The sequence below is a fragment of the Panthera onca genome, chromosome B3 (assembly GCF_046562875.1).
Source record: "Panthera onca isolate mPanOnc1 chromosome B3, mPanOnc1 haplotype 2, whole genome shotgun sequence".
Taxonomy (NCBI): Eukaryota; Metazoa; Chordata; class Mammalia; order Carnivora; family Felidae; genus Panthera; species Panthera onca.
Window position 1 is genome coordinate 23,660,555 of NC_138344.1, and position 144,179 is coordinate 23,804,733.

The 144,179-nt window shown below is 39.6% G+C and overlaps 2 protein-coding genes, 2 long non-coding RNA genes and 12 other non-coding genes across 22 annotated transcripts; all 16 read left to right on the forward strand.

The window, feature by feature from the left end:
* The first annotated feature begins 13,120 nt into the window (after nucleotides 1–13,120).
* SNURF (SNRPN upstream open reading frame) lies at nucleotides 13,121–29,727 on the forward strand. 3 transcript variants are annotated; one of them, XR_009605801.2, is made up of 5 exons: nucleotides 13,121–13,254; nucleotides 20,013–20,108; nucleotides 25,548–25,700; nucleotides 26,883–26,919; nucleotides 29,570–29,727. XR_009605801.2 is itself a non-coding variant. In XM_060617895.2 (3 exons), exons 1-3 carry the CDS (start codon nucleotides 13,241–13,243, stop codon nucleotides 25,651–25,653), a joined length of 216 nt encoding a protein of 71 aa, XP_060473878.1. In that variant the 5' UTR covers nucleotides 13,121–13,240; the 3' UTR covers nucleotides 25,654–26,451. The 3 variants fall into 3 exon arrangements, 1 of the variants encoding a protein (XP_060473878.1); XR_009605802.2 differs by having other exon boundaries at nucleotides 25,548–25,673; XM_060617895.2 differs by lacking the exons at nucleotides 26,883–26,919; nucleotides 29,570–29,727 and having other exon boundaries at nucleotides 25,548–26,451.
* SNRPN (small nuclear ribonucleoprotein polypeptide N) lies at nucleotides 26,877–38,588 on the forward strand. 2 transcript variants are annotated; one of them, XM_060617893.2, is made up of 8 exons: nucleotides 26,877–26,919; nucleotides 32,037–32,183; nucleotides 34,377–34,528; nucleotides 36,544–36,655; nucleotides 37,081–37,233; nucleotides 37,678–37,816; nucleotides 38,185–38,310; nucleotides 38,413–38,588. In XM_060617893.2, exons 2-8 carry the CDS (start codon nucleotides 32,181–32,183, stop codon nucleotides 38,448–38,450), a joined length of 723 nt encoding a protein of 240 aa, XP_060473876.1. In that variant the 5' UTR covers nucleotides 26,877–26,919; nucleotides 32,037–32,180; the 3' UTR covers nucleotides 38,451–38,588. The 2 variants fall into 2 exon arrangements, with proteins under 2 accessions (XP_060473876.1, XP_060473877.1); XM_060617894.2 differs by lacking the exon at nucleotides 26,877–26,919 and adding an exon at nucleotides 30,363–30,387.
* A 3,804-nt stretch (nucleotides 38,589–42,392) lies between these two features.
* On the forward strand, nucleotides 42,393–42,465 carry LOC132670659 (small nucleolar RNA SNORD107). The gene has a single exon (XR_009606877.1). It is a non-coding gene; the product is annotated as a small nucleolar RNA SNORD107 (small nucleolar RNA).
* A 952-nt stretch (nucleotides 42,466–43,417) lies between these two features.
* On the forward strand, nucleotides 43,418–83,535 carry LOC132668823 (uncharacterized). The gene is made up of 9 exons (XR_013556393.2): nucleotides 43,418–50,569; nucleotides 50,887–59,048; nucleotides 59,473–59,569; nucleotides 60,703–60,849; nucleotides 62,840–63,028; nucleotides 64,294–64,456; nucleotides 81,771–81,899; nucleotides 82,564–82,603; nucleotides 83,349–83,535. It is a non-coding gene; the product is annotated as an uncharacterized LOC132668823 (long non-coding RNA).
* LOC132670651 (small nucleolar RNA SNORD64) lies at nucleotides 44,987–45,053 on the forward strand. The gene has a single exon (XR_009606871.1). It is a non-coding gene; the product is annotated as a small nucleolar RNA SNORD64 (small nucleolar RNA).
* On the forward strand, nucleotides 47,624–47,694 carry LOC132670657 (small nucleolar RNA SNORD108). The gene has a single exon (XR_009606876.2). It is a non-coding gene; the product is annotated as a small nucleolar RNA SNORD108 (small nucleolar RNA).
* Nucleotides 83,536–108,294: 24,759 nt separating the features above from the next.
* On the forward strand, nucleotides 108,295–130,349 carry LOC144616724 (uncharacterized). Of its 4 annotated transcripts, XR_013556391.1 has the most exons (6): nucleotides 108,295–108,625; nucleotides 111,875–112,012; nucleotides 113,060–113,097; nucleotides 124,935–125,069; nucleotides 127,577–127,708; nucleotides 130,216–130,349. It is a non-coding gene; the product is annotated as an uncharacterized LOC144616724 (long non-coding RNA). The 4 variants fall into 4 exon arrangements; XR_013556392.1 differs by lacking the exons at nucleotides 108,295–108,625; nucleotides 111,875–112,012 and adding an exon at nucleotides 112,024–112,678; XR_013556390.2 differs by lacking the exons at nucleotides 108,295–108,625; nucleotides 111,875–112,012 and having other exon boundaries at nucleotides 112,025–113,097.
* On the forward strand, nucleotides 112,528–112,594 carry LOC132670665 (small nucleolar RNA SNORD109A). Its single transcript, XR_009606882.1, has one exon. It is a non-coding gene; the product is annotated as a small nucleolar RNA SNORD109A (small nucleolar RNA).
* LOC132675317 (small nucleolar RNA SNORD116) lies at nucleotides 122,682–122,774 on the forward strand. The gene has a single exon (XR_009608744.1). It is a non-coding gene; the product is annotated as a small nucleolar RNA SNORD116 (small nucleolar RNA).
* On the forward strand, nucleotides 125,319–125,411 carry LOC132675312 (small nucleolar RNA SNORD116). Its single transcript, XR_009608740.1, has one exon. It is a non-coding gene; the product is annotated as a small nucleolar RNA SNORD116 (small nucleolar RNA).
* On the forward strand, nucleotides 127,934–128,026 carry LOC132675315 (small nucleolar RNA SNORD116). Its single transcript, XR_009608742.1, has one exon. It is a non-coding gene; the product is annotated as a small nucleolar RNA SNORD116 (small nucleolar RNA).
* A 233-nt stretch (nucleotides 130,350–130,582) lies between the features above and the next one.
* LOC132675313 (small nucleolar RNA SNORD116) lies at nucleotides 130,583–130,675 on the forward strand. The gene has a single exon (XR_009608741.1). It is a non-coding gene; the product is annotated as a small nucleolar RNA SNORD116 (small nucleolar RNA).
* A 2,550-nt stretch (nucleotides 130,676–133,225) lies between these two features.
* LOC132675316 (small nucleolar RNA SNORD116) lies at nucleotides 133,226–133,319 on the forward strand. Its single transcript, XR_009608743.2, has one exon. It is a non-coding gene; the product is annotated as a small nucleolar RNA SNORD116 (small nucleolar RNA).
* A 2,740-nt stretch (nucleotides 133,320–136,059) lies between these two features.
* Nucleotides 136,060–136,153, forward strand: LOC144616784 (small nucleolar RNA SNORD116). The gene has a single exon (XR_013556534.1). It is a non-coding gene; the product is annotated as a small nucleolar RNA SNORD116 (small nucleolar RNA).
* A 2,740-nt stretch (nucleotides 136,154–138,893) lies between these two features.
* LOC144616783 (small nucleolar RNA SNORD116) lies at nucleotides 138,894–138,987 on the forward strand. The gene has a single exon (XR_013556533.1). It is a non-coding gene; the product is annotated as a small nucleolar RNA SNORD116 (small nucleolar RNA).
* A 2,741-nt stretch (nucleotides 138,988–141,728) lies between these two features.
* LOC144616782 (small nucleolar RNA SNORD116) lies at nucleotides 141,729–141,822 on the forward strand. The gene has a single exon (XR_013556532.1). It is a non-coding gene; the product is annotated as a small nucleolar RNA SNORD116 (small nucleolar RNA).
* Nucleotides 141,823–144,179: the final 2,357 nt, after the last annotated feature.

Genomic DNA, 144,179 nt, shown 5'->3' on the forward strand with positions numbered 1-144,179 from the left:
GATATTGTTGCATTTCATTGCATCACTTAGTTCTCTAATTCTCCCCTCATACTCCTGGATTTTTCTCTTTCTCTCAGCTTCCTCTTTTTCCATGATTTTATCTTCTAATTCATCTATTCTCTCCTCTGCCTCTTCATTCCGAGCTGTGGCCACCTCCATTTTATTTTGTACTTCATTTATAGCATTTTTTTAGCTCCTCATGACTGTTTTTTAGTCCCTTGATCTCTGTTGCAATAGATTCTATGCTGTCCTCTATACTTTTTTCAAGCCCAGTGATTAATTTTACGACTATTATTCTAAATTCGTGTTCCGTTATATTGCTTAAGTCGTTTTTGATCAATTCGTTAGCTGTCGCTACTTCCTGGAGTTTCTTTTAAGGAGATTTCTTCTGTTTTGTCATTTAGTGTAGTCCCTGGGGTGGCTCCCAACTGCAGGGCACTTCCCTTGTGCTGTCTGGAGTAACTTGTGTTGGTGGGCAGGGCTGTAGTCAGACCCAATGTCTGCTCCCAGCCCACTGCTGGGGCCACAGTCAGACAGGTGTGTACCTTATCTTCCCCTCTCCCAGGGGCAGGACTCACTGTGGAGTGGTGTGGCCCCTGTCTGGGCTACTTGCATACTGCCAGGCTTGTGGTGCTGCTTTGATGGGACCTGGCGTATTAACCGGGGTGGATCAGCAAGGTGCACAGGGGCAGGAGGTGAAGGCTTAGCTCCCTTTGCCATCTGGGTCCCCAGATGGCACCAGGAGGGAGGCAGGCAGACCCGTAAGAGGGATGGATCCACAGAAGCACAGAGTTAGGTGTTTGTGTGGTGCAAGCAAGTTTGGTGAACTGGTTCCCTTTGGGGTTTTGGCTGGGAGATGGGAGAGGGAGATGGCGCTGGCAATCACCTTTGATCTTCTCTGAGCTGAGCTCTGTCTTCCAGGGCTTAACACCTCTCTCTCCTGGTGTCTTCTTGCCCTCCTGCTCTCCAAGCAGAGCTGTTGACTCATAACATTCCAGATGTTAAGTCCTGCTGGCTGTCAGAACTCACTCCGTCCGGCCCCTCCGGTTTTGCAAGCCAGACTCGGGGGATCCACCTTGCCAGGCAGGCTGCCCCTCCACTGCCCCGGCTCCCTCCCACCAGTCCATGTAGCACGCACCGCCTCTCTGCCCTTCCTACCCCTCTTCCGTGGGCCTTTTGTCTACACTTGGCTCTGGAGAGTCCATTCTGCCAGTCCTCTAGCCTTTTTCTGTGTTATTTAGGCAGGTGTGGGTGGAAACTAAGTGATCAGCAGGATGCTATGAGCCCAGTGTCCTCCTACCCCACCATCTTCTCTCCCACACTCGAAAAACCCATTTTACATTTCTAACAGCAAAGCACAAGAGTTCTAATTTCTCTGTATCCTTACCAATACTTATCATTCTGTTTCTGTTGTTGCTGTTGAATATCATAGCCGTTTTAATGGGTGTAAAGTGGTATCTCATTGTATACTGGTTTTTACTGATTGGTATATCTTCTTTGAAGATATGTCTATTCCAGTCCTTTACCCATGTCTCAATCAGGTTATTTTTGTTGTTGTTGGGTTGTAGGAATTCTTATATATTATGCAAATTAACCCCATATCAGTGTATAATTTGCAAATGTTTTATCCCATTCTGGATTTTTTTCACACTGTTGATACACAAAAGTTTTTAATTTTGGTGTATTCCCATTTAATCCAGTTTTCTGTTGATTTCTGTGCCCCTGGTGTCCTATCAAAGGAATCATTGCCAAAGCTAATGTCATGAAGCATTTACCCATGAGATTTATAATGTTAGCTTGTGGATATTCAATTTTCCCAGCACTGTGTATTGAACAGAATGTCCTCTCTCCCATTGAATGATTTTTGCACTCTTGTTAAAATCATTTGACCTACATGCAAAGGTTTATTTCTAGATTTGCTATTCAATTAATCTATGGGTTTTTCATTTTCTAAAAAAATATATTTTTTAGGGTTTACATTTCAAAATTAGCATTCCTAATAAAACTTATAAGAATAAATACAGTGAGGAAGATTTTAAATCACACTATTCTGACCAGGAATCCCTGACAACTTTTGTGATATAGGCCAAGTGACTAGGATACAGATCTGTAAACCTTTTCTCTAAAGGGCCAGTTTATTAAGGACAGAGATTTATTTTAAGAAACTGACTTGTGATTATGGGGGCTGGCAAGTCCAAAGTCTACAGGTTAGGCTGGTAGACTGGAGATACAAAAGAGTTAAGTACTTTAGTTCAAAACCAGGCTGATGACAGAATTCTCTATTCCTTAGGAGACGTGAGTCTGTTCTCTATCAAGACCCTCAACTGATTAGATGAGACCCACCCACATTAAGGAGGTTAATCCACTTTACCAAAGGTCTATTTAGATGTTGATCTCCTCTAAAAAACACCTTCATGGTTGCATCCAGGCTGGTGTTTTACCAAATGTATGAGCACTGTGGCCCATACAAGTTAACACATAAAATTACCATCATAAGTCCACCCCTTGTCAATTTGGCACTCATAGGTTTCCTTAAACCACACTTAATTTCCTTAAACCACACTTAATCTCCAAATAAAGATATTAACAATGTCCTACTTGTGTGTAACATGATGTAGCTATTTTGGGTAAAAGTAAAATCTCATCAGGGCACCTGGGTGGCTCAGTGGTTAAGCTTCTGACTTAGGCTCAGGTCATGATCTCACAGTTTGAGTTCGAGCCCCCACGCCTTCAGGCTCTGCTGACAGCTCAGAGCCTGGAGCCTGCTTCAAATTCTGTGTCTGTCTCTCACTGTTCCTCCCCCACTCATGCTATCTCTCTCTCTCTCTCTCTCTCTCTCTCTCTCTCTCTCTCTCTCAAAAATGAATAAACATTAAAGAAAAATACAAAAAACAAAACAAAACAACTCCTTAAGCCTTCCCCCAGGAAAGGATACAAAGTCTTTGGGCAATGTTCACTTTTTCCTTGATCTCATGCAACTGAAGTACTATGATGAAAAGTTAATGATACCTAAATAAAACAAATACCCATACACCCACAGAAACCTATCACAAAGAGAAAATACTTATCACTATTACAGTCCTCCTAACTATCACATGGTGACTATCATGTGGTTATAGCTGGTATTTATAACTACCTTCTTCCACTACACATTCTATATCCCCTTTGCCTTCAGCAAGCACTTCTGGTTCTTTAACTTGTGGGGTGGCCAAACCTTCATTACTAATTGTCCAGACTCTTTAGAAATCTTTACTGGTTGTAGTTTTTTATTGGCTTTCATTATAGGGTATAGTAATACTAAGAGATGTCCTAAGGGATATCCTATAGTCCAGAGTGTTCTTCCTTACCTCTCTTGTGGTTAGTAGTCCAATTGCCCATTGGTAATTAGGGTCAGTTACCCACAGTTGCTTCCATATTTGTTTTGGAGACATGAGAAGCCCAGACTGGCTGGGTGCCAGTCTTCCAGTTCAGTAGAATCACTCTTGTGTCTTCCTTTTAAGTATCCTTCCCTTTGGAACTAAAATCTTCAGGCCAACAAATCATAGGTCATAAGACAGGAAGTAAAACTTTGCTAGTAAGTCACTGAGATTAATAATGAATGGTGCCACTCCCATTTCTACCCTTTAATTCCTGGGCCCATGAATTATGACTATCAGAGAAACTGTACCATATATTGAATGCTGATTCAGAGCATATACATCCTCCTGGAAAACCTAGCCCCATTCCTCTAAGATATTGCCACTACTTGGCACTGTACCTGAGTCTTTCAGTCTTAGCCTATTTTTACCATTCTATCAAGCCAGCAGCTTTAGGATGGTGGGATGCATGGTAAAATGGGTGGATTCCATGGGAATGGCTCCATTTTTGTACTTCATTTTCTGTTGTTGGGAAGGAAAAAGTTTTCCTTGACCCCCTAGAGTCTCTGTCTGGATCTGAAAATTAAAATTATTTTTTTTATTATTTTATTTTATTTTCAAATGTTTTATTTATTTTTAAGAGAGAGAGAGAGTGAGAGTGGGGGAAGTGTGAGAGGGAGACAGAGGATCAGAAGCTGGCTCTGGACTGACAATAGCGACCCATTGTGGGGTTCAAACTCAGAAACCATGAGATCATGACCTGGGCAGAAGGTGGATGCTTAAATGACTGAGCCTCCCAGGCACCCCCGAAAATTAAAATTCTAAAGGCAGATGAACGAGAGAAAATCATATAAAGTTATTTAATATAAATTTTGTGCAACATGGGAGCCTTAATAAAGAAATGAAGACCTAAAGAACAAAACAAAGATGATTATTTTTTGCCAGATTTGATGAATGATGGGCAGTTGTGGAAGAATATGATAGGTCAGAGAGTATGTGGTTAGTATAGTAAACCGGGAGAAATTTAGCAAGGTCTGTTTGTTCAGATTCTTGGCATCCATTTGTCTTGGAAAATAAGGATGCACCTTCCCTCCAGGTATAAGGAGGGTACTTCTCCCATGAGAATTTTACGTCCTATTTCAGAAGAGGGGTGGGGAGAGAGCAAAGTAATTTTTTTTCTTCTGCTATTTTCTCAAACTCCATCAGTTTAAATATTCAATATGCCAACATGACATATTTTGAAGTATTGTGGCCTGAATCCCATCAATTTTAACTATATCAAATGTGAAGTTGTAGCCAAAGGTAAATATATAAACAAATGAGCATGGCTGTTGTGATATGATAGAAAAAATATATATAAATATAAATATAAATATAAATATAAATATAAATATAAATATATATACACACACTTCAGTGAAGGAATACATATACTCCTAGTTCCTGGCACAGAGTTCCCTTGTTATTTTTTAATAAGAATACTAGGAACAAGTCTTGTTTTAATAGTTGGTCTTTGATCCCATCCCTGACCCAGGGCTCTTAAAACCCTTGTAAATTCCTAAGCGATAAGAACCTTAGGAGCATCTTTTGTTCTAATGAGGCAACTCTGAGTGGGTTCCTAGATGTCTCCTGAATGAGAGCTGACCACCAGAAAGATGAAGCCATGATTATAATTTCAGATTTTTTCACTTCTCTAAAGAGGTGGAATTAACTATGGAATTAATAATTGCTTATGCCTCCCTAACGACGTTTCCATAAAAATCCCCAAAGTATGGTACTCACAGAGCTTCCACATTGGTGAACACATCCATGTACTTAGAGAATAATACATCCAAACTCCATGGGGCAAATGCTCTTGCTCTTAGGACCCTCTCAGACTTTGGCCTATATATATCCTCATCTGGTGTTCATCTGTATCCTTTTATCATATCCTTTAATAAACTGTAAGTGTAAGTACAGTTGATCCTGAACAATATGGGGATTAGGGGTACCGACTCCTGCACAGTTGAAAATCTATGTATAACATTTTTTAATGTTCATTTATTTTTGAGAGAGAGGAGAGAGAGAAAGCTGGGGAGGGGCAGAAAGAGGGGAACAGAGGATCTGAAGCAGGCTCTGCACTGACAGCAGAGAGACCAGTGAGGGGCTTGAACCCATGAGCTGTGAGATCATGACCTGAGCAGAAGTTGGATGCGCAACCAACTAAGCCACCTAGGTTCCCCTATGTATAACTTTTAATTCTCCCCAAACTTAACTAATAGCCTACTGTTGACCAGAAGCCTTACAGATAAAAATAGTTGATTCACACCTATTTTGTATGTTACATGTATTATATACTATATTCTTATATTAACACTTAGTTTTTACTCAATTTTTTGAGTATTTCTAATCTACATGGCTCACCTTAAAGTTTTTTCGAATTGTCACAAATCTCCAAAATTTTTTCCAATATATTTATTTAAAAAAATCCACATATAAGCGGACCGATACAGTTCAAATTTGTGTTGTTCAAGGGTCAACTGTAAACATTTCCCTGAGTTCTACTCTAGCACATTAATTAAACCAAAAGGCACAGAAGATCACAGGAACTTTTTGATTTGTAGCCATACCAAACAGAAGTTGTGGGTAACCTGTGGCCCTGTTCCTTGCAATTGGTATCTGAAGTGGGTGACAGCAGTCTTCTGGGACTGAGCCCTTAACTATAGGATATGACACTACCTCCAGGTAGGATAGTATCAGAATTGAGTTAATTATGTAACATCCAGCTGGTGTCATGGAGAATTACTTGGTGTGGAGAAAACACCCCACAAATTTGGTTATAGAAATATCAGAAGTAAAGTGTTCTGTGTGAACATAGTGGTAGTGTGAGAGTAAAGGAGAAACACATAGGAGTGGAAAACTGGATTTTTTTCCCATTCAGGAAGAAAAGACTGGGTCTTTCTATTCAGTTATGTTCTAATTATACTTTATTTATATACTTTATTTATGAAACTTGAACTTTATATAATTTTCACGTGTCACAAAATTGCCTTTCTGATTCCCTCTCAACCATGTAAAAAAATGTACAGGCAGTAGGTGAGATTTGGTGTAGTTTGCTGACCATCTAGGGTGTTCTTGCCCAAAGCCTGGATACAGTGAGAATGTGTGCAAAAGCTGTGGTTGGAAGAATGTCTTTTTTGTTACTTGTGACCTGTTTGAGTATTTTCAGAGAGTTAGGCACTTCCTTCCCCTGCTCAGCCTCTTCTAAAGCTGATCTTGGGATTTTACAAGAATCCTGTTCCCCAGATTGGGGGAGGGAGCCTACAGCAAAAATATCTCCTGGTCAGTTTTCCTGTGAATAGATTGTACCTGTAGTGAAAGGCTGCCACCCAGCGCCTTGAGCAATGAGCCTATAGGGGCTGTCTTAGGTTTTTGTTCAGCAAGTATGTGTTCTGTTTCGTTTTTTCACCCAGCTTTCTGCTCAGGCTTTAAGTTTGCATGTATAGATTTATAAAAACTTTTAAGAGCAGAGGCACGGTGACCAGAATGCTGGGCTTGAATCTGGGTTCAAACACTTGTGAACTGTGTGTGACTTTGGGTGTGGTTCTAGACCTCTCGGGGCCTCAGTTTCCTAAAATGTAAGAGGGATGGAAATAGGAAACAACTCATATGGTTGTTATTTGGGTTAATGATAAAGTACCTGGAAAATTACCTGATACATAGGAAGCAGAATGTGTGTTTATTAAATTAATTAATTAATTAATAAAAAATAGCTGCTCACATAGAATGCAGACTTCAAACCATGTAGTCTTCATAGTTCTATTGTCTTGAATTTCTGCTTCTGAATTTTAAATTTTATCATAAAAAGGACTTTAGTCTCTCTGCAATATCATTTCAAATATTGTCCACGTTCCACAAATGTCTAAGGTATTAAATCATTTTACCTCTATCTCAAATTGTTTACATCTTTTTTTTAATGTTTATTTTTGAGAGAGACAGAGAGAGAGTGTGAGTGGGGGAGGGGCAGAGAGAAAGGGAGACAGAATCTGAAACCAGCTCCAGACTTGGAGCTCCTAGCTGTCAGCAGAGAGCCCCATTCAGGGCTTAAACTCAATAACTGTGAGATTGTGACCTGAGTGGAAGTCAGATGCTTAATAGACTGAGCCACCCAGATACCCCTAATTGTTTACATCTTATTTTATATGTTTCCTTTGTATTTGTTTTAGTTCTGATGCTTTGGGATAAAAAATTCACTAACGTTTTAGTGGGTATGACTTTTAATACTAGCAAAAATGCTTTTTATTTAAGTCAAATGTCATATTTTAAAGACTTCTTCCACAAAAGTCCTCCTGAAGGCACAAAAGATAGACTGGGGATTGTCGAGTGGTCACACAAACGGAACTTCACAGTATCTTGTTTTATATTTAAAAACTGGCCTGATTTTATATCTTGTTCTGTACTATATTTGTATTATATTTGTTTTATTTTAAAGTTGTTTTGTTTTGTTTTGTTTTTTTACCCCCTACAAGGGACTTTTATCCAAGTAGCAGCACATCTTATTTTGAAGCCTTGGTAGGATTTTTATAGTTTCCTCAAATTCAGGAAATGCAAAACAATTTATGTTAGTCAAAACAATCACAATCTACCATTCACTTTTCTATAATTTTGCAACATAACAAACTCAAAATAGAAATCTGCTTTCAAAACAAACTTAAAACAATTTTTTTAATTTATTTTTTTATTTTTTTTAAGTAATCTCTACACCCAGTGTGGGGCTCAAACCCACAACCCTGAGGTCAAGAGTTGCGTGCTTTGCTAACTGAGCCAGCCAGGTGCCCCCAAAACAAATGTTTTTCTCTGTTCCTCCTTGTCCTCAGACTTTTCCTCTAAGATTGAGTTATTAAGAAAACATCAAGTCTGTATATTTGAAGTTATCAGTGTTTATTTGGATTATTTAAAAAAGCAAAAAATTCAGAATAATGCTGTTGGGATTTGTGTAGATGTTGCCCAAGCATCTTATTATCCAAGGATAAGAATGTGTGGGTATAAATTATCAAGACCTCATGGTTAGCATCTAACCATTTTCTTTTCACTGGCTGACTGTTGATCTCTTCCAGTATTTACTTAATTGCCCCCATTCTTATGGTGGGTTTGGGTTTTGTAGTGGCTGTGATGTGGGTTCCACTGCTAGGGAGGAAGCCTGGTGTTCTTTGTCCTGCCAGAGGAATAGTGGTGGGAGTCTGTGTGCTGTGTAGGTTTGAGTGTGACAAAAGCAGAAGGTGGGAGGACCACCTAGGTGGAGAGATCTTCAGCAGGTGCAGAGTAGAGAGATCACAAAGAGCAAGTACTTCATAATGATCAAAGACTCTTGCACTTTTTTCTTAGAAATCAATAAGGAAAAGAGAATTTCAGTGAGTTCTTGATATAGCGGGTATATATTTGGTGTATATTGCAAATGTCTTCTCCTTTCTTTTTTAACATTATTATATTCTTTTGACAGACAAGTGTCCTTGAACAACGTTGTCTGTATCATTTGATTGTCTTTTATTTGGTACAGTTTACAAATTCAAATGAAAGACAATTAAAAAAATAGAATTGTAGAGATTCTTTAGTGGTATGTCTCCTTTTTACCCTTGCCCACCAACCTTCTCCTTTGAAGGTGACCATGTTAGGACCTTTTTGCATATAATTTTCTGATCAAATTTTTTCTCTTAATTTTTTTTTTTATTTCAGAACAGCTTTATATTTACATAATTATTTCAAAGATAGTCCAGAGAATTATTCTACATCTCACATATATATTCCTCTATTGTCAAAATCTTGCATTAGTATGGTTCATTTGTTATAATTAATGAACCAATATCAAAGTCCAGACTTTATTCATATGTCCTCAGTTTCTACATAATGTCTTTTTTCTGTTCCCATATCTCATCCAGGACAACATATTACATTTAGTACTCCTGTCTCAAGGCTCTTCTTGGTGTGGCAAGACTCAGAAAGCTTCTCAGACTTTCTTTGTTTTTGATGTCCTTGACAGTTTTCAGATTACTAGTCAGGTATTTTATAAAATTTCCCTTAATTGGAATTTCAAAAAAATATATAATGCCCACACCATTATAACCACCTTTCTTAAATCACACAAGTCAGTGATTTTTAGATATTCACAATGCTTTACAACCATCCCTACTATTTAATTCCAGAACATTTCATCATCCTATAATGAAACCCAATAACCATTAGCAGTCATTCCCTATTCATCCTTCCCCCCCATTCTCTGACAATCACTGCTCAGGTTTCTGTCTCTATGGATTTGGGTATTTTGTACATTTCATATAAATGGACTCATATAAAATGTGGCCTTTTATGTTTGGATTTTTTTTTCCATATAGCATAACATTTTTCAGAGTTCATCTATTTTACAGCATGAATCAACCCTTCATTCCTTTTTATACTAAATGACATTGTAGTATAGATATGCCATACCATATAATGTTTTGTTTATCCATTTATCAGTTGATAAAGAGTTATTTCCTCTCTCCAACTATTATATAATAAGGCTGCTATGAAAATTCATGTACAAATTTTTGCATAGATGTGCGTTTTCATTTATTTTGGGTTATGCACTTAAAAGTAGAATTGTGGATCATAGGATAGCTTTATGGTTAAATTCTTAGGTACTCCTGACCTTTCTTCTAAAGTGGCTGCACTAATTTACATTTCTATCAGCAAAGTATGAAGGTTCCAATTTGTCCACATCCTCCTTAACACTTGTTATTGTCTTTTTGATTATAGCCCTCCTAGTGAGTGTGAAAAGGCACCTCATTGAGCTATTCTTTTGCATTTCCCTATTGACTAAGAATTTTGAATATCTTTTCATGTGTTGATTGGCCATTTGTTTATCATTTTTTGGTGAATTATTTATTCAAATTTTCCCATTAATTTTTTTTATCCTTTTATTGTTGAGTTTTAAGACTTCCTTTATATGATATTTGCAAATATTTTCTACCATTCTGCTGGTTGTCTTTTTACTTCCTTTATAGTGTCCTTTGAAGCAAAAACTTTTATGTAATTGTGATGAAGTCCACTTTATTATTATTATATTATTATTATTATTATTAGGTTGCTTGTACAGTAGGTACATCATATCTAAGTAAACATGATTTACTTAAGGTCACACAGATTTACACCTATGTTTTCATCTAAAAGTTTTATATTTTAAATGCTTACATTTATGTCTTTAATCCCTTTTGATTTAATTTTTATATATGATACAGGAGTTATGATCAGTTTTGCAAATTCTTCAGCTTTCGTTTTATATAGAATAGTTGTTTTGTTAGTTTTATTCCAGATTTGATGTACCTTAAGCTCATACCTTGGGTTTATGACTTGGAGATAGGTCTAGACTTTGGAAAAGATAGAATTGTTGAAAGACATATGTGGGTCTAGCAACATAGTCCTTATAGCAAAGCTTATTGGTAAAGTCTTCTTTTCTGTATATTCACTTCCCAATTGCAGGGTATGCTTAGTCAGGGTTGTAAACTGATATAAATTATACTCTATAAGTATATGAGTGATCAAATATGGAAGTTTGGATTGTGTGTAAGGCTCAGGGAGTTCATCATACCATTTCTGGTATCTAAAGCCAGCTTCTTAACGCAGTATAGAAACCAGAAAATTATGAGGAGAATAGTTAGAGTTGTCAAAAAGAGTAGGCTGGAAAGGGTTTGGAAGGGGGGGTTAATAAACTAGATAATCAAGTACATTAGAGTTGAGAATTAAGTATAATTTTATTTTATCTTAATATTTAGTTTTTAATTCTAAAAGTAATTAATGATCACTATAAAAAGTATAAGCATGGTAAAAACAAAAAAAATTGTCATGGCCAAGAGAAGCCTAAGGGGACATGACTACTGAACATATATGTGGTATCTTACAACAAGAAAATGACATTGGGAAAAATCTGAGGAAATATGAATAAGGTATGGATTTTAATTAACAACAATCACATATATACCCAATTCTCATTCCCCAGTGGAAGTTACTTTGTAATATTTGGGGCAATTCTAAGAGCTAACACTTCTATAGAGTTTTTGGTCTGAATCAAACCCTGTTCTAAAGATGTATATTAACTCACTTAGCTGTCAAATCATTGTATAAGTACAATTCCTCCATATTTTACAGACTAAAGAAACAAGGCACAGGAAGTTAGATAAATTGCCTAAAGTAACATTGCTATCAAGCATCAAAACTAGAATTTGAATCCAATGAGTCTGAGTCCAAGGCATGGTTTCCATTACTAACTATAGTGGTATGTGTGTTATTTCATATATTTTTTCAGTGTGCATGTAAACATATATTTACATAAAATATCCACCTAGCATTAATTTTACATAATATTTTGCTATTTGCTCCCATGATCAGAGTTGACTTTCTATGTGTAGGGGGGTAACTAAAAATAGTCAATATGCCAGATGCCATATTTTTGGGGTAGTATGTTATGAACTCCTTCATATGTTACTTCACTTGAATGTGTAAAAATGAACCATTAGTGCAATTTTGTAGATCAAAAACCTACAAACCTATATTGATAATTTCACATGATGCAGCACAAAACTTCATTCTTTCTATCAGCCAGATTATATTTATATATAATATCAGTCTATTCTTTATATAAATAGATAACAATTTACTAAGTCTGTCTTTCATGAGGCAGATTACATAGTTTCCAAGATTTTATTATGATAGATGTCTCCACTGAGATGTCTCTTCACACTTGTTTGTATAGTGTATGTATATGATTGGGAACAGAGCACTAGCTTAGGAGAATGGGGAGGGGATTTTAGCCATTTAGACGCCATTAGCCCACCTTCAGCCTCAGTTTTTTTGATGTGGAGAATTGAGAAAATGGAAAAGCTATGTAAAATACTATGCAAATACAGCTTCAGGATTCTTTCCTTAGCTTTCTCATCTTAGCATTGTCTTTTCCATGTTATACATACGTAGCAATTTTGGAGTTACCAATGAGTGCCTTAAATCTGTAGACAGAGTGTTACTAGGAAAAAAGAAAATCATTGTATGTACTTGTTCATTAGTGTTGTATGAGAGTGATATTTTCCCCACTCCAGTTATCACTGATTATTGGTAAAAATCTCAATGTATCCAAGTAAAGGCTTTGTTTTATTCAGGGATCCAAGCTCATTTTTTGTTTTATGAGAAATGAGTAGCCAACTTTATCAATTTAATTACCTATCCATTCTGTATTAGAGAGTTTACTTACATTATGATTGTTTTGGCATAATTTTCATAATTTGAAAAAATGTAGAAAGCAGAAAAAGGGGGGGGGGACCCCACCAAATTTGAATAATGAATGTAATATCTTTTTCTTTTCTTTTAGACAGATTGAATTATCTAGCGTATTTGCATTGACTGTGGTTTTGCATTGATTTAACTTTTTCAAATTAGCATTTCTGACCTGTCCTATTGGAAGACTTGAAGGTGATTGTAAATCAGGATTGTTTGGCCCATGGTGCCTACAAAGATTTGTTGGGGAACCGAGAATTATTTCCTCAACATTTTACATGTTTTAAAAAAGAGAGACCTTGCCATTAAACTCAGAGTGGTGGTGGTGTTCTCAAAAGGCGCTAGCGCCTTGGCTATTTGAAGTGCAGTAGAAATCAGGCCCCGACGATTCCGCTTGGCGGGGGGCGCTGGCACCCCTGCACTGCGGCAGGACCTCAGCACTGCGGCAAACAGTTGCGGTTGCGCAGCCAAAGTTGGAGGGGTGGTTAGCTGCGCATGCGCAGGTGGAACTGGTGTGATTAGCCCTGCCGCAGTGACTGGAACACAGAGTGGAGTGGTCGCCGGAGATGCCTGAAGGTCTGTTCTGAGGAGCGGCTAGCAGCGCGATGGAGCGGGCCAGGTCAGCTGTGTGGATGTCTTCCCTTAGAGACAGCCTGGGAAATACTCATTTTGGTTTGTTCAATGTTCCAAGTTTGCCGAACTTGGGAGTATTGTTGTATATACTCGGAATCCGGGCCCTAAGGTTCTTTGTTCTGGGGAACTGAATGAGGGTTTGAGGCTTGGTTGTACCTCCTCGGAAAGTGTTCTGTCCATGTCGTGTTGTGTCTTGGCTGGTATATATCACTCTAGTGTGTCCCATCAGATCCTTTCTAGAGTGGCCTTTTGTCCTTGAGATCTGAGGCCATGACTGTGGTTTGGGAGGATACATTGTGATGGCCGTGGTGTGAAAGGCAGGGGAAGATATGATGGGATAGGATCAGTGGGGAGTCCACAGTACCAAGGAGGGGACGATAAGGTAGGACATACGGTAAAAGTGACAGTGGTATGGGGGGGGCGGGGTACCAGGGTAGCTACAATGGCGGTGGTAAGGAGGGGTATTTGGGGTGAGGTGTCCACAGTGGTGGTTTTAGTAATGGTGGCCGCCATGGTGGTAGTGGGAGGGAGCTTAAGGTGGGCTGTTCATGGTGTCAGTGGTAGCGAAGGGGTCGCCATGGTGGCCATGCTGTTGGTTTGGGGGTGAGCGAGGTGGCCACTGTTTTAGTGATAATGGAGGGGATGGCAGGGTGACGAGCAAGGTGATTTTGGTGGCCATGGTGGGCGGGGGCAGCAAGTGACCGTCATGGTGGTGGTAGGGAGGGACTGTGGTGGGAAGGGACGGCAGGGGTGGCTGCCATGAGGGTGATACAAAAAGGGTGGCACATTGAAAAGGGTGACCCACCTGGGTATATTATATGTGGGGGCGGCGGAGCAGCCATGCTATTGCTGATGGGAGGGGGGCGATTGGATGGTAGTGGGGGTGGTGATGGTGGTGTATGGGAGCTTTGGCCGAGTGGCCGCCGCGGTTGTGGGAGCTTTGGCCGAGTGGCCGCCGCGGTTGTGGTAGAGTGAGCGTGGTAAGAGGGGGCATTGGGGTGGAGGCAGCGGACAGGGAATTTGGTGAAGGCCTAATGCAGCCGTGAGTGGTCCACAGCCCTCAGTTTGAGGAAAAGGGAGAACATTCAGTTTTCTCTGACCTGAGGCAGTCTTAAGTGTTTGCTGCTGCCCACCGCTCACCTGAAGGGATGGCTGAAGAAATGTTTGTTATAGACCCTCGTTTTTGTGGTTTTGGTGTAAGATTACGGATATGGTGTGCAGAGCTTGCTTTATGAATTTTGTGAGAGTCATGCAGGTTCTGGGCTGTAATACTGCAGAGGTGTCTCCTGTTTGCATTGATTTTCTGCATTCGGAGTAAGGTTTTCGAAAGTCGCTTGGGGGCTCTTAGGGGTCCAGTGCCGCGTCACAAGCATTGTGCGACTCGCCAAAGATGGCTGCCGCTGCAGATGTGCAAATCTGCGCAGGCGCGACAGGGTAGGGGGCAGCTACCCCCTCCCCAGTGCCGCAGTGGGGGGGAGGGGTAGTTTATGTAGCCTCTGCCGCGCGGCAATTTCAGCGGCATCCTCAAAGCGTGGTGCTAAGGGGAGGAGGCGGGCAAGAGTAGATAGCCACCCCCTCCGAAGTGCTGCAGTAGGGAAGGGTGCAGGATTTGGGATGCGCAGGCGCAACAGAAAACAGCGTCTCTGCCCTGCAGTGGGGCGGGCACCAGAGGAGGGGGTTTGCGCAGCCTCCGCCTGGTGGGGATGGCTGCCACCTCCCTTCACCTGTCCGCTGTAATGGCTGCTCCTTCCCTGTTGTGCTGCAGTGGGTTGAGGGAAGGACACAGAATTGTTGAGCCTGTACCTTGAGCCCCCCCCCCCCCCCCTTTCCCCATAAGGTCACTTCCAACAGGAGAGGACAATGAGGCAAAGGATTTGTATATTCTATGCCTGCGTGGACTGGCAGCCAAGCTGTGCCCCTGCCTTTCTATGGTGCTGTAGAAAGGAGAGATGGGGGCCTGGAGGGCAAGAAAGGCAAAGCCATCCTATGATCCACAGTGCTACTGGTGCAGGAGATTTTAAATCTGTTTTCTGACTTTTTAGAAAGGCCCAGCTTTTCATTTTCATAGATTCCCTAGGTTGTATTGTGAACAATCTAATTGTTGTTAATATTCAGAGGGGATTCAGTAACCCCTTAAACAACTCTCCTTCCTATAACATTTGATTTCCATTTTCCAGATTTGATCACTCTAAACCTGCATCACCTTTAAGAGTGTGTTTTATTTCTTAATCTTTGGATATTCCTTTCGTGATGTTGCTTGAATGGACAATTTCCTTAAACCGGGCATCAGGGCTTCTCCAGGGTTCTTAGGAGCTAAGAATTGTAAATTTCGTGTGCTCAAGAACAGAGGAGAGCATCAGAAGAGTAGAATGCTACGGGGGTATGAGTATTGAATTAGGGAATTGTTGCCCCCGTTTTATTTTTAAAGTGATACTTTTGATCGATCAGTTTTGAAGTTGGAGCTACTATGAAAACTTGGTGAGAAAGTACAATTAACAAAGTAACTATTCTAGTATTCTGTATTCCACCTTTTGTGGGAGGCATTTTCAAAGATATTGTTTTTCTTCGCAGGATTTTGATGGGCTTTCTTCTCTTTTCTTTTCTTTCGTTTTTTTCCCCTCATCTATCGCAAACAATATGTCTGGTTGTGCTGAGTTGGAATGTAATTAAGGAAAACGTAAATCCAGAAGCCTTGGAGAGCTTGTTGTGGAATCTTTTTGAGTAGTTTTAAAAATAGCAGAAGTCTGGAATTTTGTTGCTCATTTTTCCTACTTGTATATACATACAGCATCAAATAACTATATTTTGATTTAACTTCTGATCATTTTGGCTATTTGCAAAATGAGTGTGTATTACACCGGTCAGCCATTTTGTAGTTTTTCACTCAGGCTTAGGATCTCAATATGGCGGATCCCTTTGGAAAGACCTCTGAGGTTTCAAGGTCTCTGCTGAGCCTATTGAATATTTGGCTAAGTATGTGGGCTTTTTGAAAATCATTTTGAAAATGATCAGGCAGTGTGAACCCTTTCTGTGGTTTAAAGTGAGGAAACAGTCCAGGGATTGTTGTATTGCTATCTAGGGCAAAGTACTGTCTGGTTTGGGTTTATTTCGAGATTATTTTGTATTAACTTGGTTTGCCTAGTGCATCTGTACAGTGCTTCTTTGCTGAAATACTTTCTGTGTATGTGGTGATGCTACATCTTAATTTCTCCCCTTTACTCTAAATGTGCTCAGATTTGTTTTTGAAAAATTCCACATATAAGATGTCAAGGCCTCAAAATTAATCTCTTAATTTTTTTAATTGGAGTTTAGTTGACACAGAATGCTCTATTAGTTCCAGATGTACAACATAGTGATTCAACAACTCTATATGTTGTGCTGTGTTCACAAATGTAGTTATCATCTTTCACCATATAGTGCTGTTAATAATATGGTATTTGACTTCCTCTGACTTGTTTCACTTATCATTAACACCCTCTAGTTCCATTCATCTTGTCAAAAATGGAAAATTTTTACTTTTTATGGCTGAGTAATATTGTATGTGAATATATATGTTGCATCTTCTTTATGCATTCGTCTATGGGCAGATACTTATATGGTTGCTTTCATATCTTGGCTATTAAAAATAGTGCTGCAGTCAACGCAGGCGTACCTGTGTCTGTGTCTTTTTGAATTAGTGCTTTTGTTTTCTTTGGGTAAATACTCAGAAGTGGAACTACTGAATCATAAGCTATTTCTATTTTTATTTTATGATGAACTTATATACTGTTTCCCACCGTGATTGCACCAGTTTACATTCTCCCCAAGAATGCAATCAGTAGATTGTCTGTTTGTTTTGTTGATGTTGTCCTTTGCTGTGAAAAATCTGTTTATTTGGGTGCAAGCCCTATAGTTTAATCTTGGTTTTGTTTCCCTTGCCAGAGGAGACCCATGTAGAAAAATGTTGCTGAAGCCAGTGTCCAAGAAATTACTGCTTATGTTTTCTCTAAGGAATTTTATGGTTTCAGGTCTGACATTTAGATCTTCAATCTGTTTTGAGTTTCTTTTTGACACTGCACTCTTGTGCTCAGATATATTTAGGAAGAATCCTTGAAGTAATCAGGGCATGAGTATTGTCTCAACCTGACAGGGACAATGAAGTTTTTGATCTTCAGTTTCCATTTGGATTTTATTGCGGGTCCCCTTTATCCCTGCCTCTTTTGTGGCCCAGAGCCAGGAAGCTTGAGTAAGAGTTGTTGATGGTTAAGGTTGTCTCCTTCACTAACAAATGTTGGGTAAGGAAGTGATTTCTTTTGCCTCCTAGTTCCTGAATGCTGATGGCTTAGAATTTACTTTTTAATGATACCATGGGTTTTGTTTGAGAGGAACTGACTTTCTTTATGAGATCTGTAGACTGAGATGACCTCACATTTTCTTTTATTTTTCATTCTTGAGATCTTAGTAGTTGAATTTCTATTAAGTTTTTTTTCTTTTTTTTGGTAGGATTTAAGGCATATTAAATATTTGACAGTGTTTAGGCTACTGGGAAAAACATTGTGTGATCTGATCACTTGTAAGTAAGTTGTATGCCTAACGTGGGACTTGAACTCACAACCCCAAAATCAAGAGTCCCATACCTGCATGCTCAACCAACTGAGCCAACTAAGCACCCCATCTTTTTTCCTTTAAATGCTTATTTTCTGAAAGCTGGTTTCTATGTTGGAAATGGAGTAGGAAGATTATAAATGCAAACACATGTATGCATATTTAGAACAAACTTCTAATGTTATCAAAACACATCTGCTTATAGATGATTTTACATGTATCTTTACAAATGGGTTCAAAAAATTGAATAATTCGTATGCTGTTTCTTAAATGAACTCAGATCCTTTCATGCTGAGCAACTGGTATGAATGGGTAAAGGAGCTGAACATTTTCATTTTAAAAATTTTTTGGTAATGATGTATTCTTAATTATACTATTAGGTTAATCATAATTGTCCATGAACATAGACCTTTTTATTATATAATTTTAATATAATATTGTATTAAGTATATTTGTGAAGCCATGTTTCATCAGTAAATACTTAATTCCTTTTTGGGACTGAATGACATTCCATTGTATTGAATATACCATACCACACCATATTTTGTTTATCCATTTTTTGGTGGTTGTGCTTTGGGTTGTTTCCACTTTTTGGCTCTTATGATTAATGCTGCTAAGAACAATCACACTCAAGTTAATGTTTTCTTATTTCATTCCCTCTAGGAGTGGAGTTACTGTGTCAAATGTTAACTATATTGTTCACAATTTTAGGAAGTGCCAGAGGCTGCACAATTTCATGGTCTGACTAGCAATTTCTCCACCTCCTCCTTCACTCCTGAGGTGTGAAGTGCTGTGTTTATAGTTTGATTTGCATTTCCCTAATGACTATAGTGATACTAAGTATATTTTCTCATGCTAATGTAAATTTGTATGTCTTTGGAAAGCCGTCTGTTCTAATCTTTCACCCATTTTGAAGTGGAGTTTTGTTATTATCAAATTATATACTCTTATCATTTAAAAATCTGATGTACAGATGTGATGTTTAAATGATTTCTCTTGCTTGGTTAGAACATTAAAGTTTTTGAAGCAATAAAACACCTTGGGCTTACTAGAAAGCTATTTGATTGTATTACTTTGGTTCTAACATGAATTTTAAAATAGCAAGAGTACAGAGAATTAGCTTTGGGGCTATTTCCTTTGAATTCTGGCTTTCAAATAATTATGTTGCGTAACTTTTATAAAATGTTTTTCCTTCTATCATTTCTGATTTAACATTTTTAAATTGCAATTTTAGGAGTGGTTCCTGTAGTTTCTAACATGGAATACCAAGTGCAAGATTTCATGCTTAGATCCATTGAGCAGCCATTTTGTGAGCTGTTCTGCAAATCATAAGATGGTGGTAGCTCTACTGGTTTTACGTATTTTTTGCTTAAGCATCCCTTTTATCTCTTATTGTGCAAATCCTAGGAAAACAGCATTTGCATAGGAAGTTGCTTAAGTAGAAATTCTATATTTTCAGCTTTATGCTTTATTCTATTCTACAGGATCTATCCTAAAAAGATATTTTCAGACTAGTTTTGAAATCAACATTGCTGTTTTCTCAGGGTTATGCAGGTATGGGTAGTGAGTAGGTCAGTGTATATAAATGTATTTCAGTGAATGTAAAGTTTTAATCTGTACATGTAAAAATAAGTGGAAATACTTTATTTTTGCTTAACTGATATCATCTTCACCCCACCACACCGTGCTGTTTTCTGACATTAAAGGGCTTCTAAAGGGGAAAGTGGCTTTAGGATAGATCCTGACTGTTGGAAGGTATTCTAATATTTAAATTTTGTCTTGTTTATTTTCCCCCATTTTTATTGAGACACAATTGATGTATGTTACTACTGTACTTTTTTTTTTTTTTTTTGAGAGAGAGAATGGCGGAAGGGCTGGCAGAAAGAGGGGCAGATGTGATCCCAAGTGCTTGGGACTCTACTCTGACAGCAGAGAGCTTGATGTAGGACTCAAACTCGGGAACCATGAGATCATGACATGGGAGGAAGTCAGATGGTTAACCAACTGAGACACCCAAGCACACCACTACTGTACCTTGTTTTAATTAGATTATAAGCACTTTAAAATCGCCATCATATTAAATACAGCTCTAAATAAGCCTTTAAGTGGTTATTTTAAAGTTATTGAAGTCTATCAAATAAATTCCGCTTTCTGTTTCAGGGACCGCTTACACCTGAGACGGACCACGGAGCAGCACGTACCAGAGGTGGAAGTACAAGTCAAACGTAGAAGGACAGCCTCACTGAGCAACCAAGAGTGAGTACATTCTGGGTTGAGAACCAGTTTAGGTCATAATTATTTTTCAAATTGGAACAAAGTATAATGCAATGAGGGTGTATTGAAATGAATTTATTAATGAAAGAACCATAGGACTGTAATATAGAAAATATAGCAAAATGGTTAAATTATTCTTAAAACATGTGGTACTAATTTCTGTTCAAAAATTTAGTAAAGTGCATTTTTTATCCCATATGTGTATGTGGATTATATCTTCATTAAGTTCTACATCTTTCAACTTTGATATTTAAATCATGCCTGTTTTATTTATGTTGTTACTAAACTACTTTTTCTATGTTTGCAAAATGTTCTATGCATTTGATGGAATGCTAATTTATATTTATACTTGGCAATATTCAGATTTTTATTTTTGCTTAGTGCATTTATCCAATTAAAATTTTGAAATGCATGGGGCACCTGGGTGGCTGAGTTGGTTAAGTGTCTGACTTCCATGGTTTGTGAGTTTGAGCCTCACATCGGGCTCTGCGCTGACAGTTCAGAGCCTGGAATCTGCTCCAGATTGTCTCCCTCTCTTTCTGCCTTTTCACCATTCACACTCTGTCTCTCTCTCAAAAGTAAATAAACAATTAAAAAAAATTAAAATTTTTTGAAATGTACACATTTTTTCCTTCTCCTTAGTTAGGATATCTACATGTAGATACACTTTTAAATTTAGATTTCCAGAAGGGGGATTTTAATATAAGATATATCAACATTTTTAATGACCTGATACATACTGAGTATTTATTGGAACTTGTATTTTGTTTCTAATCTTGACAGTATCAGTGGGTGGCATTTTTGGCCCTTTCCCAAAGTTGTTTAATTTCGTTATTTTCCACAATTACAAGTAATAAAAATACATGAGTATAGTCTCTTTAAAACACATAACATTCAGGTAAAAAGTATTCACTTCAACTTACCATCGGTTGTTTCCCATTCCCTCCCTGGAGATAACCCACAGGTATGTAGATGTCTATACTTTCAGATCTTTTTCTGTTTGTTCATGTGTATGCACACATGGTAGGGAGAGGAGGAAGGCATACTTGTGATTTGTTTGCCTACATATGTAAGATTTATTGTTCTGCAATCATATATCTGGGGGGGGGGGGTCTTTGTATGTCACTGCATATAAATCAACCTTATTGTACAAATTTTAGAGGAGGGGTGGTATGATAACATAATTACATTCATAATTAGCTTACTGATATTTAGGCTGTTTGCATTTCTTTTAAAAAAATTTTAATGTTTGTATATTTTTGAGAGAGAGAGAGAGAGAGACATAGCACATGTGGGGGAGGGGCAGAGAGAGAGGGAGACAGAATCCAAAGCAGGCTACAGGCTCTGAGCTGTCAACACAGAGCTTGAAGTGGGGCTCGAACCCATGGACTTTGAGATCATGACCTGGGCACTCAAGGACTGAACCACCCAGGTGCCCCTAGGCTGTTTTGCATTTCTTAGCTATTATAAACAAAGATAAGGACAGTCAATTTGAAAGTTAATATTCATTATTATTTACATTTATTTCTCCCTCAAATGTAAGGCTTTTTTTTTTTTAAAAGCTGTTATAAAATGGCAGTAGCATTTTGTCTCCTATTTTTGTTATTTGCACATTTTACTTGTAGGAATATTGCAATATATTTTCACTTGTACATTTTAAATTATTGGTGAGGCTAATGATTTCCTCATTTTCCCTATTTTATTTATTCTACCTGACCTCATTCTTTTATTACATTTTTATTTGGGGAGTTACTTTGAAAAGAAGTATTTTATGAATGAATATTTTATATAACTTTTCCTTTATAATAGACTTTTTGCCATGTTAATTTTCTCTTATAAAGTAATGTGTTTTGTAATTGCAAAACTCTTAAAAGTGACATTTTCTTTTTTTTAACTTTTAAAAGTTTATTTGAGAGAGATTGAGATAGTGCAAGTGGGGGAGGGGCAGAGAGAAAGAGAATCCCAAGCAGGTTCCATGCTGCCTGTTCAGAGCCCGTTGAGGGGCTCAAACTCCCGAAACCATGACATCATGACCTGAGCTGAAACCAAAAGTTGGACGCTTAACCAATTTAGCCACCCAGACACCCCAAAAAGTGACATTTTCCCCAGAGTCTCTAGAAGTATTTGAGGTTGTTTAGAGATTGTGGTGGAGGTATTGGGGGGGTTTATTGAGGGAGATCTTTTGTTAGTGGTTAATGGTTCTATCATATTTGTTATATTTTGTTAGAGCCCTTATCTTATACAGGATCAGTGTGCACCAGCATAACAGGTAATCTCTTCCTCATCTTCTGTAAGCATTCCTTAGGTGTCATTTTCTTGTCTGCATCTTTGGAAACATGTTACTTTCAAAGAAGAAGTAACTTCATTTCCTGACTTCTTCTGTATATATTATATGTAAATACTAGAGAGTGCTAAAATGAAGGAGCGGAATTTTGAGTTAGGGAAAATAGTGTAATTTCCCCAGTAACCTCTCTCTGTTTTGAGAGTGTGTGATTATGGGGATGGGTAAGCAGTATGGATATTCTTTAAGCCCTGGTACATATGCTCAGGATTCTCTCAGGATTGGGATATTTGATAGTTATAGTCTGTTTATTTTAATCATAATCCATAAATATCCCACCTTTTGCCAAACTAAAAGACAGTATTCCTGAGAAATTGTGTGTACACCAGTTCTAATGGCTAATGAAGGATTGCTATTCATGTTGCATCCAAGATACAAAATGAAATTGAATAAAAACTAAAACTTTGCAGACAGAACATCCCACAGACCAACCATAACTATTAATAGAAGCTAAGTGATTTGTACTCCTGAAATTGATGGTTAGTCTTTCTTCTAATAGATCTATCAAGTAATCAGTTTTGGATTTGGGGGCTGGTGAATGTCTTTCCTGTTTATTGATGTACTGTAAATTTGAGAGAATTTGGAGATTGGGGCCGGAGAGTCTTCTGGAGAGACCATTTTCTGTACCCTTTCAGATGTTTTTCTAATTTTTTTAAATGTTTTATTTATTCTTGAGAGAAAGACAGAGCATGAATGAGGGAGGGGCACAGCGAGAGAAGGAGACACAGAATCCGAAGCAGACTCCAGGCTCTGAGCTGTCAGCACAGAGCCTGACATGGGGCTTGAACTCATGAACCATGAGATCATGACCTGAGCCGAAGTTGGACGCTCAACTGACTGAGCCACCCAGGCGCCCTTCAGATGTTTTTCTAAATTTACATTCTGCATTTCACAAAGTAAATGTTATGTGTACTGCATCTTATTTTCTCAGTTTTACCTTAATCTTCAGTTGGGTTTCAGGTTAAACCCAAAAGAGACACTCCAATAGGAGTTTAAAGAATCAAAAAAAATTTTTTTTGGTTGAAACATGTTTTAAAACCTTATTAGGTCAGGGGCTTAGTTGCCATTTGGTAATGAAAGGATTGGAAATGAGAACACCCAAATAAAGATTTAATTATTCATTGATTAGAATGGGACAGTTTAAAAGCATGGGCAATGTAATTCAGATTCTCTGGAGTTAATGTAGACTTGACACATTAAGGGTACAGTTCTCCATAAGATGACCCTCAATTGAGATACCAGCTGCAAGTCCCAAAGTTTCTAGGCCACCTGAACTTTTCAACAGCTAGATATAATTCAAGGTTTCCATTATTTTCTCAGGTTCTGTAATTTGTTAGAATGATTCACAGAACTCAAGAAAGCACTATACTTACTATTAAGTTTACAATATGGGATACAAATCAGGATAAGCCAACTGAAGAGACTTCTAGGGCAAGATCTGTAATGTCCATGTCCTTAGGATGTAATAGACTCTCAGCACATCAGTGTATAGGTCACCAACCAGGAAGCTCACCAGAACTTTGTGTGCCTTCTATAGTTTTTATTAGAGTTCTAGTATTTGAAATGATTGAATAATTGGCCATTATGATTGAAGTCCATCTCACTCTATGCCATCCCTTCCCAGGAGATCAAGCTCAAAGGCCCCACACTCTAATCACATGGTTGGTCTTTGTGCCTTGGCCAGCCCTTATCCTGAATCATCTTGTTAACATTAATTCAGGTGTGATCCAAGGGGCCCACCACGAATAATGAAGGCACACTCCTATCACTTGGTAAACTCAAGAATTTAGAGGTTACTTCTCAGAAACCATGGACAAAGGTTAACACAATTCTTTATTATACAACAGAATGTTTAAACTGTTATTTAAAAACTGGGGCACCTGGGTGGTCCAGTCAGTTGAAGCGTCCGACGTTGGCTTAGGTCATGATCTTGTGGTTCAGGAGTTCCAGCACTGCATCAGGCTCTCTGCTGACAGCTCAGAGCCTGGAGCCTGCTTCAGATTCTGTGTCTCCCTCTGTCTCTGCCCCTTTCCCACACACTCTCTATCTCAAAAATAGAAAACATTAAATTTTTTTTAAATGTTATTTAAAAACTATGGAAAATAGTGAAATACCTTTTGTGAAACCCGTTTCCAAATCTAACTGCTATGGAATAGTTATATATATACATACGTACATATACACACACATATATATATATACATACACACACATCACACACACATACTTAACAAGGGAAGACTTGCTGGTGATTACTTTTTATGCTTGTTTTGTTAGCCAGTAACACTTTGTACATTTCTTCATCATTCTTAGAATCAGATTCACAGCCTGATTACTGATCCATAGGGATAAGTTAAGGGCTTTTCTGTGGAATTCCCTTCTGACTAATAGGTAGTCAGTTTACAGTTTGAGACTCTAAAAAGCCTGGGCCCTGGTAGTTCCTTGTTTCAGGTGGTTACTCAGGAGTAAGAGAATGGATGACAGTCTTAACATCTCCTGAAAATGGCTTAGCAAATGCCTCACTCCTCTTACTGGGGGTTAAAGGATTGTTTCCAGATAGGATTGGGAAGTGAGTAATGGATATGGTACTGATGGTGTCTCCACCTTTTTAAAAAAATGTTTGTTTATTTAATTTTGAGAGACAGAGTGAGTGGGGAAGGAGCAGAGAGAAAGGGAGACAAAGAATCCCAAGTAGGTTCTATGCTGTCAGCACAGAGCCTGATGCAAGGCTCAAACTCCTGAAAAAGGCGATCATTCATTACCTGAGCCAAGGGTATACCGGTCAACTGACTAAGCTACTCAGGCACTCAAATACAGGGCTTTTAAAACCAAAAGAACTTTTTTTTTAAAATTCCTTCAATAGTATCCTACTTATCCAAAGTGGTAAGTATCCTGTTCCTTGCACATTCCTGTGTACACAGAGACTCCTGTTTCTTCTTAATAGTCTCTTCATAAGGTAATGCAATGCTCTGACCCTAATTGAGGATCTTTTTAAATGTAAGGGTCTCCACATTTTCTTTGGTATTATCCATATAAGGCAAATCTCTTTTATATTTATGTGTATTGTGCTCTTGTCATAGGTGTCAGCTCTACCCAAGGCGATCTCAGCAGCAGCAAGTACCTGTGTTGGATTTCCAGGCGGAATTGAGACAGGCATTCTTAGCAGAGACACCAAGAGGTGGTTAAAGCAGTATTGGAACATCCAGGTTAGCTGATTTCAAGTGAAAAACCAGGTTAGAGCTGATACAGTCATGGTCACTAATAAATAATGTGCTTCTAGGTCACTTTAGTTATTTGGGATATATTAAAATTTTTTCCTTAAAAATTTCATATTACAAGCAGAAAGTTAAAAAATGTAAAAGCAATAGGATCTTGACATTCTTACCTTGATATTTTACTTTCCCAGTTATATATGCTTGTTAAGTAGTTTTACTCATATCTAAATTCTATTGATTTTTCAAATTAATCTTATATGAACATACTTCATTATAAATGGCTGCTAAATATCTTGTGAATCAATGTTTTGTAATTACCTTTTGTGAGAAACTTCATCTTTTTTCCTGGTAGTTTCAATAAAGCTTCAGTGGACTGCTGAGCATAACCTATCAGATGGAATTATTTCCTCAGATATGCAGATGTGAAAATAAATTGAATCAGGACTATAACCTTAGGGTACATTTTTCTAAACTGTATTACAAAGTATTAGTCTCTTTTGCCCTGAAAATAATAGAGTGCCTGATGACGCTACACTTTTACCTGCATTGGTTGTTTTAACTACATATCATTTGTGCCTACTGAATTATAAATATACATCACATTCTTAAATAAGCTAAATAATTTCCCATGCATATTTGCTAACTATTCCTTTTTTTGTTTTCTCTTTTTTCATTTTTGTTTTCAACAGTGTAGTTGAATCAGCTGATAATGTATCAGTGTATTTGATTCAACTGACAATGTAATAAAATATTATCCATGATTTTTTCACTGTGATGTAGATTTATTTACAGTCTGTCTTTCTATGTTTTATGTGACCTTAAAATTTTAAGATTTGAATGACCCCAAGGGTTTAATACACTTTTTAGAAACTAGGAGAGAAAGGGAACTTTTGGATGAATTTTCTAGATTTTCTTTATTTCTATTTTTATGTATTACCCCACAACTCAAATTAATTAGACTTGTTTATAGCTATTATTTTGACTTTTAAAGCAAAAGAGAAAAAATGTAAATTTTCTGAGAAAAATTCTCCCCTGCTGAATCCTTTACTCAGCATTCTCCAGTAATAATAACCTGGAATTGATTGTAAGGCAGTGGAATTGATTCACGCAATAGAATCTGATCATTGTCCCCAGCTGTTCTCAGAGTAGGGCCATCTTTAAATGACTCTGAACAATTGATTTTTTTTTTTTTTTAACCAGGAATGTTTTGGCTTCTCAGTGCATTTCATATACTCTTGTAAGTTCCTAACTATAATTTTATTTATTTATTTATTTATTTATTTATTTATTTACTTACTTACTTACTTACTTACTTATTTACTTACTTGCTTGCTTACTTACTTACTTACTTACCTTACTTACATGAGGCTTGAACTTACCTCAAGATCAAGAGTCACATGCTCTATTGATTGAGCCAGCCAGGTACCCCTATTATTTAAATCCTACATTATAATCTATCTGCAAGTACAATTTTCTGATGTTATGTTTTATTCTAGTCCCAAGTGCTAGTTAAACAGCACTCATTTACTAGGATTATTCTACAGCAGGGATTGTTAAAGTATCTGACCCACTCACTGTCTGTTTTTATAAAAAAAAAAAAAATATTGGCACACAACCAAGTAATCGTATTTATGTATGGTCGGTGGCTGTATTTGGAATTACAGCAACAGACTAGAATAGTTGTAACAGATTAAATGGTAGGCAACGCCTAAAATTAATCCTCTTCCTTAAAGTTGACTGGCATCTTAGAGAACCACATTCAAAGATGAAAATACCAGGTTGGGACAATGGATGAGTGGTGATACTATAGAATGTTGTAAAGAAAAAGGGGTTATAGGAAAGAGTGTATATAAATGAAGTAAACATTACAAGGTAGAGAATCAGATGAATTTCTGGGCTGAAGGTCAAATCTAACAATTAGTCTAAGAATAATTGTAGATGGGTAGGTTTTTAAAGATATTTTAACAATTGATATGCTTCATTTTTTCCTATAAAAATCTAAAGCATCCAAGTGATAGCCAAGAAAAATGTGAAAGTAAACCAAAGATTTTTAAACCTACCATAAGGTTGAATTTTCTTTAATTTTTCCCGTTTTCTTTTTTTAGTTGGAATCATGCTTTTAACAAACTTATTTTGTATTTATTCCACTTAAATGTATATCATTAATGTTTTCTCATTTTATTAGTGCTCATAATTATCATTTGTTATGAATAAATGACAGTTCATTCATTATTTACTTTTCCCTTGTACTTGTTTTTTTTTCCTAGTTTTACTATGCTGTTATAAACATTAGTTCTATATTTTAAAGATATATTTGGTATGTTAAATTTATTAGCATAAGAGTCTAGGGTAAGGACTGCAGGGTATAAATATTAGTATGACTCTTAAATGTTTTGTTCCATTGCTGACAGCATCATAAGCATTGTTGATTGCCATTTAGAACAATTACTACTAGTGCTAGTTTCTCAGTACCATCTGTGGTGCCTTTTTTTTCTTTGATAAATAGTTCCAAAAAAGGAAAATTGTGTGTGCGCGTGCGTGTGTGTTGTGTGTGTGGGGTTTAAACTGGCATTGCTTTCTGGATGAATATTGTCCATTTGTTTGTGTTACCTCCTTTTACTTGTTAAGCTTTTTTGTACGTTTTTCTGTGAAGGGTGTGCTATTTTACCAGATTTGAATGAGCACTAATGCATTACCATCATTATATGATTTCTGATTTGCTTTATGTGACTTGGCTAGGTTTGACCATCCTTCTTTTTTAATGTTTATTTATTTTTGAGAGACCGTGCACAGGTGGGGGAGGAACAGAGAGAGAGGGAGACACAGAATCCAAAGCAGGCTCCATGCTCTGAGCTGTCAGCACAGAACCCGATGTGGGGCTCAAACCCACGAACTGTGAGATCATGACCTGAGCTGAAGTCTGACACTTAGCAGACTGAGCCACCCAGGTGCCCCAACCATCTTATCTTTTCACTTTTTTTTTTTTTTTTAAGTTTTGTCATTAGAAAAGTTCCCAAAAGTTTAAGAACTTCTGTGGAAAATCTTACAATGTTTGAGTCAGGGACTTGGGCCATTTATTTGCTTATGTGCCTTTTGATGTAAGGAGATTTATCATAACTGCCAATTCATCAGTGCATTATGATTTTGCTACTCTTTTCCTTTTCATGAGGCATTTTGCTGTCATTTGTTGTGAAGATATATTTGATCAATCTCCAAAGTAATATATCATTTTCCTGTTACAAGGGTTCATGATTATAGTGTACTAAATTTAGGGATAAGAGATAACTGTTTCTAATTTCAGGTCCTATTCATTAGGGGAAGTCTGTCTTAACCACTCTAGTCAACCCCTTTTCTGAGTTGTGAGTAATATGTATGTATATCCCTTATTTTATACAAAATATTTTGTATCATATTACATGTCTCATATCCCCAGTTCTCTAGGTCTCCAGTTCTTTTTTTTTTTTTTTTAAGAATTTTTTGAGAAATCAGTATTTATTTTTTGTTTTAGTGTTTATTTTTGAGAGTGAGCACGTACAGATGAGCTGGGGAGGGGCAGAGAGAGGAGGAGACAGAGGATCTAAAGCAGGCTCTGTGCTGACAGCAGAGAACCCGATTCAGGGCTCAAACTCACAAACTGTAAGACGTGACCTGAGCCAAAGTAAGATGCCTGACCGAGTGGACCACCCATGTACCCCTCCAATTCCTTAGTCTGTAACTCATATGTCGAGGTGAATTTTTATACTTGATAACTGGTTAACAACATTTAGTAGTTGTGGAAGGGATTTAGAAACTCAGACAGGGTAGATGAAGGACAGAAGCAGGACTGACTGGCTTTCCCTTTTTATTCTTCTGCTATACAATTGTTTAAATTTATTGGTTTCTTACAGCTAAACTGTGAATTAGGTCTGATAGTTGTGTGTTCACTGAAATGTCAGGTGGGACAGAACATTTCAAACTGAGGCTGATGAGAAAATCCGTATTTTCAAATCTTTTTGGCATCTGAAGGTAAAAAGTTTTGTTTTGAATTTTAAATTTTTGCTGGAGAGGTGTCACCTTAAATGCACACTTGATGCTGGTTTCCATTGCATTAATCCTTGTAAGATACCTTTCTGTGATTACATTTTTTTCCCTTAAATGAAATCTTGAAATCTAGCCCTACCATCTTTTAATTTTCTAATAATCACTGTCTTGTGGCTAAGTATTTGGTAGCATATCTCCATTGTTGATGGTAAAAAGGGTATGCTCCAGTAATAGTGTCTTATTGAGTGGTTAGCTTTTTTTTTTGTTTTGTTTTGTTTTGTTTTTTTGCAGTAACGGTGATATAAAAAGCAGTGTTACAAACTTTCCACGTTATTGAAAGATCCTGACATTTTGCATTTTAACCAGCTTTACTAATGTATAATGTATATACCATAAAAAATCACCGAAATTTTTGTAAATTTACTGACTTCAGCCATTGCCAGGAACTCTGAGAACTTTCCATTTTCAAAGTAAGGTCCCTTATGCTCATTTACATACATTCCCTGTTTCTACCCCCAACTTCAGGTTACCACTTATTTATTTTCTGTTGCTGTGAATTTTTTTGTTTCTATTTTTTTTCTGTTTTTGTAGATGATTTACTTTCTGTTACTATGGATTGCTGAAGATTTTAAATCTTAGTAGATATAAAAAATGAAAATAGCTAATGACTAGAGGTAAAAAATATGTAAGTATTCTTGAATTTAGACTCTGATTTATAGATAATCCTGTCAGAATTCAGAACATCTATATTATAGACCTTAAACTACTCCTGTGAGTTTGGGTTACAAACTACATTGATTTGGGGAGAGGAGGGCATGCCAGTCTGCTGATTTGAACAGATCTTTTGAGATCATTACATGTCAGTTTTATGCAAAACATTAAGTCATATACAATGTTGGATGCTGTAAAAGGGGGTATCCTTGATGTCATTGTATCTTTGAAGACCTACACTGGGTAGATGGGGAAAAGAGACAAGTTTATAGATATTATAGTCACTTATGGTAAATGTTGGAGAAGTATGGACAGTGTTAAGGACAGTATAGGCAGAAAGTCTTTAAGAAAAAAAATGCACAAAAAGCGCATGATAGTTTGCATTTGGAGAACAAAGGTTAGGAGATATTCTAATACTAGGAATTTATTTTTTTAGAAAATCTGATACTCCAAAATTCTCATAATGTACTTAACTGCCATCAAATTTTTGTAAATATAGGGAAACCTCTTTTCTACATCTTACCTATTCTTACTGAACTCTTTCTTTCATACCATTCTGTTCTCTTTTGATCGAGTGTCATATAGTTCCACATGGAAAACTGTCCTCAAAACATTTCTTTTACCTTATTGTTTTGATGTTATGGTTCATAGCCACTATTTTGATGATTTTATTTTCACATCCTAAAATACAGGATTCATAATTTACTGAATCAGTATACTTAGCTGTTTGCAAAATGTCTCCATGGAAGACAGAGGACAAGTTTACTGAAAATGTTTGTATTATTAAAAATAAAATTACATCAGATTTTGTTTATGATACTAGGCTACTTTTTTGCATAAAACCAAATTCCCATTCAAGAGTAATGTAATTTGTGTGTTTGCTTTCTAAATAAGTATAATTAGTAGTTTGAGATTTTTTTTTCTAGTTTTGATTTGTTTGCCATACTCAGAGGAATTTCCTTAGTATGTTGGGAAAAATGATAACACTGTTATAATCATGTTCTTTTGATTGCTAAGAAAATTACCTATATATCCGTATAAGCAAGTAATCAGTTGTTTTATGCTCCATTTTAACATAGGACGTCATAAGCAGGTACATGATAATGCAGTTGGTTCTTGGTAAAAAAATTATTTAGAATTACTTTGAAGAGGTTTTGGCAGGGTCAAGGAGGGAGATTTTGAGGTTGAAAACCTTTTGGTGGCTTCGCTAAGAACAAAATTTTAACTAATTCAGGAGAATAATTCAGATGGCTATGAAGCTTAGGGATATATCAAAATGTTGAAGTTGAGATGATGGGTTAACTTAGGACCAGAGAATGAAGCACCACCTAAAGTAAGGATGAAAAAAAAACACTACATTTTTGGAATGGAAAATTAAAGTGATTTTTGAGACATTTAAAAATGTCTGCATAATATAAAAATTTAATAAACACTGTCAATTTTAAGTGTGTAAAATGTGGAAGTTAAGGTGAAGGAATAGTGAAATTTGGTGTTCATGTGGTGGGTATGGAACATGGGAGGTGTTTTTAAATATGTCTGTTATGGTGATTTTCATGCAAAATTGTCTGCCTGTTTTTAAACATGGTAGATTGCAGTGCAGCTAGATCATGCTTTCCTCTGCAGGCTCCGTCTACTGTTTGAAGCTTCTGCCCCAAGCTTGCATTGTTTGTAGGAGAACCTGCGTCATACCTTTATCTGTAGCCTTCCCTTAGGTATTAAGAATCCTGAAACCTTTCTTCGGACATTGGATTTGGTGGAACAGCAACCATGGTAAGATGTATATTAAGGCAGAAGGGTGAAAAGCTACTGGAAGGGCCTAACATAATAGTTTACCAGAGTGTGGGGTGTCTTTGTGTTCTTGATGTTAGAAACAAGAAATCAGTCTTTAGAGATGGCATCTCATTGTGTGGAATATCAACTGAAGAAGAGCTATGTCCCTTTTCCTATTTTAGTGATAAAATGATTTGGAAAACATCTTTTTTTTTTTTTTTAGTTTATATATTTGTTTTGAGAGAGAGAGAGAGAGAGAGCAAGCAAGCGAGAGGGCCAGGCAGAGAGGGAGAGAGCATCCCAAACAGGCTCTGTACCGTCAGTGCAGAGCCCTACACAGGACTTGAACCCACAGACTGAGATCATCACCTGAGCTGAAGTTGTCCCTAAGCCACCCAGGCACCCTGGTTTGGAAAACATCTTAAGAGGGATCTTATATGTGAGAAAATACAGAAGAGAGTTTTGGTCATGATTTACATGATTTACAATAATAATGGACCATCCTGAAGATGGAGGACCCTTACTTAGGTTATAGTAGACATAAAATGGAGGGGGGGCACCTGGGTAGCTCAGTTGATAAAGCGACTGCCTGCGGCTCAGTTCATGATCTCGCAGTTTGTGAGTTCGAGCCCCGTGTCGGGCTTTGTTCTGACAGCTCAGAACCTGGAGCCTGCTTCGGATTCTGTGTCTCCCCTCTCTGTACCCTTCCCCTGCTCATGCTCTGTGTCTCTCCATCTCTCAATAATAAATAAACATTATTTTTTTTTAAATAAAGAAAAGAAAATGGAGGGATTTAGGACATTAGGCTTAGGTAAATACACACACACAATTAGTCTGTCAAGAGATACAGCATCCTAATCAGGTTTGTGGTTCTATTAAAGTTTAGATAATTGAGAGCATGTATTCTGTTAAAGTTTAGATAGTTGAGAACATGTATTCTCAACAGGAAGGACATTCCAAGGCAGCAAGAGTTGATTTTGAGAAGTGGAAAGAATATTTGATTTTACAATGGCTTGTGGTGTTCCAAAGGACCACAGGATATAAATAGAGATACAATATTATCAACATTTTAAAATTTCAGTGGAGTGGGTGATTTAGGATAAAATTTGTAAAATTTTAGGGAGAGAAAGAGCACATGTGTGCCCACAAGTGAGGGAGAGGCAGAGAGAATCTTTTTTTTTTTTTAAGGTGTAAGAATTAGTGGCCTATTTTTTATTTATTGTTTATTTATTGAGAGAAGAGGGGGAGGGACAGAGCGAGAGAGAGAATCCCAAGCAAGCTCTGCTTAATCAGTGCAGAGCCCAGTGTGGGTCTCGGTGTCAAACTCACATACCGTGAGATCATAATCTGAGCAGAAATCTGGAGTCGGACACTTAACCAACTGAGCCACCCAGGTGCTCAGAGAGAGAGAGAGAGAATCTTTTTTTTTTTAAGTTTTTATTTATTTTGAGAGAGAGAGTGCGAGCAAGTGGGGGACGGGAAGAGAGAGGGAGAGGGCGAGAATGCCAAGCAGGCTTCTCACTGACAATGCTAGGCTTGAACTCCCAAACCATGAGATCATGACATGAACTGAAGTCAGATACTTAACTGACTGAGTCACCCAGCTGCCCCATGATAAAAATATTTTTAAAAAGTGCCTTAGTAGGGTAAATGAAACCAAAACAAGTTTGAGAAACATTGATCCAAGTTCTGAGTAGGAGGAGATACAGGGTTTGATATAACTAGGACAGAGGCCTTTGGGGAACTAAATAGTGGTTTCTATTTGCATTGGGTTGATGGGAGTTGGAAAGTTTTTTTGATGGAGGTAGCAATTCCCCACTGTTTGGATAGATATCTAGGGGAAAAGAAATAGTCCACAGGGTCAAGTGTTCTGAAGGAGGGTGGAATTTGGGATTAGAATTGGGAAAGGAGAGGAATCAGAATACTAAAAGGAAACTAGATTTGTGAATCTGATGAGGAAGAAATAGGATGATGGGAAACTGCATAGTCATTCTGAGAAGTAGAGGATTCCACAGAGTAGAGTTGACCTGGGTCTAAATTTGGTCCAGTATCTTGACTGTGAAGGTATTTTTGGAGAAAACATGGGAGGGAAAAGGTGTTAAGGAAACAAAGTTTGGATTGATATAGGAGTGGGGAAGAAATGGTGGGGAGGGTTATAAAGTAATTGCAGACAGCTTTTCTTACTCATTTCAGACTGTGGGAAAGAGCAGCAAGATGCTGCAACACATTGACTATAGAATGCGATGTATCCTGCAAGATGGCCGAATCTTCATTGGCACCTTTAAGGCTTTTGACAAGCATATGAACTTGATCCTCTGTGATTGTGATGAATTCAGAAAGATCAAGTAAGACCACTTTGGGTTTGGATAATGGGATATTGAGGGAGAGGATAATCGGAGTAAGGGATTATAGAGGGTAACTGAAGGAGGTAGGGTTAGTCTGTTGTCTAACCTCTTGGCCTAGAAGATCAGTCTCCCAGTCTTTTTTTTTTTAATGTTTATTTTTGAGAGAGAAAGACAGAGGATGAGCAGGGAAGGGGCAGAGAGAGAGACACAAAATCTGACGCAGGGTCTAGGCTCTGAACTGTCAACACAGAGCCCGATGCAGGGCTTGAACGCATGAACCACGAAATCACGATGTGAGCCAAAGTTGGATGCATAACTGAGTGAGCACCCAGGTGCCCCTACAGTCTCCCAGTCTTGAAGTCATTGTATTTACACTACTGTTTTAAGTTTGCAAACACAGTTATGAACTGAACTTAGAATAGAAGCGTACTGTATGAGCAGAGTATCAAGTTATATTTATTTAAAAAGTTAATAAATCTTATTAAGTTCTGTAGCATTCCTTTGGACTGAAGGGATCTTATGAATAACAATTTACTCTTCATGGTTGAGGAGTTATGATATGATTAGAATACTCTAGGCCAGATTTAACATTTGTTCAGCCAGCCTCTTTGCATGCACCTTGTTTTGTCAAAATCGTTATGTTCAGTGTTGACGTGGTGTCAATTCTTAACTCTCTTTACTTCTATTATATTTTTGATTTGCCCATTTAATTTCTTCAGGAATATCCTGTGTGCTTGTACCTTACCACATTAGGCTTTCCTCTTTGTACCTGTGACTAGGGAGCTTCCTTTCATAGAGCACTGTTGACCCTCTGCAATAAGATCACAAGAATTTGTGGATCTTAGTGGCATCCTATTTCCATTCAGTTGACTTTTCATTCAGAGTATTTGAGTTGGTATTTGTAATATCTCTGGACACTCAAGATGGCTTTGTTTTTTATCATGGGGCAGAACTTACAAGGTATCACTCTTGACTCTTGGCTTGATTTAATTTATTGCCACAGTCTATGATATACTATTCAGAATTTTAATTTGCCCACTTCACTTAGGTTTTATTAAAAATGAAGAAAAAGGTAGGTGATGCACACCTTCACCTGCCTGCTGTAGTCTGTTCCTGTCAGGCAAATTTGAATAGAATTCATAACATATGCTTTATCTTTCCCTTTTCATGTATTCTCAGTCTCCTTCCTGTGCAACAAGTAGGGTTATATCAGAAATTCTAAGATGGTGAATGTTTCAGTGTTATTTTTTTGTTTGTTTAAATAATCTAAAATAAACCCTTATGACATTGATAAATACTGAAGGCATTTGATGAGAACTTTAGCCATATTAATTTCTCTGTTTAACATCTTTCACTAAGTTATGGGGATAATTTCACATGGATAATGCTTTAAATTGTGCATTTTTCTCTGTGATAGTACTCACAATTTTTGAATGATATTGTGTCAGTAGCTTTTAAGTATGTAGATTTTTGCTTCTGACCGTTGTGACTTTGTACAGAGTTTTGTTTTTTTTTTAATTTTTAAGATTTCCCATGGTTATATAAGTGATATAAAGGCCAGGAATACAACAGTGTCTCTAATTCAAAGCCTGTTTTTTCTTTATCATTTGGTATAACCTCATTGTTCGTGTTCCCATTTTAGTTGTCTGTCACCCAGATTTACTTAGTTGAAAATGATTTAAAAAACATACTTCCCATCTTAACATGAAAACACATTTTTGAAAGTTTTAGCCATATCATTTTCATCTGAGTTTCATGAAGAAGAAATTAGTTTTGCTGTAGTATAACATTGAGGGAACATTCTGTAAATTTTTAATAGGAAAAGGGCTTTAACATTTACCCTTATGTCAGTGAGTCTAGTGTTTTGTTTTTGCCTTTGTTTTGTCATAACTTAGTAATAGCATGAATATATTGCCATCAATTATTGTCATGTGTATGTGTTATTAAGGTGAAATGTAAATATTTTAGTGAGTGATCCCTAACTTACCTTACTAAAATTTGTTTCTGCTCTATAGGCCAAAGAATGCGAAGCAGCCAGAACGTGAAGAAAAGCGGGTTTTGGGTCTGGTGTTACTACGTGGGGAGAACTTGGTCTCCATGACAGTGGAAGGACCACCCCCAAAAGATGTAAGGAGTACATAGGGCAGGACAGAACATTAGTGTGGAAGGACATTACATTATTTGAGATGATGTTAAATCAAGGTACAACGAGGCACAATAAATAGTATACACTTGTTAAATAAAATGTGCCTAGCACTTAATGTCAGTTCTTACTTGTCTATATTTCGAGATTAAGGACTTTCTAAAGAGTTATTCTGTGGGTTGGGTACTACCTAGATAAGGTTAGAAGTGTCTTATTTGTATTCACAGTTTGACAGATGTACATTTAATCTGCTGAATGCCTCCATGGTACACTTGTCTATTGCTGTGAATATAGAACTAATATAAGCTGGGTGGTAGGAAAAATGGTGGAAAGCAGTGATCTTTTAGGAATAAGATTATTGATAACTTTGGTAAATCATTTGATTTCAAACTAATTTTTCTTGTTTCAGACTGGCATTGCTCGGGTACCTCTTGCTGGAGCTGCAGGGGGTCCTGGGGTTGGCAGGGCAGCTGGCAGAGGAGTGCCAGCTGGTGTTCCAATTCCCCAGGCTCCTGCTGGATTAGCAGGCCCTGTCCGAGGGGTTGGGGGGCCATCCCAACAGGTGAGGAACTAGGAGGTTTTATATTATTGAGAGAAAGTGCCCAGAGGCAGAGTAGATTTAAAAGCCTGAGTGCACATCTTATGCTATGTAAGCAGCATATGCTATAGAGAGTGATGAAAGACAAATATACATTAGGAGGGGAAAAGATTAAAGAAAGCCACCTTGATAAGAGTTACTTACCAGTATTGGTAAGTAAAGAGAAATATGGCTGGGTAAACCAGAGTTGAGAAAATGTAAGAGGACTTAGTAGATTAAAATAGGGCATGTTGGGTTTAAAGGAGGATGTGTTAGTGCCAAGATTTTTTTAATGAAAATAATGGAAGAAGTAAAAAAAACCCAACTATTATTTCATATTTAATAAGCTGTGGTATTCACCATTTATTTTGTATGTGAATAATGAGAGGATGCGCCTTACCTTTACTATATCTGACCATGCCTCCTCAGGTAATGACTCCACAGGGAAGAGGCACTGTAGCAGCAGCTGCAGTTGCTGCTACTGCCAGCATTGCTGGAGCCCCAACTCAGTACCCACCAGGACGGGGGACCCCACCCACTCCTGTGGGCCGAGCAACACCACCTCCAGGTAAGGAATCCTAAGGAAGTAAGAGAATTTGGTTCTCAGATATATATAGGTGTTTTGTGAAAACATTGTATCATCTTGAGGAAGTGATAACTAAAAATACCATAAGAAGATACTGAACAAAGAACCAGCCCTTTAAGTACCTCACTAGTTGCTTGGAGTATATTTCCTACTTTTAAACAATACTTTTTAATGAAAAGCTGTGGACTCTTGTGTTGAGGATGGCTTATGTGGTAATGGTCCAGGAGAAATTCTTCAACTCTCTGCTTAATATTTAGGCCCATTTCTTTAAATACTATTTTGTGTTTTATTCTGTGTTATTTGCTGAGTTCATTTATGAGGCCTTTATTTCTGCCATTTTTCTTTTCTAGGCATTATGGCTCCTCCACCTGGTATGAGACCACCCATGGGCCCACCAATTGGGCTTCCCCCTGCTCGAGGGACGCCAATAGGCATGCCCCCTCCAGGAATGAGACCCCCACCACCAGGAATTAGAGGTGAGTGGTTATACTTCTGCACAGTGGTGCCAGCCGGGCCCTTGAATATTTATATGATGTTTTTCTAATGGTCCCATGGAACTTTGCTTTTTTTTTTTCCAGGTCCACCTCCCCCCGGAATGCGTCCACCAAGACCCTAGGATACTATTGATCCTTCTTAAGTCACTTTTTTCCCTGCAATGTCTCTTGTGAAACTGTGTAGAGTGTTTGTGAGCTTTTGTTCCCTCTTTGCTGCATTAATATTAGCTAATAAAATGCACAGAGCAATTAAACTGCAAGGTACTGCTGTATGTTGTACATTTTTTTTTGCCTGTTGACTTTGTTGAGGTCAGAATGAAGACTGGGATTTTTCTGGTCTTAAAATTATTATGGATGAGGTGAATTCTGTTAAGCAATGCATTTAAATAATTTTCTCTTTAATTCTTAAGATAAAATGGTTGTGATACCTGATTAAGCTTCCCAGATTTCACTTTGTGCATTGACTGATACCTGTCAGTAACCTTGACACAAGAAAACTCTTGACCGGGGTTTAAGTGACTGGGCTAAGACTTACACATGGCCTCCTCCACTTTAATGTGCCATACATACCTGAAGGGAAGAAGGGATGGAATTAAAGGCCTTGTAAGGCCACCTATGGAAGGAAACTGTGGTACTAAATCAGACTTTGTTCATTAAATCAAAGGATTTGGATTGGAGATACTACTTTTCTTGGAAGTTTACCTCAGTTGATCAGCTTTTGTAGTGTTTTTGTGCTTTGCGTGATCAGAGTAGGTGATGTGATTCTGGAATAATCATCACAACTTACCAGTAAGTATTTACTTACACATTGTTAAAACTAGAGGAGATTTCATATTTGAGATAGGTTGTTACTTAAAATAAAGGCGACTTTATACCCTAAAATGTCATTGACACTATTGAGCACAAATTATATCCAACTGTATCACTTAGTGATATACTGTTAAGTGTTTAAAAGAGTGGACAGTCTCTTCCAGTTAGATAATTAAGGGATGCTCACATATGTAGGTAAAGATTGAGTTGGTTATGCAACAGTGAAGTCACTTTTAAAAGGAAGAGGAAGGAGGTTTTTAGGTTTTACTGCTAACTTTTCAACTAGGTAATGAATCAGTCCTTATTGATTGTAGGAGTTAGCTTATAAAATACTAGTTAAATATTGATATTAACTCCTTAATAACTTAAGACTGGTAGATTGGGGGTGCCTGGGTGGCTCAGTCAGTTAAGCGTTTGACTTCGGCTTAGGTCATGATCTCACGGTTCTTGAGTTCAAGCCCCACATCGGGCTCTGTGCTGACAGCTCAGAGCCTGGAGCCTGCTTCAAATTCTGTGTTTCCCTCTCTCTCTGGCCCTTCCCCTCTTGAGCTCTGTCTCTCTGTCTCTCTGTCTCTCAAAAATAAATAAACATTAAAAAAATTAAAAAAAAATACTGGTAGATTGGTTGTGCCTTCTCATTTGATTTTACCAACAGAGGTTGTATGCATGTCACCATTTCCATCTTTGATTTTTTTAAATTTTTTTAAAGATTTTATTTTTATGTATGTCTGTGCCCAATATGGGGCTCCAAATCATGACCCTGAGATCAAGAGCAGTCCTATCTATGCTTTACCTAGTAAGCCAGCCAGGTGCCCCCCTGTTTCCATCTTTTAAATCATGGCCTTTAAACCAGTAGCCTCCCAAGGAAAAGGGACCCTCAAAATTACTGCAGTTAATGTCATCAAATTTATATTGTCTCTCCCAGGGTAGTGTTTAGTATTAATGGACACTATCAGGTAGGGAACATAAAGTAGCCAGGTCTTACTTGGTTTAGGAGATGTACAATACAGATGTGATACTTAAGAGATTGTGAATGTTACAAAGAAACATCTTGGTTACAGAACCCCAGGCAAAGTACTTTATCTGGGTCTCTGGAGGCAAGCCATTCTGTTAAGATAAAATTTATTGTGATATAGTTGATAGGTAACTTTTGTTCTAAGAGTTTTGTGGGTGGTATGCAAAGAGCTTTGTTTTCTTTGCACTTGACTCTGGACCAAATTTTGAATAATTTGTGGTACTTTCTCTGTTTTGGAGGAAAACTTTGCTATTTGGGTAGATCTGCTGACATGGATGGCTCTTAGATTTTGACATGAGTGATTGTGCACCATATACAAAGAAAACCTGTTCTCTAATATCTCCTTAAGTAATGATGATGGCGTCTTTTGCAAGTTAGAGGTGAGTGAAAAGAACTCTAGATTCTGCAAGATGTTTTCTTCTAATGGATATTTTGATTTGGTTATAATCTACTCTGCCTAGAACTTCTTGAATTATTTGATAACCTTGATCGTGGAACATAAATTGAAAAAATACTTAGCATAGATATATAATTGCATGTTAAGTGTAAAATATGGATCTTTTGCTATGGATTGCTAGATCTAAGCTTCTACCAAGAGTTCCAATGGAACACATAATACCATAAAAGTTTTCAAACTTCCATGGCAGTAAATACTTGACCCTTAGGATTTTTCGATTGTGCTTTCAAATTAATTGTATGTTATATCTAAAACACAATTGGGCAGTGACTTCTTGATTTCCTGGTCACATTTATTAACAGTAACTTCATAAATATGTATGCATTGCATATCAATATAAGTTTTCATTGTGGTTTAAATTACAGTTTCAAATAGAGTTCTGGGATTTAATAGTTCTGCTTTCTTAAATCTTTGTTTTTAAGTTATTTGTAGTATTCTGTGTTTATGCTATGATAGGTAAACTGGACTTAGTATAACTGTATAAAAAGTAATGTTGCTTCCTCCTTCCTTTGTAAACTCATTGCTCTTTAATCATGTCAAATTTTAGAAGTTCTGTACATTTTTGTCAGCTTCATTAATATATAATTGATCAAGAATATCGTGTAATTTTAAGATATACTACATGATGGTTTGCTGTACGTTTACGTTGTGAAAAGATTACTACAATAAGATAAGTTATACATCCATCACTTTATATAGCTACCATTTCTTTTTTGTGTTTGTGTGGTGAGATCATTTAAGATCTACTCTTGGAAAATTTCAAATATTATAATACTTTGTTAACAATGGTCCCCATGTTGTACATTAGATCCCTAGAATTTACCCATCTTATAATTAAAAGTCTATACCTTTGGGGCGCCTGGGTGGCTCAGTCGGTTAAGTGTCCGACTTCGGCTCAGGTCATGATCTCATGTTCCATGAGTTCGAGCCCCGCGTCGGGCTCTGTGCTGACCGCTCAGAGCCTGGAGCCTGTTTCAGATTCTGTATCTCCCTCTCTCTCTGACCCTGCCCCGTTCATGCTCTGTCTCTCTCTGTCTCAAAAATAAATAAACGTTAAAAATAAATAAATAAATAAAAGTCTATACCTTTGATCAATATCTTCCCATTCTTTATACCCATAGGCCCCTGGCAACCACCATTATATTCTGTTTCTAAGAGTTTAACTTTCTCAGGTTTCACATATAGATGATATCAGAAGTCTTGTAATTTTTGTAAACCTGTTTTATTTTTTGTAGGTCTTAACTTATAGTAGAATAATATAAGTAATTTATGGAATTATGTGATAATAGTAATGCTTGCGTAGAATTTTCATAATCTGATTTTAAAGATTAGGAAAAACACTGTTGTTCTTTTTGCAAATAAAACTTAATGATTTTATCTATTAGATCATATAAAGTTTTAAAATACATGTTACCCAGTTGATAACACATTGCCAGATTGTTACTTCTCTTTGCATTTCAGTCCCATTGGGACTGGCTATTCATTTAATAAATCTCAATATTTGAATTATATTAAATAAGTAAAGCAAGTCATGTTATCATGGGTTTTTGTATTGCAGTTTTTTCAGTCTTATGAAGTGCCCTTTTGTCCACATAGTTGATGACTCTGAAAGGAGGAGAGAATTTAACCACTCAATTTTCTGACATGTCACTGTGGATCCTACCCAGTAGTTTCTCAAGGATGCTTAAAACCGTATTAGCTGCATTTAGGACAAACGTAAACCACTACAGGTAAACTAATCTTTTAAAGAAAAGTAATAGTGCATTACAGAGGCCTTGGCTAGGTTCATGATGACACAGGACCTTGTCTGAACATAATGATTTTAAAATTTGAGCTTAAATGACACTCTGAAATCTAGTCAATGTGCCTCAGTAGACTTTACAGAGAACATTATTTTCAATAGAAAATTTTGGCTTACTGTGCAAACTTTGAATACTTAGAAATGGCAGGTGTAGCAGTATACTTTGCCAGTTCCTTAGACATCCTTTTTTTAAAATGTTTATACATATTCTGAGCTCATTATTTTTTCCCTTTTTTTAAAACATATATGCTGTTGAAAGCAAAAAAGGAAGCTCATCCTTAGATCCCAGAAGGTACATGCATATGCTGAGTGGAAGCAAGGACATGTAAAGGGAGACTACTACTTCTTGGATCACACAATGGATGACAGAGATGTTTAAGTGATGATGTCCAGGAAAATGGGGAACTAATATTTATGGAAAATATATTATGAAATACAGTGAGTACGGTAAGTGTCTTCAAATGGACACCATTGGTGTTTGAGGACAATTTTTTAGTTTTTCTTTAGTTGTCTGCAATGATCAATGGGTATAGAGCCTATCACACAGTAGATGTTTAAGAAATGTCAGAATTACTATTTTTTTTTAATTTTAGGGTGCAAGTTTTTAGATTCATTATAGTTCCTTCCATATAGTGTAATGTCTGTGATTATAATCTACGCCTATCTAATATGTATCTCCATAGCTTACCAGTGAAGTAGTTAGTTTTTCCTAAATAGGAGCCAGTCAAAACTATTTGCTGTGTCTTGGGTCTTGTTTTAGTGAAGCTAGGTACCTTGTCATAAAGTTTACCTTTCAGTCATTTTTGGTTAAAAAAAAAAAAGGAAATTAAAAAAAATTCTGTTTGATTTTACAGGGATAAGAAGATCTCTTTCTTAGTGAGATGATGAAGGGCCAATAAGAGAAATATTTGAAATCCATTTCCAAGGATATGTTTGTTCTATATGTGAATGTTGATTTACAGCTTCAGGTGTTAATGCAGCAAGTCCATCTCTGCCAAATGTGAGTAGGCTGTACAGGCTGTATAGGACAGCTACAGTATACTTCATTCAACTTCTCAAATGATAGATGAAGAGACCTCAAGGGACTTTTTCCTTATACTAAAAGGCATGTGGCATTTTGGCCCTGGTATCCTCTGGTGACAGGAATGTAGACTGAAAGAAACAGTTCCACTAGTTTGTTCTGCATTCCGTTTCACCTCAGTTTGTCTCTGGAATCCATGTTGCTAACATCATGTATTTGTTGTTGTTTATAATTGTCAAGTTAGCTAACATACAGTGTATACAGTATAGTCTTGGCTTCAGGAGTAGATTCTTGTGATTCATCACTTACATACAACACCCAGTGCTCATTCTAACAAGTGCCCTCCTCAGTGCCCATTACCCATTTTCCCCAGCTTCCCAAGCCCCCATCCTCATCAACCCTCAGTTTGTCCTCTGTGTTTAAGAGTCTCTTATGATTTGCTTTTTGCCTATAATTAGGAAGCTCTAATGTGGAATAGAAATGGTTAGTAGAAGACTTGACTGGGTTAATTTTCTTTGGTGAGCAAGATTAATCTTAAAAAGTAGATGAGGCAGCCAAGACTCAAGAAAAAGCCTCTTAGATCAACCAGATGTTTGACTTTGAATTATTTTTGGTAGATTTACATCTGGTGACGATAATACAATGAGCTAGAGGGATTAGATATCTGTACATCTGAATTCATTGGGCTATCTGTTCCCATGTTACATAAAATTTATTTGTACTGCTATTTACAGAATTTTTCCCCCTTTTTAAATTTTTATTTTAATTCCAGTTAGTTAACATATAGGATAATATTAGATTCTGGTATACAATGTTGTGATACAGCATTTCCATACATCACTAAGGGCTCACAAATGCAGTCCTGAATTCTCCTCAGCTGTTTAACCTATACTCCCACCCGCCTCCCCTGTGCTGTGATAGCAGAAATAAAGTTAAAAAGTACAGTTCTTGATATTAGTAATTTTATTGTCTATTAGGAAACCTATATCAGGAAAAGCAGTGTCTGCTCTATTCTTTCCATGATATAATTTTGATTATATTACCATACCAATTTGGTTTGTTGTATCCAAGATCTTAGAGCTCCTTCAGAATCATCAGTGCCGTGTAGACTTTTTACTGGAGTTTGTGTTTCATCAGTTTGATCTGTCTTAATTTTATTTGACCATTTACATTGATTCTCACTTGACTCGAATATTTTGAGTTAATATTTTGAGACCCAATGTGGTCTAGGTCCTTAAAATATTTGAATATTTCAGTTTTCAGTTTGGATGATATGCTTGTAGAAGTGGATCATAAGCTATTTAGTTCTAAGACAGCAAAGATCTTGATATAATTCTGGCACATTCTTGGAGTTTTATTGTCTTTAATTTTTCCCCATATTTTCACCTTAATTCTGTGTCAGTTGAATTATATTGCTATTATTTAACTTACATTGTTACATAAAGTTGATCATCATTCTCCTAAGCTAAAAGATATTGCATTATTAGAGATGTACTGTCTGAAGGTATTAATCCTTTTACAGAGTTGTAGTAGTTGTTGGGAAAGACCTTGACTGGATTTATGATGAGTTATGTTTACTGAGTATGATGAAGTGAAACTCAGTGTGAGTACTCTGAAGTCCAGCCTAAGTGTCAACCCATATACTTAGGACATAAATATTCTGAAAATAAGTTCTTGCACTGTAAATTTTGCAAGATATTTTGAGCAATATTGTGCATATTAGGGAGAATGGAACTGTAGGTTTTTCCAGTGAACTAAAGAGAGGTGGATTCTAAATTCCACTACTGCAGTTTCCTTTTGTAGAGTTATCTTCTGTGTTTGTAGCATTTGTATATCTCACCTTTGTCTTTTTCATTATGAGTTTCAAGTGATGAATTTAAGAGTAAAAACTTGGTAGCTACTATGCTTTTTTCTTTATATTACATACTACTATAATCATTTAGTTCCAGCCTCATACCTGTTTCCTGAGAGCATGTCCCTAAGCTATGAGGCAGCTCCAAGTACAACATGAATAAGAAATTGCTAGTTTGTTGTTGAGATACTGATTTGGTCTAAAATAAGACTTGTGTTTTCAGCAGAATGCTAAAGATACATTGAGATGAATTACTTTATTTTTGTGTGTGTGCACACTTTATTTTCTTAATTTATTTTTTAATTTACATCCAAGTTAGCATATAGTGCAACAGTGATTTCAAGAGTAGATTACTTAATGCCCCTTACCCATTTAACCCATCCCTCCTCTCAGAATCCCTCCAGCAACCCTCTGTTTGTTCTTTAAGAGTCTCTTATGTTTTGTCCTCTTCCCTGTATTTATATAATTTCTGATTCCCTTCCCATCTGTTTTGTATCTTAAATTCATCATATGAGTGAAGTCATGTGACATTTGTCTTTCTCTGACTAATTTCCCTTAGCGTGATACCCTCTAGTTCCATCCACATAGTTGCAAATGGCAAGATTTCATTCTTTTTGATAGCTGAGTAATACTCCATTGTGTGTATATGTGTGTGTACACACACACACACACACACACACCTTTATCCATTCATCTGTTGATGGACATTTGGGCTCTTTCCATACTTGGCTGTTGTTAGTAGCACTGCTATAAACATTGGGGTGTATGTGACCCTTCGAAACAGCACATCTGTATCCCTTGGATAAACATCTATAGTGCATTTGCTGGGTTGTAGGGTAGTTATGTTTTTAATTTTTTGAGGCACCTTCATACTGTTTTCCAGAGTGGCTGCACCAATTTGCATTCCCACCAACAGTGCAAAAGAGATCCTCCTTTTCCCCATCCTCACCAACATCTGTTGTTGCCTGAGCTGTTGAAGTTAGCTATTTTGACAGGTGTAAGGTGGTATCTCATTGTGGTTTTGATTTGTATTTCCCTGATGATGAGTGATGTGGAGCATTTTTTCATGTGTCGGTTGGCCATCTGGATGTTTTCTTTGGAGAAGTGTCTATTCATGTCTTTTGCCCATTTCTTCACTGGATTATTTGTTTTTTGGGTGTTGAGTTTCATAAGTTCTTTATAGATTTTGGATACTAACCCTCTATCTAATATGTCATTTGCAAATGTCTTCTCCTATTCCATCGGTTGCTTTCAGTTTTGCTAATTGTTTCCAGATGGATTACTTTAGTTGTCTTAATAAATTAATGACCTTTCTGTATCTTGGCAAGACATAGATGGGGATTTAGAAGTTTTGACTCTTTGTGATTTAAGGGGATGAAATTGACATTTTGCAGTTGTTGATACTGAGCCCTAGAGATGATATGCTAATAAGTACCATGCATTTTTTTTACCTGAATTTTTGAATCAGGTCTTTAGTCTTACATTTTTCTTTAATATTTATCTTTACTTGTATAAGTAATGGACTTTTTGTTACCGTGATTGTTATTGTGATTGGTATTCTATGATTAGGTCCTTGTGATTTGCTGATAGTAGTAAGGGAGTTGAGTAGTAATTAAACAGGTAATTTAGGAAAAACCTTTATAAAGATGTGCCATTGATAGTTGACTATATCAAGATATTATCCTTAGTCACTTAATTTGTTAAGGGGTGTGTGTGTGTGTGTGTGTGTGTGTGTGTGTGTGTGTATGTGCGTGTGTGTGTGTGTGTGGTCTGTGTATAGATAATGTGGGTGTTGATACTGTGAGAAGTGATAGTTTATAGTGAAAAGCTGTTGGGGTTCAGAAAAATTACAATTTTTTTAAGAAGAATGGTGAACAAGTCTTTTCTAAGGTCTTTCCTAAGGTCTTTCCTTTATCAAGTCCCTGTTTCCCTGCCATAAATTTTAGTATGTTTATAAACCTCATACTTTTTTGACTTAATGTTCCTGATCCTGTCCAGTAGGGATATGCTGGATGGATTGAGAGAAATAAGTTACCCTTTCTAGTAACTGAATTTGATTAAAAGCATACATTTGAATGAGGAAGGAAGGGAATACTCATTGGAGTCTGTTGAGGAGTAGTGTTGACTAAGGGTCATTTGATTTTGGATGTTTGGTACAACCTATGGTAGTCAGTTATTACTGGGAGAAAGCAAGCAGTGCTAGTTGCTGGCTCAGCCCTTTCCAAATAGCCCCATTCTCGTGGTGCTGTTTCTTTATAGGTGATTGAAAGAAAATCCCCTATAATAGGAATCCCTAGAAGATGATCAGGATTTATTTTTGTTTTGGAGGGGGTAAGTTGGCTTTATGGTCAGACTCCTTGTTTCTTGAATCTGATGATAGTGTTCATTCCTACAAAGGGATTCTGAGGTGAAGTCTAGCTGATTTATGTATGGTTGGAACACTTTGGTGAGAGTAATAGAAGGAATGAATTAGCAATAGATGGTGAGAGCATTGGTGGAAGAAAGGAAGATAAGAAGGAAAAATACATGGTTTCAGTGATTGTAACATGTCCTTAGTGTTGTATAAGTGTGAAGGATACCTGTAAATTGAAAACAGTGTTTGGATTCTTTCAGTTGCTGGCAAGAGGAAAGCTGCCCTCCTTGAATATTGGACCAGTGGGGGTTGGTTAGGAATCAGAATTACTAACATTTACCTGCTACTTTGTCATTAACAGCAGTGTATGGGTTTCAGCCAGCTTTGCCATGTTAGATTCTCTGTGTCTTTTCTTGAGATGAATAGGCAGTATTGTGTCTTATGTTGAAATTACTGTGATTAGCAAGATGTGCTGATCAAATATGTTCATTATGCAGTTATTGGAATAGGTAGAGTTGTATATTTCTAGACGGTCTAGATTAAATCAGACTTTCTCCAACTTCAGTACACATGAGAATCACCTGGAGGGCCTGTACAGTTTGTGTAAGAGTTTCTGGTTCAGCAGTAGGTCAAGGTCTGAGAAGTTGACATATGCTGATAAGAAACAACTGAGTTTTATTCAGACAACAAATTGGCAGTATACATTTAAATTATGTACTTAATTTGAGGAAGTAAATTTCTTTTTGATAATGAATCAAGTACAAAAATATTCACCAAGTTCACATTGGATAAAAATGACCAATAAACAAAAATTTACAGAGAGCCATTAATGTTTAAAAAAACATTTTAGAAGTAGATGTGATCTCTGAATAGTGTGTTGATTTTCTGGACCTCATAACTTCTGCCTAATACTTTTACTTTTGTGGGAAGATTTATCTGGTTTATGTTCTGTTGGTCACAGAACTGCATAACTTGAATTATTTGCATTATAGGCTTATGTTTGTGTTTGTGTGTTTAGACTTTATTTTTAAGTAATCTCTACACAGCAAAGAACTCAACCTTACAACCCTGCAATCAAGAGTTGTACACTCTACCAACTGAGCCAGCTAGGTGCCCTAGTTTGGTTTTATTTTAAGCATCCACTTCTGTATCATTTTAAGTAGGCCAGAAACTGCCACTACCCGTGAACTTCTGGGTGTTGAGTTTGGGGTTGAGTCTGTTTTCTGGGGAAATTTCAGTATAATATATTTTATTATAGCTTATCTGTGAATACTTTGGCAGCTGTATTTGGTTATTGATATCTGCTTTTTATAATGGTGCTTATTTATGGGAATAGTGTTAATAACGGACTGTCTGTGTTTACTTATAAACATCGAAAAGTAGCCAGGGATTTATCCAAGCTTGAAAATGCTGAAGAATATAGTTATAGGTCAAATCAGAGTCATTCCCCCATGATATAGCAAATAAAGAACTGAGAATTGGAACGAGGCGACTTTTTTTCCTGTGGCTTGGAGTGAAGAAGAAATTACATGAGATATTTTAAAATTGTGACATGATTTCTGAAAATTAGTTAATGCAGTGAAATTGGTTTTCTTATTTTTGAATAAGAATATTTGGGGAATTTTTCTTAATTACATCTTGTATAAGGTATAACCTTCTCTAGTGAGATTGTCTGGACAATGGTTTTGTATTTGAAATAGATGGAGTGTTTTTTTCAACTGAGTGAATGATGGCCCTTTGTGATGGCAAAGTAATAGAAATATTTCATCCCTCAAAGATTGCTGAAGTCACAGTGAAGAAACAATGCATAAAAACCCCGGTTTAACTAATAATATTTTTCTTTGTCTAAGATTATAGCATGATTCATAAACATGGTTATAAGAAGGCATAGTAGACTTAATTTTCTCATATTCTTCCCTTATAGGGAGAGCAAAGCATATTAATGCTTCGCTAGAAAGTCTTGGTGTCCTTACTGTTGTATCTCCCAAGACCTGGCATAATAATTGGCATCTGGTAGAAGTTTGGATAGTTAGTAATTTTTGTTATATTGGTATATTGTTATCATAGTTATGTGTTGAATTAATGCATAAATGAACAAAAGACACAAGAAATTTTCCTTTTATGTATAGGCAAAGTGTGGCTTCAGTTTAAAGCTCAAATTTCTCATGTTTTATAATGGTTTGAGTCACAAAACACTGGCATTTTTTGTACTACTTTGCTGAGGGTACACAATTATTTATTTTTTTTATTAAATTTTTTTTAATGTTTATTTTTGAGAGAGACAGAGACAGAACGTGAGTGGGTTAGGGGCAGAGAGAGAGGGAGACACAGAATCTGAAGCAGGCTCCAGGCTCTGAGCTGTCAGCACAGAGCCCGACGGGGGACTCGAACTCATGAGCTGCGAGATCATGACCTGAGCCAAAGTCGGGCACTCAACCGACTGAGCCACCCAGGTGCCCCCACAAAATTATCTTAAACTCAACTTGATTACTCTGTTAATTAGAGAGTGCCAAATTTTTTGGGGGGGCGTGGAGGAAAGAGAAAATGTATTCCTTAAGGTTATCTACTTTTTTATTGGGTACTTAACACCTGTTTCAGTATAGCACACAGGAGAATAAATCTTCTATGTTTAAATTTTTCAAAAAGGACATTTTCAGTTGAACTTACATTTGTGCAAATTTCTTAGAAATCAAGAGAACATTGTTGAGGAGTATATGACCGTTTACTTGTCAGTATGTAACAGTACTTGGCCAGATAAAAATGTGAAAATGTATCATTATTTTGGTTGGCAAAATTTATTGGCTCTTTATTCTCTTGGTTTTAGTAATGTACACAAACATCTCCTACAACCCTGTAAAAGAAAAGACTTGGAACAATTGTATTCAAAATGACAAAACATGTACAGATAATTCAAAGAAGAAAATACTGGCAAGTAAGCATGTGAAATGTCTCCGAATCATTCATAAACACCCTTTAAAAATCTTATGATCATTTGAATCAATTTTACATAGATGTAAAAAGGTGATGCCAACTAGGTGAGAAAGTGGGTGTCATTCGTGGACATAAATGGAACCCAAGAAACATGGACAAGGATTTCATTCAGAAACTTAGAAAATTTATTGGACAATAGACAACTGTTCAAGCTCCATTAGATAGCGGTTCTGAAGCTACCTTTCTAGATGACTTTTGTTGTTGTAATTGTCGTATTTTAACTGTATTAAAGCTTCTAACTGATCCCCTTACTTCTAGCTTCAGATTCTCTGTTTCATCTGTCTGCCAGAGCAGTATTTGGGAAAGATATGACAAACCAAGTCACATTTCTTCAAAAATCTGCATTTGGCATGTTTTTAAGAGTATTAGAGATAAGCAATAATCAGAGAAGAGGACAAAGATTATATAAACTGATAATAGAGGATCTTTTGCCACTGTCAAAACTGGAAATTTGCCACTTTAAGTCACTGAACATTTGGATTCCTAAATTTTGTGCCCTAAGACTCCCCTGATATGAATCTTATGAAATTTGTGCAGCAATAAACAATGTGATTATAATCCAAGATGATTTAGGATACTGTGCAAACGTTTTTGCCACTGACGTGAACAGGAGAGTATATCCTGAGAGCCTCTGCATTGATCAGACTGTAGTTTTCAAATTTTTCTGGAGTATCCTGAGCAATTATACTTATGGACTGCTATGAAGCCTAAACATCATGCTGATTCAAGGGGTCTTTGACCAGGACCTTCCTGTAGAGACACTCCCTAGATCTTGTACTGTATATTTGTTTCATGGTCCAACATGATTAGCACAGCATCTCTAATTCCAAATTACTCCCCAGAATGCAAATGTATGAAGTTATCTATTGAATTGAAAATAGTTTCAAGTGAATGGAACTTGTAGTGTTGGTTTGGAATGGACAATCTCAAGTAAATATAAGACAGCATTCTAGGAATATATGGAACGAAAGGGAAGGACAACACATCCCAACTTGAGCTAGAAGCTTCACCAACTACAAAATCACAGAGAAAATAGAGATATATACTGTCCTGAAATTCATCTTGCTTTTCAGATATTTATATTTCATTGGCAATCTTTGGATTTGGTAAAAATCTAAGTATTTTTTTTTTGGTGTGGATTACCAATTTACCATAAAAATATTTACTAGTAAGAGCCTTGTATACGTGACTTTAATACATACATGATAAACACAAATATTTTCTTTTTTTTCTTCACCTCACACACCATTTTAGGAATGTAAACTTATTGACTAATTATTGGACATATATAGCTTAAAAATAAATGCTTAAGAAAATTGTGATTGGGTAATGGTATTGAAATCAATATAAAATACTCAGTGAAGGATGAATATATATGAACTGTTCTTTGGATGTTAGTGAAAAGAATGAAATTCAACATGTAATAGTTTATTGTATTTTATTCTTTCTTTGCTTTATATTTCTTGCACTCTGATGCTCAAGCACAGAGACTACAATTATAAACAAATCTATTGTTTTTAAAAATGATTGCTGTGATAATAGAGCTGGTTTCCTAGGTAAGTTTTTAAAAGCATGTTTGGTAAAACTGCCTTCTGGAAAAGATTTTAGAAAGGAATGAGGCCATTTTGTAAAGATACACACAATTCTATATTCATTGTTTGAATGTTTATGGATAAGGGGAGAGGAAATGGACATGAGGAATGTTTAATATATTAATCAGGAAAAAAGTAAGGCACTAGTTATTAATGTTTATTTTGAGAGTATACTGTATGAAATAACTAAATATAATTGCATTGTGACTTTAAGGTATTGCGATTGTTTGCTAACATTTAGAAGAAATATTTTTAATACATGATTATAAAAATAGAACTGTTAGAATACCTTTGAATGATACACATTTAGAATCATTTCATTGAATGATTTTTGAGAGGCTTTTGGTGCGGGGCAAGGATTGTTCTGTATGCAGCTGTTACACAAGAAATTTTATTAAGGCTGTTCTGTGTGGTTGTAGATGTTATTCTGTAAATATTTGTTAATATCTTTATGGTATGTTAATGTTTCTATGGTATGAGATTTAATTCCCATGATGGAATTACTGCATAAGAGTCCAGCTTCTATGCATGTTTAGGATTTGATGGGCTTTTTTATTGCTATGTATATAATGGAAAAAGTACTGTGTTAAACCATCCTATTAATCATGGAGATGACTGATATTTGGGGCATTTTAAATGTTAGAATATAATTTTGGTTGTTGAGAGGAGTTTCTAGACTGCCTTATTTGTAGTAGGCAAATAAAAGCAGAATTTAGAAGGTAGAGAATAGGGAATTTTGGAGGGCTATACGTGTATGCATATGTGCAGAAACAGTTCTTGAACAGCCTAGAGGCTTTACTCGATGCTCAGAAGTTGGGAATCGACATATATTTTATTAATCCTGTGATGTTAAATAGGTGTAGTTTGTTGTTGTTTTTTTCCAATAGAATTGTTAAATTGCCTCAACATTAATTCCTTTTCAGTAATATTGTTATACTTTTTGTTAAAGTGTTATATACAATGTAATGTTCTTTACCATCTAATTCTCTACCTACATAGACATCACTGTAAATACATATCAACTTACATGGATAGACATTTTTGTTTGACAAAAATGATACTATATCTAGCCTCTGTGTTCATTGGATTATTAGGCTCAAATTGTAGGGTGGAATAAATGTGCAGTGTCTAGTATAATATCTCACATTGTTTTTTATAGAAGATTCATCATAGTGGAAATGTCATTTTAACTGTGGCTCTGCCTTTGTTTATGGTTTTTAGATATGTTTGTATGCAAATAGGAAATACAGTTACTAGAAAAATCCTCTACATGTGGTTAAACATAATAGGTTAGAAAAGTTTTTATTTGCCAGTGTAATTTGACTTTTAATAACTGAATTGTTCTTGCTTTAAAATACTACATAAAATAGTATAGGTGATTTACAAGTTTTTGTTAGAGATGTTTGTAATGGTCTGTCAAATCTATGTTCTTAAAAGGATGGCCTGATCAAAGAAAAGTTTTATATAATGTGTATATAATTAGACACAGTTATTATGTTTTCTTAAAGCCGAGGAGTAATTATATCAGCATGTTTTGTAAATATGTAGAATGAAAAATTTTCATAACAGCTGTCAGATTATGTCTGAGTAAATAATTGAGCAGCTGAAGTTCAGGATATTTTGTTAGATTGTTCTGTGTGTAAAACAGGATAAAATAATTTTTACTTTAAACTTTTAATCCTTAATTTTACAGGGGTTGCATTCATATACATATGTATATATACCCACAGGTGTATTGTATATGTATATATAAGACAACTGTTTATTAAAAATTATACAATAGGAACACCTTTTGGCCAAATAATTATCACTCGGCTTTAATCTGTTCTTTGTGTTGTTTGATGGTGGATAATACAGGGTGTTGTTCATGAGCTTTAGTTGCCGGAGGATACCGTTAAATGACTAGTTAAGTTATAGACCGACGTTAGTTTTTGTTTTAGAATATCTGCATAGGATTTGCTGATTGCGTATATTTTTTGGATATCAATTTGAGAGACAATGTGAAAAAACACTTTACTTTGACAAATTGAATTACTACACCATGTCTATTTGGGATGTATTTGGTGATAGGGATTATATTATTTTGTTTTGCGTATAGGAGGTAAGTGTCATTTTATAAATCATTTTTAGATATATAATTTCTGTCAGTAATTTTGGAAATATATTTTTATTGAAATATTAAAGGTAGAATCATTGATTATAGATGTAGTAGAGCATCTTCAAGCATTAGGTTTTATTTTGATGTTTTTTCTTTCTGTATTCTTTATTTCAGTTCTTTATTTAAGTTTATTTAAATTCCAGTTCGTTAACATACAGTGTAATATTAGTTTCAGGTGCACAATTTAGGATTCAGCTATTCCATACAACACCCAGTGCTCATCACACATGCACTCCTTTAATTCCCATCACCTATTTAACTCCTCCCCCACCCACCTCCCCTCTGGTAACCCTCAGCTTGTTCTGTATTGTTAGGAGTCTGTTTCTTGGTTTGCCTCTCTCTCTGTGGCTTTGATATTTTTTAGTTAGACATTCATTGCTAAAGTACAGAAATTATTGCCATTCATATTTTAAATATGAAATGAGTAATTTCTTATACTGAACTTTTTTTTATGCTTGTAGACATGAAATAGTAAAATAAGTCTCTGCTGTTATGATTTATAGACTTCTGTGTATGTAGTTTTTGATAAAATATTTATTTCTAGATATACAGACATTGCTGATAAACATGTTTAAATATCAAACTTATAAAAATCAATATAATTAGTTTCTCTGCATGTTCAGTGGTTGTGAGAGAATGGATGGGGTGGTGGATGTTTTCCATTCTCATCAGTAATGTAAGATTCTTTGGCTTTGAATCTATTTTTTGGTTTATAGAGATAGTGAACATCATGTATGTTACAGTCATGCTGTTGGTAAACTATAAGTTTGACATATTTCAGAATTATTTTAAGAATTTCTTGTGGATGGCACTTTGTGGTTTGTTGTTAAACACTGGTATTTATAATAGTTATAGCATTTGACTTAGGAAGTATATAGAAATGTTGGTAAACAAAATGATAGAAGGTAGAAACCGTTTTCTTTTGAGGATGTTGTTCACCTTTGTGTAGGATTCCATGGAATGCTGGGATTATTAAAGACAATTTATTTGAAAATTGGGTTAAAAGCTTCTGAGCCTTATTTTTGTTATGTTTGTGTGTACACACACGTATATAGTCAGGAAAGAGGGTGGTTAAAAGTTCATTGCCTCACATACTTCATTTAGAAGAAAAATTAGACTTCAATAGTTAAATTGTGCCCATTTTATATAAAAATATTTCTACTTATTAAGGGACATGAGGTATATCTTATTTTCTCAGATGTACTGAGGTTCTTGATGAAATTCATTTTACTAAAGAAAATTTTTCAGAATCTAAATTACGCAGTTCTGTGTTCATTTGTTACACAGCAGTAAGACAACTTCGGAAATAATAGGCAAGTGAAACATTTGGTTTTAAGCATCTAATATTTCCAGATGTATTCATAGTGTTACAGTATAATTTTGTAAACATTTTCATTGTAAATGTGTTAGGACTATTGTCTTTTAAAGTTGTCATGGCAAGGAAATTGATCACTGATAAATAGGGTCTTGGAGCTATGCAATATTTATCATACACTCATTTTGTTGAGAGAAATAGAAAAGATTATGCATTTAACCCATTCTCATAGTAGAATAGTATGCCATTGTATAAGTATAAACTGTATATTAAAAAACATACACCATGTAAATTCATTTGATGTTACAAGGTGTATTGTAATGTATTTCATTTGGAGCTTCCCTAGTATATGTACCTTACATTATTCTTGTGTTAAGATATTTTTTAGAGCAGATCTAGATTGGTTCATAGCAAAATTGAGGGGAAGGTACAGAGATTTGCCATCTAGCTCCTGCCCCAGCACATGCGTAATCCCCATCATTATTCACACAGCACATGCATAATCAGTCCCATTATCATCATACCATACCAGAGTTACTTACCATTTGTTCCTGCTGATGAATTTACATCAATACCTCATAATTACCCAAAGTCCATAGTTTTTCATGGTTAACTGTTGGTATTGTACATTTCGTGGGTTTGGACAAATGTATTATGACATGTATCCATCATGGTATTATGCAGAATGTTTTCATTGTCCTAAAAATCCTCTGTGCTTCACCTATTCATATCTTCCCCATATTTATTTTTATTGTTAACATTGGAGATATAAATGACTTTGTTAAAGAGATTTTATACTACCTCTTGGAACTATACACAATTCTGTATGTGTTCCTTTGGTTGCATGACAATATTCAAGACAACTTTGTAAATAATAGATACAAGTTTTTAGTTTTTAACATCTAGTCTTTTCTAGATGTGTAGAGTCTCACAACGTATAATTTTGTAAATAATTCATTGTAAACTTTCATAGTTTCATTGTTATCAAGTGTTTTAATAGCAGTGCAATTGATAACAATTTTCTTGATAACAAGTTTCTTGAGCTATTGTCAATTTTGGTATCAGAAAGAGAAAGTTACTAAAAAGGTGTACTGTTACTCTTGCATTCTCTAAAAGAAAATTTTACATTTTAATCACTGTTTAGTCCTTGTATTATACATTAAAAAACCTAAGTCCTAATTTTATATTGTATTGCTATACAACTATTAAACTTACAGTTGTATTGCTGATTATGTATTTTAATCATAGCAAGTCTGTTTTATGAGAAATATTGTCCCTCTTTGAGCTCTTCAGTTTTGTATTTAACTGAACAGAATGAAAATATTCAAGACAACTTTGTAAATAACAAATACATCATTTAAAAATACCTAGTGTTTTTAGATGCATGGTATTTCACAAAGTATAAATTTGTAAATATTTCATTATTGTAAAATACCATAAGTTGTCTTTTGTGTAAGTGTTGGCAGTGTAATAAGTAATTAACAATTGTTCTCTTAGGGTTATATAACATTTTGGTGTTAAGTGGGTTTTTTGGGGAGAGGGATAGATATATCACCTTCCTTTTCTTCAGATTGTTAGGTTTTTATGTATAAGAAAATAATAGATTTTATACTTAAACAAAATATCCCAGGATGATTTTTACCTTTAGAAAGAGGAAAGAATACATGAGAAGGAAACTGTCTTTTTTAAATCACAGATATATTTGTGGAAGATATTCTTACTGTTGTTACTTTGCTATGCTATATAAATCTACTTTTTGTAAATTTATATGTGTATACATGCATATACATACATGTTATAAATGTTAATACATATGTGCACATGTACATTTAGTTTTAGGAGTATAAATATGATAGTACTCTCATTAGCTTATTGCTTTGCATTTTATTTTTGGAATACTATGGAAATATTCAAATCTAAACTTAAATAGTTCCATAATCCTGCTTCATGTTATATCTAAATGTATGTATTTAAAAATATTTTTTAATGTTTATTTTTGAGAGAGAGAGCATGAGTGAGGGAGGGGCGGAGAGAGAGGGACACACAGATCTGAAGCAGGCTCTAGGCTCTGAGCTGTCATCAGCACAGACCCTAACTCGGGGCTTGAACCCATTAACTGTGAGATCATGACCTGAGCCGAAGTCAGACGCTCAACTGACTGAGCCACTAAGGTGCCCCTAAGTGTGTTATTTTTAATATAAAATGATTAACTCCATATGTGTTTGTTTTCTAATCTGTTACCATATATAGACATCTGAATGAAAATAAAACTTCTGTGCTTATGAATATTTATTTTATTCTAAGACCTTTTTAAAAATTTCCAGTGTTTGCTTATATTTGTATGTTATGTGATAATCAGAAACAAAAGTCAAAAATGTTCAACTCAGTAGCCAATAATAAATTATGAACATTTTTGGAAGAAAATTGACCTATAAATTAAGGTATAAATCAGTATTTTTTTTGAATAGCAGTTTGGCCATAATAATTGAAATTCAAGTGTGTAAACATTTAAAATGGTGTTACTTGCTGCTGGGAATTTATTCCACATCTCAAATTTACACTGAAGTATGTTATACATTGAGTATAAATAATAGTTGAGCATCTGAAATATACCTCAACAAAAGATCATAATGGTTGTAGCTTATTCATCATATGAATATAATTTAGACACTGGAACATGGTCTGATACAAAAGGGTGTTTTGTGTGGATATTTAAAATTATGCCAGTTTTTGAACAAACATCAACTAATAGTGTGTTTACAGAGGTTTGAGCATATGCCTTGTTCTAATTGGAAATGTCAATCATTACTGTTCCTGAGGAATGTAATTATTCTGACATGATTATAGAGTTAAGTAATGCTGACTGATCAGTGTTATAATGAATATTTTAGCATTATTAAAAATTTTGTACATGTGTACATTAAGTAGTAAAATACTGTCTTATTTGTATATTGCTACTTGACAATCTGAAATTAACATATTAATTGTTAGAAAGGTGTCTGGAAGAATGGATGGCAAAATTTTAACATTACTGTACAGAGAGATGGGAATGGAAGACTGCTTCTACTTCCTGCATTTTGAATTTTAAAGGTATTTCAAAAGGAACATCTAAACAGCAAAAAGGGGATTTTAAAGATACATCCAATTTATGCCTGCCTTTCATCCTTGCCTATCAATATCTGGCGAGTATTGGGCTATTGTATCCAGTTTTGTATTCCCAGTGGCCATTATGAATTGTTTGTGAGTGATCATGAAGAGCATGTGGTTTAGAGACTCTAATGCAGCAGAGAGTTTTACACACTGAAACAGCATTGTGGGACTCCAGAAATGAACATGGGAGAGGATAGGATTTCAGGTAGGTGCTAAACAATTATATTTGGGTTTACAAACACATGAATGATTAAAATAAATCATTGAAACTTTCTATAAAGGATAAATTTTCATAAATTTACATATTTGTGGTTACTGATTAGATCATGTTGTTTGAGGAAGAGTATTGGAATAGGTTGAAAGTTAATCTTAATTAATGGTAGTAATTAGAGAATGGATTTTTCCTAGTTTTTACAGTAGTTGAGTCAATTTCAAGTAGGTCTTTATGGTTTCTTATATGATTCAGAACTGGCATGAAAAACATTTCAGTACATTTGTGTTATTTCTGTGTAGTAATATCAGCTGTTTATCTCCATTCACTGTTCCTGATTATTCTAAAATCATCCTAATTTGTGTGTCCTGGTGTCTTATTTGTATCTAATTGGCTATATTGTATAATTACTTCTCAGATGAGCACAATGAAAGGAAGAGATTTACAGATAATCTGAGGACAGCTGACATTCCTATGGTCTTTCTTAATTCATAAGTCTTAACTGGGAACTACAGGTAAGAAGGTTCTGGATCAAGAAGTTCTGTTTTAGAACAAGGCTTTGGCTAGACTGAGGAAAATATCACTGGTGCAGACTTTGGAATATCCAGCCATGCCTGAGAATTAGTGAGTAAGTTAATTCTATAAAAAAAGATAACTTTACCAAAGTAAAGGTGTGGAGTATATGTAGAATGTAGGAGATTATTTATGTCTTCTTTCAATTGCTTTTATTTCTAACCAAACATTATGATCTAATTAATGTTATAAAGAAAATTATTGTTCATTAATTGGAAATTTTGAAATAAAGAATTTTTGCAAGTATTTTTATAGTGTGATAAAGGCAGAAGTTCATGGAAACTGGTAAAAAACAAACAAACAAGGGGAACCCTCTTGCACTGTTGGTGGGATTACAAACTGGTGGAGCCACTGTGGAAAACAGTATGAAAGTTCCTCAAAAAGTTAAAAACATGATTTATCAATTGTAATCATGAGGTATTTACCCAAAGAATACAAAAATATTAAATCAGAGGGATCTGTGCACCCCATCCTTTATTACAGCATTATCTACAAATAGCCAAATTATGGAAACACCCCAAGTATCCATTCACTGATGAATGGATAAGGAACTCCGCCATAAAAAATGAGATCTTCCCACTTGCAGTGAACAAGGCCGATGGAGCTAGAGAGTATAATGCTAAGCAAAATAAGTCAGAGAAAAACAAATGATATATGATTTCATTCATATGTGGGATTTAAGAAACAAAACAAAATAGAGGCAAAGCAAGGTATAGAGAACAAATTTATGATTACCAGAGGCGAGGTGGTCGAGGGAGATGGGTGAAATAGGTGATGGGGATTAACGAGTACACATGTAATGAGAAACAGGTGATGTATGTAAGTGTTGCACACCTGAAACTAATATTTCACTAACTGGAATTTTAATAAAAACTTAAAGTATTTGGTAAAGTAATATCTGATGTTGGAATGTTGAATCAGCTATAGGGGATTCATTAATGAGGAATTCTTCCTAAGCATTAAAAGAAATTTGTAACAAAGTTCAAAATTAGCCTCCACTTATTTGCTGCTTTTTCTATTTTATAAGAAGTATGTGTGTCTTATCTTCCAATGTTTCTTCTTTTTTTCCTGTCAGGAGATAATTCTAAGAAAACACACTTTTGCCATCTTTGTTTGTAATTGCAAGAATCAGTACCATAAGACCTCTGTTGGCAATATTATTCATTTGAGTATTCGTCATCTCCCATCTCTGGTTTCGGGAATACTGCTTGGCAAAATGATTGTAAGGACAGATAAGTGTTTATTTTATTCAGGGAGGGGCACTTGATTAGGCAGGAGTTAATATTCTGCTTTGTTTAAGATTAATTAATTTTTGGTGGCAGCTAGCGGGTAATGAGATCTGTTTGGGGTACATGTTGCTGAGTAATAAAGAATCCTGACACGCAGTGGCATAAAACATCTATTGTGCCATTTCATGAATTCTGTGGGTGAAGATTTCTGACAATGGAAGAATATGGGATCAGCTGGGAAGATACGGTGTTTAATATTAATTCAAACGCTTAGAGGCTGGAGTCATCTGGACACTTCTTCACACATATGTCTGGCACTTGTTTTGGGAAGACTTGGAAGGCTGGGTTTAGCTAAATTAGAGCACCTTCACACAATCAGTTTAACAGAGGAAGCATCATCAAAATGAATGTTCAGAGAGAACCTTCTGAAAGTGGCATGTGGTCTTTATGATCCAACTTCAGAAGTCATGTAGTATCACTTCTGCCACATTTTGTTAACTAACATTTTTATATGACCAGCCCAAATTCTAGTAGATAGTCTGTCTCATGTTGGGCGTGTGCCAAGGTTACTGTTCACCTAGAGTTACATGTAGGACCAGATGAAAGAAGATATTGTAATTGAGAACTATAGCTGTATAATTTTAGTAGTTGATGTTTTTAAATAATTTTGGGATCCATTAACAACAGTTCTCTCAAATCATATATCTGTCTTTATGATCTTAGTAAATTGATTTTCAGAATTTCACTTTTCATGTACTCTGCATTTCTTGCAGATATGTTTCAACAAATATCTTACTCATTGCCTGGCATAGAATTAAGTTTTATTGAATTGTAACTTTGGTAATAAATTAGGCAAAAGACAAGAAGTTCAAGAAAGAAAACAAAGTACATGATTTTGGGCATTAAGTGAGTTTGAGGAGGGCAAAACAGAGAAGAGCCCAGGTACACTAAGCTGACGTTGAGATGTATAACCTTAGAAGTACTAAACTAATGAACTATAAAAAGAGTGAGAGGGAGCAGTTGTTAATGAAACCATTAATATTATAGCAAATAGTGAATCCCATCTCCTGATGGACCAGGAGTTCTGTGGTTCTCTTATTTCCTTTATTTCCCACTAGAAAGTTAATTCATGTGATACACGGCCAAGAGTAAATGCTGTCAAATTCTTTAAACATTCTTTTTCAGAGAGCCTTATTGCCTACCTGCAGTAATCCTCAGAATGACCTATTCTGTTAATCCCAGAATAACCTTAAAAGATAAAGGCTTTTATGATAAAATGTTTTTTTTTCCTTAGGATAAAACATTGCTAAATAGACAACTAAACTAAATAGACAACTTCAACTTGGGTGAAGTACCTACTTAAGAATTTTTGTAACCAGCTGGAATAATGGGTTAAGATCTAAATCTTATTAAATTGCATTGTAGCCTCTGTCTTTTATATAATTACCTTTTTTTTTTTCTTACCAAAGGGACTAAGGTCCTTTTGTTATTTTCATTGGATTTTTTTTTTTTTTGCACTGTTGTCATGTTTATTGTAGACAAGGGCATATAGATTAAATAGTTTGTGTATGAATGAGCAATCTAGAGATAAAGGCATCCAAATACATAAAAGAGGCACAGACAGCATGAGAATGTTGGGATCAGTCCATTTACAAAGGTGTAAGAAGAAGGAATAACAAGATACCAACATCTGGCTTTTTAAAAACTGAGGTATAGTTGACCTCATTAGCTTCAGGTCTGTAAATAGTGAATAGTGATAGTGACTTGATAATTCTATGCATTAAGCAGTGCTCACCACAATAAATGTAGTTGCCATCTCTAGCCTTCTTACTAGAAAATTTCAAAAGTTATTCCGATGCATCTGTTATTTCTTCATAATAAAATGGCTGTTGCATTTCATTGTATATAATTTTATTAGATCCTACTGATAATTGCATAATGTATGCTTCCTAACTTTACGCATTTCCTAATGTGTCCTCTCAGGTGATGACCAAATAGGAAACTGATGTTGTTGCTTCTGACACCATCTTCAAATCCAAAAACGGTCTTTATAATGTATGGAGACTCCTCCTTTCATGTGTTGGAGTAAGACACTCCTCCAGAAAAACTGGACTGAGAAAGCCCTTGTTTGAAAGTTACCTAAAGATTATCATTGGAGGGAATTGTAACCAGGCATGTTGACTGTTTTCATTATTGACATTGCACTAAATCTCGGGAGCTTGAATGATGGAGATGCTATTACACAGAGAAGCTCAGGATGATATGATTGCAAGGCTTCTTTTCAATGTTCCCATAAATATTAAGTGCACATATTTATAATTTTCACTTTTAACAGGGTAAATTTAAAATTGATGCAGAAAAATAAATTACCTTTTTTCCAGATTTGAAAGGACACAAAGTTGTAAAGGGTAGTATTTTTACTTTTTAAATGCTTTTTCCTCCCTCCTAATTCTACTCCCCAACATTATCTGCTGTTAAGGAGTTTTGTGCATATCCTTTTGGGGTGTATCAATAAACAAATTGATAATGCCAGTAGTCATTTGGGCCCATACATTAGCTACAAATTTTCTCTTCAGTGAACATGCTTATATGTAATCTATTTTTTAACTTCTCCAGCTAAGTTGTTGAAATAGTCCTACTACTTCCACTTCATTGGAATTAAGTATTTCCAAAATTTATGTTTTGAGTTAAAAGTAGAGATTTCCCAGAATTGTGTAAATTATCCTCATCAATATTGTCTCCCAGTGTTTGTTTATGAGACTTATTTTTTCTAAAACAGTACAAACATTGGATGTCAATGTTTTAATCTTTGATAGTATGATTACTACAAAGAAATTGTTTTTCTTCAGTTATTGTTCATTTCAGTCATCTTCATATGTCCTTAAACTGTACTAGTCATTTGTTATTCTGTGTTTTGTGTTATTTTGTTTTTTGTTTTTTTTCATTTCCCTTGGAATACTAGTGTCTTTGTTACTGGCTTTTAAAAGATCTTTTATGACTAACGATTTTAACCATTTACCATGCTTTGCAAATGAAATACCATGTTTTTTCACCATTTTACTGTGATATTTTACTTTTTGGTGTACAGAAGTTGTATATTGAAATATAACAATATTGTGTTTCATGCCTTTTGAGTTTTGTGTTTTTATTTAAAACATGACTGCATTACTATCATTTTTTGTATTTTCTTTTGTTGTTAATTATTTTGTCATTTTTCCCCATCAATCGTTACTGTGGCTTTAAAGCATTACTTACTCAAATAATTAACTTAAGCAGTTACCAATTATTTTAATTTCTACCATAGTAATTTAGAAATTCCCAAATAATATCAGCTGCATTTCTATTTTCTTGCCTTACCTTCTGTTGATACTTTAAAATTACTGATGATTTTTAGTCTATTCCATTGAGTTCTATGTCATTTCTCTTCTTTTTTTCAGAATATTCCCTGTCTATAGTCACATTTTTTTCTCTCAATTGATGCTTAAAATTATTTTGCAAGTTGGAAAAAATGCAGTTTTAATTTCATTTGCACCAAATTTAATAGATTAATTAGGAGAGAATAGATCTTTTTAAAATTGAGTCTTCCTCTCCAACTGCAAGGTATGTCTTTCTATTTTTAATCAACTTGTTATGTTGGGAAAATGCTAGATTATATTTTTTCATTCATTCCCAGTCATTTCATAGTTTTATTAATGTGATGGGGATTGTGAACCTACTTTATTTTCTTATTAATATAAAAGCCTTTTTTTTTAATTTACTTTTCTAATGGTATTTAATTGAAATACCAAAATTCTGGTTTTCTTTCTTATTTCGTGGTTCTTAATAGAATATATGGAAGCAGAAAAGGGCCCTTGGTTACTTGATCATGAATACTAATCCTATTAGTTTAAGGTTTGTTTACTTAGGGGTCATTTTAGGAAACTTGCTTTCTTTTTTTTGAGCATTTTTCACAAAACTTGTTGACAGGTTTAATAAAATGTTTTGTTGTGTGTTATAGGTGATCATGCTTGCAATCATAATTCTTGATTAGGCTAAAAATTAAACTTTCTTGCATCTGCTCTCAATGAACTACATTTTATGTATGTATGTGCATGTATGTGTGTGTGTATATTCCATATATATTTTCCTATTATAATTGTTAAAATTTTATTTGCAGTTTCTGAAAATATAATCCTAAATATACAGCATATTTTGTCCTGTTTTCGTCAGGGGTCTGTATTTGGTTTATCTGCTCTACCAAAATGTTTGGAGTATTACTTGTATAGGCTGAAAACAAGAAGTATTAGTATTAATTATTTAGTTTTTATTTTGAAATAACTTTTGGCTTGCAAAATTGCTCTCTGTCCTCCTCTTACATTAATATATTTCATTTACATGATACAGTTATCTACAAAAGGAAATTGCTGCACTGCTCTTAAGTGATCTTTTTATAATCCATGATTGAAAATAGAATCCTACATTGCATGTAGTTGTTAAAGTCTCTTTAATGTCCTTCTGCTTGGGACAGTTGCCCAGTTTTCTTTGGTTTTCATAATTTTGATCCTTTTGAAGAGTTGACAAAATATCCAACTATTAATGTTAATCAGTATGGGCTTGTGTGATTTTCATCATTGGACTGGAGGTTATGCATGTTTGATGAGATTGCTATAGAAGTGGTACTCCCTTCTCAGTACATCACTAGGGATCACATACTATTGATATGTCTTGTGACTACTGCTATTACTTTTATTACATATTGTTACATAATTAGTATCAGTAGGAAAAGGTTCTGCAAATATTGTAACACTCTTATCTGCTAATTTTAGAACTTATTGATGTTTGTTGCCTGCAAAAATTAATACACTATGGCATTTGCCAAATTGATTCTTAAAAATTTTCTCAGTACTACATTTTATTAATTGGAATTTTGTACTATAAGAGTTATTCCTTCCCCATTTAATATTTAATTATTCATTTCAGTGTGGACTCGTGGTATTTTGTTTATTCCATGGATTAAATTCATTACTTTTCATTAATCTCGTTGTCCATCTGGCCATTCAGGTCTCTTTTAAGGTGGCTTCTGTGTCTTTTTAACATGTCCATATTTCCTTTCCTGAGTACTTACTTACTTTCTGACCACCTAATAGTACCTGGGTTTATTTTGTTCTTATCTTGTGGAACCATCAGTTTCTCTAAGGATACTTGGTTCCTTATAGGGAATGGTACTTAGGAATTAAGCTATGTATCAGAACTTCATTTATTTTTACGGTTCAGTAATATTCCAAAGTGTGTATATGTAACATTTGTTTTTGAACACTTGGATGTTTCCACTTTTTGACTTTGAATAATAAGGTTTGTGACTTCCACATTGTCAATAATACTGCTATGAATATTGACATGAAAATGTCTTGAGTCCCTGTTTTCCTGTTCTTTGGGTATATATCTTGGAGTGAAATAGCTAGGAATCATATGGTATTTTCATGTTTAACTCTTTTAGGTATGGTCTGTTTTTATTATGAAAAGTTTCATATGCATAATGAAATCATAATGAGTTTTCACATGCTGAGCAACTAGAATAATTAAAAATATTTTGCCATATATTGAGAACTGCAAATCGTATATTTCAATCTTGAATTTTTTGTATGCATATACATCATAATTTTAAATAACCACAATATCATATCTATTATTAAGTAGAATCCCTTATTGCCTTTTAAAATAAATCTTCATGTAAACTTGTCATATTTTCCAAAGATCTAATAATTAGAAAAAGTCTGGATCCAAGCAGGCACCATGCATTTTTATCTAGGCCATTTGTATCTTATTTTTGGTTATTAGTATTTATTCTTAATACTAAATCTTTTAATCCCTTAATATAGGACATTTTCCCATGATTTTTTGTTTCATATGTGTTAAATATTTTTTTAAAATATTTAATCTTTTGCAATTCATTTCATTTTGGAAGAACTTTATATTTTTCTGTTACATTCATAATGATTTTACCTACTATTTCTAGTGTATTACATGTATTTTGGTGAGCTAATGTGGTCCAGGTTATTTCTGCTTTGAGGTTTTCTTTGTGTCTGTCTCTTTCATACATTCTCTGTCACATACCTACCTATCTATAACTATCTAGAAACATTTATAGAATGTATAAATACCTTTATAAATTATGCATAAATACTTGTATATTTATGTAGACCATAACAAAAGTATAGCTCATATTTCTAAATGTATTAGAGGTGCTTGGAAAGAGGCATTGTCTCCAATGTACAGAGCACTATATAAGTGATTGTGAAAGGTTCACTGTTGTTACAGATCTGTAATTCTATCTCTTTTAGGAACCACTAAATGACTTGCTGTTGATGTCTTGATCTGTTTTCTTTTTTTGTTTCATTACATATTGAATATTTGACCATTCTATCAATTTTGCAAGAGTATTTCATACACTGTGTCCCAAATAGAATATGGATATGTACTTACCATGTCCCATCCTAGAAAAAAATAACTAAGGCCTAGTTTTCTTTTATAATTTATTCTCATGTATTTTGTTGAGTCTCAAGATTTGTGGACCCCATTACTTTTAAAAGATAATCATTATGCTACCTGCTAAAAAATGTAAAATGGAGGGGCGCCTGAGTGGCTCAATCTGTTGAGCATCTGACTTCAGCTCAGGTCATGATTTCTTGGTTCGTGAGTTAGAATCCCACATCAGGCTCTCTGCTGTTAGCCTGGAGCCTATTTTGGATCCTTTGTCTATTTCTCTCTCTCTGCACTTTCTCTGCTCACACTGTCTCTTCCAAAAATAAAAATTATATTTTTTTAAATATATGAAATGTAATAAATCCTTTTATGGTGTATCACAGCTGGATACCTAAAGTACTCTGAATTATTTATAGATTAAAAATCATTCAAACAGGTTTTGAAAATAGTTATTGTTCAAATCAGCACTTGAATAGTTATGCATTCCATTCTACTTGGTTTGTTAATCTGTAGTTCTCTTTGAATTTGCAATGACTCTTTTTTTTTATTTTAGATGTTTATTTTTGAGAGAGAGAGAGAGAGAATGAGAATGCACACGCACAGGAGCAGGAGAGGGATAGGGAGAGTGGCAGACACAGAATCCAAAGCAGCTCCAGGCTCTGAGCCCGAAGTGGGGTTCGAACACATGAATCATGAGATCTTGACCTGAGCTGAAGTCTGACGCTTAACTGACTGAGCCATGCAGGCACCCCACCTCTTTTTTTCTTTTTAAAGTTTATTTATGTATTTTCAGAGAGAGAGAGGGCACATGTGCATTTACCTGCATGAGTGGGAAAGGGGAAGAAGGGGAGGGGAGTGTGAGAATCCAAGCAGGCTCCACAGTCAGTGCAGAGCCCAGTGTGGGGCTTGAACTCATGAACTGTGAGATCATAAACTGACCTGAAACCAAGAGCCAGACACATCACTGACTGAGCCACCTAGGTGCCCCTCATCTCTGTGTCTCTTTTTTAACTTTCATAATTTCTATTTATGTTTGGAAGAAATCAGATTATTTGCCTTTTAAAATTATCACACTTCTAATTCTACAAGTAGTATATGGCATCCCTGTGGTAGGGTTTAATATTTTCCCCCAAATCCTGTTAGATTTAAATGTCATATCAGTTTGGTTTTATTAATTCTTTAGTCACTTATAGGAATCTTTTTGATTGTAATACAGTATTTAGTAATTCATTTTAAGAACACTATGAATTTTAAATATTTTAATTACATTATAGTTAACATAGATTGTTATATTAGTTTAATTACATTACATTAATTACATTATAGTTAACATAGATTGTTATATTAGTTTCAGGTGGACAGTATTGGGATTCAATAATTCCAAACATCAGAGTTTATCACAAGAAGTGCACTCAATTCCCATCATCCATTTCCTTTCTGATAACCATCAGTTCTCTACAGTTAAAAGAGTCTTGGGTTGTCCCTCTCACCTTTTCCCTTTGCTTGTTTGTTTCTTAAATTCCACTTATGAGTGAAAAGAATATGGTATTTGTCTTTCTCTGACTTCCTTTGCTTACCAAAGTACTCTATAGCTCAAACCACATTGTTGCAGATGGCAAGATTTCATTCTTTTTGATGGCTGAGTAATTCATTTTATATATATGTATATAGTATATATGTAAAGATGTGTGTATGCATATGTATATATACATAAATATACACGCATACATACATATGCATACACACCACATCTTTATCCGTTCATCAGTAAAGATACCTGACCTGCTTCCATATGTTGCCCATTGTAAATAATAGTGAAAAAAACATAGGGGCGCATGTGTCTCTTTGATTTACTGTTTTTATATTCTTTGGCTAAATACCAGTAATACGATTTTTAGATTGTAGGGTAGTTATTTTTATCTTTTTCATGAACCTCCATTGGGTGTACCAGTTTGCGTTCCAACCAACAGTGCAAGAGAGTCCCTTTTTCTCCACATTCTTCCAAATACTTGCTGTTTCTTATGTTGTTCGTTTTAGTCAGTCTGACAGGTGTGTGCTGATATTTCACTGTAGTTTTTTTTTTAATGTTTATCTTTGAGAGAGAGAATGTGTGAGTGGAGGAGGGAAAGAGAATCCCAAGAAGATTTCTCTGACAGCATCGAGCCCAAATCCGTGGGCTAGAGTCCATGAACTGGGAGATCATGACTGGAGCTGAAATCAAGAGCCAGATGCTTAACCAACTGAGCCATCCAGGTGCCCCTCTCATTGTAGTTTTGATTTACATTTTCCTGATGATGAGTGAAGAACATCTTTTCATGTGTCTGTTGGCCATCTGTGTGTCCTTTTTTTTTTTTTTTAATGTTCATTTTAGAGAGCAGAAGCAAGCGGGAAAAGGACAGGGTGAGAAGGACAGAGGATCTTAGGCAGGCTCTTTGCTGACTGCAGAGAGCCTGATGCAGGGATTGAACTCAAGAACTGTAGGATCTTGACCAGAGCTGAAGTTGGACACTTAACCAACTGAGGTACCTGGGTGCCTCACTGTGTGTCTCTTTTGGGGAAATGTATGTTCATGAATTCTGTAATTATTTAATTGGATTATTTTTGTGTGTGTCTGTATGTGAAGTTGTATAACTTCTTTATACTTTGGATACTAACCCTTTATCGGGTGTGTCATTTGCAGATACCTTCTCCCATTCAGTAAGTTGTCTTTTAGTTTAATTGATGGTTTCCTTCACTATGCAGAAGGTTTAAAATATATCCCAATAGTTTATTTTTGCTTTTGTTTCCCTTGCCTCAGGAGACTTGTCTAGAAAAAAAAGTTGTTTCGGCCAATGCCCAAGAAGTGACTGCCTGTGTTCTCTTCTAGGATTTTTATGGTTTGAGGTTTCACATGTAGGTATTTAATTCATTTTTTGTTTATTTTTTGTGTGTGTAGTATAAGAAAGTGGTTCATTGTTTTGCATGTTGCTGTCCAACACCATTTGAGAAACTTGTCTTTTTCTATTGGATACTCTTTCCTGCTTTGTTGATTAACTGACCATATAGTTGTGGGTTTGTTTTCTATTCTGTTCTACTTTTCTGTGTGTCTGATTTTGTGCTAGTAGCATACTGTTTTGATTACTACAGATTTTTAATACACCTTGAAGGCCAGAATTCTGATGACTCCAGGTTTGCTTTTCTTTTTCAGAATTGCTTTGGTTTATTCTGGGTCTTTGTATTTTCATAAAAATTTTAGGATTATTTGTTCTAGTTTGGTGAAAAATGTTAATGGTATTTTGATAGGGATTGCATTAAATGTGCATATTGCTTTGGGTAGTATACACATTTTATCAATATTCATTCTTCCAATCCATGACCATGGAATGTTTTTTCCATTTCTTTATGTCATCTTCAGTTTCTTCCATCAGCATTTTACACTTTTCACAGAATAGGTGTTTTACCTCTTTGGTTAAGTTTGTTCCTAGGTATTTTATTGTTTTTGGTAAAATTGTAAATGGGATTGATTCCTTAATTTCTCTTTGTTGTTTCATTATTGACATACAGAAAGACAACAGATTTCCATACAAAGCTTTCATATCCTGCAGCTTGACTGAATTCATTTATCAGTTCTAGCAGTATTTTGGTGGAGCCTTTTGGGTCTTCTGTATAGAGTATCATGTCATTTGCAAATAGTAAAAGGTTTACTTCTTCCTTGCTAATTTGGGTTCCTTTATTTTTGTTGTCTGATTGTTGAGGATAGAACCTCCCTTATGTTAAGTAGCAGTGGTGAGAGTGAGCATCCTGTCTTGTTCCTTACTGTAAACTATGGGTGTTTTCATAGATGGTCTTTATTACGTTGAGGTATGTTCCTTCCATGCCTACTTTGTTGAGGTTTTTTTTTTTTTTTTAACATGAATGGATGTGTTGTACTTTGTCAAATAATTTTTCTGTATCTATTGAAATGATGATGTGATTCTCATCCTTTCTTTTATTAATGTGGTGCATCACGTTGATTGATTTGTGAATGTCGAGCCACCTTGCAACCCAGAAATTACTCTCACTTGATTGTGATGAAATGATTTTTTTCATGTATTGTCAGATTCATTTGCTAGTGTTTTACTGAGAATTTTTGCATCCATGTTAATCAGGGATATTGGCCCATAGTTCTCCTTTTTAGTGGAGTCTTGGTTTTGGTATCAGGGTAATGCTGGCCTCTTACAATGAATTTGGAAGTTTTCCTTTCTTTTCTGTTTTTTATAATACACTGAGAATAATAGGTTAATACTTTGGTTTAAAGTCCATTTTGTCCACTATAGTGAGTACTGCTACTCTTTCTTTTGATATCCACTTACATACATTTTCTCCATCCCCTCACTTTAATTTGCGGGTGACTTTCTGAAATGTGTCACTTGATGGCATATAGATGGGTCTTATTTTTTTAATTTTTAATTTTTATTTACTTAATTTTTAGTTTTTTAGAATTTTTATTTTTATTTTATTTTTAATTAATTACTTAATTTGTATCCAAGTTAGTTAGCATATAGTGCAACAATGATTTCAGGAGTAGATTCCTTAATGCTCCTTACCCATTTAACCTATTCCCCTCCCACAATCCCTCCAACAACCCTGTTTGTTCTCTATATTTAAGAGTCTTTTATGTTTTGTCCTCTTCCCTGATTTTATATTATTTTTGCTTCCCTTCCCTTATGTTCATCTGTTTTATATCTTAAAATCATCATATGAATGAAGTCATATGATATTTGTCTTTCTCTGACTAATTCCGCTTAGCGTAATACCCTCCAGTTCTACCCACATAGTTGCAAATGGCAAGATTTCATTCATTTTGGTTGTCCAGTAGTACTTACTTGTGTGTGTGTGTGTGTGTGTGTGTGTATGGAAAACATATGTGTATATATATATATACACACACACACATCACACACACACTCACACACCACATCTTCTTTATCCGTTCATCCATTGATGGACATTTGGGCTCTCTTCCCATACTTTTGCTATTGTCGATAGTGCTGCTATAAACATTGGAGTGAATGTGCCCCTTTGAAACAGTATACCTGTATCCCTTGGATAAATACCTAGCAGTGCAATTACTGCGTCATAGGGTAGCTCTGTTTTTAGTTTTTTGAGAAACCACCATACTGTTTTCCATAGTGGCTGCACCAGCTTGCATTGCCACCAACAATGCAAAAGAGATCCTCTTTCTCGGCATCCTCGCCAACATCTGTTGTTAATGGTAAGCCATTCTGACAGGTGTGAGGTGGTATCTCACTGTGGTTTTGATTTGTATTTCCTTGATGATGAGCGATGTTGAGCATTTTTTCATGTGTCTGTTGGCCATCTGGATGTCTTCCTTGGAGAAGTGTATTCCTGTCTTTTGCCCATTTCTTCACTGGATTATTTGTTTTTTGGGTGTGGAGTTTGATAAGTTCTTTATACAGTGTGAACACTAACCCTTTATCTGATAGGTCATTTGCAAATATCTTCTCCCATTCTGTCAGTTGCCTTTTAGTTTTGCTGATTGTTTCCTTTGCTGTGCAGAAGCTTTTTATTTTGATGAGGTTCCAATAGTTCATTTTTGTTTGTTTCCCTTGCCTCTGTAGATGTATTGAGTAAGAAGTTGCTGTGACCGAGGTTGAAGAGGTTTTGGCTTGCTTTCTCCTCTAGGGGAGGAGGCTTTGATGGCTTCCTGTTTTACATTTAGGTCTTTCATCCATTTTGAGTTTATTTTTGTGTAAGGTGTAAGAGAGTGGTCCAGGTTCATTTTTCTGCATGTTGCTGTCCAGTTTTCCCAGAAACATTTTCTCCATATTTTTACCTGCTTTGTCAAAGTTTAGTTGGCCATACGTTTGTGGGTCCATTTCTGGGTTCTCTATTCTGTTCCATTGATCTGAGTGTCTGTTTTTATGCCAGTACCATACTGTCTTGAGGATAAGAGCTTTGGAATACAACTTGAAGTCTGGGATTGTGATGCCTCCAGCTTTGGTTTTCTTTTTCAAGATTGCTTTGGCTATTTGGGGTCTTTTCTGGTTCCATACAAATTTTAGGATTATTTTTTCTAGCTCTGTGAGGAATGCTGGTCATATTTCGATAGGGATTGCTGATGTTTTATTTTTTAAAGTAATTTCTATGCCCATGGGTCTAAAACTCAACTATCAAGAGTCACATGCTCTGCCAACTTAGCCAGCGGCCCCTGGGTCTTATTTTTACATCTACTGTGATACCCTTTGTCTCTTGATTGGAGCTTTTAGTCCATTTACGTTTAAAGTAAATAGTGATACATAGAACTAACTTCTTTGTCATTTTATTGTTATGTGGGTTTAGGTTTTTATTTAAATCCCAGTTAATGTACAATCTAATAGGAGATTCAGGTGTGCAGTTTAGTGATTGTGCATCTCCGTGCAATACCTGGTGCTCATCACAAGTGCCCTCCTTAATTCCTATCACCCATTGAACCCAACCCTCCATCCACCTCCCATCTTATAACCATCAGTTTTTGTCTATACTTAAGAGTCTGTTTGTTTGACTCTCTCTCTCTCTCTTTTCCATATGCTTATTTGTTTTATTTTTTATATTCCACACATGAGTGAAATCATATAGTATTTGTCTTTTACTTATTTTGCTTAGCATAATACATTCTAGCCCTATCCATGTGGTTGCAAATGCAAGATTTCATTCTTTTTTGTGGCTAATATTCCATTGTGTATACACACCACATGTCTTTTATCCATTTATTATTTGATGGACACTTGGGCTTTTCCCATAGTTTAGCTATTGTTCATAATGCTGCTATAAACATTGTGGCATATGTATCCCTTCAATTGTATTTTTGTATTCTTGGGAAAATACCCAGTAGTGCAATTGCTGAATTGTAGCAAAGTTCTATTTTTAATTTTTTGAGGACGTCTATTCATATCTTCTGTCCATTTTTTAATTGGACTTTTCATTTTTTGGGTGTTGAGTTTCATGAGTTCTGTATAGATTTTGGATATTAACCATTTTGTCAGATATGTTATTTGCAAATATCTTCTCCCATTCTGTAGGATGCCTTTTAGTTTTGCTGTTTCCTTCACTGTGCAGAAGCTTTTTGTTTTGGTTTAGTCTCAGTAATTTATTTTTGCATTTGTTTCCTTTTCCTCAGGAGACATATCTAATAAGAAGTTACTATGACTTATGTCAAAGAGGCTACTGCTTGTTCTCAAGATTTTAATAGTTTCTGTAGGTTTATTCTCATCTTTTTCTTTGGTTTTTTGGTTTTAAGATGTTCCTGGGTTTGTTACATTTATGTTTTTCATATCTATTACTTTTATGTTTCAATGTGTGGTTACCGTTGGTTTATATATGCCATCTTCTGCCTATAGCAGTCTACATTAAGCCTCATGGTCACTTAATGTTAAACTCATTATTTACTCCTCTCCCCTCCAGGTTTCATATATTTGATATCCTATTTTACATCCTTTTGTTTTATGAATCCCTTGACTAATTTTTACAGAAATAATTATTTTTACTGCTTTCTGTATGCTCACATGTGGTCTTTCGTCTTCATTCAATGTAAGATCTTATTTTGTTATTTTCTATTTTTCTATGGTCTGTTGGGAAGACAATAAGCTTTATCAAGAGACACCCAGAAAGGAGTGTTTAATTTCTTTCATTTAGTTATGAATGATAGCACTTTTTTATGTTTGTTTCAGAGTAGAAGTCACAGAATATTCTACATTGAATGTTTAGTGCTATCCCCTGCCATCTTTAAGTCTGTTTACATTTTGTCTTACATGTTCAACCCCACTTCTTTGCCTTCATAAGTAGAAAATAGAGGAAAGATTTCTGATTAGGGAAAAGTACAGGAGCACTTTGTTTCTCTATCATTTTCCATGAAGAAATGACTGTTTCTAATGTGGATAAGTTAGAAACAGGAACAGTGGACAGAAAAGAATCTGGAGGTATATTTATACTCTCAATTTGCTTCCTTTTAAATATGATTTTTTATTCTAGTTAACGTACAGTGTTATGTTAATTTAAGATGTACAATATAATGATTGCAGAATTCTGTACATTACTTACTGCTCATTACACTGAGTGTATTCTTAGTCACCTTCATTTATTTCACCAATCCCCCTACCCACCTCCCCTCTGTTAACCATCTGTTCTCTATATTTAAGGGTCCATTTTGTTTTCCTGTTTGTCTCTTCCTTTGTTTTGTTTCTTAAATTACACATATGAATGAAATAATAATGGCATTTGGTTAGCTTTTTAAAGTATCAATACCATTTCTTTGCTTATTGTTTCCTTCTCTCTTATCCACCTTCTTGCTCCAGTTATATCACTTTTTTTGTAAACATTAAAGGCATATTTTTTAATACTAAGGTGATAAGCCAGAAGTATTATTAATTAAATTCACTATGGTCCAGTACATCAAATAAAAGGCTCTTTTCCAGGCTAAGAATGGCATTATATTTATGAGAGTGTGTATAAAGACAGGCTATCTGGTTCCTCTAAGGTGATTCAGATATTTTTATATGCAGTAAATATGTCAAAGAAGAATCTTGCTCTCAATACATCTGTTCCTCATATCTATCACTGCAAAAGGCAGGATGTACCTAATATTTTTCAGAGTTGAATTTTTAAAATTGGCAATGATAATTGAGTTTATCTTAAGTTTTAGCATCATAAATTAAGAAGTAACTTATGAGGGAATTTAAAATACAATTTTGATTTTTTAAAAATTCATTTTTTGAGTTAGACATTTTGGTTATAAATTTGAGCGATAAATATGAGGAAAACTGTATATAGAATAGGAATGAAAGATGAAATGGCTAGCAATGCAATTAGAAAACTGTTATTGGCAGGTACTTGAATGCACAGTAATACAAAAGTATAGAAAATCCAGATGTTGACAGTAGCATTAGAAGATATTGCAGTGGGGTTACCTGAAATCATTGGAGGAAATTGTTAGTCAAATGCAGAAACATAAAATGTGTCCTATTTCTGCTGATATAGAACAGGAGGAACTTTAAGTGATTCAGGGGTTTTAATTAAAACTAAAGAAATAATCAGAATTACAGAACATGGTAAACTTAATTTCTCTTTATCCTAGGAGGGAGGAAAATTTTATTTCAGGTTATTCAAATTCTGGAATTGTTCAGAAAGAAAGTGATAAATTTGATGTTAAATAGCAATGGGCAAAGTAAATACCAATTGATAATTAAAGAGATATATGTAATAAGAATGCTGAAATCCCTAATTAATATAAGAGATTCTAATAGAGGGAAGAAAACTACCAATAAAATATAAGTAAGTTATTTTAACAGTTTATAGAAGAAATGTAAATTGTTATTAATCATGAAGAAGTACTCTTGGATATTCTTATAATTACAATGGAAAATACAACCAGGATATAATGATCTTCTCAACTGTCAGATTTATAGTAAGTCAATACGTTTGACAGCAGTCTCTTTCAGCAATCTGAAAGAAGGGGAATCTGGCAAAATCATATGATGTTGGGATTATAAAATGTAAAACTTTTATGGATAGGAATTAAGTAGTCATCTTATAGTTACATACAACCTTATAATGGATTGATGAATATATGTAAGTTACTATATAATAATTTTGGGGATATAAGTATAAAATAGTATTGGGCTATAGGAAGTGATGAGAGCAAAATGGTATTTCTGGTGATTTTATCACAACTGTTAATGGTCTTTGTTTCTGGTACATAGGTGCTATCTGAAAATAGTACAGGGCTTTCAAAATAATTCTGATAAATAGGACATTGGATGTGAGAATTAGTTATGTAATGGTGTTTTATGGAATAGAGTTAGAAATAAAAGTATTGGTTAAATTTCAATTTAGGTAGGAATTCAAGGTTTTGGTGATTTTGTCAGTATCCTGAGAAAATAATAGGTATTCCTTTAAAAGTTGTATAAGGGTAAAGGTGGTATTTGTGTGTGTGTGTGTGTGTGTGTGTGTGTGTGTGTGTGTGTGTAATGAACATTTCCCAAATCCTGAGCTTTCTCCTTTCATTATCTTTCAGAATGATTTGAGGTAGCTCTTAAAGGATTTGGTCAATATTGCAAAGTCCTAATAGAGATACCTGAGATTCTATGTGAAAATTTTATTAATTGATTAATTTAGTTTTTAATTTAAATTCCAGTTAACATACAATCAGTATTAGTTTCAGGTGTACAAGTTAGTGATTGGACACATATAACATCTGGTGCTCATCACAACTATGCAAAGGCTTTAAAATAGGTCATTTGAGGTTAATCCTGTGGTGAGGCTATTTTGATGTCCATTAGTGAAAAAGAAGTTGATTTAATCAAATACTTGAGGGCCTATTTAGTACTCTCCACTGTAGTGAGTTATGCCTACCTAGCTGGTTGATCACTGAGTGGAATTGGCAAAACTAAGATTACTTCATGGGACGATTGCATAAATGTGAGAACTGGTTAATCAAGTAATGGATGCATGAAGGATATACTGATGTCATTAGGTCAGGAAGATGGATGGAATAAAGAATAGATGATACTGGGGCAGCTGGGTGGCTCAGTTGGTTAAGCATCCGACTCTTGATTTTTGTCTCAGGTCTTGATCTCATGAACTCTGAGATCGAGCCCTGTGTCAGGCTACATTCTGAGCATACAGGTTACTTGGGATTCTCTCACTCCCTTTCTCTCTCTGCTCCACCCCTGCTTGGTGCTTGCTCTCTCTCTCTCTCTCTCTCTCTATTTAAATGGACAACTTCATGCATGGATTGATGGATGAATTCAGAAATGCCTTCTGGATACAATTAAGAAACAAGGATATAGGGGCACCTGGGTGGCTCAGTCAATTAAGCGACCGACTCTTGGTTCCTGCTCAGCTCATGATCTCATGGTGCATGAGTTTGAGCCCCTCATCAATCTGTTTCCCTTTCTCTGCCACCCCCATCAAAGTAAATAAGCTTAAAAAATTAAAAAGAAACAAGGATATATATAATTTAATATTCAGGGATGGAATACATGTATAAATGTGTTAGTGTATATGTAGGATTATTTTTGGGCTTCAAGTTTTTATTAAAATTCTAGTTAATATATAGGGTAACATTGGTCTCAGGAATAGAATTTAGTGATTCATCACTTAAATATTTAAATATAACGTCCAGTGTTTATCACCCATTTAGCCTATCCCCGCCCACCTCCCTCCATAAACCCTCCGTTTGTTCTCATGAGTTAAGAGTCTTATGGTTTGCTTCCCTATCTTTTATTTTTCCCTTCCAATATGTTAATCTGTTTTGCTTCTTAAATTACACGAGTGAAATCATGTGGTATTTTTCTCTGACTTTTATACACACTGGCTCCATCCATATCATTGTAAATAGCAAGATTTAATTCTTTTTGATGGCTGAGTAATTATATATATTACATCTTCTTTATCGTGTATATATAGGTTAATGCAAGAGTGGAAGGGAGTGTGGATAAGATACTGTGGATATAAAGTGATAATGCAAAATGAACTGATTAATAGATGGACACAAGAATGAATGATTTGATGGATATGGGCCTAAAAGAATATATAGGTAGGTGGATTCAGGGAAGGTTAATTGCTAAATCTGAGTTACTTTAAATCGCAAAGACAAATTTCTCACAGTGACAAGAATTTGTTAGGGGTCATAGGTTCATGGCAATTATTGGTAGGCCAAATGTCACAAACAGTGATAATCTCCTGTCGCTTCCATCACAGCATAAAATTTTATGTTTTTTTGTCACTTGGAGAGATAACATGGAAAATTGCAAGTAACTCATGAAATAATTTCTTTACAAGTGTTTTCTTAGATAAAAGAAATCAATCATACACGTTTTAGAAGGTAAACTTAGAAGGTTTACAAACTGTATTTCCTCCATGTTTTCAAAGAGAGTAGAAAGAACTTATTAAACAATAGTAACATCTACCAAATGACACCTCTCTGGCTTCACATATTGGTTTTACTTTCAACATGCACATTAAACTTTACACCCTTCTCAGTGGGAACAAAAATAAGGAATCACCTGGCTAACAGTCCCAATATCTCTCAGTTGTGCACTGGAATCAGGTTATTTGCACTGATCTGTGTGTCAGTTTGCCTATTCTTGGTCCAGAGATATAGGAACTTTAAAAAAAGAAGTTATTTGTACCTAACTTCCCAGTGTTCAAGTATGGAGCAAGGATAAGGCAACCATAATAAAAGCTGCAAAATATAAAGGATAGAATGCAAGATACATATTCATTGGAAGATATTATCTATTATGATATTGTGAGGAGGGAGAACATTTTACTAGTACTTGGAAGATGCTCACTTTTCCTTTGTTCTTCCTGACACTGTATCAGCCTGTTGACATAGTGTCCATACCTATTACCCTGCATAATTATTTTTAAGATAGGTGGTGTGAGATACATTCTCTAAGGGAGGTGCAGAGCTTTTCTATTCAGAGAGAGTTGGGGCCTAAAGGTCATTTTAAGTTGTAAACAATCAGATTTTTTAGTTCCTTAGGTACTAAAACTCAGTCAAATTAAGTCTTGGGGGAAGACTTGAGTAGCTTTTATGAGATTCTCCTTAATCTCCTACTTGTGATGATCATAGAATAATGTTTTGAATTAGAGATGCCACAAGGGAGAATGACCTGTAACAATGAGGTGTCATATGGGGCAAAGCTACTTTTATGGATCAGACCCACAAAGGTCTTTTCATGAGTAAGAAGTTAATGTTTGTTTTGTTAAGCCAGTAAGATTTTGAAGTTGCTGTAACTTGAAAGTGACTAATATAAATGGGTAAGTTACGTGCAAGAATTCAAGGATTGGTGAATGAATACATAGAATGGAGGGATGGATTGACGGTTTAAAACTTGTTTATAGGGGTGGATAGATAGAATGAAGAATGTGAGAATGAGGAATGAAATTTTTGCATAGTGTCCACTTAGGTAGATTTAAAAATTAGTGGATGCAAGATGGCATATTTTTGTTTGTTTGTTTTAGAAATAGAGCATGTGTGGGGGAGAAGGGCAGAGAGAGAGAGAGAGAGAGAGAGAGAGAGAGAGAGAGAATGTTATGCAGGCTCCACACTCTGCACTGAGCCTTAATGCAGAGCTCCATCCTACCACCCTGGAGTCATGGCCTAAACCAAAATCTAGAGACTGAGCCACGCAGGTGCTCCAAGAAGGGTATTTTAATAGAAGGCTGGAAAAGTGTGTGTAAGGAACTATTTCTTTTTTTTTTTAATTTTTTTTAACGTTTATTTATTTTTGAGACAGAGAGAGACAGAGCATGAACGGGGGAGGGTCAGAGAGAGGGAGACACAGAATCTGAAACAGGCTCCAGGCTCTGAGCTGTCAGCAGAGAGCCTGACGCGGGGCTCGAACTCACGGACCGCGAGATCATGACCTGAGCCGAAGTCGGCTGCTCAACCAACTGAGCCACCCAGGCACCCCAGGAACTATTTCTTTATGTAATTGAGGGCAGAGCAATATATGAATTAGTTCAACATTGGGCTGAAAGAATGGATGGAAACTAGAATATTAAGTGGATGGCTAGATGCAAGAATCAAGAATTAATGTTTTCAAAAAATTTTCAGAAAAATACTGGAGATATATATGGATTGGTGGACTTGATATTCAGTGAAGGTGTAGATAGTTAGATACTTAGAGGTTAGAATTTGGATTTCAGACTGGAATGTTGGGTGCATGCGTCGTGTACGGATATATGTTTAGATTAATAGGTATAGATATGGATGATTAGAGTAATGGATCAATATAGGAATCAATGCACAGATAAATGGATTGCATGAGTGTGCTAGCATTGTTGATGTTTTCAGAGTGACTTGATAGATGCATTGATGGACAGATGGTTTGATTCAAGAAGCGGTGGTACAGAAATTTTATCATTGGAAGAATAGACTAATATAATAAAATAACCATGTAAAGTTGAATGGAAAAAATGGAGGGACTATTGAGGGAATAGGCTAATTATTTAAAAATTAGAAAAAAATTAGTGGTTGCTTTCTCATATTGTTGCAATAATAAATTTTTATTTATTTTTAATTTTTTTAATATTTATTTTTGAGAGAGAGAGACAGAGCACAAGCAGGGGAGGGGCAGAGAGAGAGGGAGACACAGAATCCAAAGCAGGTTCCAGGCTCCCAAGTGTCAGCACAAAGCCCGACACAGGGCTCAAACTCAGCAACTGTGAGATCATGACCTGAGCTGAAGTCAGAGGCTTAACCAACTGAGCCTCACAGGTATCCCTAAATTTTTAAAAAGAGCAAAACAAGAAGAAATGAAAGAACAATTGGAGTGAGTTTATGAGAGTAGTTTCTATTATACCGACTTTTGTATATTATTTAATAACTTGAGGTCTTTTGTGAGGTTGATCAAAGAGTCAGCTTTACCTTACGTATTTTATGGTGGTCATTGTATATATGACAATTTCCCCATATTTTCCACAGTTTTAACTGAGGTGTTACCAGCTTAAGAAGTGAGACATTTTAGATGCTTCACTACCTGACATTTCCATATCAATCCAAATTCTTATACTTGTTTATCATTTCTGTGGACTTCATTCTTCAACAGTGCTGGTAAGAATCAGTAACACTGGTATACTATTTGTTTATATTTGACCAGTTTGATGTGGAATCAGTTTTTCCTATTTTAAGATCCCAAACCATTTATGAATTCGATAAAGCATAGGATTGTCAAATTGTGGAATGATTGCCAATTAGATGGAATATAAGATATTTTTAAAAAGCTATTATATATTGAGACAATGTTGATATATAGATTATGTAGATTTTTACTTACTACTCTTACCTACTCTTGCCATAAAATGTAATGTTATCCAGAGACTATAATCTCTGTCAGTATACTCAGTAAATTTTAAATTCATTTAAATATTAAACGTTTTGAAATAAATACATTAGTAATGGATGGATAAAGGGAGTCAAGGAAGTCAGGCAGGTAGGGGTAAAAAGTAAAAGGATAGAAAGGCATCAGAAAGAAAATATATTTGGAAGTATAATTTGCTGCGAATAATATGGGTCTTAATGATAGCAGGAAGTTGACTTTTATTTCCAGATGCATGATTTAGGGTATTCCTAATATCAGATAAGATGGATAGACAAGAGTTGAGGAATATTCCACTATTACTCTAAAGAAGTACCTTCTTAACACCCTTTCATTTGATGAGTGAATGAAGATTTTTTTTTCAGATATTTTCAAGCATTTTTTTCTTTCTTTCACAAGCATGTTTCATAAGCAAGGACCAAAGAGACTTTGACCACAGGTAAGAGCATTAACACCAATACCCTGATTTTAACTGATCTTTTTGGGTGTATTGATGGAATACATTCTTATTTGAGTTATTGGACAGTACCTTTTTTTTTTCATCAAACTTTTTATGTTGGTATAACTGATTATTTTGATGTAATAGTTAAACCTAGGGTTTTGTCATTATATCTTGTTAGTAAGCAACACTTATTGAAACTGAAATAGAAGTGTTCTTCTGTTAGGGCCATCTTCTATTAGGATCATCAGACACTGCACAATAAGCTTTCGGGAAAGCAGGGATAATGTATATGTGGGTACTCTGATAATGGATTTTGTTTTTTGGAAAGGTTTCTATGAAACACTATGAAATTTACAGAGCACATTTGTAGTATTTCTTTGTATCTTTATCTTTTATTTTTTAACCCTGAATGGATAATATATATTAGCACTAAGTAGTTACACGAGAAATGTTCAAAGAATGAAATAAGGTTAAATGACATGAAAATAATTTGGAATATAAGATTGGTACTCAAAATCTAGTAGAATGATTGAAGAAGTAAAATTATAGTTTCATATTTTTCCTACAGTAAATATACCTGGTTTTTGTAGTTTGGAGATATTTAGCATTAGGATCATAGGAATTGTTTTTCATGAAATATCACTAAAATGCTAGAAGATGATATCCATTTGTCCTGATGAATGGCTTTGTGATAACCTGTTGTTTATTTTCATTTGCAATCTCTCCCTCTGTACTATCCTAGGTGGTGAACAAGTATACAAGAGGATCATAGATACCTTCCTGCAGTGGTTCCATCCACAGCATCGCCAAATTGATGTTGTTATTTCCCTCTTTTTGAATCTTATTGCATCATTGTATCTCAAAGGGCACAAGTTATAAATATAAATATAGATATAAATGTAAATATAGATATAGATATAAATATAAATATAGATATAGATATAAATATAAATATAAATATAAATATAAATATAAATATAAATATAAACCTCCCCAGGAATAGAAGTGGTCTGCTTTTTGGCAAGTAATGACCAAGAATGTTAAGTACTTCTTTGTTCTCTGACTATATCTTGAGCTTTTCTCTATTGTTATTTACTTCATTGATTTTTTTTTCTCTGTTTTACTTTACAAGTGGGAATGAGATTTGCATGTGGTAAATGTAATTAATGCAACCCCATGGACACCTTGGTCATACCATAGATTATAACCAGGCTATCTCACAAGCTGAGTACCTCCCATGTGCCAGTTTGGATACCATTTGTAAAATGTGTCTTTCATCATTTGAATCATGAGCCCTCAGTTGTTAGAGTGGTTGGTCTAAAACAGTAGCCTCTTAAAACATTTGTGTTACATGCAAATAGATATTCTGTAGTTTTAGTTTTTATTCAACCTAGTAGATCTCACTTTAGAACACGATCAGAGCCTGACCATAGTTGACCTCTTCCTTAGTACCCAAATTTAAGACTTGGATGCTGTCACAACTCTGGTTGTTTAAGGTAGAACCAGACTCTTTAACTGACATTTTTAGCCTTGGCAATGCCATCCTGTAGAACACATGGTTCTATAATTTTATTGGTATCACTGGAATTTTGAAATTGGAGTAAAGAACTCAAGGCAACCAAGATATTTCACTTTTATTCACATTATCCTGACTTTTATTTGTTTTCTGTTTAATCTAAATAGGCTTAATACAGATGGCTGTGTTTACTGGAAGTTTTAATTGACTACTTCTAAAACATAAACTGTATTGTAATCAGGGAACTACTATCTGCATTGCCTAACTTGTCTTAGTAGACAGGTTTGACACATAGTACACTGAAATACGGCCAATAATAGGATTATTAAACAGTTTAAAGCAAAATTTGGTCATTCATCCTTCATCTTTCATTCCTACTTCCTAGGTGTAACAAGCATTAATCAGTTATGCTACAGTTAATATTTCTAAGCTCATACAGTTTATGTGCAATTTATTTTACAAATAAGACATTATGGTTTTTGCAGCTATATTTTTTATTAAATATACTGTGGACGTATTTCTAACCCAATAAATGTAGTTTCTCTACAGACTTTTCATTTGATGTAAAGTACATATCCTAATGGGTTTATCCATTTCTCCATCTTGGTAAATTCAGATTAAATATTATATACATATATATATATATATATATATATATATATATATATATATATATATGTATATTTTAATACATAACATTTTATGCATATATATTATGCACTTGGGCTCCTAATTCTGTAAGATAGATTTCTAGCTGTGGCATCGTTGGATCATCAGTTCTGCATACTTGTGATTTCAGTAGGTATTATGAAATTGCCCTTGAAATGTTTTCTAGGCCAGCACACAGCTGTGGTGTATTGGCAGTGCTCATTTTCACGAAAACTTACGCTGGATGGATATTATCAATTCTTTAAATTTTTAATTAGGTGAAAGTCATATTTTAATGTAAGCCTAATTTAAACAGTAAATGGCCATGGATTAAAAAAAGACAAATAGTGATGAATTATTTATTTAAGACAAAAAACAATGGTAGTACACATTTCTTCCAATTACAAGAGTCCTCCTATTTTTTAGTTAGAAACCAATGATCTTTTCTAAGTATAATGCTTCTTGGAAGTTTATGAATACCTTATTCCAGTTTTTTTTTTTTACTTTTTATTTTTGAAATAATTTTATATTTAGAATTGTAAGAATCTTACAGAGGTGCCCCCCATGTACTCTTACTGAGACTTTTTCTACATTGTTTGTTCTTTCTCTTCTTTACTGCTCTCCTCCTATGTCTATTTTTCCCTCTTTATTCTCTTTTCTCTGTCTCCACAATCCCATATTGTTTTTATTTTATTCATTTTTTGGGGCGAGAGATAGAGTGAGAGAGAGTGTGAGTGGCGAAGGGGCAGAGAGGGAGGAAAATACCAAATCTGAAGCAGGCTCCAGGCTCTGAGTTGTCAGCAAAGAGCCCAACGTGGGGCTCGAACTCAGGAACCACCAGACGATGACCTGAGCCAAAGTCGGATTCTTAACCGACTGAGCCACTGAGGTGCTCCTTTATTAAATATTTTTGAGTAAGGTAGAGATATTATGTCTCTTTAACCCAAATGCCTCAGCATTCACTCTCTGAGAACCTACAAATCCTCTTATATTAACTTTGGTGCAATTTTTTGAATCATGAAATTTGTTAGTAGTATAAACATACTACATTAATAACAGTCTATCATTAAGTTCACCAGTCTAATACTGTTCTTTATGGCAATCTTTCATCCTTCTGGACCTGGGAAAAAAAGATCTTGTATTGTGTTCAAGCGTCATGTTTGTCTAGTCTTATTTAATCTGGAGCAGTTTCTCATTAATTTTTGTCCTTTAATGATTGTATTTTTGAAAAAGTATTGGATAATAGTTTTTTAAAAAATCCCTAAAATTGTGATTTTTTTTTGTTTCATCCTGAATAGGTTTAGGTTATGCATTTTTGACAAGAATAACTGATGTGTGTCTACCTCTTATCAACTGGAAAATGATATCACTTTATCCTATTATGGGTGACATTAATTTTGATTACTTGGTTTAGTTGATATCCAGTATCTATTTTAAAGTTAACATTCCTTTGTAATTAATAGTTTTTCTATGGGAAGATCATTTGAAAGTATAAATTTCCTATTTGTCATCAAACTTTTACATTAGTAATTTTAGTAGTTACAGGTGATTCTTAACAGTATCACTGGTGATTTTCCAAAATCTCTGTTCTTGGTTATGCATATTAGTTGGTAGTTAGGAGGAATTTATGTATCATGGCTTGTGAGAAATGTTTATTAAAGTATTTACTGAAAATACTTAGGAAAAAAAATGAGATGGTGATGGACAGAAAAAAGCAGGGGAAGGGTTAATTGAAGGGTTTAATGGAGTTTACGTCTAAACTATGGAGTAAAATGTGGATGGCACATAGAACTCTTTCATACATGGTTTATGAAATGCATTCACATGGCAGAGGGAGAAAATCATGTTTTGAGTCATGAGTTCCAGCTAGAGAATGTGACAGTGCCATTATTATTATTGGAAAGGTGGTCAACAATTTTTTTGAACTGACTGTGAGGCATAGCAGTAGAGTCCAGGTTCAGATGCACTTGATACTCTATTTAGGTGGTAAATCAGTAGTGTTCCTGTTTTGTTTCTCATTGCTTTGTTTCTATAACCCTTTAGAGATCTGACATTGGTGGCAAATACTGTATTTAAGGTGCTTTCTAAAGATGAACACTCGGCCTTCTGAACTTTTATTCATGTTTCAACTTTCACTGTTCTTCCAGACTTCTATGGTAATCCCTGTATAGGTGATATAGACTGCTGCAGTGGTTATGTTGGCTAAAACTTATCCCTAAATTCTGTTCTATGTTCTCTGTAACCAGGGATCTTTAAGACATCTACTACTCACAGTCACAAATTTTATGCTAGTTAAGTAAGGTTTCTAGGATAAAGATATTTTAAGTTTTCAAAAATGATTTGGCTGAATTGATGAAATGTTTTTAGTCATCTGAATGTGATTGTCAGAGGTACAGGCCATCTGATACGAATAGAACTGTCCTACAAATTTATAAATTATAAACTAATGCAGTGTATTTACAGGGGCTGTATCTAAGGCTTTGGATAAAAATGGTGATCTGAATACTCCTGGCCTCTGTATCCAACTTTGCATTTAGTCTTTAATGACAAGTTCATTAGCAGAGGCTCAGCAAATATTATCATTAAGTATATAATGGAGAAAATGGAAGTAGGCCAAAATTACTGATTGTAATCAAATGGAGTATTAATTAAATGAATGTACAAATAAATAGGTAAAAAGTAATCAGTGAAGAAACTTTCCAGGTGAAGGAGAAAAAAAAATAAGTAGGAAGCCAGGGACCAGGGAAAGTCTGTTATTATATTAATATAGTTTCTTTCATACATAACATAATAAGGGTATCTTGGAAATTTTGGCATTTTCCTGGCTAAAACACTTTCCTCTTTTTTATGAGGCCACATGTATCAAATTATTGTTTTTGTATTTTTATTAAGACAGTTTTATTAACAGGTTCAAAAATTGAGCCTCAAAATTTTATCATCTCCATGATGTGAAGGGAGTTTTTAAAAAATAAATGGAGATCACAACAGGAGAGGCTGTTACTATTTATTCTCTGTGATGATGGTAGAAACTGTGCTGCCAAAACCTTTTTCATACAGGAAGAAGTGTAGATAAGTCCAAAAGAGAACTCCGCCTTTCAAATGTCAAATCTAAATGGAATCCATATGTCCTTATCCTGGAGAATACGCAAAGGGAACAACATAGCTGTATCTTTTTCATGAAGAAAGGCATTTTCAAAGTGTAGCAGTCCGTGAAGTTGAAGTGAGAATGCAGATGACAATAAACACATGGCTGAGCCCAAAACACTGACTTCCCCTTAAAAAAAGGCCCAGGAATTATAGTGAGGTCTCTGTAATCAGGTGAAGCTTCTTCCTCCCAGAGAGAGCAGTGTGAGGTAGACTAAGAAAAAAGTTAAGGAGAAGATTATAGCCTCCTATCTCTTCCTATATTAAGAGTTTTACTACTCTGGTAAATAATTTGCACAAAAATTCAGGCCTGTAGCTATTCTGATAATTGGTTTAATAGGTGACCACATTAGGTTAGTTCCGAGGCAAAACTATGCAATTGGTTTAAAATACCAGCTTTGTATTTGACAGTTTCAGATAATTCTGTACTATGTTGTTCTACATAGTTAATTATATTAGATCATATAACAACTATATTATCTTTAATTTTACCACAAAATAAATTCAAAAATTGGTATATCCTTCATATTCAAGAATTATAGACCCTAAAATGTCTTCCCTCCCACAATTTCTCATTCAACATTTTCCAAGGTAGAGTGTTTTAATTTAGTGCTTGGGGCAAGAACTATTGCCCTGTTCAATGACTGTATTTTATTCATTACTAACATGACAACTACTTTGTTTTCTTTTTTAATTTCAATTTTTGGCTTTTACCATTATTAAATTTTCTATATTTTTATATATTCAAGTTAGATAAGGGTTACTGGATAAAGTATTAATAAGGTAGCAAGAGAGGAAGTAAGAAGGCAAGTTACATGGTTATTCAATAGTCATATGATAGGTGTACTAGGTTGATGGCATAGAATTATTGAGATGCAGTGGGATTTAGGATGTATTCTGAAAGTATTGTCAGTCCTATTTGATAAAGTATTGAATGGTACTGGGGGAGACAAGATTCATATAGGATATATGATCAGGACCTCAACAATTGACTAATGGTGATACCATTTACTATGTTGGGCAAAATTGAGTTTCTCAAAATGCATAAGAAAGAGATCTGTTTTGCCTGTTTTATATTCATATTAAACTTAAGGGTTAATATTTTTGTACAGAAATATGACTTGGGCCCAGGGGCCAAATTGGGGATTTAGATATTACTTTGGATGAATCAGTACAAGACTTACTTATGGACATGTGAAATCATGAGATCTAGAGATGGCATATATTTGGGAGTAAGAATATATTCACCTTAGGATTGTCTCATGGATGCTTTAGAATTTAGATATGAGTAAATGAGGAGAATCCATTGTCAACATTGTCAAGAGTAGCTAGCGTCTTTGAGTAAACACTAAAGGATTTTGTACTTGAAGGGAAATTAATGCATTTCAAAAAATAATGGGGTAGAAGTTGGCTTTCACATGACATTGAAATGCACAGTTAGTTTTGGAAATAAAGAGAATGTCATTGATTTTAAATAAAAACGCTATATGGTAGGGGATGGTAGGTAGTACTTTTAATCAAAGGAGCACTGTAAGTCCATAATGCACCTTGCAACATTGTTACCAGTGTCAACCTGACACATACACATGCTGATATCTTGTGAGTCGCTTGCATGAATCATAATAAAATAAAGATGCATCTCAATTGCATAGTTTCAAATCTTCTTCAGTATTCCATATTCTATGCATACAGGATAGAATGGTTGTCTTCATTACAACTCAGTTTTTCAGTAATAACCTTTGTGCAACTTTATCCTTTGAGTTTCCACTTGCATTGTGTTGATCTTCTCCTACATCCATTGGCCACAGTAGACTATCTCATTAAGGCAAGATTCCTCACTAGTTCCAGAGATATTGGCATTTGTGAGGTGTTGAACAAAGACTGTTGAAGAAAGGAACAGGTAAGGGGCCAAGTGAAAGAAAAATTCACAACCTAATGATGGACAGATGAAAGGAGCATGAGGAAAGGATGGTGCTGGGAATCAAGTGAGCAAAGCAAGACAGAATGTACAGAAGGTAGAATTTTGAAGAATGGAGCTATTAGGACAAGGTCAAACTGTCCTGAAGGTACATTTTAGATACTAGTTCTATAGGATACTAAATAATATCACTAATGTCAAGGAGAAGATAAGAATGTGGACAGTGATCTTTTTTTTTAAGTTTGTTTATATTGAGAGAAAGCGAGAGCATGAGCATGAGCTGGGAAGGGGCAGAGAGAGGGAGAAAGAGAATCCAAAGCAGGCTCCACAGTGCCAGAGCAGAACCTGTTGTGGGGCTCAAACCCACGAACTGTGCCATCATAACCTGAGCTGAAATCAAGGGTTGGATACTTAATGGACTGAGCCACCCAGGCGCCCCATGGGTAATCTATCTTAATGGAGTCTGGGATAGTTCCAGAAATTTATTAAGCATTGTCATTCCCCAATGTTTTAGAAAGGAGTCTGGAAATTTTTGTCTAACCAGTCTAAGTTAGAACCATTTAATTTATAACACGCTTTATTCCTCCAACATTTCACTTGACAAAATTTGTTTTATTTCTGTGTCTTAATAGACTAGAAATAATGAGCTCCTTTTGACAGGGATATTTTCCTATTCATATTTGACTTTCCATTACAGAGCCTAGTATATAGCAGATATGTAATTTTATTTCGTAATTGTGTTGACTTGCTTCTTGTTTAGTGTGTGGATGAGTGAGTTTTTGATGAATTAGTCAATCACTTAAAAGGCTAGGAAAGTAAAATTTAAGAGACCCAGTACAAGGTAGCTCCTGTATGATGTTTTTTGGGGGTGTTTTGGCCATTACTGACGAAATCATAGATTCTTCAGACTCTGCTATGTTGGAATTTGCAAATGTAGATTTTAGCATAGAGAAATTGAATATCTGCTGGATTAGACTTTTTATGATAAAAAAAATATGGGTTGAGTTATAAATTCCCATTGATAATTGTGAAGGAGTAGAATGCAAACCTTGTTCTCTTTCCTGCTGATATGGCATGTAGCATTGGTGTCCTTTTTTTCTACAGTGTTCCCTCATACGAAAAAATAAATAATCCAAATAGGAAGCTTTACAGATAGAATGAATATATTTTTTTAGTATTTCTCTTTTTTAAAAAATTTTTTAATGTTTATTTTTGACAGAGAGAGTGAGAGACAGAACATGAACGGGGGAGGGCAGAGAGAGAGGGAGATACAGAACCCTAAGCAGGCTTCAGTCTCTGAGCTGGCTTAAACTCACAGACCACTAGATCATGACCTGAGCCGAAGTCAGACACTCAACTGACTGAGCCACCCAGGTTCCCCAACACTTCTCTGTTATGGACAGCTCAATGATAAGACATTAAATTGTAGCATGTAGTCACTTACTAATGGCATTTAATTATTAAAAGGAACAATATTGTACAATTTATATGGCTGACATCAGTGAGACAATTCAGTGTCCTTATAATACTATATTAATATTGCTGTTTTTGAATTTTAAGTTTTGAAAATTATTCTTTTGTGTATCTATATGCCATTCTACCATGCTAAATATGGTTATTTACCAAAAGTATGATAGTTATAATCATCTCTGTGACCCAGTGCACTTGTTTAGTATTGAGATTCAGGCGTGTTGGAGAAAAGTTTACTGACTAATGATGTATCAGGTTATGTATTTGTTTCTAATGATAGTCCAGTAGAGAAACACTGAAGAAAACAAGAAACTAATTGTATGTGAGCTTTTCTTGTTCTTAGGTTTGGAAAGTCTAGAAGAGTAAGAACACTCTCCTTTGTTGAGACCATAAAAAGGTGAAAACTGCCCTTTCAACAGGAGTTGACTAAGTTGTCATAGTGTGTTGATTTCTAGAAAGACAATGAAACAAATAGGATCTGTACTCCTTGCTTTCCTTCTGGCTTTTAGTCAGCTGTTCCAAGTAAGGTTAAGACATCTTCTGACTCATCACCCTTAGACTTCATAACTTCAATAACTTTAGAAAAGGTACTGCTATTAATTCAATTTGGAGTAGTTGTAGATCCAACCAATTCCTTGTTAAATTGTGTCACTGTATCATGGTTTCCTTCATAATACTGTATGTACATTGTCATTCCCTAACTAATGGTTTAGAAATCACTTTTTTTTAATCTCTACAGTCAATATGGGACTAGAACTCATGACTGTGAGATCATGATCCTGAGTCATAGGCTTGAACAACTGACTCAGCCAGGTGCCCCAAGTCTAGAAATCTTTGGATCAACCTGGACCCCCACACCTTCATACCTCCTTTTTTGTTAGTGGAGAATGAGCATCTGAATGCATCTATTAATAAAATGGTAAATTTGGGATAAGATCATTGTTGAATGGCACCCAGATCTGAAGTGTCTCAGGATGGTCAGTATGCCTTAATGTAAATAGCTGCATTCATTGAATCCCATTTGCTTTGGCTCCCTACTTCAAATTCTTAAATGTGTTTATATCCTTATCAATGTACATACCAGTTTTGATTCATTTTATGCCTTGTGTTGTGTCATTTTGCCCCCACAAAAAATACTCAATATAAGATATATATATTTATATCAATTACATATATATTTATATCAATTATATATTTATATCAATTATATATATATATATATATATATATATATATATATATATATATATATATATATTGAGCTCCTACTTGACAGGGATTTTTTCTATTGTCTTATGCTGCAATGTCTGAAAGTAAGGATTTCATTAAAACTTGTGAAATAAACATATATAAAAGAATGAGTCATAAATGATGAGAGAACAAATATAACAATAATGGAGTGATAGTGTGATTCAGATAGACAAATGATGTTATTTGAGTATTTTGGGAATCTCTCCTTTTTGACAATGTTGAAAGAGAAGAACATAAAATTTGATGATTTTCTTTTCCTGAGACATAGACATGTAGATACTAACTCTGAGAATAAAGTGGTTTGCACATCTTCCTCAACTTACATTGGGGTTATGTCCTGATAAACATATTGTAAGTTGAAAATGTCATGAGTTTAGGGGTGCCTGGGTGGCTCAGTCAGTTGAGCATCTGACTTCAACTCTGGTCATGATCTCATGGTCCGTGGGTTCAACCCCCATATTGGAGGGCTCTGTTTTGACAGCTCAGAGCCTGGAGCCTGCTTCAGATTTTGTCTCCCTCTCCCGCTCTGCACCACCACCCTGCTCACACTCTGTCTCTCTCAGAAATAAATAAACGTTTTAAAAAAATGTCATGAGTTGGAAATGCATTTAATAAACCCAACATACCAAACATTGTATTTTAGTCTATCATATGTTAAATATGTTCAGAATATTTACATTAGCTTACAGTTGGGAGAAATCATCTAACACGAAGCTTATTTTATAATAAAATGTTGAATATCTCATGTAATTTATTGATTACTGAAAGTGAAAAGCAGAGTGGTTGTATGGGCATAGAGTGGTTATAAGTTCATCACCCGTTTGCCCTAATTACCACCTGGCTGCCTGGGAGCTGCTACTTGCTGTCTCTACCTAGCATCACAAGAGAGTATCATGCTGTATATCACTAGCCTGGGAAAAGGCCAAAATTCAAAACTTGAGCTTCAGTTTTACTGCATATGTACCTCTTTTAGACCAACATAAAATTTAAAAAAATCATAAGTTGAACCATTATAAGACAGGGATTGTCTGTATTTTCAAATAATGGGTAAAACCCATTAAAATGTCTGAATTTGGGAAATTCAAATAGGATTGTTCTTGTGGACTCTCTTCTAAGTATATGTTCCTTGTGAATGTTTTATAATTCTCATTTAGCCATGGCACTTGGCTAACTCTTTTAATTTTTTCAGGGAAGGGAGAGGACCACCACTGATACCACTTTGGGCCTATCATCAGGTTTATTGTGATGCAAGGGAAATGCTCTCTCTGCTCCCTGTGGAAATATAAGGGCTCAATTGTGTCATTTGCTGTGACTTTTGTTTGATACTGCTTAAAAACTACTTTATTCCTAAATTTTTTTTAATTGAGATATAACTGACATACATAGTTATAAGATCTTTAAAGTATAATATCTGTAAAGTGATATTTAAAGATGATTTAATGTATATATATTATATACACACAAATGTATATGTGTATATACATACATAGTTTTATAATTGAAATAATTACAGTTACATGTTTTAAATTATATAATTATAATATTTTTTCTATATCCATCTTATGTATACACACACCTCATTTTTCCTTATTGAGTCATTTGGGGTTTTTTGTTTTTTGTTTTTGAGTCATCTGTTAATGGACATGTGGATTCTTTCCATACATTGGCTATTATGTGTAATGCTGCTGTGAACATTTGAGTACAGCTGCCTTGTCAAGATAATTTTATTTCCTTTGGATATATACTTAGAAGTGGGATTGCTGGTTGCTCTGGTATTTCCATTTTAGTCTCTTGAGAAACCTACACACTGTTTTCCGTAGTGGGTATATCAATTTACATTTCTATTAATAGTGTACAAGGGTTCCCCTTTCTCTACATTGTCAACAGCATTTATCTCCTGTCTTGTTTATAATAGACACCCTAACAATTGTGAGGTAATATTACACTGTGGTTTTGATTTGCATTTCCCTCATGATTTGTGATGTTAAACACTTTCTTATGTACCTGTTAGACATTTGTATGTGTTTGGAATACAGGTCCTTGCCCATTTTTAAATTGGGTTATGTTTTTTGTTTGTTTTGTTATTTAGTTACAGGAGTTCCTTGTATATTTTGGCTATTAACCCCTTATCAGATACGTGGTTTTCAAATACTTTTCTCCCATTATATAGGTTGTCTTTTCATTTTTCTGATGGTTTCCTTTGCTGAGCAGAAGCTGTTTAGTGTGATGTATCCTCACTTATTTATTTTTGCTTTTGGTGTCTCATCCAAAAAGTTATTGCCACGATCAGTGTCAGAGTTTATTCCTATGGAGTTTTATGATTTCAGGTCTTACATTCAAGTCTTTAGTACATTTTGAATTGCTTTCTTGTGTATGGTGTAAGATAGGGATCTAATTTTATTTCATTTTATTATTTTTTACATGTGGCTGTCCATGGTTTCCAACACCATTTGTTGAATAGACTATCTTTTCCCTGTTGTGTATTCTTGGCTTCTTTGTTGAAAATTAATTGACCAAAGATGCATGGTTTTGTGTCTGGTCTCTGTATATTGTTCTATTTTTTTATGTTTGTTTATTTATTATGTGAGAGAGCACAAGTGAGATAGGGGCAGAGAGATAAGAAAGAGAGAATCCCAAGAAGGCTCCATTCTGTCAGCACAGGGACTGATGTGGAGCTGAAACTCACAAACTGTGAGATCATGACCTGAACCAAAACCAAGAGTTGGATGCTTTACTGACTGAACTACCCAGGCACCCCTGTATATTGTTCTCTTGATCTGTCTGTTTGTGTCAATACTGTCCTGTTTTGATTATTATAGCTTTGTAATATAGTTTAAAATTAGGAAGTGTGATACCTCTGGCTTTGTTTATCAAGATGTCTTTGGCTATCCAGAGTCTTTTCTGGTTTCATAAAAATTTCATAATTTCCCTACTTTTGTGAAACATTCAATTGGTGTTATAGAGATTGCATTTAATCCGTGGATTGATTTGGGTGTATGGACATTTTAACTATTCTTCCAATCCATGAAAACAGAGTATCTTCTCATTTATTTGTTTCATTTTCATTTTCTTTCATTAATGTCGTGCAGTTTTGAGTAAGCAGATTTTCACCTCGTTTCAATTTATTTCTAAGTATTTTATTATTTTTAATGTTATTGTAAATCAGATGATTAATTTCTCCTTTTTAACTTTTTTAAAGTTTATTTATTTATTTTGAGAGAGAGAGTGTGAGCAGGGGAGAGGCAGAGAGAGAGAGAGAGAGAGAGAGAGAGGGAGAGCGAGGATCCCAAGCGGGCTCTGCACTGCCAGCACAGAGCCTGATGTGGGGATTGAACTCAAACCACAAGATCACAACCTGAGCAGAAACCAAGAGTTGGACACTTACCTGTCTGAACCTCCCAGGTATCTAATTTCTCCTTTTGATAGTTTATTGTCAGTATATAGAAACAGGACTGATTCCTGTATATTGATTTTTGTATCCTGCAATTTTACTGAAATTGTTTACTAGTTTTAAAGGTTTTTTGTTGGATTCTTTGCAATTTTTTATATATAATATCAGGTCATCTGCAAATAGTGACAGTTTTCCTTTTTCTTTCTGATCTGTATTCCTTTTATTTATTTTTCTTACCTAATTGCATTGTCTGGGACTTCTAGTACTGTGCTGAATAAAAGTGGCAAGAGTGGCATTTTTGTCTTGTTTCTTAGAGGAAAAGCTTTCTGCTTTTTACTATTGAGTATGATGTTAGCTGTGGGTGTGCCATACATGGCTTTTTTTAAATATTGCAATATATTTCCTGTAAACCCACTTTTATGAGAGTTTTTATCATGAAGAGATGATGATTTTTTTTCAAATGCTTTTCTGCAACTGAGCTGATTCTATGACTTCTTTCTTTCATTTTGTTTTTATGGTATATTTATTTATTTGCAGATGCTGAACCATACTTGCATCCCTGGAATAAATCTCATTTGATCATGGTCTTTGATCTTTGTAATGTTTTGTTGAATTTGGTTTGCTGATACTTTGTTGAAAAGTTTTACATCTGTATTCATCAGGGATATCAGCCTGTAATTTTCTTGCGTGTCCTTGTCTAGTTTTGGTATCAGGGTAATGCTGGCCTCATAAAATGAGTTTGGGAGTGTTCCCTTCTCTAGGTTTTGGAAGATTTTAAGAAGGATTGGTATTAGTTCTTACTCAAATGCTTGGTAGAATTTACTAGTGAAGCCATCTGGTCCTGGACTTTTCTTTGTTGGGATGTTTTTGACTACTGATTGAGACTCCTTAAGAGTAATTAATCTGTTCAGATGTTTTCTTTTTCCATGATTCAGTCTTGAAGTTTTATGTATTTTAGACCTTTGTCTATTTCTTCTAGATTATCCAGTTTGTTGGCATACATTGTTTATAATACTCTTATGATTCTTTGTATTTCTGTGTCTCAGCCATTATGTCTCTTCTTTTATAATTTTATTTATTTGAGTCTTCCTTTTTCTTGGTAAGTCTAGTGGAAGTTTTTTTCTGTTTTGGTTATCTTTTACAAAAACTTGCTCTTAGTTTCACTGGTATTTTCTATTGTTTTTAGTCTCTATGAATTTCTGCTCTGATCTTTGTTATTTCTTTCCTTTTATTAACTTTTGGCCTAGTTTGTTCTTTTCCTTGTTCCTTGAAGTGTAAAGTTTGTTTATTTGAAATCATTTTTTTTCTGATTGTAGGTGTTTACCACAATAAATTACCCTCTTAACACTGCTTTTGCTGCATACTTAAGTTTTTTTATGTTGTATTTCCATTTTAGTTTGTCTCAGGATACTTCTTTATTTCTCTTTTGATTTTTTAATTTTTTTTTGGAATATTTGTAAATTTTACAGTTTGCTTATAATTGATTTCTAGTTTAATACCATTGTGCTAAGGAAAGCTGTTTAATAGGAGTTCAATCTTCTTAATTATTAAGACTTGTTTTGCGGTCTAGTATCTGTCTCATAGAACAGCAGTTTGTATTCTGCTGTTTTTGAATAGAATGTTCTGTGTATATCTGTTAAGTATATCTTGTCTAATACATAGTTGAAGTTCAGTGTTTCCTTATTGATTTTCCATCTGAATGATCTAATCATTGTTGAAAGTGTGTTATTGAAGTTCCCTGCTATTTATTGTATTGTGTATTTTTCCTTTGGATCTGTCAATATTTATATATTTAGGTGTTAATGTTGGGTGTATAAGTATTGACAATTGTCATATCCTCTTAATGAGTTGATCCCTTTATCCTTATATAATGACTTTCTATGTCTCTTCTTACAAACTTTGGCTTGAAATATATTTTTTTCTGATATAAGTATAGCTACCCCTTCATTATTTTGGTGTTTATTTGCAGGGAATATCTCTTTCCATTCATTCATTTTCATTCTGTGTATGTCTTTAAAGCTTACTTGAATCTCTTCTAGGCAGTATATAGTTGGGTCTCGTTTGTTTATTTAATTTTATTTTTAATTAAAAAATCAGTTAAGCCACTTTGTCTTTTGATTGGAGATATTAATCCATTTGCATTTAATGTACTTATTGAGGGGTGAGTGTGAGCATCGCACTGGGCTCTGTGCTGACAGCTCAGGGCCTAGAGACTGCTTCATATTTTGTGTGTCACTCTCTTTCTGTCCCTCCCCAACTCGTGCTCTGTCTCTCTCTCTCAAAAATAAATTAAAATTATAAAAAAAAACACAAAAGGCTAATGTACTTATTGATAGGTTTGGACTTAATGGTGCTATTTTAATTGTTTTCTAAATTGTTTTGTAATGCCTTTGTTTCATTTCTCCTCTCTTAATCTATTATTTTGTAATGTGATAATTTTTTATAGCAGCATGCTTTGACACCTTTCTTTTCATCTTATGTGTATCTAGTATAGACTTGTCCTTTGTGGTTACCATGAGGATTACATAAAATGTCTTTTATGTACAGCAGTCTATTTTAAGCTAATAACTTTAAATGTATACCAATGTGCCCCTAACACAACATATTACGTTTTTGATGTCACAGCTGGCATCTTTTTTACATTGTCTATCCATCAACAAATTATTGTTATTATAGTTGTTTAATTGTTTCTTTTAATCTTTATTGTAGTTATAAGTGATTTACTCATTACTATTACAACCTTAGACTATTCTCAATTTATATTTTTACGTTTACTAGTAATTTTTATACTTTAATATGGTTTCTTATGATTAATTAATATCCTTTTTGTTTCAGCCTGAAGAACACCCTTGAACTTTTATTATAGGGCTGTTCTGGTGGTGATAAACTCTTTGATCTTTTGTTTGCCTGGAAAGTTCTTAATCTCTTTTAATTCTGAGGTCTGAGGAACTACTTTGCTGGGCAGAGTATTCTTGCTTTGTTTTTTTGTTTGTTTGTTTGTTTTGTTTTGTTTTTTGTTTTTTTTTAAGCAGTTTGAATATATCCTTATTCTCTCTCTTGTCAGTAAGGTTTCTGTTGAAAGATTTATTGATAGTCTTATGGAGGTTGCCTTGTATGTAACAAGTTCCTTTCGTAACAAGTTCCTTTCTCTTGCTGCTTTTAAGATTTTATTCCTAGTCTTTGAAAATGTAAGTAGAATGTGTTTTTTTTATGAATCTTTTTGGGTTTCTTTTATGTAGTATTTTCTGGGATTTGTGGATCTGGATATCTGTTTCTTTCCCCATTTTAGGGAAGTTTTCAAGCATTATTTCTTTGAAAAAGCCTTCTGATCCTTGTTTCTATCTCTTCTTTTTCTGAGACATCTATAATGTGTATTATTGGTCACATTGCTGGTGTTTCCTAAGTCCCTTAAGCTATCTTCACTTTTTCAATAATTTTCTACTCTGACCGGATAACTTACCGTTTCCTCAATTTTGCTAATTTTTCTTTCACTTGTTTTAGTCTACTTTTAGACCCTTCTATATGTAGTTTTTTAGTTTAGTTATTGTATTCTTTAGCTTTGTGAATTTAGTTTGCTACTTTTTTTGTTTACAGTTTTTGAGGTATACCTACATACAATGTTACATTAGTTTTAGATGTACAACAGAGTGATTTGACAATGCTGTACATTATGTAGTGCTCACTACAGGAAGTGTAGTTAACCATCTGTCACCATACAAAATTATTGCAAGATTATTGACTATATATTTCCTATGCTGTACTTTTACTAGTGACTTATTTTATAACTGAAGATTTGTACCTCTTAATCTCTTTAACCTGTTTAGCTCATCCCCCCCAACCCTCTCCTCTGGCAATCATCAGTTCTCTGTATTTATGAGACTATTTTTGTCTATGTGTGTGGGGTGTGTGTATATCTGTGTTCATTTCTTTTGCTTTTTGGATCACACATATAAGTGAAATCATATGGTATTTTTCTTCCTTTGATTTATTTCACTTATAATAACCTCTAGGTACATCTATGTTGTTGTGAATGGCTAGATTTCATTCTTTTTTACAACTGAGTAACATTCTATTGTATATGCATGCCACATCATCGTTATCCATTAATCTGCTTGATACATTAAAGAAAAAAAAAATTAGGGGCCTCTGGCTGGCTCAGTCAGTAGAGAGTGAGACTACCGATCTCAGGTTGTAGGTGCAAACCACACATTGGGTGTAGAGATTACTTAAGAATAAAATCTTGTAAAAATTTTTACTATCTCTGTTGAAATTTTCACTTTGTTTATGCATTGCTCTCCTGACCTTGCCAAATATGTCTGTGATCATTATTTTGAACTCTCTTATCAGATAAATAACTTACCTTTTAATTAGATTTGTTAACATTAATTAGATTTATTAGAATAGTCTCTTCTAGATGAACCTCATTGATCAATTCAGCCTAAGTTCCTAGTTATCTTTCAAAGCTTTGTGATGTCCAAGCCTTCTTTGTGGCTCTCATTAGTTGTGGATGTAGCAAGACTCATTAGTGTCTGTACCAAAGGGGAGGATCACAATCAGCACCTAATTACAGGCTGATTAGAACCTTGCATCTTAGGCAGCAGGTGGGAAACTATATAATTAAACTCCTTCCAGAGGTTAACCTGTGATATGGACTTTTTTGTCTGTTCCGTTGGATGTGGGCCTGGATATATAGCCATTGGAGTGTGCTCCTAAACCATTAAAAACTACTTTGCTAAAGTCCTGTGGAACTTGTGAATGCAAGCCCTCTTGGCTGTTAGAGCCAGGTGATCTTGCGGCCTGTCCCTCAGGTGACTGCTACAAAAACTGGGGCACCAGATATCTGTAGAAAGTTCTTCCAGGGATATAATGGTAATTTGGTTTTATTATTGGAGTGGGATAAAGGGAGAAGGTGTGAGACATGTCCACCCACTTCCTTGTCCTCTGTGAAAGATTTCAGCCAGATCCTAGATATTTGCCAGATTAGAAGCCTGGCCCTCAGGCAGCAACTTTTATAGTATTCAGATAAACCTCTTATGGGAAAGCTAGGGAAATGGGCAATTTTATTTTCTCCTTATGAACTGATCTCTGATGGGATAGCCTCTTAGAAATTGCTTATTTGTTTGCTACAGGCCTGTGGGACTTGTGAATGGAAGCCCTTTTAGCTATGGAGTCAGACTGACCCTTCCTCAGTTCACAGCTATGAAAGCTCACTAGACTAGTGAGAGGAGGCAGTGGTGTCTACTTCCCAGTCTGTGAGAAAGATGATGGCCAACCCCTAGAGCATACTAAATTAGATGACTGGCCTTTAGGCGGCAGCTTTCAAATAATGCGGGGAAGTCTTTTTTCAGAGAAAGACTGTGAGATGGGCAATGTTGCCTGTTCTCTCCTGGGCTGATTCCTGGATTGATAGCCCTGATGAATGCTTGCATGCCTGGTAAGAATTACTTCTTTGTTTGCTATACTCTTGTGAGGTTTTTGGATGCAAGCTTCCTTGGCTTTTAGAGCTAGGGGTTTTGTAAACCCAACCCTCTCTCTGGTGGGAGTCTTAAAAGTTGGGGTGCTAGATACAAGGTTCAAGCCCTTTGCTATTCAGGAAGAAGCTAGAAGTTGGGGGTTGCTTAATGATTGATTGTGTAGTGTTATCCTTGGGGTTTGTTTATGGTGACAGTGTGTCTCCGCCTGTACTACCTGTTTCCGTGTGGCGATTTTCTCATTTGTCCAATGTGTAGGAGTAGCTAGCTAGTTTCTAGATCTCTTTCAGAGGAAATTGCCCAATATATAGCTATACATTCAGTCTGTCCGAGAAAGGAGATAAGCTCAGGAGTCTCCCGAGTCACAATCTTGAGTGGTTCTCAATAGTTTGAATTGTGGTTCTCAGTCAACATTTTTGCCTTTGCTCTAACATTTTTTTCCAAATTCAAAGTATTTTCTTCAATAGTATTTTTAATAACGCAAGTTTATTTGACCTTGGTAAAATGCCTTACTTTAATGACAGTGTAAAAATATTTACTTCTGCCAGATCTTTTCCTCAGGTGTGAAATCATTATTCAGGAGTTGTATTTTAGTTCTTTGTGGACTTAGTCTTTCATATAAGGATTGCTTAACTTTAAAACAGAACTAAATTAAGAACATATAATTGTGGAATATCAGAGAAAATGTCATTAGCTACACAAATACATATGTCCTTCACTGTTTTTTTTTCTTTAAAGATATTTTAGTTTATTGATTTCCAATTTTTATTATGGTTATTTAAACATATTCTCTATTAGTTGAATGATTTTTGAGACTTGGTTTTTGGCCTAATATGTGGTTGATCTTGGTAAATATACCATAGAAAATTTGAACAAAAGTACAGTTGTTCTAAAATCCTTGGTTATAGTGTTTTATAAATGTCCATTAGGAGAGGGTTGGTGGTGTTCACATCTTCCATGACTGATATTTTATCTTGTACTATAAATTAATGAAAGAGTTGAAGTTAAATTCATCAGTTATGATTGTGAATTTGTGTTCTACTTCATTTCTTTTGGTTTCATTTCACATAATTTGAAACTTTTATTAGTCACAAACATTCATGATTATTAATGTATTCCTTATAATTTGACCCTCTTATATTATAAAATGTCTCTATCTCTGGTAACATAGTCTTGAAATTTATCTGAAATCAATACAGCCACTCTAGCCTTCTTATGCTTCCTGTTTGTATGGAAATCTTATCTTTTTTTTTTTTTTAGCCTGTATGTTTATATGTAAAGTTTTGTCATTTTAGATGGCATATAGTTGGTATATGTTTTAAGTTTTAGAAGTTGGATTAGTTATTAAATTTACATTTAATTTTTGAAACAATAGATTAATGTCTACCATTTTTATCATTTATTTTTAAGTCTGAACTCTCCTGCATTGTCTCTCTCCTGTTTGTTTTTGTTGTTGTTGTTGTTGTTCTGTTTCCTCTTTCCTGCGTTCTTTGGTTGTTTGAATTTCTTTTTCAGAATTCCATCTTCTTTTACCTTTTTAACTCTACCTCTTTATATATTTTAGGGGGTATTCTAATGATTAAGATATAGATATTTAATTGTTTGCAATATTTTGAGACTAAATCTTATATCACTTTACAAAACACAAGAATCTTGCAACCATATATGTCAATTTTCCTAGTCTCTGACCCTTTTTATGCCAGTTGTCAGATATCACATGTGCCATTAATCCTACAGCCAATGATAAAATTGTTCCAAGTAGGTATGTTTTTGAAAACATCATTTTCAAACAAAATTCAAAACATTTTCAAAACAAAAATTCTATTTATTTATTAACCAGTTCCAGTGGTCTTCTATCCTGAAGATACATGTTGCCTGCTGTTATTATTATCTGCCTTCCCAATGAATTTTCTTTAGCACTAGCACTACTGGTGATAATTTTTCTGTTTTCTTCCATCTCATAGGTTTCTTCTATCTGAGAATGTCTTTATTTAGCATTAAAAATTTTTTTTAAGTTTGTTTAGTTTTGAGAGAGAGACAGTGAGCCAGGGAGGGGCAGAGAGAGGGGGAAACACAGAATCTGAAGCAGGCTCCAGGCTCTGCGCTCTCAGCACAGAGCCCAATGCAGGGCTTGAACTCAAGAACTGGAAGATCATAACCTGAACCGAAGTCGGATGCTCAATTGACTGAACCACCCAGGTGCCCCTTTATTTAGCATTTTTAAAGCATTCTTTAGTGAGGTATATTGTTACTGAATATATAATTATCGTTTGACTTTTTTATCCCTAGAATTTTAAAGATAATATTAAAGATAATACTGCATATTTTTTAAATTTTTTATTTATTTGTTTTTTAACATTCACTTTTGAGAGAGAGAGACAGAGCATGTGTGGGGGAGGGGCAGAGAGAGAGTCCAGTTGCAGAATTTAAAGCAGGCTCCAGGCTCTGAGCTGTCAGCACAGAGCCCAACATGGGGCTCAAACCCATGAACTGTGAGGTCATGACCTGATCCAAAGTCAGACCCTTAACCAACTGAGCCACGCAGGCACCCCTGTTTTTTTTAATGTTTGTGTATTTTTGAGAGAGAGAAAGAGAGTGAGCATAGGTGGGGGAGGGGCAGACAGAGGAAGACACAGAATATGAAGTGGGGTCCAGGCTCTGAGCTTTCAGTGTGGAGCCGGCCGATGGGCTCAAACTCACAAACTGTGAGATCATGACCTGAGCTGAAGTGAGATGCTTAACCAAAGAGCCACCTAGGTGCCCGTTGCATATTTTTTCATTGAATATAACCACTTTCTTTGGATTGCAGAAACAAAACTTTGGCTAACAAAGCAGGATTTGATACTTTAACAAAGGGTATTTCTGAAGAGCTCTTAACAGTTTTATTTGTCTTCCTCTCTGTTTCTCTTTCACAGTTTTGATAAAATGAGCTCCTTTGGCAGGGAATACACAACGTTTTATATAATATAATCATACCATGTTTTTAAATAACTGGTTTAGCTTTCATATTTCCAGCGAAAAAGTAAGAGAGTGTGTGGATAATTATGTTAAGGAGAAAAGCCAAGAGAAAATGATTAGGGTGAATTGATGACAGAAATATCATTTCATTTAACTAATTGGTAACCCTACCATTATGGTCAAAGAATAGAAATATGGAATATTTTGTGTAGTATACACTGTTATTAACATTTTATGTGACTTCTCTTACTGTAGAATTAATCTTGAAATACCATCTTTTTATTGAAGATAAGTGGGACATAGGCATGTTACAACTTGTGAATTTGGGAAATATAAAATTTGATTTGAATGGCATTTTTTGTCACTTTGGCATGACTCCCACATGTCAACCCCATGACAATCATTCAAGAAAGTAAAGCTGTTGCAGTTTTTGCCATGCATACCATCAAAACATATGATTGTTCTATGATGTTATGAGAAATTTAGAAATAAAATTCCAGTGGACATGTAAGACAAATATTCCATGTTTTTGTGGAAACAAATGCTCAGTCTTGAGAAACACTATGATGTTGTTATGTCTTATGTTAATGATTCTTAAATTCTGCCCAATTCTACTTTTATCTCTCATCCATCTACCTATCGATTTATTTTCCATAATCTGTCTGTAGTATATCTCTTCCTATCAATAATCTATCATCCATCTTACTCCATCTTACTTGTTTACCTATCATCTATCTATGTATCTGCCTGTCTATATATCTTTTTTTTAATGTTTATTTATTTTGAGAGAGGGACAGAGAGATAGTGTGAGTGGTGGAGGGGCAGAGAGAGAGAGGGAGACACAGAATCCAGGCTCTAAGTGGTCAGCACAGAGCCTGATCCAGGGATCTAACTCATGAACTGTGAGATGCTAACCTGAGCTGAAGTCAGACACTCAACCCACTGAGCCACCTGGGCACCACTGCCTGTCTATGTATCTAATGGCAGGATGGATATATAGTTATAAGAGGCAGAAGAACATAGAAATGGAGGACCAAGGGAGTTACTTTGCATGTGTGTGGACAGTGGTAACAGTGGTCTCTTTGGTGATGATGTATAGAAAGAGAAAGCAAAAAGAGAGCATGACTACTGAGGGCCATTAAGTCAGAGACCTACCCAGAAAGAATTCTGGCCTTATTACCATACTTGATTTCAGAAAACCAGAACAAAGCTTCCTCATCCTATAAGCTGGAAATGGGAAAATTTAAACTAAGTATAATGACTCTGCTTTTCCAGCCTTCCTATACTTCCATATTTTAATAATCAAGTTTTAATTACTTGGAATTATTGCCTCAGTCTGTATTATACTAGACCATGAATTGGCAAATCTTTTCTGTAAAGGAGCAAATGACAGTTTTACTTTTTCAGGCTGTATAATCTCTGTTGCAATTAATCCATCCTGCTGTTGTAGTATGAAAGCAGACAAACACAGTGTGTAATTGAATAAGTGTTGCTGTATTCCAGTAAAAATTTACAACAGCAGCCTATAGGCTTGAATTACCAATTCCTGAACTATAGCATTGGTTAAGCAAGAACCTGAACAATGATCAGATTAACTCAGACACATAGTAAAAATATCTAAGAATTACTTCTCCATTTTATTTTCATTAAAATTATTTTCCCTCCTTTGCCGTATTTTCTTCACAAGAGAGTCCTATGAGTGCTACATTCCACCATAATTTAAACAATGTAAAACCAGCACTGTATAAAGAATTAGAGTGACATGAACTCCTTTCCTGTTATAACCAATAAATTATATTTCAAAATTGAATGTATTTCTCTCATATTCCATCTGTAAGGTTGCCAAGGAATTTGTGACCAAAATCTTGCCTGATTTCTTTTCTCCTTCAGCATAGTTTGAATCAAAATGGTATCTCTGAGCTTCCTTCATTGTAGCCAGCCTCCTTATACAATGACTTTAGTCTATTCTGATTTCATCTGAGCAGTTGTAATTGTTTCAGCATCCCAGAACAGGATTCATATATTCTAAATCTATTATTTAACCTAGTTTATAAAAACTTGAAATAGTCAACAGTACACGTCTTCCAAGTTTACTCTTGTTTTCTCATGTTAATTGCATGGAGGGTTTAGACGAGAAAAAGTCTCTAAAATCTGGTAACTTAAAATTACACTTGGGCTATTTCTGTTTTTGAAGTCAAATAAAACATATATTTACTTAAAATTTATATGACCAATTTTGTGTTAATATTCTATGAAAGCCTCACTCAGATAAGCATCCCAGTACATAATTGGGATATAGATAGGAATAATTCAGAAAAGAAAAGCATTGTGAATGGCCAGGAGCATATAATATGCTCAACCATACCAATCTTTATAATATATATGAAGTAATTATAAATTATTATAAATATATAATAAAATTAAATGTATTTTTGCACATACACACACACCCATAATGCAATAAGTCAACAATTGTCTTTTTTCACCTATCAGATTAAAAGGTATATTTGTTAACCAACCATGGAAAATTTGGCAGTCCTGATGTTTTATAATCTTTCCAGAAGACAGTGGAAAATAGATGGAAATTAGCACATTTTGACTTACAATTTTATTTTTAAAAATTTACCTAAGTGTTCAAAGATGTATGTAAACTCAAGGATAATCATTACAGCCTTAGTTGTACTTGTAAAATTGTTAGTAACCTGTTTATCTAAAGTCATGATTTTAAGTAAATTAATGTTGATACATTTATCCAACTTGTTTATATTCTATTCTATCTGGTAATGTATGTTTAAATTAATTGGTTTGAAAACCCAGGCTTTATATACCCATTATTGAGTACCAAGTATGTTTGAGGCAATAACATTGTATTTCATTCTTGTAAAATGATATACAAATGTGATTGTGCAGATATGGTCAATAAACCAATTTTATAGGAAGAATATTTTAAAATGTTGATAATGAGTTCTGGTCATTATTTTGCTTCATTATTTTGCTATTTCATTTTTGTGTTTGTGTGTGTGCGTGTGTGTGATTTCAAATACACGTATTTCAATTACAAATAGCATTTATTGAGTTCTTAGTGTAGGTACCAAATGCCAAGATAAATGCTTTCATGAACTATCTCAATTAATTCTAATAGTAATTGTACAGATATTTATTACTTTTTAAAAAATAAAATAGAAACAGTCTGTGCTAGAAACTGAGTCTGATTGTGTAAATAGGTTGTGTTTGATTATGTGATTCATACTATTACTTTCAACTTAAAAAAAAAAACCCCACAACCCTATGGTATAACAGCCATTGGAAGATAATTAAAAGTGCTTGTATTTTGCCTAACCCATTGAGTAAAACAATGTTTTGGGGAAGAATGCATATTTCTGAGGTTATATTCATTCTCCCTGTGTTTTTAAGGTCAGAGCCATAAGAATTTTCCAGTGCAATTCCTCATGCTAAAAAGTATAAGTATTGAGATATTGTAAGAATAGGAGAAAATTATGCCAAGATACTGGTTTGTGGAAAATTCCATGGTGTAAAGCTACAGACAATGATCTCTGGAAATATGGGGAGGCAGTGCTTAGGAGATGGGATACTGTCTTCCTCAGCAGAAACCACTTCATAGATAGAGCTCTGGGATCCCATGGGAGCACAGTTCAAAGTACAAACCAATGGCCAACAGGAGGAGTGTCACTAAATGGAAGAAACCACCTTTGGAAGAGATATAATGATAGGCAATATCCAAACATAAATACTGCAGATAGTAGGGGGAAAGCCAGTGAGGATCTCAGAGTGAAGACACAATCCCCAACTGATAGAAACTTAAATGTTATAATCTCATATTGGAATATTTTGTGTGTGTAATTTATGACCATATAGTCTGGATTCTAAACTATCTCCTTTGACTATATGTTTCATAATCAGTTCACTTTCCCCCAGTTATCTCCATTCATTCTAACCCTTTTCTGAAGCTCACACTTTGTGTTTTGCAAGTATAATTATCAACTCATAGCTAATAGGTAAGATGTTGGCCAAAATAATAAAGAGAATTGTGACAAATTCTGCCTGACTATGCCACAACAGTGGCTAGATTATGTTTAGAAAAATTGGTTTATAGTTTCTAACTTTGCCTTTTTATCTTCTGGTATTTTGAGGGGGAAATGGACTATTTAACATACTCCCAGTTGGGGCTCTGGAACATCGTGGAAACCGAAGGAGGAGTAGAAGTACAGAAGGAGAAAGCTTTCATAGATGGGTAAGGCTGCGTCTGTTGAAGAGGACTGCTGGACACAGCAGTGAGCCATCTCTGGTTTTGACTGATAAAATTCAGAGATGTGTGAACATGTAAAATCTCTTTAAGAATGAAAAGAACTGGTTAATAATAATGATGTTTATAACATTAATCTGTGAATGAACGAGTGAATGAATGGATAAGTAGTGTAGAAACTGAAGTCCCATTAGACATAAAGTAATAAATGTGGTAGAAGTGATATAAAATATTTGGGAATGATCATAATAATTGTTTCAACCAGGAAACATCAAAGGATGCTAAAATTTCTTGGAGAAAGTTTGAGGAGAAACAAGATACTTTTATAGATTGTTATTATCTCCTCCATGATATACTTATTATTTACAAAGAGAAGATAACTTAGTGGTGGAGAACCTGGTAGACACTACCTGAATTAAGTAAGAGATAAAAGATAATACCATCAGTGATGGAATCATCTGGCATCACTATAGGAAGCACCTAGAAGAACGTAGCCTTATTTCTGTAGTATCTCAGACAAAAGTGAATAAATGTGAATCAACTCTGGAGAACATATTAGATTCAGCTGGCATGACATTATACAAAACAAAAAAACCCCTCCACAAAAACACTGGGATTTAGTCTTTAAACATAATATCTAGATTAAGTTAGACTAAATAGATATGAAAACTGAATACAATATTGATTCAGGATTTCTATAAAAGACATTAAAGGGAAACTGGAAAAATTCTAAAAAAGTTCATAAATAGATTATAGTATTATATAAGGCAGATATTAATTACCAACTTTGATAACAATACTGTAGCTATGTAGTAGAAAATCCTTGTTTTGAAGAAATTAAAATGATTTAGGGGATAAAAGCGAATCATAGCTTGCAATGTATTTGGTTCAAATGCAGGTGCATACAGGTATTACTTAGCACAGTTCAGCCATGTTGATCAGGTATCAGATACCCATTCCTTTTTTATGGATGAGCAATATCCCATTGTATGGATATATCAGATTTTGCTTATCTATTTATCATTTAGTGGATATTTGCATTTCCCCTTTTTGTTTATTATGAACAACTTTGCTATGAACATTTGTATAGAGGCTTTTGTATATACGTATTTTTTAAAATTATTTTTTAGGGGTGAGAATATGGTAAATCTATGTTACTATTTTGAGGAACTGCCTGACCAGGACTTTTAATATCATATTTGTTGCATCTGTGCACAGTTAATATTCTGTTGAATATTGGTGGAAATTCTTATTGTAGACATAATTAATTAAATTGAATAAGTGTGATATACACAGTTGAAGTCTATTTCCTCACACTTTGTTGATTCAATGGGTGTATATGTTTTTCATCATTGCACATTTTTGCTTTTGTATTCTCAGGTTTAAATGTTATGGAATCAATGTAGGTTTGAATAAAAAGCATTTCCTTGCCTTATAACATTAAGATATAGAACAGGTATCTAGAAAAAAATGAATTAAATAATACTCAAGGATAGTAGGGATTGTTCAGAGGAGTAGTATTTTGCCACAGAAATTATACTGGTTTTCTTCATAATATTCATGTAGAACTGCAATGAAAAACTTCCTCTTGTGGGCTTCATCGTTGATGTGGTGCATCAACCAAGTGGTTCAGTATGTTTTAGGGTTATTTTATGTTACATTATGTATGTTTTTTAGTGTGATTTCATGAATGACTTCAGGGTCTATCCTTTCTCACAAGCATCAAGTGAAAAGTGTCCTTTTGAATGATAATGCTTGGATTGTACATTCATACATTGTGAAAAATCTGAAGAAAATGAAAAACAAAGTCACTGTTGGTGAAGGGTACACTGTTTCTTTTCTAAACAAACGAGGGTGGTCTTCTACTTACTATTTTAGAGCTAGCCTGCAATTTTGATGAGTTTGAATTATACCACTCTTGTATGTATTAAACATTTAATCTATGAATATCTTGTTCGTTGGTTAAATGGTGTTCCTGTGCATATGTGCCTGCTAATAAATATACAGGTTTAATACACAGGAGTGTGCAGTGGGTATTATGAACACTAGTCCCAGTGTTCTGTCCCAGACTGTTTTCAAGTTTATATTTGTACTTGTTATGTAATTTATTTTTATTTTACCTACATTAAATTTCATTTTTTGTCATGTGCAGTTATATGGGTTGTGACAAATTAATAGTATATAAAACACCATAATTTTGATATGGAGGGGTTCCATTGCCCCTAAAATCCTCTTTGTCGACACTCTGTAGTCAACCCTCATTTGACTCCATAATCTCTTACAACACTGTTTTTATAGTTTTGCCTTTAACAAAATGTCACTCAAGTAGAATCAAACAGGGACACCTCGGTGGCCTAGTTGGTTAAGCATCTGACTTCAGTTCAGGTCATGATCTTGGGATCTGTGAGTTCAAGCCCTGCATCAGGCTCTGTGCTAACAGCTCAGAGCCTGGAGCCTGCTTCGGATTCTGTGTATCCCTCTCTGACCCTCCCCTGCTCTTGCCTCTGTCTATGTCTTTCCCTCAAAAGTAAATATTAAAAAAATGTTTTTAAGTAAATGGAATGAAATGTTGTATAGTCCAGCTCTGAAGTCCAGCTCCTGTTCCTAACACTTCGAGTTCCCCAGTTCACTTGAATTTATCCTTCAAAGACCTCTGCTAGCCTATCCATGAATTCCCAGGATTGCATTCTCTGTTAAATAAGGATCAGCCATGCTTATTCCATATTAGTCCTCTTATGTCTTGCCTTTATGATGTTCTTTTCCATTTGTTTTTTATAATTTCCATTATCTTATGAAATTTTCCATCTGTTATTTTTATTCTTACCATTGTTTCATCAGTTTTTGTGTTGTTTGTAATAGATTTTCAAAGTTCTTATCTATTACTTCCCAAATATAAGGCTCACAACACCCTTGTCATGTGCTCTTCATTTTACCCACCAAAGAGCATTTTCATCAAGTCTTTATTTGGTAGAATATAATTTTAGAATTTCTCAAAGAGAAAATTGCTGTGGCACTAATTTCCATAGTAGAGAGGATTGTTGACTATTTACAGAGTGAATAATTCAAAGAGGAAATAAGTGAAGAAATGAGATGGCAAAGATGGCAAAGGACCAAGCAGCTGTGATTTATGTGGCAAGTGTCAGAAGTGTGGGGATGCATTATGGTGATCACTACAGAATCGATGAATTTCATGTATTTTATGATCTTATTTATATTATTTGTGGTGTTTTGCTGCAGGACAAAGACTGGAACAACTTACCATACTTCAGGGAAAAGAGATGAACAGCTGTTCTGATGCTTTTGAAATCACACAGGATTTGTGGCCAGTGATGTCAGAAATTCGGGATTCTAGGCTCATTATTTCAGAGGCCCAAGGTAGAATATTTTTATAATAGGCTTCTCCCCCACAAGTGCCTAGTTTCTTAAATATTCATTATTATTAATTTCCCTCATTAAGCAAAAAAAATCTCTTTGAAGTAACCTGAATAATCTCAGGGAATCATTGATATATATGCAAATTATCTTGTAGAGATAATTAAATGTGCCAAAATATTTATTTATCTTTTTATTATTGGAAAATCAAGAGTATTTTCCAAATGTTTCTACTCATATTCTACTATAATCACACCTTTTTTGCTACCACATTTGTAAATACTTCCCCATTACTCCTTGAAATTTCAGTTGACAATTTTTTTTTATTTTCCCAATAGATTTTATGTAATTTTATTAGAAAAGTCATATGCTTTTTTTGCCCTGTGTACATTAGAGTTCAATTATTTAGATACTAAATAAACTATCCATTACACATTTACTTTATAATTCAGTAGATAAGACTGAAGAAAATAAGCCTGGCTATGGAAATGCTTATTTGTTTGGGAGGATGTTTGTCTGGATCAATGATGAGCACAATTGTCTGAGGATGCTGAGGGACTCATTCCAGATGTCAATCTGAGGTCCAGATGAGTGGCCCTCTAATAGGACAAATAAGACTCTCAGAGCCTGGCTGTATTTGATGATCCTAAGTGACAACACAATACCACTGTGAGCATGCCTTTTATTTCTTTTGGTGCAGGGCATTAGCCTTCTATCTCATGAAGCAGTATGAAACTTTAGATATACTGTATGACCCAAAACTTGCTTCATTTTGTTCACTTTGAATGGAGAGTTGTACGTAGGTATTAGTATATAGGAAATATGTTCTTAAGTAATAAATGAGGAAACAAAAGAAAGGTTGAATTAAGAGGTCAAGCAACTGTGATGAGTACTGAAAGTTTCACTAGTGTTGGCTGAAAGAAGGGAACACTGCATACCTATATTAAATATTGACAATGGAATCAATTTTAGTGTTTGTTATTTTTCACTGTAGAAATTTTTCAGAGACTGTGTCTTTGCTTTTCTTTCTGTCATGTTTTTCTGAGTTAGACGGGGTGGAATGAAGTCCTCCACTTCTAAGAAGAGCAGTGAGTAACTATACCAGCTTTCTTTAAATTCATATGTCATGTGATCTGTGCCATACCCTAAGGTCTCTGTGTTCATCTTTTCAATGACTTTCTGGAGAATATTTTCATTATGTGTCCTTTTATTTGGTGAGTGTATCCACCCTCATTTCCAAATTGCAAACTTTACTTTATCAGAGTTTTGTGTGGATTAACAAAATGAAGAACTTTGGAAAATTGTTTAGTTGTTTTGTTTTGTATTGCAGTGAAATACTATTTTATGAATTAAGGTATGCTTGGAAGTTCCCTTAAAAATTACGATGGTTTTATAATGTTGATCCCATGATTAAGATTATCATAGTCAGATCATTTTGGTCAGATTTATAAGATCATTATGGATCATTATTGCTACTTTTTTCATCATTGAGATTTTACATTAATTAGATATTTTTGATGTGGACAATTATATGCTAGATTTTATGAGCTCTTTCTAAGGCCTTCATTTAATTGATAAATACCCAAACACAATAAGGTTTTTCTAAAACACAAAACAGTTCAATTTTCCATATAATATTTGTCTCATAAAAGATATTAGGTTGAATTAATCAGGTGGATAGATAATGAAATTTCATATATTAAATTATTAATCATTATTTTCTGTTAAATTTGAAACATCCGTCAATAAGGGAAATAGTCTGTATCTTCCTTGGCATGATTACATAGAAGGTTTTATGTTACCTTGAGGTTGGTGTTCATACTTTGGGAATAGGTAAATGGTTTTTTTCTTGATAAAGTTCTTGTCATACATTGTTTCAATGAGAAATTGTTTTTGTGTTCTCTTTATGCTTATATATGTGTTTATGTATGTATGTATTTTAATGTGTGTATTTATTTCTCCAGAATCTAGCAAGACAATTCAAATGAACTCAATGAATAAAATAACCATGAACACTAATAATTGTAACATCAGAAAATAAAAAAGCCCTACCAGATACTGAAATGGACTCTAAAACTTCCATTATTAAAAAAAAAATTGAGAAAAAAATTGAGAATGAATGTAAATGAAAGGAATACTAGCACATAATTTGGTCTAATAAATATGATCCTACAAATACCCACTTTTATATTTTACTATCTGTATATTTATATAATACTTACATTAATGTATGTTTGCAGTGCATAGCTGCTATCTCCAAGTACCGAAGTATATCAACATATAATATTTATGCTGTTAAGGGTAGGTATTAAAAGTGTACTACCCAATGTGTTTTTTTCTAAGTACTTTCTTCCAAGACTGGGAACAAGACAACAATGTCCTCTCCCATCACTTCTATTTATATTGTTCTGTACAGTAATGACCATGCAACAGGGCAAGAAATGTAAATAAAGGCATAAAGATCACAAAGTAAGAAACAAAGATTTCTTTGCAGACAACTCAATTACTTATGTTAGAAAATCCCAAAGAGCCTACAATAACACTCCCAGAACTGAAAACTTAGTTTAGCAAGTTTGCAAGATACAAGGCCAATATACAAAAGTCAATTATATTACTATATAATAGCAACAAACAATTGAACTTTGAGATAAATCCCATTTATAATAGCACAAAAAATGAGGGACTTCTGTAATGCAATAAAATATGTACAGTATCTTTGCAAAACACTGATCAAGTTATCAAAGAAGACCTAAATAAAAGTAGAGATACATTCTGTTTATGGGTCAGAAGTTTCAAAATAGTGGAACTGTCAGTTACCCCAATTTCATTTGTAGATTCAGTATAATCCAAATAAAAAATATTGCAATTTCTTTGTAGATATCAACAAGGTCATTCTAAAATTAATGTCAAAGGTAAAACAACTATAATAGCAAAAGATATTCTGAAAAACTTATAAAGTCAGAGACTTTACACTATGTTATTTTAAGGCTTACTATAAAACTATAGTAAAAATTAACACATAGGGCAAAGAAGATAATATCTGTTAAAGATAGTCATGGAGAAAGATACCTGGGTGGTTTCTGGAATGCTGGTAGTGTTTGTTTCTGGATATGTTTATTGATTACCTGCTGTTTTTGGAAGATGCAAATTTATTGATTTCTATAATTTAATGCATGCACTTTGCTGTATCTATATTATACTTCAATTGAAAGTTTGAAATATCAAATAAAACTAGTCTAAATATTGGTTAATACACTTCTAGGAATATTGTCCTATAGACTGATGATTGATTTTCTTAGGGTGTGTCAAGAGTCTCTCTTTGGGGCACCTGGCTGGCTCGGTCACTAGAGTTTACTACTCTTGATTTTTGGGGTTGTGAGTTCAAGCCCCACATTGGGCATAGAGCTAACTTTTAAAAAAAGAGTGTTATCTCTTTAACACAGGAATTTCAGCAAATAATATCAGGTAGTATTTTTTATTCACATTTTTTATATAATTGAGTATTTTTTCATGTGTTTATTTACATATCCATTTTTCTCATGATAATGTGCTTAGGTATTCAGAAGTCTTAATATTGAAGGTATTTTATTCTTGTTACTTTTGACATCAAAATCTTTTTAAGTTATTATAAATTCTGTTTTTTTTTTATTTTGGTGTATATTTCTTTGAATTTTAACATGTGTGGATTTTTGTATTGATGACCAAAATCAGTATACAGAACTGTTGTTTATTTTGTCCTTTAACTCCCCAAATTTCCTTAACCCTTTACAGTTATATCCTACTCCTGGTATACACTAATTAATTTTCTCTATTCCTATGGTTTTGTCTTTTGGGAATGTTAGATAAATGAAATCATACCTAATGTAACTTTTAGGATATTTCACTAAGCATCATTCCCCTGAGATACATTGAAGCTATAGTTTGAATCAATAGTCTCTTTTTTATTGTAGAACAATATTCCATTCTGTGGATGTACACCATTTATTTATCCATTCATCCATTGAATGGCATTCGTGTTGTTTCCAGTTTGGGTCTATTATGAGTAAAACTGCTATGAAAATTCATCTATAGGTTTCTCTGCAAACCTAAGTTGTTTTCAATAGCAGGGATCAGCAAACTTTTTCTTGAAGTGTCAGATAATACACTGTCTAGATTTCAGGTCCATACAGTCCCTGTCGCAGAGTACACATCTCAGTTACTGCAGCTTAAATTAATGAGTGTGGCTGTGTTCCCATGAAACTTTACTTACAAAGGTGGCAGTTGGCCATTGGGACATATTTTGCCAACCCTTGCTATACAGTAAATATTCATTATTGAGTTTTGCTATATTGTGTGGTGAGTATGTTTAATTTGATAGAAACTGCCTAAATATTTTCCTAAGTTTTGGGATCATTTTATATTCCTGACAGAAATGCATAGGACATCCTGTTGCTCTGCATCTTTATGAGCACTTGGTACAGTCAATATGTTTTACTTTAGCCATTTAAAAATTTTTTAATATTTACTTATTTTTGAAAGAGAGACAGAGTGCAAGTGAGGGGAGGGGCAGAGGGAGAGGGAGAGACAGAATCTGAAGCAGGATGTGCTGATGGCTCAGAGCCTGATGTGGGGCCCAAACCCATGAACTGTGAGATCATGACCTGAGTGGAAGTCAGATGCTTACCTGACTGAACCACCCAGGCACCCCTTACTTTAGCCATTTTAAAATGTGTGTGCATAATCTAACCAGAAAATTAACAAGAAACCAGTGACTTTTAATGACACACTGGACAAGATGTACTTAACAGATACAAGAAAATGCAAGAAAAGCATTTGACAACATACAGCATCCATTCTTGATAATCACCCTCAACAAAGTAGGGATAGAGGGAAGGTACCTCAACATCATAAAGGCCATATATGAGAGACCCACAGCTAATATCATCCTCGGGAAAAAATAAGAGCTTTTCCCCTACAGTCATCTTATCCTAAGAAACAGATTCTTACACATTCTTTTCCAGTGCACATGGAACATTCTCCACAATAGATCACACACTGGGTCACAAATCAGCCCTCAACCAGTACAAAGAGATCAAGATCATTCTGTGCATATTTTTAGACCACAACACTATGAAACTGGAAGTCAGCCACAAGAAAAAAAATTGGAAAGACCACAAATACATGGAGGCTAGGGGCTAAAATGGCTCAGTCATTTAAGTGCCTGACTCTTGATTTTGGCTCCAGTCATGAACTAGTGATTTTTGGGACCAAGCCCTATGTTGGGCTCTGTGCCGACAGTGTGGAGACTGCTTGGGATTGTCTGTCTCTTCCCTATGCAACCCCCCCACCTCTCAAAATAAATAAATAAATAACATAAAAAATAGCATCCTACTAAAGAATGAATGGGTCAATCAGGAAGTTAAAGAAGCAATTTAAAAAAGTACATGGAAGCAAATAAAAATGAAAACATGGCTGTCCAGAATCTTTGGAATGCAGCAAAGGCAGTCCTAAAAGGAAAGTATATTGCAATACAGGCCTACCTCAAGAAGGAAGAAAAGTATCAAATACACAATCTAACTTTATACCTAAAAGATCTAGAAAGGAACAGCAAATAAAGCTTAAAGGCAGCCAAAGAAGTGAAATAATAAAGATTAGAGCAGAAATAAAAGATACAGAAACAAACAAACAAAAAACAGTAGAACAGATCAATGAAACTAAAAGCTGGTTCTATGAAGAATTAATAAAATTGATAAACCCCTTGCCAGAATTTTCAAAAAGGAAAGAGAAAGGACCCGAATACATAAAATCACAAATGAAAGGGGAGATATTATAACAAATACCACAGAAATACAAATGATCATAAGGGAATATTATAAAAAATTATATAAAATAAACTTTGGAAGGGCAATTTGGAAGAAATGGGAAAATTTCTAGAAAAATACAAACTACCAAAATTTAAACAGGAGAAATAGAAAATTGTAACAGACCCATAAACAGCAAATAAATTGAATCAGTAATCAAAAATCCCCCAATAGGGGCCCTTGGGTGGCTCAGTTGGTTGAGTATCGACTTCGGCTCAAGTCATGATCTCAGAGTTTGTGAGTTTGAGCCCCACATCAGGCTTGCTGCTGTCAGTGCAGAGCCTGCTTCAGATCTTCTGTCTCCCTCTCTCTCGGCCCCTCCCCTGTTTGTATTCTTCTCTCTCAAAAATAAAATGTTAAAAAAAATCTCCTCATAAACAAAAGGCCAGGGCCCAATGAATTCCCAAGGCAGTTTTACCAGACATTTAAAGAAGGTGTAATACCTGGGACAAAACATAAGAGACTCTGAAATATGGAGAACAAACAGGGTCATTGGAGGGGTTGTGGGAGGGGGGATAGACTAAATGGGTAAGGGGCATTAAGGAATCTACTCCTTAAATCATTGTTGCACTATATGCTAATTAACGTGGATGTAAATTAAAAAAAATAAATTAATAAAAAATAATGAATAGGTAATACCTTTCTTCTCATATTGTTCCAAAAAATATAAATGGAAGAAAAACATCCAAAAGTCTTCTATGAAGTTAGCATTACCTTGATCCCAAAACCAAAGACCCCACTAAAAAGGAGAATTACAGGCCAATATCCCTGATGAAAATGGATGCAAAAATTCTCAACAAGATACTAGAAAATCAAATACAACAGTACATTAGAGGAATTATTCACCACAGTGGGGTTTATTCCTGGGCTTTCAGGGCTGGTTCAATATTCACAAATCAATCAGTGTAATACACCACATTGATAAAATAATGGATAAGAACCCTATGGTCAGGAAAAAGGCAGGAATGTCCAGTCTCACCAGTACTATTTAACATAGTCCTGGAAGTCTTAGCCTCAGTACTCAAACAAAAAGAAATAAAAGAGATGCACATTGGCAAGGAGGAAGTCAAACTTTCACTATTTGCAGATGATGTGATGCTCCATGTAGAAAACCCAAAAGTCTCCACCAAAAAAATTGATAGAACTAACACTTGAATTCAGCAAAGTCACAGGATATAGAATCAACATACAGAAATATGTTGAATTTTAGGGGCGCCTGGGTGGCTCAGTCGGTTAAGTGGCTGACTTCGGCTCAGGTCATGATCTTGTGGTCCGTGAGTTCGAGCCCTGCGTTGGGCTCTGTGCTGATAGCTCAGAGCCTGGAACCTGCTTCTGTTTCTGTGTCTCCCTCTCTCTCTGCCCCTTCCCCATTCACGCTCTGTCTCTCTCTGCCTTTCAAAAATGAATAAGTGTTAAAGAAAAAAAAAGAAATATGTTGAATTTTATACACAAATAATGAAGCAGCAGAAAAAGAAAAGAATCAATCCCAGTTACAATGACATCAAAACCCATAAGATACCTAAGAATAAACCTAACCAAAGAGGTAGAAGATCTGTACTTTGTATTTTTTTAATTAATTAATTAATTAATTAATAGTGAGAGAAAGGAAGAGGCAGAGAGCGGGGGTTGGTGTGGGAAAGAATCCCAAGCAGACTCCACACTATCAGTGCAGAGTCTGATGTAGGGCCTGAACTCACGAACTGAGATTATGACCAGAGCCAAAGTCAAGAGTTGGATGCTCTACTGACTGAACTACCCACACTCTCTGAAGATCAAGAAATGGAAAACATTCTGTGTTCATGGGTTGAAAGAACAATCATTTTTAAAATATCTATACTACCAAAAGCAATCTACACGTTTAATGCAATCCCTATTAAAATACCACCAACATTTTTTCACAGATCTAGAATAGATAATCCTAAAATTTGTATGGAATCACAAACACACACACACACACACACACACACACACACACACACAGCACAAATATCCCAAGCAATCCTGAAAAGGTAAAGAAAAGCTGGAGGCATCATGATTCCGGACTTCAAGCTATATTACAAAGCTGTAGTCATCAAGACAGTATGGTACTAGCACAAAAATAGACACATATACATCAATGGAACAGAATAGAAAACCCAGAAATGGACCCACAGCTATATTTTCAAGTAACCTTCGACAAAGCAGGAAAGAATATCCAATGGGAAAAAAGACAGTCTCTTCAAATGGTTTTGGGAAAACTGGACAGCAACAAGCAGAAGAATGAAACTGGACTGTTTTCTTATACCATACACAAAAATAAATTCGAGATGGGTGAAAGCTAAATGTGAGACCATAAAGCATGAAAATCAAGAGGAGAACATAGACACCAACGTCTTTGACCTCAGACATAGCAACTTCTTCCTAGACACATCACTAGATGCAATGGAGACAAAAGCAAAAATAAACTGTTGGGACTTCATCAAGATTAAAAGCTTCTACACAGTGAAGGAAAAAAATCAACAAAAATAAAAGGCAGCCTACAGAATGGGACAGGACATTTGTAAATGACCTATCTGATAAAGGCTAGTATGCAAAATCTATAATGTGCTTATCAAACTCAGAACCTAAAAAACAAATAATCCAGTTAAGAAATGGACAGAAGACATGAATAGACATTTTTCCAAAGAAGACATCCAGATGACTAACAGACAAATGAAAAGATGCTCATCAGGGAAATACAAATCAAAACCATAATGCAATACCACCTCACACATGTCAGAACGGCCACAATTAACCACACAAGAAACCACAGATGTTGGTGAGGATGAGGAGAAAGGGGAACCCTATCGCACTGTTGGTGGGAATGCAAACTGGTGCAGCCACTTTCAAACAGGGAGGTTCCTCAAAAAAAATAGAACCACCCTACAACATAGCAATTGCATACTATTTACCCAAAGTATACAAAAGTACAGATTTAAAAGTGTACATACACTCTGATGTTTATAGCAGCATTTTCAACAATAGTCAAACTATGGTAAGAGCCCAAAGATGAATGAGTGTGTGTGTGTGTGTGTGTGTGTGTGTGTGTGTGTGTGTGTAAAATGGAATATTACTCTGCCATCAAAAAGAAATCTTGCCATTTGCAAAAATGTGGATGGAACTAGTATATTATGCAAGTGAAATAAGTCAGAGAAAGGTATCACAGGATTTCACTTGTGATATTTAAGAAACAAAGCAGATAAACATTTGGGAGGTGAGGTGAAGAAAAAAGAGAGGGGTAAAGAAACTGCAAGAGACTCTTAGAGAGCAAACTGAGTGTTAATGGAGAGAAGTTGAGGAGGATGGGCCAGATGGGTGATGGGTATTAAGGAGGGCACTTATTATGCTGTTGTATGTAAGTGAGGAATTACTGAAATCTACTCCTGAAACCAGTACTTCAGTGCATGTTAACTAGAATTTAGATAATAATTTGAGAATAAAATAAAAATTAAAACTGTGTGCACCATTCTAATGAATAATGATATTGAACATTCATTTTGTGCTTCTCACCCATGTATCTTCTTTAAGTTTCAGTTTATATTTTTGCTCTTTTTCTAACAGGACTGTTATTTTCTTATGCTGAGATTAGAGAGTTTGCCATATACCATGAAAGTCTTTTGTGTTAGATACGTGATTTCTAAGTATTTTTTCATAGTCTGTGGCTTATTGTTTTCATCCTCTAACAGTGTATTTCTCACAGGAAAGGTTTATATTTTTGGTTGCATGTTTAATAGCTAACTCCAGGTCATAAGGATTTTCTCTTAGGATATCTCCTATAGTTTAGTGTTTCATAAAGATGTATAATTTAGACCTATATTCATTTTGAGTTGATTTTTCAGTGTTTATTTATTTGTGTGTGTGAGAGAGAGACAGAGTGCAAGTGGAGGAGGGACAGAGAGAGAGGGAGACACAGAATCTGAATCAGGCTCTAGGTTCTGAGCTGTCAGTATAGACCCTGATGTGGTGCTCGATCCCATGAACCTTGAAATCATGATTTGAGCCAAAGTTGGATGCTTAGCTTACCAAGCTACTCAGGTATGCCTATCTTGAGTTAATTTTTGTATATGGTGTGAGGATTAGTTTGAGGCTTTGTTTTGATTTTTTGTTTTTGTTTTGTCCTTGGTGTTGTATGATAATTATTCTAACACCATTTGCTGATAATCAAATTGAGTTCTTCTTGTATCTTTGTGAAAAAACAAATGGACATTTTATATGGATCCGTTTCTGAAATCTGTCCTATACATCTCTGTGCCTACTCCTTGATTAATGTATATTTATAATATTTTTTAACTATAGTTTGATTTCTCTAACATAATTCTTCCTTATCAAAAACTGCTTTGGTTATACCTTTGCCTATATATATATATATATATATATATATATATATATATATATATTAAATCAGCCTATATCTACAAAAAAATCTGCTCTAATCTTAATAGCTATTGCAGAAGATCTTTAGAAAACTGTGGGTATAATGAACAATTTTCCTATGTTGAATCTACCAGTCTATAAATATGATATCTCTTTTACATTTATTTAGGGCGTCTTTCATTTTTTTAAACTTGATTTCTTTATTTTGTGAAAGTAACAGAGCATGCACATGAGAAGGGAAAGAGGAAAGGGAAAGAGAGAATCCCAAGGATTTTTCTCCACGTGTAGAGTTGGCTCCTAGAGGGGCTTGATAGTCCTACTGGCTCAGTGGTGTGGCTCTGCCTGGCTCATGTCTCTGGAAGACTCTGAGGCCATAGTCTTATCTCTCAGAGCTTCCCAGCCTGCCTGGTTCAGTTAGCCAGGCAGCCCCAAATGTGCTCAGATTGATGATGCCTCCATCAACACCATTCCGTGGAAAGCTGAACAAAAAGAGTGAGAACTCACTATAGTCATTCTCATCGAAATTGAGGTCCAGAACGTTATCTGCCCCAGGGAACATAAGCGTGAGGGACAGCAGCTTCCCCTGGGTCACACTCCTTCAACTACCAGCACCGAGGACCTCAGCATAGGAGAGCTTTCCTGAGGCCTCACGGTCCAGGAACTGTTTCCCCAGCTTACTGGGACATCCAGGGCTCGCAGGTCCTGAGGGGGATGGCCAGTGTCTTGGGTCGCATGGGGCAAATGGTCCCCAAGGCCTACTAGGATTTCAATGGCATGACTGATGCCAGCCCTGGGAGCCGAGGGCAGGGACCTGTGTGGGCCAGGATGGCACCTCGGGCATAGCTCATGGCCAAGAGTGTTGAGTTGCCAAGCATGGGAGTTTGCCTAGCCTTGCGGGGAACCCCAGCTTGAGCCAGATGGGATTCCTGGATGAGCGCCTTCCCTCGCTGGCGTATGTGGAGTGGCCCATGGCTCGGGGTGGTGGGCCAAGGCATAAGTCTGGTTTGCAGCACGTGCCACCTTGGGAATAAACCCCGGTCCACACACAAGTCGGCAAGCAATGCCTGTGCTTTGGGCCCAGGGTGGAAGTCAAGATGCTGTGCTGACCATTGGACTGGACGGTAAAGGCACGGTCTGCAGAGGACTGCACCCTGGGTGATTCCATAGGCCTGCTCAGATCTAGTGTCTCATGGTATTCCCAGGTCAGTTGTGGGTTCCTGGGAAGGCTCAGGCCTCCTCTCAGGGGGTGAAGCATGTCTACCAGGGCTGGCCTCAGGGTGCACAGATTAGCCACTGCGGTCCCACTCCTGTGTGCACTCCTGGCCCTGGGGCTCCCAAGGAAGGGCACCCAGCGGCGGTGTTCATGCCTTTCAGTGGGCCCTGGACGAAGAACTTATTGCCAGCCAGTCCTGCCATGGAGACCTTGTCTCTGTGGTCACAGAGCTGGGGAGGTGAAAGAGTTACTCTACAAGGTTCTGTCTATTGGACTTGACACAGTTGTTCCATGTCTGTTCTGGTGGGTTGGAGACTCCTCTGTGGTGGCCTCACAGCCGGGCGGGGGCCTGAGAGCTACAAGGCCAGGCACAGTGCCATGGCAGCACATGGAGTTGGGAAGGGGTTGGCCTCCCTTTGTGACAGAGACGTCTTCTCTCACTGTGCCCTTGGCCTGTGGGGCTGCAGCCCTTGTGCTCACTGTGAGGGCCACACTGGTGTTCCTGGACCATGGAAAGGGGACATGTTGCCTGCAGCGGGCCGCATCCTTGCAAAGGCCAAAGTCTGTCTGCGGATGCCCACGCTGCAGCATCCTGTGGCCAACAGGGGAGTCCGTTGGGCAGAGGGTGCCAGAGGGTAATTCCATGCGGGCAGGAACACGCTCCCATGGACCGGGCAGCCCAGGGGATGCTCATTCCCTTGGAGGCCAGGGCCCTGGCACCCATTGGCTCTGGCCTTACTGACACGCTGGGCTAGAACACGGCTGTGGTTCAGTCGGGATTGTCACTGGTGTTTGGTGGGGGCAAGGCCCATGCCGCTCAGGTCATTCTGGCAAAGTGGAGAGGAGTGGGCACCTGTTGTCATGTGGCCACCTCGGGGGGCTCTGCGTTGGCCTCTGCCCCATAGCCTGGAGGCCAGGGTGGCCAGCCTCCCTGTGGGCAGTTTTTGGGTTTTCCTTTGACCCCTGAGTTTCCATCCAGTGCTGGCGTCCAAGTTGCCAGGGTGGCCAGCTGTGGGAGTGGATGGGTGTCTGGGCCGGTGGGCGCTTCTTGGCCAGAGTGGCTTTGGGAGAGGGAAACCCTGCCCAACGTTAGTGGCCCAGAATTGTCCAAGGAGGCTCCGTGGTGTGCAAGGCCACCGGTCCTGTGCTGTTGCGTGGCGGGACTCCAGGGCCAGGATCTGCGCACCAGGTATGTCCGTGGAGGGCCCCAGGCCTGCACGGCGGAGCAGCCACACACACCCCTAGCCCAACCTCCCAGCACACACTGACCCTCCACACACAAGAAGAGGCACACACTCCTGCTCCTACAGTCCCCTGTGCCCTCAGCTTCTTGCCTATTCGCAGACAGCCCCAAGGGGCCGTGGGACAGGACAGGCAGAGAGGCACAAGGCTTGGTCATGGATTCCTTCTGCACTGTGTGGCGAGTGGAGGCCCTGGGTACCTTGCTCACTCCCACGGATGATTGTTCCCCTTTTCTCAGGTGCAGTGGACATGTCAGGCTTGCCATCGGCCAAGAGAAGAAGGCCTTCCTGGCCCCCGAGTGCCTGTGGTTGGCGGGACCACCAGAAGAAGTGTGCCCCACTATGGGCACCTTGCCGACAGGAGTGACCAGACGGTAAGCCTTCCCCAGTGTAAGCTTGTACCGTGGGCTTTAGGCTTTCACGGGCCTGCCCAAGAGGCCACCAGTGAAGGTTGCCAGCAGGGCGTGTGGGGTTTTGATGCCAGAGGGGCCTGCCCGTTCCTCTGGCTTAGTGGCATGGCTCTGCATGACCCGGACTGCGGGTGGACTCTGAGTCCCTCGGCTTGTCCCACTGAACTACTCGGCCCACATGGGTCGGCTGTGCAGGTGGCCCCAAATGTGCTCGGATCGATGATGACTCCCTCAACAGCATTCCTTGGAAAGCTGAACAAAATGAGTGAGAACTCCCTACCGTCTTTCTCATCGAAACTGAGGTCCAGCACGTTGTCTGCCCCAGGGAAGGTAAGCGTCAGGAACAGCAGGCTTCCCCTTGGTCACACTCCTTCAAGCACCAGCACCCATGGCCTCTGCCTAGGAGAGCCTCGCGGGGGACTCATGGTCAGGGAGGCATTTACCACCTGAGCAAGGTTTCCAAGGCACAGAGGTCCTGAGGGCAATGACTGGTGTCTGGGGTCAGTGGGGCCTCTGCTCCCCAAGGCCTCGGACTCAAAGGCATGTCTGTGGCACCAGAACGGGGAGTCAAGGGCTGGAGACTGGGCCAGAACAGACCCTGGGGCATAAGCTCATGGAAGTGTGGGTTGAGAGGCCAAGCATGTCAAGCTTACCTAGTCCAAGGGTGGGGGCGTGGAGCCCCAGCCTGAGGCAACGGTGATCCCTGGATGAGTCCTTTCTCTCACTGACACATATGGAGTGGGCTCCTGGCTTGGGCTGGTGGGCTAAGGCAGGAAGCCAGGCTGTGGCACCTGCCAGCTTGGCATCCTTGGCCCTACCTGGCGACAAACAAGGCAGCAAGCAGTGCCAGCACTCCGTGCCCAGGGCGGAATACAAATTGCTGTGCTGGCCATTTGCCTGGATGGTAATGGTACAGTCCAGAGAGGGCTGCACCCTGGGAGACCGCACGGGCCTGCCCAGCTCAGGTGTCTTGTTGAGTTCCCAGGCCATTCGTGGTTTCCGCGGAGGCGTCAGTCCTCCTATTACAGAGGGCAACACGTGGCTCCCAGGGCCAGATTCAAAGTGCACAGGTGTGGCATGGCGTTCCCCTTCCTGCGGGCAATCCTGGCCCCTGGGTTCCCAAGGAAGGGCACCCATTGGTGGTGTTCCTTGGGCCTTTCAGTGGGGTCCTGTCCAAAGAAGCTACCCCGGCTGGGTGTGCCACGGAGACCTTGTCTGCTCGGCACAGAGCTGGTGAGGCGAAAGTGATACTCTGGGATATTCTGTCCCTTATTTGGCACAGTGTGTCTCACATCCTCTCGGGTGGGCCGCAGACCCCTCTGTGGTGGCCTGGCAGCCAGGCACTGGCCTGCTAGCTCTGAAGCCAGGCGCTTTGCCTCAGCCCCATGGGCCGCTTGGCAGTCGTCCGCCTCCCTTTGGGAAGGAGATGTGTTCTCCTCTCAGTGTGTCCCTAGCCTGCAGAGCTGCAGCCTAGGGCTCTTTGTGAGGGCCACGCAGGTGTTTCTGGGCTGTGGGAAGGGGCCACATCGCCTGCAGAGGGCCACATCCTTCCAAAGGCCAAAGCCCATGGGAGGCTGCCCTTCCTGGAGTATCCTTCTGCTGATGGGGGCGTCCATTGGATGGAGGGCGCTGGAGGGACTTTCCATGCAGGTGGGGACACACTCCCGCGGACCAGGCAGCCCAGGGAATGCTCGTTCCCATGTGGGCCGGGGCCTGGGTGCCCACTGGCCCTGGCCTCACCAATACCTTGGGCAAGAAAGTGCCTGTGGTTTGGTCGGGTTTGGCACCTGATTTGGTGGGGGCTAGGCCCGTGTAGCCTAGACGCTGAGGGCATTCTGGCAGAGTGGAGAGGAGCGGGAAGCTCTTGTCGTGTGGCCACCTCAGGGGGCTCTGTGTTGGCTTCGGCCCTGTAGCCTGTGGGCCAGGGCAGCCAGCTTCCCTGTGGGTGGTTTTTCCATCCTGTGCTGGCGTCCATGGTCCACATTGACAGGGTGGCTAGTGGCGGAAGAGGATGCGTGTCTGGACTGGTGGGTGCTGCTTGGCCAGAGTGGCTTTGGGAGAGGGAAACCCTGCCCAATATTAGTGGCCCAGAGGTGTCCAACATGGCTCCCTGGAGTGCAAGGCCACCGGTCCTCTGCCGTTGCCTGGCGGGACACTGGGACTAGGATCTGTGCACCACAGGTGCTCTTGCAAGGCCCCAGGCCCTCACGGTAGAGCGGCCACACATGCCCCCTAGCCGAAACCCCCAGCACACACTGACACTCCATGCACAGGAACAGGCACACACTCCTGCTCTTACAGTCCCCTGTGCCTGTGGCTTCTTGCCCATCCGTGGGCAGCCCCAAAGGACCAAAGGACAGGACAGGCAGAGAGGCACAATGCTTGGTCATGGATTCATTCCATCCTGTGTGGTGAGGGGAGCCCCTGGGTACTTTGCTCACTCCCACGGGTGATTATTCCTCTTTTCTCAGGTGCATTGGACAGGCCACGCTCGCCGTTGATCGAGAGAAGGCCTCCCTGGCCCCCAAGTGCCTGTGATTGGCGGGACCACTGGAAAAGGTGTGCCCTGCTATGAGCATCTTACTGACAGGAGCACCCAGATGGTAAGCTATCTCCAGTGTCAGCTGTGCTGCTGGCTTTAGACTTTGGGAACTTGTCGAAGAGACCGCTAATGAAGGTTGTCCCCAGGGCGTGTGGGGTTTTGATCCCAGAGAGGCCTGATCATTCCTCTGGCTCAGTGTCAAGGCTCTGCACGGCCCGGGCGGTGGGCAGACCCTGAGTTCTTCGGCACACCAGGGTCAGCTGTGCAGGTGGCCCCGAATGTGCTCGGATCGATGATGACTCCCTCAACAGCATTCCTTGGAAAGCTGAACAAAATGAGTGAGAACTCCCTACCGTCTTTCTCATCAAAACTGAGGTCCAGCACGTTGTCTGCCCCAGGGAAGGTAAGCATCAGGGACAGCAGGCTTCCCCTTGTTCACACTCCTTCAAGCACCAGCACCCATGGCCTCCGCCTGGGAGAGCCTTGCTGGGGGCTCATGGTCAGGGAGGCATGTACCACCTAAGCAGGGTTTCCAAGGCATGCAGGTCCTGAGGGCAATGGCCAGCGACTGGGGTCACTGGGACAGCTGGTCCCCAAGGCGTTGGACTTGAAAGGCGTGTCTGTGGCACCGGCCCAGGGTGTCGAGGGCTGGGTCCTGTGTGGGCCAGGATGGCCCCACGGCATAGCTCGTGGCAGTGTGTGTTGAGAGGCCAAGCATGGCAAGTTTGGCAGGCTGTGGGGAGCGCGGGAGCCCCAGCCCGAGGCAGCAGCAATCCCTGGAGGAGTCCTTCTCTCACTGATGTACGTGGAGCGGCCCCTGGCTTGGGCTTCTGGGCCAAGGCAAGAGGCCAGACTGTGGCACCTACCAGGTTGGAAACATCAGCCCTGCCAGGCGCCACACAAGGCAGCAAGCAGTGCCAGTGCTTCAGGCCCAGGGTGGAAGTCAGGATGCCGTGCCGGCCGAAGGCCTGGACGGTAATGGCACGGTCCAAAGGGGACCACGCCCTGGGGGAGTGCCCGGGCCTGCTCAGCCCTGGTGTCTTGTTGCGTTCCCAGGTCAGTCATGGGTTACGTGGAGGCCTGCAGCCTCCTCTTGTGGATGGCAAAGCGTAGCTCCCAGGGCCAGCTTCAGGGTGCACTGGTGTGACACGGTGGTCTCCGTCCTGAGGGCCCTCCTGGCCGCTGGGCTCCGGAGGAAGGGCACCCAGTGGTGATGTTCCTCAAGGATTTCAGCGGGGCCCTGGCCAAAGAAACTACTCTGGCTGGGCCTGCCACGGAGACCTTGTCTCCTTGGCACCTTGCTGGTAAGGCAAAAGTGATACTCTTTGATGGTCTCTCCCTTGGAGTCGGGCACAGTGTGTCTCAAGTCCTCTTGGGTGGGCCGCAGATTCCTCTGTGGTGGCCTGGCAGCCGGGCAGGCATGAGAGTTCTGAGGCCAGTTGTAGTACCTTGGCCCCATGGGCCACTTGGAAAAGGTCAGCCTCCCCTTGGGAACGAGATGTGTTCTCCTCTCAGTGTGCCCCTGGGCTGTGGGGCTGCAGCCTAGCGCTCTTTGTGAGGGCCATGATGGTGTTCCTGGGCCGTGGGAAGGGGCCACGTCACCTGCAGAGGGCCACAGCCTTGCAAAGGCCAAAGCCTATGGGCAGCTGCCCTCCCTAGAGCATCCTGCCACTGACAGGAGCCTGTGTTGGGCGGAGGGCACCAGAGGGACTTTCTGTGCAATCACGAAACACTCCCCTGGACTGGGCAGCCCATGGGATGCTATTTCCCTTGTGCCTGGGACCCTGGCGCACACTGGACCTGGCCTCGCCGACACCCTGGGCAAGAAAGTGCCTGTGGTTTGGTCAGGATTGGCACCGGATTCAGTGGGGACAAGACCGGTGTAGCCTAGCCACTCAGGGCATACTGGCAGTGTGAAGAGAAGCGGGCAGCTGTTGTTGTGTGGCCGTCTTGGAGGGCTCTGAGTTGGCTTCTGCCCCGTAGCCTGAGGACCAGGGCGGCCAGACTCCCTGCGGGTTGTTGTTGGGTTTTCCTTTGACTCCTGAGTTTCCATCCCGTCCTGGCGTCCACGGTCCATGTTGACAGGGTGGCTAGTGGTGGGAGAGGATGCATGTCTGGGCCAGAGGGCTCTGCTTGGCCAGAGTGGCTTTGGGAGAGGGAAAACCTGCCCAACGTTAGTGGCCCAGAGGTGTCCAACATGGCTCCCTGGTGTGCAAGGCCACTGGGCCTGTGCCATTGCTTGGCAGGACGCCGGGGCCAGGATCTGCACACCAGGCATGCATGCCCTTGCAGGGACTCGGGCCTCCCAGTTCAGCAGCCCCATACACCCCCTAGCCCAGCCTCCCAGCACACATGACCCTCCATGCACAGGAAGAGGCACATGCTCCTGCTCCCACAGTGCCCTGTGCCCGTGGCTTGTTGCCCGTCCGCAGGCAGCCCCAAGGGGCCAAGGGACAGGACAGGCAGACAGACTCAAGGCATAGCCACAGATTACTTCTGACCTGTGTGGTGAGCGGAGCCCCTGGATACCTTGCTCACACGCACGGGCGATTGCTCTCCTTTTCTCAGGTGCAGTGGACACACCAGGCTCACCATTGGCCGAGAGAAGAAGGCCTCCCTGATCCCCGAGTGCCTGTGGTTGGCAGGACTGCCAGAAGAGGTGTTGCCCGCAACGGGCACCTTGCTGACTGGAGCGAGAAGACGGTAAGCCATCTCTGTGTCAGTTGTGCTGCTGGCTTTAGGCTTTCGCAAGCCTGTCCAAAAGGCCACTAAGGAAGGTTGCTGGCAGGACATGTGGGGTTTTGAACCCAGAAGGGCCTGTCCTTTAATGGCTCTGCACGTCCTGGGCCACGGGCAGACCCTGAGTCCTTCGGCTTGTCCCGCTGAGCCATCCGGCCCACCAGGGTCGGCTGTGCAGGTGGCCCCGAATGTGCTCGGATCGATGATGACTCCCTCAACAGCATTCCTTGGAAAGCTGAACAAAATGAGTGAGAACTCTCTACCGTCTTTCTCATCAAAACTGAGGTCCAGCACGTTGTCCGCCCTAGGGAAGGTAAGCGTCAGGGACAGCAGGCTTCCCCTTGGTCACACTCCTTCAAGCACCAGCACCCACGGCCTCTGCCTAGGAGAGCCTCATGGGGGGCTCATGGTCAGGGAAGCATTTACAACCTAAGCAGGATTTCCAAGGCATGCAGGTCCTGAGGGGAATGGCCGGCGACTGGGGTCAGCTGGTCCCCAAGGCGTTGGACTTGAAAGGCGTGTCTGTGGCACCAGCCTGGGGTGTCGAGGGCTGGGACCTGTGTGGGCCAGGACGGCCCCACGGGCATAAGCTCGTGGCAGTGTGTGTTGAGAGGCCAAGCATGGCAAGCTTGCCTGGCCCGTGGGTGGGTGTGCAGAGGCCCAGCCCGAAGCAGCAGTGATCCCTGGACGAGCCCTTTCTTTCCCTGACATTTGTGGAGCAGGCATCTACTCGGGCTGGTGGGCTAAAGCAGGAAGCCAGGCTGCGGTACCTGCCAGCATGGCATCCTCGCCCCTACCAGGTGACAAACAAGGTGGCAAACAGTGCCAGCACTTCGTGCCCAGGGCGGAATACAAGTTTCTGTGCTGGCCATTTGCCTGGATGGTAATGGCACAGTCCAGAGAGGGCTGTGCCCTGGGAGACCTCAATAGCCTGCTCAGTTCAAGTGTGTCATAGCGTTCCCAGGTCTTCCATGGGTTCTGCAGAGGCCTCAGGCCTCCTCTTGACGACGGCAAAGTGTGGCTCCCAGGGCTGGCTTCAGGGTGCACGGGTGTGGCACGGCAGTCCCCCTCTTGAGGGCCCTCCTGGCTTCTTGACTCCTGAGGAAGGGTACCCAGTGGTTGTGTTCCTCAGGGCTTTCAGCAGGGCTCTGGCCAAAGAAGCTACCCCGGCCAGAGACCTTGTCTCCTTGGCACGGTACTGGTGAGGTGAAAGTGATATTCTCAGTCTCACTCGGACTCAGGCACAGTGTGTCTCACATCCTCTCTGGTGGGCTGCAGACTACTCTGCGATGGCCTTGTGGTCAGGCACGAGCCTGCGAGGTCTGAGGGCAAGCCCAGTACCTCGGCCCCATGGGCTACTTGGAAGACATCTGCTTCCCTGTGGGAAGGAGTTGTATTCTCCTCTCATTGTGACCCTTTCCTGTGGGGCTACAGCCTAGCGCTCTCTGTGAGGGCCACGCTGGTGTTCCTGGCCTGTCGGAATGGGCCACGTCGCCTACAGAGGGCCACATCCTTGCAAAGGCCAAAGCCTGGGGGCAGCTGCCCTCCCTGGAGCATCCTGACACTGATGGGGGTGTCCGTTGGGAGAAGGGCGACGAAGGGACTTTCTGTGAAAACAGGAACACACTCCTGAGGACGGGCAGCCCAGGGGATGCTCGTTCCATTGCGGCCCAGGGCCCTGGTGCCCACTGGCCCTGGACTTACTGACACCATGGGCAAGAAAGCACCCATGGTTCAGTCGGGTTTGGCACCATATTTGGTGGAGGTTAGGACCATGTAGCCTAGCCATTCAGGGCATTCTGGTAGAGTGGAGAAGAAATACACCTGTTGTCGTGTGGTTGCCTCGGAGGGCTCAGCTTTGGCTTCAGCGCCGTAGCTGCAGGCCAGGGTGGCCAGCCTAACTGTGGGTGGTTGTTAGGTTTTCCTTGGACCCCTGAGTTTCCATTCGGTGCTGGGGTCCAAAGTCCACGTTGACAGGGTGGCCAGTGGCGGAATAGGATGCATGTCCGGGCCAAGGGCATTGCTTGGCCAGAGTGGCTTTGGGAGAGGGAAACCATAACCAACGTTAGTGGCCCAGAGGCATCCAACGTGGCTCCCTGGTGTGCAGACCACCAGTCCTATGCCATTGTGTGGTGGGATGCCAGGGCCAGGATCTGCGCACCAGGTCGGCTCTTGGGGGGCCACAGGCCCAAACGGCGGAGCGACAACACATGTCTCCTGAACCAACCTCCCAGTGCACTCAGACACTCCATGCACATGAAGAGATACAAGCTCGTGCTCCTCCAGTCCCCTGAACCCAAAGCTTCTTGCCTATCGGCAGGCTGCCCCAAGGGACTGAGGGAAATAAGACGCAGAGAGACGCAAGTCTTGGTAATGGATTCCTTCTGCCCTGTGTGTACACTGGAACCCCTGGGTAACTTGCCCATGCCCACGGGTGATTGCTGCACTTTTCTCAGGTGCAGTCGACATGCCAAGCTCGCCACCGGCTGAGAGAAGAAAGCGAACCTGGCCCCCGACTACCCGTGGATAGCGTATCTACCGGAAGAAGTGTGCCCCACTATATACAATTTCACGAAAGGAGCACCCAGACGGTAAGACGTCTAAAGTGTCAGCTGTGCTACTGGCATTAGGCTTTCCAAAACACGCCTGAGACGCAGCTACTGAAGGTGGCCGAAAGGGAAAGTAGGATTTGCAACTCAGGGGGGCCTGTCCGTTCCTCTGGCTCAGTGGCGTGGCTCTGCACGGCCCGGGCACCGGGAGGACCCTGAGTCCCTCGGCTTGCCCCGCTGAGCCACCCGGCCCGCCTGGGTCAGCCGGCCAGGCCGCCCAGAATGTGCTCGGATCGATGATGACTCCCTCAACAGCATTCCTTGGAAAAGCTGAACAAAATGAGTGAGAACTCCCTCCCGTCGTTCTCATCGAAACTGAGGTCCAGCACGTTGTCCGCCCCAGGGAAGGTAAGCGTCAGGGACAGCAGGCTTCCCATTGGTCACACCCCTGCAAGCAGCGGCACCCGCGGCCTGCGCCTGGGAGAGGCTCGCGGGGTGTCTCCGGGTCAGGGAGCCGTTTCCCCACCTTCGCGGGCTTTCCACGGCTCGCAGGCAAGGAGCCTGAGGGCAATGAGCGGCATCTGAGGTCGAGTGGGGCAGCTGGTGCCCAAGGCCTAGGACTTCAAAGGCGTGTCTGTGGCACGGGCCCTGGGAGCCGGGGGCAGGGACCTGGCTGGCAGGGCCCGCGGGCAGTGGCTGGCGACTGGGGTCGAGTGGGGCGGCTGGTCCCCCCCAAGGCCTAGGACTTCACCGGCGTGTCTTGTGGCACCGGCCCTTGGGAGTCGAGGGCTGGGGCCTGCGAGGGCCCGGAGGGCTGTGCGGGCCTAAGCGCGCGGCGGTGTGTGTTGAGGGGCCGGGCGAGGCAAGCCTGGCGGGCCGTGGGGGGCGCGGGAGCCCCAGCCCGAGGCGGCGGCCATCCCTGGACACGAGCCCTTTCTCTCACTGACGTACGTGGAGCGGCCCCTGGCTCGGGCTTCTGGGCCAGGGCAAGAGGCCGGGCTGCGGCACCGGCCAGGTTGGAACCATCGGCCCTGCCCGGCGGCCACGCAAGGCGGCAAGTGGCGCCGGCGCTTCGGGCCCAGGGTGAAGTCGGCATGCCGTGCCGGCCGAAGGCCTGAACGGGAACGGCACGGTCCAGAGGGGACCGCGCCCTGGGGGAGTGCCCGGGCCTGCTCAGCCCTGGTGTCTCGTGGCGTCCCCGCGTCCGTCGTGGGTTACGCGGAGTCCTGCGGCCTCCTCCCGTGGATGGCAAAGTCAGTGGCTCCCAGGGCCGGCTTCAGGGTGCAGCGGTGTGGCACGGCGGTCCCCCTCCTCAGGGCCCTCCTGGCCGCTGGTCTCCGGAGGAAGGGCGCCAGGGGTGGTGGCCTTTCAACAGGGGCCCTCAACAGGGCCCCGGCCAAAGAGGCTGCCCCCCAGCCCCCGCCCGGGCCTGCCACGGAGGCGTTGTCTCCTCGGGCACGGAGCTGGTGGGGCCAAAGTAGACACCCCGGGAGGGACTGCCCCTTGCAGTCGGGCACGGTGTGCCTCCCGTCCTCTCGGGTGGGCCGCAGGTTCCTCTGCGGTGACCTGGCAGGCAGGCGCGGGCCTGCGATCCCTGAGGCCAGGCGCGGTGCCTCGGCCCCGCGGGCCGCTTGGCAGAGGTCCGTCTCCCGTGGCGAGGGCGACGTGATCTCCTCTCGCTGTGGCCCTGGCCTGCGGGGCTGCAGCCCTCGTGTTCCCTGTGAGGGCCACGCGCGTGTTCCTGGGCCGTGGGCAGGGGCCACGTCGCCTGCCGCGGGCCGCATCCTTGCAAAGGTCAAAGCCTGTCTGCGGCTGCCCTCCCTGCAGCTTCCGGCCGTCGGCGGCCCGGTCCATCTGGCAGAGCTGGCGGGAGGGAATTTCCATGCAGGTGGGAACACACTCCCACGGAGCGGGCAGCCCAGGGAATGCTCGTTCCCTTGCGGGCCGGGGCCCTGGCGCCCCGTGGCCGTGGCCTCGCCGACTCCCTGGTAGGGAACGCGCACGCGGCTCGGTGGGCTTTGGCGCCGGCGTCAGTTGGGGGCCGGGCCCGGGCAGCCTAGCCGCCCCGGCCATTCTGGCGGAGTGGAGAGGTGGGGGCACCGTTTGTCCCGTGGCCGCCTGGGAGGGCGCTGCCTCGTCCTCTGCCCCGTAGCCTGCGGGCCAGGGCGGCCAGACTCCCTGGGGGCAGGTTTTGGGTTTTCCTGGGACCCCTGAGGTTCCATCCAGTGCTGGCTTCCACGGTGCACGTGGAAAGGGTGGGCAGCGGCGGGAACGGATGCGTGTGGAGGTCGGTGGGCACCGCGTGGCCAGAGAGTGTTTGGGAGGGCCAGGGCCTGGCCCGCGTCCGCGGCCCAGAGGCGTCCAGCGCGGCTCCCTGGTGTGCAAGGCCACCGGGCCTGTGCCAGTCGCCTGACGCGACGCCGGGGCCAGGACCTGCGCCCCAGGCACGCGTGCTCTTGCAGGGACCCAGGCCGCCCGGCTCAGCAGCCCCCTACAGCCCCTAGCCCAGCCTCCCAGCACACAGGAGCCTCCGTGCGCACGAAGAGGCACGCGCTCCCGCTCCCACAGTGCCCTGCGCCCGTGGCTTGTTGCCCGTCCGCAGGCAGCCCCAGGGGGCCGAGGGACAGGACAGGCAGACGGACGCAAGGCGTGGTCGCGGATTCGTTCTGCCCGGCGTGGCGAGCGGAGCCCCCGGGTACCTTGGTGACGCCCGCGGGCGATTGCTCCCCCTTTCTCAGGTGCAGTGGCCACGCCAGGCTCGCGGTCGGCCGAGACACGAAGGCCTCCCTGGCCCCCGAGTGCCTGTGGTTTGCGGTACGGCCGGAAGAAGCGTGGCCCGGAACGGGCACCTTGCTGACGGGAGCGTCCAGACGGTAAGCCTTCCCTGGGTGTCAGCTCGTGCCCCTGGCTTTAGGCTTTCCCGGGGCTGCCCGAGAGGCCGCTAGTGCAGGTGGCCCGCTGGGCACGTGGGGTTTTGCTCCCAGAGGGGCCTGTCCGTTCCTCTGGCTCAGTGGGCGTGGCTCTGCACGGCCCGGGCACCGGGAGGACCCTGAGTCCCTCGGCTTGCCCCGCTGAGCCACCCGGCCCGCCTGGGTCAGCCGGCCAGGCCGCCCAGAATGTGCTCGGATCGATGATGACTCCCTCAACAGCATTCCTTGGAAAAGCTGAACAAAATGAGTGAGAACTCCCTCCCGTCGTTCTCATCGAAACTGAGGTCCAGCACGTTGCCCGCCCCAGGGAAGGTAAGCGTCAGGGACAGCAGGCTTCCCATTGGTCACACCCCTGCAAGCAGCGGCACCCGCGGCCTGCGCCTGGGAGAGGCTCGCGGGGTGTCTCCGGGTCAGGGAGCCGTTTCCCCACCTTCGCGGGCTTTCCACGGCTCGCAGGCAAGGAGCCTGAGGGCAATGAGCGGCATCTGAGGTCGAGTGGGGCAGCTGGTGCCCAAGGCCTAGGACTTCAAAGGCGTGTCTGTGGCACGGGCCCTGGGAGCCGGGGGCAGGGACCTGGCTGGCAGGGCCCGCGGGCAGTGGCTGGCGACTGGGGTCGAGTGGGGCGGCTGGTCCCCCCCAAGGCCTAGGACTTCACCGGCGTGTCTTGTGGCACCGGCCCTTGGGAGTCGAGGGCTGGGGCCTGCGAGGGCCCGGAGGGCTGTGCGGGCCTAAGCGCGCGGCGGTGTGTGTTGAGGGGCCGGGCGAGGCAAGCCTGGCGGGCCGTGGGGGGCGCGGGAGCCCCAGCCCGAGGCGGCGGCCATCCCTGGACACGAGCCCTTTCTCTCACTGACGTACGTGGAGCGGCCCCTGGCTCGGGCTTCTGGGCCAGGGCAAGAGGCCGGGCTGCGGCACCGGCCAGGTTGGAACCATCGGCCCTGCCCGGCGGCCACGCAAGGCGGCAAGTGGCGCCGGCGCTTCGGGCCCAGGGTGAAGTCGGCATGCCGTGCCGGCCGAAGGCCTGAACGGGAACGGCACGGTCCAGAGGGGACCGCGCCCTGGGGGAGTGCCCGGGCCTGCTCAGCCCTGGTGTCTCGTGGCGTCCCCGCGTCCGTCGTGGGTTACGCGGAGTCCTGCGGCCTCCTCCCGTGGATGGCAAAGTCAGTGGCTCCCAGGGCCGGCTTCAGGGTGCAGCGGTGTGGCACGGCGGTCCCCCTCCTCAGGGCCCTCCTGGCCGCTGGTCTCCGGAGGAAGGGCGCCAGGGGTGGTGGCCTTTCAACAGGGGCCCTCAACAGGGCCCCGGCCAAAGAGGCTGCCCCCCAGCCCCCGCCCGGGCCTGCCACGGAGGCGTTGTCTCCTCGGGCACGGAGCTGGTGGGGCCAAAGTAGACACCCCGGGAGGGACTGCCCCTTGCAGTCGGGCACGGTGTGCCTCCCGTCCTCTCGGGTGGGCCGCAGGTTCCTCTGCGGTGACCTGGCAGGCAGGCGCGGGCCTGCGATCCCTGAGGCCAGGCGCGGTGCCTCGGCCCCGCGGGCCGCTTGGCAGAGGTCCGTCTCCCGTGGCGAGGGCGACGTGATCTCCTCTCGCTGTGGCCCTGGCCTGCGGGGCTGCAGCCCTCGTGTTCCCTGTGAGGGCCACGCGCGTGTTCCTGGGCCGTGGGCAGGGGCCACGTCGCCTGCCGCGGGCCGCATCCTTGCAAAGGTCAAAGCCTGTCTGCGGCTGCCCTCCCTGCAGCTTCCGGCCGTCGGCGGCCCGGTCCATCTGGCAGAGCTGGCGGGAGGGAATTTCCATGCAGGTGGGAACACACTCCCACGGAGCGGGCAGCCCAGGGAATGCTCGTTCCCTTGCGGGCCGGGGCCCTGGCGCCCCGTGGCCGTGGCCTCGCCGACTCCCTGGTAGGGAACGCGCACGCGGCTCGGTGGGCTTTGGCGCCGGCGTCAGTTGGGGGCCGGGCCCGGGCAGCCTAGCCGCCCCGGCCATTCTGGCGGAGTGGAGAGGTGGGGGCACCGTTTGTCCCGTGGCCGCCTGGGAGGGCGCTGCCTCGTCCTCTGCCCCGTAGCCTGCGGGCCAGGGCGGCCAGACTCCCTGGGGGCAGGTTTTGGGTTTTCCTGGGACCCCTGAGGTTCCATCCAGTGCTGGCTTCCACGGTGCACGTGGAAAGGGTGGGCAGCGGCGGGAACGGATGCGTGTGGAGGTCGGTGGGCACCGCGTGGCCAGAGAGTGTTTGGGAGGGCCAGGGCCTGGCCCGCGTCCGCGGCCCAGAGGCGTCCAGCGCGGCTCCCTGGTGTGCAAGGCCACCGGGCCTGTGCCAGTCGCCTGACGCGACGCCGGGGCCAGGACCTGCGCCCCAGGCACGCGTGCTCTTGCAGGGACCCAGGCCGCCCGGCTCAGCAGCCCCCTACAGCCCCTAGCCCAGCCTCCCAGCACACAGGAGCCTCCGTGCGCACGAAGAGGCACGCGCTCCCGCTCCCACAGTGCCCTGCGCCCGTGGCTTGTTGCCCGTCCGCAGGCAGCCCCAGGGGGCCGAGGGACAGGACAGGCAGACGGACGCAAGGCGTGGTCGCGGATTCGTTCTGCCCGGCGTGGCGAGCGGAGCCCCCGGGTACCTTGGTGACGCCCGCGGGCGATTGCTCCCCCTTTCTCAGGTGCAGTGGCCACGCCAGGCTCGCGGTCGGCCGAGACACGAAGGCCTCCCTGGCCCCCGAGTGCCTGTGGTTTGCGGTACGGCCGGAAGAAGCGTGGCCCGGAACGGGCACCTTGCTGACGGGAGCGTCCAGACGGTAAGCCTTCCCTGGGTGTCAGCTCGTGCCCCTGGCTTTAGGCTTTCCCGGGGCTGCCCGAGAGGCCGCTAGTGCAGGTGGCCCGCTGGGCACGTGGGGTTTTGCTCCCAGAGGGGCCTGTCCGTTCCTCTGGCTCAGTGGGCGTGGCTCTGCACGGCCCGGGCACCGGGAGGACCCTGAGTCCCTCGGCTTGCCCCGCTGAGCCACCCGGCCCGCCTGGGTCAGCCGGCCAGGCCGCCCAGAATGTGCTCGGATCGATGATGACTCCCTCAACAGCATTCCTTGGAAAAGCTGAACAAAATGAGTGAGAACTCCCTCCCGTCGTTCTCATCGAAACTGAGGTCCAGCACGTTGCCCGCCCCAGGGAAGGTAAGCGTCAGGGACAGCAGGCTTCCCATTGGTCACACCCCTGCAAGCAGCGGCACCCGCGGCCTGCGCCTGGGAGAGGCTCGCGGGGTGTCTCCGGGTCAGGGAGCCGTTTCCCCACCTTCGCGGGCTTTCCACGGCTCGCAGGCAAGGAGCCTGAGGGCAATGAGCGGCATCTGAGGTCGAGTGGGGCAGCTGGTGCCCAAGGCCTAGGACTTCAAAGGCGTGTCTGTGGCACGGGCCCTGGGAGCCGGGGGCAGGGACCTGGCTGGCAGGGCCCGCGGGCAGTGGCTGGCGACTGGGGTCGAGTGGGGCGGCTGGTCCCCCCCCAAGGCCTAGGACTTCACCGGCGTGTCTTGTGGCACCGGCCCTTGGGAGTCGAGGGCTGGGGCCTGCGAGGGCCCGGAGGGCTGTGCGGGCCTAAGCGCGCGGCGGTGTGTGTTGAGGGGCCGGGCGAGGCAAGCCTGGCGGGCCGTGGGGGGCGCGGGAGCCCCAGCCCGAGGCGGCGGCCATCCCTGGACACGAGCCCTTTCTCTCACTGACGTACGTGGAGCGGCCCCTGGCTCGGGCTTCTGGGCCAGGGCAAGAGGCCGGGCTGCGGCACCGGCCAGGTTGGAACCATCGGCCCTGCCCGGCGGCCACGCAAGGCGGCAAGTGGCGCCGGCGCTTCGGGCCCAGGGTGAAGTCGGCATGCCGTGCCGGCCGAAGGCCTGAACGGGAACGGCACGGTCCAGAGGGGACCGCGCCCTGGGGGAGTGCCCGGGCCTGCTCAGCCCTGGTGTCTCGTGGCGTCCCCGCGTCCGTCGTGGGTTACGCGGAGTCCTGCGGCCTCCTCCCGTGGATGGCAAAGTCAGTGGCTCCCAGGGCCGGCTTCAGGGTGCAGCGGTGTGGCACGGCGGTCCCCCTCCTCAGGGCCCTCCTGGCCGCTGGTCTCCGGAGGAAGGGCGCCAGGGGTGGTGGCCTTTCAACAGGGGCCCTCAACAGGGCCCCGGCCAAAGAGGCTGCCCCCCAGCCCCCGCCCGGGCCTGCCACGGAGGCGTTGTCTCCTCGGGCACGGAGCTGGTGGGGCCAAAGTAGACACCCCGGGAGGGACTGCCCCTTGCAGTCGGGCACGGTGTGCCTCCCGTCCCCTCGGGTGGGCCGCAGGTTCCTCTGCGGTGACCTGGCAGGCAGGCGCGGGCCTGCGATCCCTGAGGCCAGGCGCGGTGCCTCGGCCCCGCGGGCCGCTTGGCAGAGGTCCGTCTCCCGTGGCGAGGGCGACGTGATCTCCTCTCGCTGTGGCCCTGGCCTGCGGGGCTGCAGCCCTCGTGTTCCCTGTGAGGGCCACGCGCGTGTTCCTGGGCCGTGGGCAGGGGCCACGTCGCCTGCCGCGGGCCGCATCCTTGCAAAGGTCAAAGCCTGTCTGCGGCTGCCCTCCCTGCAGCTTCCGGCCGTCGGCGGCCCGGTCCATCTGGCAGAGCTGGCGGGAGGGAATTTCCATGCAGGTGGGAACACACTCCCACGGAGCGGGCAGCCCAGGGAATGCTCGTTCCCTTGCGGGCCGGGGCCCTGGCGCCCCGTGGCCGTGGCCTCGCCGACTCCCTGGTAGGGAACGCGCACGCGGCTCGGTGGGCTTTGGCGCCGGCGTCAGTTGGGGGCCGGGCCCGGGCAGCCTAGCCGCCCCGGCCATTCTGGCGGAGTGGAGAGGTGGGGGCACCGTTTGTCCCGTGGCCGCCTGGGAGGGCGCTGCCTCGTCCTCTGCCCCGTAGCCTGCGGGCCAGGGCGGCCAGACTCCCTGGGGGCAGGTTTTGGGTTTTCCTGGGACCCCTGAGGTTCCATCCAGTGCTGGCTTCCACGGTGCACGTGGAAAGGGTGGGCAGCGGCGGGAACGGATGCGTGTGGAGGTCGGTGGGCACCGCGTGGCCAGAGAGTGTTTGGCAGGGCCAGGGCCTGGCCCGCGTCCGCGGCCCAGAGGCGTCCAGCGCGGCTCCCTGGTGTGCAAGGCCACCGGGCCTGTGCCAGTCGCCTGACGCGACGCCGGGGCCAGGACCTGCGCCCCAGGCACGCGTGCTCTTGCAGGGACCCAGGCCGCCCGGCTCAGCAGCCCCCTACAGCCCCTAGCCCAGCCTCCCAGCACACAGGAGCCTCCGTGCGCACGAAGAGGCACGCGCTCCCGCTCCCACAGTGCCCTGCGCCCGTGGCTTGTTGCCCGTCCGCAGGCAGCCCCAGGGGGCCGAGGGACAGGACAGGCAGACGGACGCAAGGCGTGGTCGCGGATTCGTTCTGCCCGGCGTGGCGAGCGGAGCCCCCGGGTACCTTGGTGACGCCCGCGGGCGATTGCTCCCCCTTTCTCAGGTGCAGTGGCCACGCCAGGCTCGCGGTCGGCCGAGACACGAAGGCCTCCCCGGCCCCCGAGTGCCTGTGGTTTGCCGTACGGCCGGAAGAAGCGTGGCCCGGAACGGGCACCTTGCTGACGGGAGCGTCCAGACGGTAAGCCTTCCCTGGGTGTCAGCTCGTGCCCCTGGCTTTAGGCTTTCCCGGGGCTGCCCGAGAGGCCGCTAGTGCAGGTGGCCCGCTGGGCACGTGGGGTTTTGCTCCCAGAGGGGCCTGTCCGTTCCTCTGGCTCAGTGGGCGTGGCTCTGCACGGCCCGGGCACCGGGAGGACCCTGAGTCCCTCGGCTTGCCCCGCTGAGCCACCCGGCCCGCCTGGGTCAGCCGGCCAGGCCGCCCAGAATGTGCTCGGATCGATGATGACTCCCTCAACAGCATTCCTTGGAAAAGCTGAACAAAATGAGTGAGAACTCCCTCCCGTCGTTCTCATCGAAACTGAGGTCCAGCACGTTGCCCGCCCCAGGGAAGGTAAGCGTCAGGGACAGCAGGCTTCCCATTGGTCACACCCCTGCAAGCAGCGGCACCCGCGGCCTGCGCCTGGGAGAGGCTCGCGGGGTGTCTCCGGGTCAGGGAGCCGTTTCCCCACCTTCGCGGGCTTTCCACGGCTCGCAGGCAAGGAGCCTGAGGGCAATGAGCGGCATCTGAGGTCGAGTGGGGCAGCTGGTGCCCAAGGCCTAGGACTTCAAAGGCGTGTCTGTGGCACGGGCCCTGGGAGCCGGGGGCAGGGACCTGGCTGGCAGGGCCCGCGGGCAGTGGCTGGCGACTGGGGTCGAGTGGGGCGGCTGGTCCCCCCCAAGGCCTAGGACTTCACCGGCGTGTCTTGTGGCACCGGCCCTTGGGAGTCGAGGGCTGGGGCCTGCGAGGGCCCGGAGGGCTGTGCGGGCCTAAGCGCGCGGCGGTGTGTGTTGAGGGGCCGGGCGAGGCAAGCCTGGCGGGCCGTGGGGGGCGCGGGAGCCCCAGCCCGAGGCGGCGGCCATCCCTGGACACGAGCCCTTTCTCTCACTGACGTACGTGGAGCGGCCCCTGGCTCGGGCTTCTGGGCCAGGGCAAGAGGCCGGGCTGCGGCACCGGCCAGGTTGGAACCATCGGCCCTGCCCGGCGGCCACGCAAGGCGGCAAGTGGCGCCGGCGCTTCGGGCCCAGGGTGAAGTCGGCATGCCGTGCCGGCCGAAGGCCTGAACGGGAACGGCACGGTCCAGAGGGGACCGCGCCCTGGGGGAGTGCCCGGGCCTGCTCAGCCCTGGTGTCTCGTGGCGTCCCCGCGTCCGTCGTGGGTTACGCGGAGTCCTGCGGCCTCCTCCCGTGGATGGCAAAGTCAGTGGCTCCCAGGGCCGGCTTCAGGGTGCAGCGGTGTGGCACGGCGGTCCCCCTCCTCAGGGCCCTCCTGGCCGCTGGTCTCCGGAGGAAGGGCGCCAGGGGTGGTGGCCTTTCAACAGGGGCCCTCAACAGGGCCCCGGCCAAAGAGGCTGCCCCCCAGCCCCCGCCCGGGCCTGCCACGGAGGCGTTGTCTCCTCGGGCACGGAGCTGGTGGGGCCAAAGTAGACACCCCGGGAGGGACTGCCCCTTGCAGTCGGGCACGGTGTGCCTCCCGTCCTCTCGGGTGGGCCGCAGGTTCCTCTGCGGTGACCTGGCAGGCAGGCGCGGGCCTGCGATCCCTGAGGCCAGGCGCGGTGCCTCGGCCCCGCGGGCCGCTTGGCAGAGGTCCGTCTCCCGTGGCGAGGGCGACGTGATCTCCTCTCGCTGTGGCCCTGGCCTGCGGGGCTGCAGCCCTCGTGTTCCCTGTGAGGGCCACGCGCGTGTTCCTGGGCCGTGGGCAGGGGCCACGTCGCCTGCCGCGGGCCGCATCCTTGCAAAGGTCAAAGCCTGTCTGCGGCTGCCCTCCCTGCAGCTTCCGGCCGTCGGCGGCCCGGTCCATCTGGCAGAGCTGGCGGGAGGGAATTTCCATGCAGGTGGGAACACACTCCCACGGAGCGGGCAGCCCAGGGAATGCTCGTTCCCTTGCGGGCCGGGGCCCTGGCGCCCCGTGGCCGTGGCCTCGCCGACTCCCTGGTAGGGAACGCGCACGCGGCTCGGTGGGCTTTGGCGCCGGCGTCAGTTGGGGGCCGGGCCCGGGCAGCCTAGCCGCCCCGGCCATTCTGGCGGAGTGGAGAGGTGGGGGCACCGTTTGTCCCGTGGCCGCCTGGGAGGGCGCTGCCTCGTCCTCTGCCCCGTAGCCTGCGGGCCAGGGCGGCCAGACTCCCTGGGGGCAGGTTTTGGGTTTTCCTGGGACCCCTGAGGTTCCATCCAGTGCTGGCTTCCACGGTGCACGTGGAAAGGGTGGGCAGCGGCGGGAACGGATGCGTGTGGAGGTCGGTGGGCACCGCGTGGCCAGAGAGTGTTTGGCAGGGCCAGGGCCTGGCCCGCGTCCGCGGCCCAGAGGCGTCCAGCGCGGCTCCCTGGTGTGCAAGGCCACCGGGCCTGTGCCAGTCGCCTGACGCGACGCCGGGGCCAGGACCTGCGCCCCAGGCACGCGTGCTCTTGCAGGGACCCAGGCCGCCCGGCTCAGCAGCCCCCTACAGCCCCTAGCCCAGCCTCCCAGCACACAGGAGCCTCCGTGCGCACGAAGAGGCACGCGCTCCCGCTCCCACAGTGCCCTGCGCCCGTGGCTTGTTGCCCGTCCGCAGGCAGCCCCAGGGGGCCGAGGGACAGGACAGGCAGACGGACGCAAGGCGTGGTCGCGGATTCGTTCTGCCCGGCGTGGCGAGCGGAGCCCCCGGGTACCTTGGTGACGCCCGCGGGCGATTGCTCCCCCTTTCTCAGGTG

Bases quoted from the DNA above. Each gene is read 5' to 3' on its own strand.
- SNRPN (XM_060617893.2), top strand. The intron at 34,529-36,543 runs GTAAGACCACTT...TCTGCTCTATAG, and splicing joins GATGAATTCAGAAAGATCAA to GCCAAAGAATGCGAAGCAGC. The intron at 38,311-38,412 runs GTGAGTGGTTAT...TTTTTTTTCCAG, and splicing joins CCCACCACCAGGAATTAGAG to GTCCACCTCCCCCCGGAATG.
- SNURF (XM_060617895.2), top strand. The intron at 20,109-25,547 runs GTGAGTACATTC...CTCTTGTCATAG, and splicing joins GCCTCACTGAGCAACCAAGA to GTGTCAGCTCTACCCAAGGC.